Source organism: Dama dama, chromosome 1 (genome assembly GCF_033118175.1).
Source record: "Dama dama isolate Ldn47 chromosome 1, ASM3311817v1, whole genome shotgun sequence".
NCBI lineage: Eukaryota > Metazoa > Chordata > Mammalia > Artiodactyla > Cervidae > Dama > Dama dama.
Genome location: NC_083681.1, coordinates 80,238,955 through 80,355,230, shown reverse-complemented (window position 1 = coordinate 80,355,230; position 116,276 = coordinate 80,238,955). Strand labels below are relative to the sequence as shown.

Genomic DNA, 116,276 nt, shown 5'->3' with positions numbered 1-116,276 from the left:
CTCCTTGCTGTGCAGTGTGGACCCCAGGCTCACAGGCTTCAGCAGGTGTCTTGTTGGCCCTAGAGTGTGGGTTCAGTAGTTGTGGTGTAGTTGTGGCTTAGTTATTTCATGGCACGAGGGATCCTCCTGGACAAGGGATTGAATTTGTGTCCCCTGCATCGGCAGGCGAACCCTTAACTGCTAGACCACCAGGGAAGTCTCCTGTGTGTTTACTTTTGCTTTTATTTCTTTTATTTTATGCTGTTCAGTCACTCAGTCATGTCCAACTCTTTGTGACCCCGTGGACTGCAGCACACCAGGCTTCCCTGTCCTTCGACATCTCCCAGAGCTTGCTCAAACTCCTGTCCATTGTACATGTGTGAACATGTATGTTCACCCAAGTTCATGCCCAAGTTCAAAAAGAATGAAAGTGGAGAAGCCAGTTAAGAAGCTCTTGCAGTACTCTAAGTGAGAGGTGATGATGGATTACACACGAGGAGTGGCAGTAAAAGTGGAGAGATTGTGCAAATGAATTTATTCTTTAAGATTCTTCTCTGATATATTGCTTTTCTAGCAAGGAAAAAAAAAAGTTGAATGTAAAAAGCCAGGTCTTTAGTCCATGTAGGTATTTTCCCATGCTCCAACAATACCCAATGATTCATCACATCAGAACCTTCATTAGTTGGAATCACATATAATTGCTGCTTTTTAAATGTCAAGCCAAATATAATTCGTGTCTTATGGCTCAGTGTAGGAAACAAAATACACCTGAACATGCTCGTGTTGAGCATCTATTTTGCGCTGGCTTTGTGCTGGTTCCTACAACCTTGTATGTGTTCATTTTAATCATCTGACTTTCACCCAGGGACACTTACTAAGGACCATGACCTTTATATCTGTATTTCTAACCACCTATACAGTGACTGGCAAATTTTAACAGAAAGAGCCTTATTTGTACAGAAGAAGCAAGGTTTGGGTCCTTGGCAAAGCTAGAAATAAAAGAATCAACAAAGACAGTGGTTTGGGGATGGATTTTTCTGGTTCCAAATGATATTGTCCTCATGCTTGGTAATTTACTGAAGAGATAAAGGATTGGCAGAAATAGAAACAATTCTCTAACTCCTACTAAAACCTAAGGGAACTTTGGTCTCATCCCTTGAGCCAAAGTCCTGAGAATATGCAGGAACTAATTCTGAAGTTGGAATTTAGCTGTCTCTGTGGTGTGGTGTTGTGTTTTTGAGATTGGTTCATGCTTTGGAACATTATTCTGAAATAATGAAGTTAGATCCTGGTTTATAGACTCCATGGTGGGGACTGCGCTGAATGAGAGGTATAGTCAGTAAAAATCTTTTATGAAACCAAGTAGAATTGGTAATTCTTGGTGGGAGTATATGATTATGTAAAAACAGCATGAGGTTTTTTGAAGAATGGAATTTCCTCTGCTAAGTCTATGGCATCTACCATGACCTTGTCAGCAACCTAATGTACGTGATCTTACTCCTTTGCACCTGGGCCACATCCAAATCACAATATTTGTGGTATGATGGTTAATAAAATGGGCTCTCCTCTCACAAGTAAGAGAAACACTCCTAGGAACAGTGCATTTCTTTGAAATGATGACAAACAACGGTAACAATAATAAAGCATTTATTAAGCCCCAAAGATGTGCTAGCTGTATTCTAAACCCTTCACATGCATTAGAAAAGTTAATCCTCACAACAATCCTCTGAGACAAGCACTAAAACTTGAGTAACTTGCTGTTAATTTACATAACGCACAGTGGCAGGACTGGCAAATCACTTACACAATGACTAATCTTCTAGCCATTGTTACGCTTCTCAACCATGAAACTGCCTTCTGCTGCACAAAAGCTTTGTTTCAACAGTATGATTTGTTTGGAAACCTTCTCTCTTTACCTGGCCAGGAAAAGGTCTATATATCCATTAAGACTCATTTAAGGAAACATGAAGATTTCTTTAAGTTTCTTGTGTTTTCTTGGTACTTAGAATATTTCGCTACAGACTAATGTTCATATGGGCCTGTTTGCCTTCACTGCTAATCTCTAACCAATTCTTGCTTCTCTTTATCCTTGGGACCAGGTCAATGCATAATAAATGTTTTATCAGTGAATAATGAAAGAATGACGATAAGAGCTTAATTATTTGAGCAGAGCCAAAATTCAGACAGTAAGCAGCCCAAATGAATTGTCCTCAGAGAAGTGCAGTTGAAATGTATTTAATTGTCTAGCCATCATCTCTTTCTAATAGAATTGCCCCGGCCTCTGATGATGTAGTTCAACTGGAGCAACTATGTCTCTGTAAGGTGACCCTTCACCTCTAAGCTACAGAGGCTGATTCAGGAGAGCTACTCAGCTCCAGCTGAGCCAGAGAACTTCTTTTGGAATTAGCTATTATCTTGAATGGAGGATATGTAGACTTAAGTTATTGACCACAGTTGCTCTCCACCACTTGGGCCAGGAAGCCCAAAGGCTTGTCTGTAACAAGTGCAAAAAGTGAGATAAAAAAACTCAAGATATAAATTCAGGAAAATTTCCTGGCTAGATCTCTTGTAGTATTCCAGTGACTGAGAGCAATAGGCTCCATGAGAAAATAATAATTTTTGTTGTGTCCACTATCATATTCTCAAGTCTAGCAGACTAGGCCATTAATAATTATTTGTTTAATCAATAAATAGGCAGGGTCCTAAAAAGAAGAAATACCTGGAGGAAGGAAAGGGACAGCAGGTCTAGTTCTTATATCTCATAACTGATTACCACAGTTGATGCCATCATTTGAACTTAGAATCTTCTGTTCTGAAAAATGTTGCAAGAATTTACTTGGGTGGATTAGATAATTATGAGTTACCTGGAAAGCTTTTGTAAATGTTGAATTCTGGGTATCAGCCTGTGGAAATTCTGATTCAGTTAGTTCAAGGTGGTATTTCCAGATTCTGCACTTTCTGAAAGTTCCCCAGATGATTCTATTCAGCAAATAGGTTTTTAGAGTTTCTTGAATTCCCACACCCTATGGTTCATTCACCTCCCAGTTCTAGTACTAGATTTTTTATTCCATTAAGTGTGTTTTAGATAACATCAAATTGCCATTCATCAGGGACTACTGATGAAATGATCAAATGTATGTAAAGAATAGCACAAACTGAATGCTCTGCTTTTAAAATTCCCTGGTGAAAATTCAGTTACCACCATCCTTCAGTGAAGAAAACAGCAATTCTTACTTTTGGCTCTGAAGTCTCAAGGTACCATCTAATCAGAATGTAAGACAAACCATTCTTTTACATGTGAAGGCACAAGTCAGTAATATGACAAGGCCAGAGAATGTGGGTTTTTTAAAAGTCCTCTGTTTATCACTGTAAGCTGGCCTCATTTATCCTGACCCTTTCTGTTTGCTTTCCACAGACTTAGTTTTAGTTCAAGATAAACTGGAAGCTGAAACTCTGACCATAAACATAAATTGCTCCATTGTGAATTGGGAATGGGTCTGTACTTAGAGATCCTGAGAGTTATGGTGCTGGTGGCTGCCTTTTCAAACAGGTGGTGCCTAAACTGTGATAAAGCAACTATGACTCAAGGCATCTGGGTTCTAACCCTCATTGTTGATTGTTGTTGTTGTTCACTTGGTCGTGTCCAACTATTTGTGACCCCACTGACTGCAACACCCCAGACTTCCTGTCCTTCATCATCTCCTGGAGTTTGCTCCAACTCATGTCCATTGGGTCAGTGATGCTATCCAACCATCTCATCCTCTGTCATCCCCTTCTCCTTCTGCCTTCCATCTCTCCCAGCATCAGGATCTTTTCTAATGAGTCAGCTCTTCACATCAGGTGGCCCAACTATTGGAGCTTCAACTTCAGCATCAGTCTTTCCAATGCATATTCAGGGTTGATTTCCTTTAGGATTGACTGGTTTGATCTCCTTGCTGTACAAGGGACTCTCAAGAGGCTTCTCTAAAACCACAGTTCAAAAGCATCAATTCTTTGGTGTTCAGCCTTCTTTACAGTCCAACTCTCACATCCATACATGACTACTGGGAAAACCATACTTTGACTATATGGACCTTTGTTGGCAAAGTGATGTCTCTGCTTTTTAAGACACTGTCTAGGTTTGTCATAGCTATTCTTCCAAGGAACAAGTATCTTAATTTTGTGGCTGCAGTCATCATTTGCAGTGATTTTGGAGCCCAAGGAAATAAAATCTGTCACTGTTTCTAATTTTCCTCCTCTATTTATCATGAAGTGATGAAACTGTGTGCCATGGTCTTTATTTTTTGAATGTGGAGTTTTAAGCCAGCTTTTTCACTTTCTTCTTTCACTTTCATCAAGAGGGTCTTTAGTTTCTCTTCACTTTCTGCCATTAGAGTGATATCATCCGCATACATGAGGTTGTTATTTCTCCTGGCAATCTTGCTTCTAGCTTGTCATTCATCCAGCCTGGCATTTTACATGATGTACTCCGCATAGAAGTTAAATAAGCAGGGTGAAAATATACAGCCTAGATGTACTCATTTCCCTATTTTGAACCAGTTCATTTTCCCATCCCGTTCTATTATTTCTTGTCCTACATACAGGAGGCAGGTAAAACGGTCTAGTATTCTGATCTCTTTAAGAATTACCCACAGTTATGATCCACACATCAAAGACTTTAGTGTAGTCAATGAAGCAGAAGTAGATGTTTTTCTGGAATTCCCTTGCTTTATCTATGATCCAACAAATTTTGATAATTTGATCTCTAGTTCCTCTGCCTTTTCTAATTCCAGCTTGTACATTTGGAATTTCTTGGTTCACATACTACTGAAGACTTGCTTGAAGGATTTTGTGCATTATCTTGCTAGCATGTGAAATGAGTGCAATTGCATGGTCGTTTGAACATTACTGATTAGCTGGATGCATTGCACAACCATTTTTCTTTTTGGGGTCTCCGTGTCCTCATCTTGCATTGAGTGATGCATTAATGTTGTTCTCAAGGACTCAGTGATCCCAAAGGATACTGAATTAGAAATCAAAAGCAATTTTTTGGCTGATCATTGAACACTGCATTGGATAATATCTGAGATTCCTTCCAGCTCTTAGATAAAAAGAAGCCCTGTTTTCCTTTCTCTGGTAAAGTTAGGTCTTCATTGTTCTTGCTTAACCATAGACAAAGTATACTTCTGATTCTGCTCTATTGTTTATGGGATTAAATCTTCAGATAATATGACATTTCATAATAAATATTTAAATCCTGTGAACATATGTGCCAAACAGCCTACTAGGCGTTCTCAGGTGACACACAGGATAGGCCGCGTGTGTGACCTCTGCTCACAGTGGTTTCCCGTCCCCACCCGCTCACTCCTTCTGCACTCCTGTTAAGGTCTATGTGTGACGTCACAAAGTCACCATGCCTATGTTAGTCCACAGCACCCTGCTCATTCTTCAGAATTCAGTTTAAACAAGGACCTTTATTGTTTCATGCTCAATCTCAATAGAAAGGAACTCCTTTGTGTTCTCACGATTCCTTTGGCACGGTGAGATTATTGCTTTGGTCACGTCTTGTTTGGGTTTCTGTTGCCACTGTTGTCTCTTTCCTCCTCTAGATCATCAGTTGTTTGAAGGCAGAGAGCATGCGTTTTCCACTTCTGCATTTTTCAAACCAGGCACTAACTCGTGTTCAGTATTTGCTTACAGAGTGAATGACTGGTTCAGTGGATGGCTAAGGCCCAGAGTTGTGCACACTCTACTCTGTCATATATGCTTTCTGTGATGGAGGTGAGGGGGTGAGTGCAAGCCCCACTTAACCCCCAGCTCCTGTCTCACCTTAGCAGTGCCAAGCCCTGTGACTGATTTAGAGAGATCCCTGCCTGCTCTTTCTCACCTGGTCAGAGTGTCCTTAGGTCTTTAATTCTCGGTGCACTCATTTATCTTTGGATGTGCTGTTTACATTCTTGTATTATTTACATAATCTTTAAGTCTGATGATGATTACAAAGTCTGCTATGCAAATTCTTATGAAGGGCAAAAGGTGATTTCTGAAGACCTAACAGATTCTTCAGGTGACAAAATAAAGACCCAAACTGTGGTTTTCTAAGAAGCATTTGCTGTTGCAAGTGGCAGATTCATGCCTTTGCATTCAGTACTGCAGTTGATCTTCTGATTCTCATAGTTGTTTTTACCTTTTATTGCACAACTGCTGTGTTCCAAAATGTTAATTACAATTTCTCAGTCAGTCTTAATAGTTGACCCTTAGCCCCATTTTGCAGATGAGTTTCAGATTAGATTATGAACTGCTCAAAGTCACATAGCTGGAAAGTGACTCAATTAGGATTTGAACTTGGTTGTGGTTGGCTTCATAGCTGAAGCTCTTTCTGTCTTGACACAGTGTTATTCCACTATGACTAATTTCATTACATACCAGTTTATTGTCAATCTGCATCCTAGTGAACCTCCAACTTTCCCCCTGAGTTTGAGTAGAGCCATTGGGTATTTCAGAAAGGAATCTTTCTTTAATTTCTGACATCAATGGGGGAAAAAAAAAAAAAAGTAAAAGTAGAACTACCACATTAACCATCAGTTTTACTCCTGGGTATATGTCCAAGGAAAACAAAAACACTTTCAAAAAGGATATATGCTCCGGAATGCTCACTGCAACCTTGTTTATAATTGCCAAGCTATGGAAGCAACCTATGTGCCCATCCATACATAGATTAATAAATAAAGATGTAGCATATAGGGGGAGTTTTATAATCACAGTTTCAATTTCAATACTGGTGATTAGTCTGTTTATATTTTCTGTTTCTTCATGCTTCAGTCTTGGGAGATTGTTCATTTCTAAGAATTTGTCCAGTTATTCTAGGTTGTCGATTTTATTGGCAAGTTGTTTGTAGTTGCTTGTTATAGTCTCTTATGATTCTTTTTATTTCTAGGGTGTCTGTTGTAACTTCTTTTTCATTTATCTCTTTATCAATTTGAGCCCCTTCATTTTCTTCTTGATGACTCTGGCTAAAGGTTTATCAACATTGTTTATCTTCTAAAAGAACCACTTTTAGTTTCATTGATTTTTTTCTATTGTTTTCTTCATTTCTATTTCATTTATTTTTGTCCTGATCTTTGTGATTTCTTCCCTTCTGCTAACTTTGAGTTTTGCTTGTTCTTTCTCTAGTCCTTTAAGAATAATGTCAGGTTTTCTTAGGTTTGTGACTTTTCTTTCTTCCTGAGGTAGATTGTGTCAGTATAGACTTTCCTCTTAGGACTGCATTTGCTGCATCCTACAGGTTTTACATGATTGTGCTTTCATTTTCATTTGTCTCCAAGTGATTTTTGATTTTCTGTTTTATTTCTTCTGTGATACACTGGTTGTTTAGTAGCGTGTTATTTAGCCTCCATCTATTTTATAGTTTGTTTTTTTTTTTCTTTCTCTTGTGGTTGATTTCTTATCTCATAGTGCTGTGGTTGGGGAAGATGCTTGATGTGATTTTGATTTTTCTTAAATTTACTGAGGTTTTCTTTGTGGCCCAGCATGTGGTGAATCTTGGAGAATGTTCCCTTGTACACATGAGAAGAATGTGTATTCTGCTACTCTTGAATGGAATGCTCTATAAATATCAACTAAGTTTATCTGGCTTAACATGTTATTTAAAGTCTGTGTTTCCTTATTTGTTTTCTGGATGATCTGTCCATTAATGTTTTACTGTCATTTACCCTTCTTTTTTGGCTGTATTTGACTTATGTATTGGGATGCTCTTATGGTGGGTGCATATATGTTTACAATGATTGTATCTTCTTCTTGGGTTGATCACTTGATCATTATGTAGTGTCCTTCTTTGTCTTTTTTAATGGTCTTTATTCTAAAGTCTATTTTGTCTCATATCAGTATTACTACTGCAACTTTCCTTTGATTCACATTTGCATGGACTACCCTTTTCCAGCTCTTCACTTTCAGCCTGTATTTGTCCCTAGGTCTGAAGTGGATCTCTTAAAGACAACATATATACAGGTCTTGTGTTTTTATCCATTCAGTCAGTCTGTGTTTTGGTTGGAGCAGTTAATCCATTTATGTTTAAAGTAATTATTGATATGTATGTTCTTATTGCCATTATTGGTAACTGCTTTGGATTTGTTTCTGTAGGCCTTTTTTCTTCCTTTCCTCTTTTCTTGTGATTTGATGGCTAACTTTAGTGTTGTGTTTGAGTTCCTTTTTCTTTATTTGTGTGTGTATCTGTTGTATTGGGTTGGCCAAAGTGTTCATCTGGGTTTCTCTGAAGACTTGAATGAACTCTTTGGCCAACCCAATAGATTTTTGATTTCAGGTTACCATGAGGTTTTGATATAGCAGTCTGTATATAAACAAGCTTGCTTTAAGCTGTTGGTCTTTTAATTCTAAACGCATTTCCAATATACTGCATTTCTGCTCTCCTCTATCACAGTTGCTGCTTTTGATATTATATTTCTGTGCAAATGATTTCACACCTTTCCAGTAGTCATGTAGAAATACAGAGTTGGACCATGATGCAGGTTGAGCACCGAAGAATTGATGTTTTCAAACTGTGGTGTTGGAGAAAACTCTTGAGAGTCCCTTGAACATCAAGGAGATCAAACCAGTCAATCCTAAAGGAAATCAACTCATAGGAGGGGAATGGAGAGGAAATTCTTAAGGAAATCCCTCATTGGAGGGACAGATGCTGAAGCCTGAGCTTCAATACTTTGGTCACCTGATGCAAAAAGCCAAGTCGTTGGAAAAGACCCTGGTGTTGGGAAAGATTGAGGGAAGGAGAAGAAGGGGAAACAGAGGATAAGATGGTTGGATGCCATCATTGACAATGGACAGGAGTCTGAGCAAACTCCAACAGATAGTGATGGACAGGGAAGGCTGACATTCTGCAGTCCATGAGGTCAGAAAGAATCAGGCACAACTTGGCAACTAAACAATGGCAACGACTCTATGTTTGCCTTTACTGGTGAGCTTTTCCATTTGCAATTTTCTTGTTTCTGGTTGTGGTCCTTTTTGTGTGTGTGTGCTTAGAGAAATTCCTTTAACATTTGTTTGCAAAGCTGTTCTGGTGGTGCTGAATTGCCTTAGCTCTTGCTTGTCTGTAAATCTTTTGGTTTCTCCATCAAACTTGAGTGTGAGCTTTGCTGGTTAGAGGATTCTTTCTTCTAGGGCCTTTCATTTCATTATTTTAATATGTCATGCCACTCCCTTTTGGCTTATAGAGTTTCTGCTGATAAATCAGCTGATAATCCTATGGCATTTCCCTTGTATATTATTTGTTGCTTTTCCCTTGTTGCTTTTAATAATTTTTCTTTGCCTTTAATTTTGTTCAGTTTGCTTGCTATGTGTCTCAGTGTGTTCCTATTTGGGTTTATTCTGCCTGGGACTCTGCCGCCTGGACTTAGGCGAATGTTTCCTTTCTCATGTTAGGGAAGTTTTCAGCTATTATCTCTTCAAATACTTTTTTTTCAGGTCCTTTCTCAGGTTATTTGTTTTACCTTAGCAGCGTGACTTACCTCATATAGGAAGCATTTGGAGTTGTTGTTCAGTCGCTTTTGGAGAAAGAATTAAATAAACTTTGAAGAATTTTTCAAAGAAAGGCCACTTTCCTGCTCCCTAGATTGACCTTCTACATTTAATAAGACTTTCAGTGTTTCCCCAGTTGCATTACAATCTCACTCTGGTTTTGTTCCACAACAGACAGAAACCAAAGAACCTTGTCCTCTCTAAGGTGCAAGCTCAGGGGGAAAGCAGCTCTGCAGCTGCTTGCTCCTTGGTGTCAGATAATCACTCACAATCCATCTGCATATCTTATCAGAAAGGAGTCTAATTATCTTCTCCCTCTACAAATTCTCTGGAGGGGAAACTCCCCTCCCCCCCCCCACCCGCCACGCCCCCAAGAAGAGTAATGTCTTTGAGCTTAATTTCACCTTGGGGAAGCAGAAGAGAGAGAAAAAAGACCAAACATATTTTTTCTTTTTTCATATAAATAGTTTTTTTTTTTTTTTTTAACACTGGTTTTCTGATTTTATAGAGAAATATTTAAAGTACTTAGACCTTAAACACAATATGCTATCAGGGAAGCCCAATAGGTGTGCAGTGGTGTAAATTAAGTTCTAATTCACATATATCTTCCCTTGAACTCGATTTCTCCCCATCCAAGCTCACTGGGACCAGAGGGAGGCTTAACTTAAACTGTATACTATGATGTCATATTAGATAATATTTTGTGTGTGTGTGTGTGTGTGTGTGTGTGTGTATAACTTTAGCAAAATGAGGTGGAGAGAAGAGTTTTTCCAAATCATTTTGCCTATTGTCACCAGCTTAGATGACTAATTCAGGCCTCTCAATGGCAAATTTTCGGGTGTTCATTATCTGGTTGCTTACTTCAGTTTCCCACTACACAGATGTAGACTGAATTAATGAGGTGAACAAGATTACAGACATTATACAAGGGAGTCTTTAAAGATACTGCTTTGCACTTAAGAGATTAGCAGAGATGTCCAAGATGTGAGTTTGGAGAGACATTTGCTTTCTGTGAGATACATTTCCATCCCCCTGCATGTATTATATTTCTCACCTACCTGGTATGTGAGGAAATAGAGTTTTGTACAGGTGATGCTTTCATGGGTCAGGGAATTGGAGATGATCAAATGATTCATTTCAAGGTAAAGGACTGAAATCAAACCCTCTGATTGTCCTCAATTGGAATCTTTTCTTTCCCCCAGCATGAAGAAAACTGAATTCTGATAAGCCAGAGCATTAAGCAGAGAGTAAATCTGGTGAACCTGGAGCATTACTGCATTAGTTTGTTAAAAGTACAAGGCAGGGAATGTGCCTTGTTCAAATTTTTACCCTTCAGTATGATATAGTGGGTAATCAATTGATGGTATTTTTTCAGTATCCATAATAGCAATGCCTTAAGCTTAAAAAACTTTGAAATGCACCAATGTCTTTAATGTTTATTACTTAATACAATGCCAGTAAAACAAAGCTGAATATATGATACTTATTTTGCAAGTAGGAAACAGACATTGATAATTTAAGAAACTGCTCCAAGTCACAGCTCAGTTCAGTTCAGTTGCTCACTTGTGTCTGACTCTTTGCAACCCAACGGACTGTGTAATGCCAGGCTTCCCTGTCCATCACCAACTCCTAGAACTTGCTCAAATTCACATCCATTGAGTCAGTGATGCAATCCAACCATCTTATTTTCTATCGTCCCCTTCTCTTCCTGCCTCCAACCTTTCCCAGCATCAGGGTCTTTTCCAATGACTCAGTTCTTTGCATTAGGTGGCCAAAGTATTGGAGATTCAGCTTCAATATCAGTCCTTCCAATGAATATTCAGAACTGATCTTTAGGATGGACTGGTTGGACCTCCTTGCAGTCCAAGGGACTCTCAAGAGTCTTCTCCAACACCATAGTTCAAAAGCATCAATCTTCAGTGCTCAGCTTTCTTTATACTCCAACTCTAACATCCCTATATGACTACTGGAAAAACCATAGTTTGACTATATGGATCTTTGTTGGCAAAGTAATGTCTCTGCTTTTTAATAAGCTGTCTAGGTTGGTCATTGCTCTTCTTCCAAGGAGCAAGCATCTTTTAATTTCATGGCCGCACTCACCATCTGCAGTGATTTTGGAGCCCCCAAAAGTAAAGTCTCTCACTGTTTTCATTATTTCCCCATCTCTTTACCATGAAGTGCTAGGACCGGATGCCATGATTTAAGTTTTATGAATGTTGAGTTTTAAGCCAACTTTTTCTCTCTCCTCTTTCACCTTCATCAAGAGGTTCCTTAGCTCTTCTTCACTTTCTACCATAATAGTGGTGTTAACTGCATATCTGAAGCTATTGATATTTCTTCCAGCAATCTTGATTCCAGCTTGTGCTTCATCCAGCCCAGCATTTCACATGATGTACTCTGCATATAAATTAAATAAACATGGTGACAATATGTAAATAACAGCTTTGCTGTACTCCTATCCCAATTTGGAACCAGTCTGTTGTTCCATGTCCAGTTCTAACTTGCTTCTTGACCTGCAAACATTTCCCAGGAAGCAGGTGAGATGATCTGGTGTTCCCATCTCTTCAAGAATTTTCCACAGTTTAATGTGATTCACACAGTCAAAGACTTTGGCACAGTCAATAAAGCAGAAGTAGATGTTGCTCTGGAACTCTCTTCCTTTTTCAATGATCCAACAGATATTGGCAGTTGGATCTCTGGTTCTTCTCCCATTTCTACATCCAGTTTGCATATCTGGAAGTTCACAGTTCACATACTGTGGAAGCCTCACTTGGAGAATTTTGAGCATTACTTTGCTAGCGTGTGAGATGAGTGCAATTGTGCAGTAGATTGAGCATTCTTTGGCCTTTGCCTTTCTTTGGGATTGGAATGAAAACTGCCCTTTTCCAGTCACTGGCCACTGTTGAGTTTTCCAAGGCACAGAGCAGGTTTTTATTAGTGCCTTTGAGGGCTGGCAAAGCTCTTCCATGTTTCAATTGATTCTTCTTATTCTGCCTCTGCTGCCCTCATTTTTTGTAATGTTTGAAAGAAACTTGAGTGAATGAATGAATGATGGCTGGGGTAATATGCCCTGTCTCCAGATTGGAGAGATTACCCTGGCTATCTTATTTAACTTCTGTATAATTAATAGCACCCTGCTTAACTAACTTCTACGCAGAGTTCAGCTCAGTTCAGTTGCTTAGTCATGTCCGACTCTACGACCCCATGGACTGCAGCACGCCCGGCCTCCCTGTCCATCACCAACTCCCGGAGTCCACTCAAACCCATGTCCATTGAGTCAGTGATGCCATCCAACCATCTGATCCTCTGTTGTCCCCTTCTCCTCCTGCCCTCAATCTTTCCTAGCATCAGGATCTTATCAAATGAGTCAGCTCTTCACATCAGATGGCCAAAGTATTGGAGATTCAGCTTCAACATCAGTCCTTCCAATGAACACCCAGGACTGATCTCCTTTAGGATGGACTGGTTGGATCTCCTTGCAGTCCAAGGGACTCTCAAGAGTCTTCTCCAACACCACAGTTCAAAATCATCAATTCTTAGGTGCTCAGCTTTCTTTACAGTCCAATTCTCACATCCATACATGACCACTGGTAAAACCATTGTCTTGATTAAACAGACCTTTGTTGACAATGTAGTGTCTCTTCTTTTTAATATCCTGTCTAGGTTGATCATAACTTTCCTTCCAAGGAGTAACCGTCTTTGAATTTCATGGCTGCAATCATCACCTGCAGTGATTTTGGAGCCCCCAAAAATAAAGTCTGACACTGTTTCCACTGTTTCCCCATCTATTTGCCATGAAGTGATGGGACTGGATGCCATGATAATCTTTCTTTTCTGAATGTTGAGCTTTAAGTCAACTTTTTCACTATCCTCTTTCACTTTCACCAAAAGGCTCTTTAGTTCTTCTTCAATTCCTGCCATAAGGGTGGTTTCATCTGCATATCTGAGGTTATTGATATTTCTCCCAGCAATCTTGATTCCAGCTTGTGCTACCTCCAGCCCAGCGTTTCTCATGATGTACTCTGCATATAAGTTAAATAAGCAGGGTGATAATATATAGCCTTGACGTAGCTTGCCATTAGTTCTTCAGTTTGCATTTATTGGTATATCCTGGGCATACTTCCAACTTACTATAGAAAGTGTCTTCATTAATTTTTTTTTATTGCAATATGGTGCATTAGTCCCACACTGATGGACACTTGGGTGATTTCTAATATTTTCTCCTACAAACAGTACTTCAGCAAATAACCAGTAATATGAGTTGATACAGTTGCAGGGATATCTATCAGATAAAGTCCCAGAAGTAGAGTACCAGAGTCAAATAGTAAGTGTATTTACAATTTTCATAGATATTATAAAACTGCACCCCTTAGATATTGAAACATTTTGCATCTTCACCAACAGTGTAATCTAAGTGAGTGGTTATTTCTCCACAGCTTCTGCAGAAGCTGGTATAGTGTTAAACTTTTGAATTTTTGCCAGTCAAGTAGGTGAGAAATGTCATTTAAACATAGTCTTAATTTGCATTTTTTCATTTTACGTGAGGGATGAGAACCTTTCATATATTTTGGGATGCATTTATATTTCATTTTCTGAAAAATTTCTGTTCTCTGCTTTTGAATTGGGATTTGGTTCCTTTGTATATTAATAAATTGTACAAATATATGACTGAAGTGATCTATAAAGTTACTAAGATAAATATTATTAAAATTTATTTGACATGGCTCTATCCAAGCTTCTTTTTCTTTTCCTTTCTTTCCCTTTTCTTTTCTGTTCTTTCCTTTTTTACAGCCAACATACCTGCAGTAAGTTATTATTATTCCTCAGTGTTGGAGAGTTTTCTTAATGGTGGGACAAATCCAGCTTAATAGTAGACTGTAGCATCACCCTCCAAAACTGAATTAGTCGGCTCTAACTTGCTAACCTCAGGAGCTCATTTTCCCTTGGATATCTTTGTGTGCCAAAATATTTTCATCTAATACAAGTATATTTTGTCTTGTATTAGATGATATTAGATTAGGTGATGTATTAGGTATATGTTGACCATATATCCTTGTCCACACTTTTTCCACAATGAACCTTTTCAGCTTTTCAATTTAGAAAAAATAGTAATAATAATGTTCCTTCTTAGATTGGATTTTCATTAAGTAAGCAGAAACAAATCTTAAAAATTTTCTACCAACCTTTGTTCAGTGGTGAACTTCGTTTCTGCAGATGCGTTAGTACCCTTACCATTTGTAGTTTAAGAATGAAAATTTACACGTTCCTGACTTTGTCCCGAAGTACACTCCTGATGAAAGGCATTTGTTTCCTGTATTTACCTTCTCATGACAAGTCAACCACCTTTTCAGCTTCCACTACAATCATTTCTCTCACTTGATGAGTAGTTTTTTCCCTGGTGACAACATTTAACTGAAACAGCTCCGTTAAATTCCTGTATTTCTGTCTAGAGAGTACTTGGACTCGAATATTCACCTTGGAGATGTGAATTATTACTAAATTTGATATTCTGCTTTCACAGTCAAGCAAACCTTTTGCTTTCAGTCTGAGAACTCTTATTTTCTCAGATTCTTCACTTCTATCTCAAATACTAGAAGCTGGCTTTCTCTGTCTCTCTTATTATTATTATTATAATTTTTTTTTTTTTTTTTGTTAGTGTCTCGGTCATGTCCTATTCTTTGTGACCCCATGGACTGTAGCCCGCCAGGCTCCTCTGTCCATGGGATTCTCTAGGCAAAAATAGTGGAGTGGGTTGCCATTCCCTCCTCCAGGGGATCTTCCCAACCCAGGGATCAAACCCAGGTCTCCTGCATTACAGTGGATTCTTTACCATTTGGGCTATCACATCTACTTCTTCCTTAAAGGAGGTTTATCATGGCTAGACTGTCTTGTGAGAACCCTCTTACAGTGTGATAAAAATGTAACATAAGACAATAAAGGTGGCTGCACAGAGTAGGGCTGGCCATAAACCTGTAAATATGATGTGTTCATCCTCACAAACCTCCAAATGGCAACAGGTCTTTATTTCTATAATTAAACTTCCATCATTCTTGTACTGATACAAAGATGAGCTTTATGTTAATCATTTAGGGGCTACACTTGTACCAGGAGCATCCCTGCCAGAACATTTCTAACGGGGAATGTAGAAGCTGCAAATGAATCACAAATTCACACAGCAGAAAATTTTAGTTGGAGTAATGAACCTCTTAAAGCTGAGATCCACAGGGGTAGCTGCTTCATTAGATTCCTGCTGCAGTTTGCCATTTCCATAGGTCAATGAAGTCTTTTTATTTTAATGCAGTTTTGTTTTAACACATTTTTCATGTATTAATAGGCATTCATATCTCTTCTGTGAACAGCTTGCTTTTTCTTTTTTTAAAAGAAATCTTTTGCTCTTCAAAGGAAGGAACTATGGCTTTCACCTTTACAGAAGGCCTACCTAATTTAAATTTAAGATCACTTTTCTCCTCCGTCATCTCTCTCATTTTCTAGCACTTACAACTTCCAGGAGTCATTGAGTTATCCACTTGAAAAGAATTATCATTTTCTTTTTTAAACATTTTTTTGATGTGGATTATTTTTAACATCTTTATTGAATTTGTTATAATATTATTTTTCTCTTACATTTTGGCTTTTTTGGCTGTGAGGCATGTAGGATAACTACCGGGTCAGGGATGGAACCTGCACTCCCTGCATTATTTCATAATATGTGGAAATTGAATCATCACGCTGTATATCTTGACTTATACAATGATTTATGCCAATTGTTTCTCATTTAACCTGGAAAAAACAATTTGTTCTTGGTATAGGAATAATTCTCGACATTGCTTACCATATGTGAAACGAATTGCCAGTCCAGGTTTGATGCATGATATACGGTGCTCAGGGTTGATGCACTGGGATGACCCAGAGGGATGGGAAGGGGAGGGAGGTGGGAGGGGGTTTCAGGAGGGGGAGCACATGTACACCCATGGAGGATTCAAGTCAATGTATGGCAAAACCAATACAATGTTGTAAAGTACAATCAATAAATAAATTAATTGAAGAATAAATAATAAAAAAATGAAAGTGAAAGAGGAGAGTGAAAAAGTTGGCTGAAAGCTCAGCATTCAGAAACTGAGATCATGGCATTCAGTCCTATCATTTCATGGCAAATAGATGGGGAAACAGTGGAAACAGTGACTGACTTTATTTTTGGGGGCTCCAAAATCACTGCAGATGGTGATTGCAGCCATAAAATTAAAAGACGCTTACTCCTTGGAAGGAAAGTTATGACCAACCTAGACAGCATATTAAAAAGCAGAGACATTACTTTGTCAACACAGGTCCATCTAATCAAGACTATGGTTTTTCCAGCAGTCATGTATGCATGTGAGAGTTGGACTATAAAGAAAGCTGAGCACCGAAGAATATATGCTTTTGAACTGTGGTGTTGGAGAAGACTCTTGAGAGTCTTGTGGACTGCAAGGAGATCCCACCAATCCATCCTAAAGGAGATCAGTCCTGGGTGTTCATTGGAAGGACTGATGTTGGAGCTGAATCTCCAATACTTTGGCCACCTGATGTGTAGAGCTGACTCATTGGAAAAGACCCTGATGCTGTGAAAGTTTGAAGGCAAGAGGAGAAGGGGACAACAGAGGATGAGATGGCTGGATGGCATCCCAGACTCAATGGACATGAGTTTGTTTAAACTTCGGGAGTTGGTGATGGACAGGAGGCCTGGCGTGCTGTGGTTCATGGGATCACAAAGAGTTGGACACGACTGAGGGACTGAACTGAACTGAACTGTTAGGAATAATTCTCAGCATTGCTTAGTTAAACCTGACAGTATATTGCTCAATCAAAAAGCCAGGTTGCTTACTTTTGAGCTTCTAAATATTATATTGTGATTGGAGAAGGGCATGCTATAATGGTTTTTCACGTCAGGAGCTGAATTGTTAACTTGTCCTTTGAATCCTAGTTATTGTCCACCTTGATAAACACTGTCTCAAAGAGATAAGTCAATCTGTCAGAGAAGCAGCAGTTTTAGTGGATTTGAGTTCATCAGCAGCAACATAGGAGAAGACCTTGCAAACAAACCTTCACAGAGATATTATAGGCACTGCTTGCTTTATGTTACAACTTGACTCAAAATCCTTTTCATTTCAGCTGCTGGCGAGTTCACCAAGTGAAGTCCTTTAATCTGAGTAGAGAACAACTTTCAACAGTGGTGCTGAGCTTATATGTGGCCAATCCCACATTAGCAGCCAAGGTTCAGAGTATCCAGTCTTAACTGGTGGGAAGAAAGCAGTGATTCTCCCTTTTGTGTCTGAGAACATCATCATTGAGGCTGGAAAGAGAATCTTCTATCTCTAGCAACAGAGATGAGAGTAGTCAACCATCAGTTGGATGTATTAATAGTTTTGGATGTACTTAGTGGCAACCCAGTCTGGCCCCAGGAAGAAAAGCAGGTCCCAGGCTCAGTTGCAGCCAGTGGCCAAGAAGATTTCAGGGATCTTCTGAATGCTAGCCAGGGCTGAAAGGGAAATATTTGAATAGGGATAGTTAGGGATGAGTTATAAAGATGGATTCAAAAGATATTTCCTATCATTGTTTTAGCACTTCATTTTTAATTGTCATCTCGTGGCCTGAGGAAGTTCAGGTTACATATGTGAATACCGAATTAATCTCAGCTGATTTGTTAGAATTCTGTGCATATTTCTGGGACACCTGGAGCCAAGGTGCTGATCCTGGCTAACCCAGGATGAAGTCAACTAGCTAGTGATAAATATTCCTGTGCCAGGGTCTGAGAGAGACATGGTGGGCAGTCTGTGCTAGTTTATCAATGTCGGTCATAAGAACAAAGAAGCAAGAAAACACTGGATTCCCTGGTGACTCAGAGGTTAAGAACCCACCTGCCAATGCAGGACACATGGGTTCAATCCCTGATTTGGGAAGATACCACATCCCATGGAGCAACTAAGCCCATGAACCTCAACTTTTAGGCCTCTGGTCTAGAGCCTGGGAGCCACAAAAAGGAGAAGCCACCACAAGGAGAAGCCCACTTACCACAACTAGAGAGGAGCTCCCACTTGATGCAGCTAGAGAAAACCCCACATAGCAATGAAGACCCACAGCCAAAAATAAAATTATTAAAAAAAAAAAGAAAAAACATACTGTTGGATGATTTGCACCCAGTTTCTATAATTGTACCCAAACAGGACCCAATGTGCCCTTCCAGGGATCAACCTTCCCCTGTACTATGTGCTTCAGCAATCTCTCCAGAAGTGGCTATTGTATAGATAACAGTATTGGATGGGCTTTTCCTGACTTGTTTTACAGATGGGAAAACCGTTACCAAATAGATGTTAACTACTTGATGACCATAAGCACATAGCCCCAGGCCTCTTGGAGCCTAAGAACTGAAAGAGTTAACCTCTGGGACATCACCCTGCTCCCTCCCATCAGCCAGTTGGAAAATAGGGCATGAGCTGATCAGCCCAACCTTCCCTGGGGCCCGCCCCTCCCATACCTGACTTTTAAAGATGCTTGGCCAAACCCTTCGGGGAGCTTGGGGCTTTTTAGGTCATGAGCCACTTGTCTCCTTGAGTGACTCAGCAATAACATTTCTGTGCTCCCAAAGCCGATGTTTTGGTTTGTGTGGCTTCTCTGTGCATCGGACACATGAACTTGATCTCACATTAGGCTTTCTTGGTTTCTTCGGTTTCTCTTGGTCAGGCAGACTAATATTGGCCACCCAGCCTTCCCTGGACACTAATGTGGCTCTGCTAAGTACAGGCCTTGTATGCATCTTGGTGATTCATGATTCAAAATACAAAGAACATCATATGCCCCTGAGGAAGGATCTTGGGAGTGGTGTCCAAAGTCGTGGACCTCACTGATGTTTATCTGTGCTGTCTCTTTCCTCATTTATTGGAGTCTCATTTCAATGATTCAGTTCAGTTCAATTTAGCTCAGTTGCTCGGTTGTGTCCGACTCTTTGCAACACCATGGACTGCAGCACGCCAGGCCTCCCTGTCCATCACCAACTCCTGGAGTTTACTCAAACTCATGTCCATTGAGTCAGTGATCCCATTCAACCATCTCATCCTCTGTCATCCCCTTCTCCTCCTGCCCTCAATCTTTTCCAGCATCAGGGTCTTTTCAAATGAGTCAGCTCTTCACATCATGTGGCCACAGTATTAGAGTTTCAGCTTCAACATCAGTCCTTCCAATGAACACCCAGGACTGATCTCCTTTAGGATGGACTGGTTGGATCTCCTTGCAGTCCAAGGGACTCTCAAGAGTCTTCTCCAATACCACAGTTCAAAGCATCAATTCTTCGGCGCTCAGCTTTCCTCACAGTCCAACTCTCACATCCATACCTGACCACCAGAAAAACCACAGCCTTGACTAAATGGACCTTTGTTGGCAAAGTAATGTCTCTGCTTCTTAATATGCTGTCCAGGTTGATCATAACTTTCCTTCCAAGGAGTAAGTGTCTTTTAATTTCATGGCTGCTGTCATCATCTGCAGTGATTTTGGAGCCTCAAAAAATAAAGTCAGCCACTGTTTCCACTGTTTCCCCATCTATTTTCCATGAAGTGATGGGGTCCAATGCAATGATCTTAGTTTTCTGAATGTTGAGCTTTAAGCCAACATTTTTCCTCTCCTCTTTCACTTTCATCAAGAGGCTCTTTAGTTCTTCTTCACTTTCTGCCATAAGGATGGTCAGTCAGTCGGTTCAATCGCTCAGTCGTGTCCGACTCTTTGCAACCCCATGAATTACAGCACTCCAGGCCTCCATGTCCATCACCAACTCCCGGAGTTTATTCAAACTCATGCCCATTGAGCTGGTGATGCCATCCAGCCATCTTATCCTCTGTTGTCCCCTTCTCCTCCTGCCCCCAATCCCTCCCAGCATCAGGGTCTTTTCCAATGAGCCAAGTCTTTGCTTGAGGTGGCCAAAGTATTGGAGTTTCACCTTCAGCATCAGTCCTTCCAATGAACACCCAGGACTGATCTCCTTTAGGATGAACTGCTTGGATGAGGATGGTATCATCTGTATATATCTGGGGTTATTGATATTTCCCCCGGTAACCTTGATTCCAGCTTATGCTTCATCCAACCCAGCATTTCTCATGATGTATTCTGCATATAAGTTAAATAACTCAGCACTGTGTAACTGATGCTTTATGCTAGTTTTGTATTCACTCTGGAATATGATACAGTGAAAAGTCTATACACATTGTCAGCTCCTGTCTCAGGCAAATCTCAGGTCTCACTGGATGAGGTCAGATGAACAGCTGACAGCCTTGAATACCTGATTTTTGACCCTCCTCCTCATCCCCCTCAGACTAGAATTCCCTCATATTTTCCCCTAACATTCTCTCTTCAAAACTGTCTGTGGATTGTTCTGAGTTGTTTTGTTCAGTCACTCAGTCATGTCTGACTCTTTATGACCCTATGGACTGCTGCATCCCAGGCTTCCCTGTCCTTCAACAACTCCCAGAGTTTGCTCAAACTCATGTCCATCAAGTTGGTGATGCCAGTCAACCATCTTGTCCTCTGTCATCAGCTTCTCCTCCTGCCTTCAATCTTTCCCAGCATCAGGGTCTTTTCCAATGAATTGGTTCATCACATCAGGTTGCCAAAGTTGGAGCTTCATCTGCAGCATCAGTTCTTCCAATGAATATTCAGGACTAATTTCCTTTAGGACTGAATGATTTGATTTCCTTGCAGTCCAAGGGACACTCAAGAGTCTTCTTCAACACCACAGTTAAAAGGCATCAGTTCTTTGGCACTCAGCCTTCCTTATGGCCTAACTCTCACATCCATACATGACTATTGAAAAAACCAAGGCTTTGGCTAGATGAAACTTTGTCTGCAAAGTAATGTCTCTGCTTTCTAATATGCTGTCTAGATTTGTCATGGCTTCTCTACCAAGGAGCAAGTGCCTTTTAATTTCATGGTAGTCACCATCTTCAGTGATTTTGGAGCCCAAGTAAGAAAGTTTGTCACTGTTTCCATTGTTTCCCCATCTATTTGCCATGAGGTGATAGGACCATATGCCATGATCTTAGTTTTTTGAATGCTGAGTTTTAAGCCAGCTTTTTCACTCTCCTCTTTCACTTTCATCAACAGGCTCTTTAGTTCTTCACATTCTGCCATAAGGGTGGTGTCATCTGCGTATCTGAGGTTATTGATATTTCTCCTGGCAGTCTTGATTCCAGCTTGTGCTTCATCCAGCCCAGCATTTTGCATGATGTACTCTGCAAAGAAGTTAAATAAGCAAGATATATAGTCTTGAAGAACTCTTTTCCCAATCTTGAACCAGTCAGTTCTTCCATGTCCAATTCTAACTGTTCCTGAAAACCTCCCTACTTCTTCCCTACCCTGTCCCTACTAAGTAAAACTAGTTTCCTATCATCTGCCTAGTAACAGTGTGTCTTCACAAAACTACTGTGACACATCACATCCTATTATATCCTTTTTTTCTCCTGGTAGACTAAAATTTGTGAAGACAGCAATTTTTTTTATTCATTTGCATGATTCCACCAACTTTTAGCAAGTCTCTTATAGAAATATGTACTCATTAAAGGCATGATCAAAGAAACTAATGAATTAACAAATAACTCTTTAGAGAGAAAAGAGTTCCTTCACTTTGAAGAGTTACTGTTTACCCACTGATAAGAATCTCCCAGTTGCATTTGTATTCCAAATATAGTAGGCAAATACAACCTTAAGCTAAATTTGTGCTATGTAAATCTTGCCATGTCAGTTATTACCAGTGTGTACGTGAGTCAAGTGAGCAAGTGTTTGCATATATTCTTAATCTGGGGCACCAGGAACATTCACAGAGACATCAAATAATGCCCTGTAAGTGATTGTAAATGTGAATATACTTTGGACCCTGGAGAGATCAGTGACTATTAATCTGGCTTAAGTTGGGGTCAGTTCTGCCCCTGATAGAATCACAGTCTCATTTTTCTTGAGTCACTAAACAGGGAGCTAATCTCCTCTTTGGTCAGCCTGCAGCTTTGCCACCAAATGATTGTAAGACCACATTTCATAGGACTTTTGTGAGACTTTCCTTTCCTTATTTGTAAAATAAAGTTTTCTATAATCTCTGGAGTGCCTTTAGCTAAATATTTTATCCGACCATGGCTAAATGAATTACCCATAATCACTTGACTAGAAAAGCAAGTATTTTGTGTGAAATCACTGAGATAATAATCTTTCACTGTCTTGACAAATGAAAGAAAGTAGCTGTAGCATGGAGGATTGACAGGTCACCTTTGAACAGAAAAAAAAAAAAAAAAAAAAAGAACATGTGATTATAACAGATTTTTAGTTTTCAACTTATTTAGCTATATTTAGCTATATTATACTCAATTTGCTTCTCTTTGGAATCAACTTTACTGATACCATCAAATTGTCTGATTGCCCATATGACTGGGAAAGAGATTACCTGGCAAATTAATAGCTATCACTAAGTCTATGATGTACTCAGGTGACCATTTATTTCCACCTCTGCAGAGGATGGAGATAAGAGTATATGTATAAGTCAGCTGAATATTCACCAAAGCAGACTCATTAATGTTTGTATGTTTAGTCCATGGACATAAAGTGTCATGAGAGAAAGCTGAGCGATTGCCCAAAATTCTTACAAAAATATTTAGTTCAGAAACTTCTAGCCTGGATCTAGCTATGTTGTCAAGTACAGAATCTTGATGTTAGGGACAATTAGATTGATGGTTTTGACTTGAGCCAAAGAATATCACAGGACAATGATATCTAAAAGGCTCCAAAAACTCACCAAAGGATAATACATGAGAGTAGAATTTATGATTTTATTACTCATTTATGATTTTATCACTAGATATGTACTTTGGCCACCTGATGCAAGGAACCAACTAATTGGACATATAGAGGCAGGAGGAGAAGGGGATGACAGAGGGTGAGATGACTGGATGGCATCACTGGCTCAATGGATGTGAGTCTGAGCAAACTCTAGGAGATAGTGAAGAACAGGAAAGCCTGGAATGCTGCAGTCCTTGGAATTGCAAGAGTCAGACATGACTGAGTGACTGACAACAAATGTAGTTTCTATAGATAATGAAACACACATGACCTCATTCATTCAGGCCCCCTGAAGAATATCTACATTTGTGTGTGGGGGCATATGCTAGCTTTGAGCTTGCTTGGTGGATATGGAAATGGGTAAGGGAGGGGCGGCTAAAATTTGAATATTTAGTGGCATCTGGTTAAGCTGCCTTAAGAATGATAATCCATAGTTCCTTACTCTATATAACACACTTGAATAGGAACTTTCATCTATAGCCTGATTTTACAGGGGGGTGTGTGTGTGTGTGTGTGTGTGTGTGTGTGTGTGTGTGTGTGTCTGTGGTTGTATTACTGGTCAACTCCTCTTCTGGTGAATGTACTCTATCTTTAGATAAAGCAATAATTTAATATTATTTCTGTCCAATGTAGCAGGTTAGAGTTTTCAAAAGTAACTGGATATTTTCTTGTCCTCAATTATTTTTAATTTCCACTCATTTATGTTTTACTCTCAGAACAGGCAACTCTAATTTCCTTCTATTGAAAATATGTTAATTTTTGGAGGAGAGGATTCCTGGAAGTGCAAATGAGGAGCCTTAATGTTACCCCTAGGAGCTTTCCAGGTGGTGAAGTGTTAAAAAAAAAAAATCCATCTGCCATTGCCAGAGATACGAGAGATGGGAGTTCTATCCATGGATAGGGAAGTACTCTGGAGTAGGAAACGATAATCTATTCAGTAGTCTTGCCTGGAAAATTCTGTTATCTAAAAAACATGGTCACAACCTGGAAGTAGAGTTATTTTATTTAGTGTGAATGTTTAGGACTCTGAGCACGGGAGACAACACCTCAGCAACTCTGAGAAAACTGCTCCAAGGAGGCAGGAGGAGAAGTCAGGCTATATAGAATTTTGCAACAAAGGGAGCAGGCAGTCTGAAAATCAAAGATCAGGTATCAAGTTAAAAAATGTAGCATTCTGTGTGTGGGAAGACGCAAGCTTTTTGGACTCACTGAATTCATTCCTTTCATATGCACCTCGAAATTCTCCAAGTCAGGCTTCAACAGTACATGAACTGTGAACTTCCAGATGTCCAAGCTGGATTTAGAAAATTCAGAGGAACCAGAAATCAATTTGCCAACATCCATTGGATGATAGAAAAAAGCAAGGAAGTTACAGAAAAACATCTACTTTTTCTTTATTGACTATGCCAAAGCCTTTGACTGTGTGGATCACAACAAACTGTGTAAAATTCTTCAAGAAGTGGAAATACTAGACCACCTTACCTGCTTCCTGAGAAATCTGTATGCAGGTCAAGAAGCAAAAGTTAGAACTAGACATGGAACAACAGACTGGTTCCAAATGGGAAAAGGAATATGTCAAGGCTGTAGGGTCACTGCTCTTTTCTCCTGGGTCCTGGTGCACACAAGGTTTTGTTCGTGCCCTCCAAGAGTCTGTTTCCCCAGTCCTGTGTAAGTTCTGTAATCAAATCCCACTGACTTCCAAAGACAAATTTTGAACAAATTATGAAAAGGCAAAAAGATATGACACTGAAAGATAAACTCCCCAGGTCAGTAGGTGGCCAATATGCTACTGGAGATGAGTGGAGAAATAATCCCAGAAAGAATGAAGAGACAAAGAGAAAACAAAAATAACACCCAGTTGTGGATGTGACTGGTGATGGAAGTAAAGATGTTGTAATCTTTACAATGCTGTAAAGTTCTTACAATGCTGTAAGAACAATATTGCATAGGAGCCTGGAATATTAGGTCCATGAATTAAGGTAAATTGGAAGTGGTCAAACAAGAGAATGCAAGAGGGAACATTGACATTTTAGGAATGAGGAAACTAAAATGGACTGAAATGGGTGAATTTAACTCAGATGACCACTATACCATTATACAGGAGTGGCAGCTGCCTGGCCCAGGAGCGGTGGCTGCATGGCACAGGAGTGGCCGAAAAGAGATACCCCACATACGAGGTCAGAAGAGGTGGCCAAGAGGTGATACCCCACAGACAAGGTCAGGAGAGGGGGCCAAGAGGAGATACCCCACATACAAGGTCAGGAGAGGTGGCCAAGAGGAGATACCCCACGTATAAGGTCAGGACAGGCGGCCAAGAGGAGACACCCCACAGACAAGGTCAGGAGAGGGGGCCAAGAGGAGATACCCCATGTATAAGGTCAGGACAGGCGGCCAAGAGGAGACACCCCACAGACAAGGTCAGGAGAGGGGGCCAAGAGGAGATACCCCACGTATAAGGTCAGGACAGGCGGCCAAGAGGAGACACCCCACAGACAAGGTCAGGAGAGGGGGCCAAGAGGAGATACCCCATGTATAAGGTCAGGACAGGTGGCCAAGAGGAGACACCCCACAGACAAGGTCAGGAGAGGGGGCCAAGAGGAGATACCCCACATACAAGGTTAGGAGAGGGGGCCAAGAGGAGATACCCCACATACAAGGTCAGGAGAGGGGCCCAAGAGGAGATACCCCACAGACAAGGTCAGGAGAGGTGGCCAAGAGGAGATACCCCACATACAAGGTCAGGAGAGGTGGCCAAGAGGAGATACCCCACGTACAAGGTCAGGAGAGGTGGCCAAGAGGAGATACCCCACATAAAAGGTCAGGAGTAGCGGCTGTGAAGAGCTATCCTACTTCTAAGATGAGGAGCCACCCTACTTCCAAGCTAAGGAGCAGTGGCTGTACTTTGCTGGAGCAGCCATGAAGAGATACCCCACGTTCAAGGTAAGAAAAACCCAACTAAGACGGTAGGTGTTGCAAGACGGCATCAGAGGGCATACAGACTGATACCACAATCACAGAAAACTAGCCAATCTGATCACAGGACCACAGCCTTGTCTAACTCAATGAAACTAAGCCATGCCGTGTGGGGCCACCCAAGACGGAGGGGTCATGGTGGAGACGTCTGACAGAATGTGGTCACTGGAGAAGGGAATGGCAACCACTTCAGTATTCTTGCCTTGAGAACCCCATGAACAGTGTGAGAAGGCAAAAAGATAGGACATGGAAAGATGGACTCCCCAGCTCATTAGGTGACAAATATGCTACTGGAGATCAGTGGAGAAATAACTCCAGAAAGAATGAAGGGATGGAGCCAAAGCAAAAACAACACCCAGTTTTGGATGTGACTGGTGAAGGAAGTAAGGTCCGATGCTGTAAAGAGCAATATTGCATAGGAACCTGGAATGTTCGGTCCAGGAATCAAGGCAAATTAGAAGTGGTCAAACAGGAGACGGCAAGAGTGAATGTCGACATTCTAGGAATCAGTGAACTAAAATGGACGGGAATGGGTGAATTTAACTCAGATGACCATTATATCTACTACTGTGGGCAGGAATCCCTTAGAAGAAATGGAGTAGCCATCATGGTCAACAAAAGAGTCCAAAATGCAGTACTTGGATGCAATCTTAAAAATGACAGAATGATCTCAGTTCATTTCCAAGGCAATTCAATATCACGGTAATCTAAGTCCATGCCTTGACCAGTACATTAAAGAAGTTGAAGTTGAAAGGTTCTGTGAAGACTTACAAGACCTTTTATAACTAACACCCCCAAAACATGTCTTTTCATTATAGGGGACTGGAATGCAAAAGTAGGAAGTCAAGAAACACCTGGAATAACAGGCAAATTTGGCCTTGGAGTATAGAATGAAGCAGGGCAAAAGCTAACAGAGTTTTGCCAAGAGATTGCACTGGTCATAGCAAACACCCTCTTGCAACAACACAAGAGACGACTCTACACATGGACATCACCAGATGGCCAACACCAAAATCAGACTGATTAGATTCTTTGCAGCCAAAGGTGGAGAAGCTCTATACAGTCAGCAAAAACAAGACCAGGAGCTGACTGTGGCTCAGATCATGAACTCCTTATTGCCAAATTCAGACTTAAATTGAAGAAAGTGGGGAAAACCACTAGACCATTTAGGGATGACCTAAACCAAATCCCTTATGATTATACAGTGGAAGTGAGAAATAGATTTAAGGCACTAGATCTGATAGAGAGAGTGCCTGATGAACTATGGGCAGAGGTTCATGACATTGTACAGGAGACAGGGATCAAGACCACCCCCAAGAAAAAGAAATGCAAAAAAGCAAAATGGCTGTCTGAGGAGGCCTTACAAATAGCTGTGAAAAAAGAGAAGCAAAAAACAAAGGAGAAAAGGAAAGGTATTCCCATTTGAATGCAGAGTTCCAAAGAATAGCAAGGAGAGATAAGAAAGCCTTCCTCGGTGATCAATGCAAAGAAATAGAGGGAAGCAATAGAATGGGAAAGACTAGAGATCTCTTCAAGAACATTAGAGACACCAAGGGAACATTTCATGCAAAGATGGGCTCAATCAAGGACAGAAATGGGATGGACCTTAACTGAAGCAGAAGCTATTAAGAAGAGGTAGTAAGAATACACAGAAGAATTATACAGAAAAGATCTTCATGACCCAGATAATCATGATGGTGTGATCACTCACCTAGAACCAGACATCCTGGAATGTGAAGTCAGTGGGCCTTAGGAAGTTTTACTACAAAGTTGGTGGAGGTGATGGAATTCCAGTTGAGCTATTTCAAATCCTCATAGATGATGCTGTGAAAGTGCTACACTCAATATACCAGCAAATTTGCAAAACTCAGCAGTTCCCAGAGGACTGGAAAAGATCAGTTTTCATTCCAATACCTAAGAAAGACAATGTCAAAGAATGCTCAAACTACCACATAATTGCACTCATCTCACATGCTAGTAAAGTAGTGCTCAAAATTCTCCATGCCAGGCTTCAAGAGTATGCAAACCATGAACTTCCAGATGTTCAAGCTGGTTTTAGAAAAGGCAGAGGAACCAGAGATCAAATTGCCAACATCTGCTGGATCTTTGACAAAGCAAGCGAGTTCCAGAGTCACATCTATATCTGCTTTATTGACTATGCCAAAACCTTTGGCTGTGTGGATCGCAGCAAACTGTGGAAAACTCTGAAAGAGATGGGAATGAATACCAGATCACTTGACCTTCCTCTTGAGAAATCTGTATGCAGGTCAGGAAGCAACAGTTAGAACTGGGCACGGAACAACAGACTGGTTCCAAATTGGTAAAGGAGTACATCACGGCCGTATATTGTCACCCTGCTTATTTAACTTATATGCAGAATGCATCATGAGAAACACTGGGCTGGATGAAGTACAACTAGAATTAAGATTGCCGGGAGAAATATCAATAACCTCAGATATGCAGATGAGACCACACTTATGGCATTAGGTGAAGAAGAACTAAATCTCTTGATGAAAGTGAAAGAGGAGAGTGAAAAAGTTGGCTTAAAGCTCAACATTCAGAAAACTAAGATCATGGCATTCGGTCCCAACACTTCATGGCAAATAGATGGGAAATCAGTGGAAACAGTGGCTGACTTTATTTTTTGGGAGCTCCAAAATCACTGCAGATTGTGACTGAAGCGACGAAATTAAAAGATGCTTACACCTTGGAAGGAAAGTTATGACCAACCTAGACAGCATATTAAAAAGAAGAGACATTACTTTGCCAGCAAAGGTCCGTCTAGTCAAGGCTATGGTTTTTCCAGTAGTCATGTATGGATGTGAGAGTTGGACTATAAAGAAAGCTGAGCACTGAAGAATTGATGCTTTTGAACTGTGGTGTTGGAGAAGACTCTTGAGAGTCCCTTGACTGCAGGGAGATCCAACCAGTCCATCCTAAAGGAGATCAGTCCTTGGTGTTCATTGGAAGGACTGATGTTGAAGCTGAAATTCCAATACTTTGGCCACCTGCTGCGAAGAGCTGACTCATTGGAAAAGACTCTGATGCTGGGAAAGATTGAGGGCAGGAGGAGAAGGGGACCACAGAGGATGAGATGGCTGGATGGCATCATCAACTCAATGGACATGGGTTTGGGTGGGCTCCGGGAGTTGGTGATGGACAGGGAGGCCTGGCGTGCTGTGATCCGCGGGGTCGCAAAGAGTCAGACATGACTGAGTGACTGAAGTGAAGTGAACTGAAAATGATATATGTCACACTTAAGCAATATTTAATAATTTCCTACACCAAGAGGTGGAGAAGTAAATGGCAACCCACTCCAGTATTCATGTTTGGAAAATCCCATGGACAGAGGAACCTGGCCGGCTACAGTTCATGGGATCACAGAGTCAGGCACACCAAGAGGAGGAGACTGATGGGCTGTTCAGAATGCCTGTAAAATTCCTTCTTTTTTATTTCAAGATTTTTGTTTGATTATATTACTTAGTATTAGTCCTTATTGGTTATGTTATTATTGTCATACCACCATTTCCTATAAACAGAGTTTTGCAGTCTTGGTTCCATCAGTAAGAGTATTCATTGTGATGAGTGTAGTGTGGAATGATGTTGTGGAGAATTCTGAGAACAATTTGAGTTTTACTCTACATTTAAGAAAAAAAATGAAACCCACACACTTTACTAGAATAAACCATGAGCTATTTAATTTATGTTTTTTTCCTTCAAGACACTTTGTACACTCTTTCTCCATAGAGATCTTATGTGTCTTCCATGATTGCTTTCAGAAGCATCTATGCTCCTTTTTTGGTTTTGTTTCATGTAACTAAAAATTGGCATATAATTTTCTTTCTTGGGCTCAGCCGGCTCACCTTGCATTGCCTGATATCATTTTGCTATTTCTTTTTTTGAACTTGTTATTCCACAGAAGAGGTATTACTTTTATTTTAATGTGACAAGCAAGGATTTTCCAATAATTTTTTAATTAATTGAATACTTTCTGTTATTGTTCATATTCCTTTTCTGGTTGATTTAATGTACTGTCATTCTCTATTTTTAAAAATCTGTTTTCAGTGCTTCCTCATTGATTTTAAATCATTTTAAGAAAAATAACAAGTATTTTTCCATCGGTATCTTTAATTATAGCATAAGTATGTGTACTTACAGCTGATTCACGTTGTTGCAAAGCATAAACCAACACCGCATTATAAAGCAATTATCTTCCAATTTAAAAAGTATATAGCATAATTTTAATTGCAAAACATGAACCATTATGAATATACAGATTTTACAGGTTTATTCCCACAAATTCAACAAATATGTACAGAACACAATTATTGACAGCCTTCTGAGTTAGATACTTAAGAGGACTCATAAATGAGCTAACAGTGAAGTGTTATGGGAGTGATATCTGGCCTTGTTGAGCGGGATAAGCAATTAGGATTCTCAGAGAAGTGGTGATTTAGAGAATTCACCCAATGCCATCAGACTCTGCATGTTCTTCTCTCTCTTCTGCAACAATCCTGTGCAAAACAAACTTCTTGCCTTTGTTCTTGCCTCCCTGCTTCTGATCAGCTCATCAGCATTGACTGGAATGTCTTTGCTCTTAACTTCAGTATATCTAAACTGTGCTTTCAGACCAACTTCTTTTTTGAAAATTTCCTTCTTTACTGCTACAGTGACCTGTCCTCCTTTCAAATTCAGAGACTGTTTTTTCATCTTTTGTCTAGAGAGAAGAACATGCTACTTTGAACTGGTGTCTTACTTTTATATCTAGATATTGTCTCCTAAATAGTCTTATAGTTCCCTTATGATAGTAAATGACGAGTGAACACTGATTCTATGCTGGACCTTGTTTTTAATTCTTTTAACGTTTTGCTTCATTAAGTGCTTCCAACACCTTTGTGAGCTAGAAACCATCTTTGTTTACTTTATACATTAAGAGAATGAGGCACAGAGAGATTTAAAGCTTGCTCAGAGTGACAGTAAATGATGAAATGAAGATTCACACACAGGCAGTGTGGCTCTAGAGCCAGATAGCAAACCTGGCAGCACTGGTGCTGGGTGCTCAATGGATCCCTCCTCCCTGCTAGAAAAGAGAGCTCTTGTTTGGGAGGATCCAAAAGGGGGAAAAACATACACTGTTTTCTTAGGCATCTTCTTTCCAGGGAAGACAGGAAAAAACACTTGGTCCAGATGCCTCTGTGATCATGTTAATTTTGTGACTGCAGGTGTAAACTCTTGTGGCTTTAGTTCTTTGGGGACCTGGCTCTAAATTACTGTAAACTCCCAAGGGAGAGTATCTTATTCTATGCAGTATGTGAATCAATGTGCAGGTCAAAGAGAATCTCTTTTCTCCTAGAATGTTCAAGATGATGGATTTATCTTCTTCACCAAGTACTGGAAAGTCATGCCTCTTAGAAACAGTTGTCACCATGAAGGAAATTGAATATTCTATCCTTATATATAGAAAATGGTTATTTCCTTGCAGCAATCAAAGGACCTACATAAAGAATATCCTGAAGGAAGTGAGTACTTTGCTTTCTGGATAATATGATGTTTTTGAAGTATGATGGAAAAGCTTCAGGCTGCCTTTGAACTTTGGGAATATAACCCTTCCAGACCAAGTTCTCTTTTAAAGAGAGCAGACTGGCATTTTATTCACTTCCTTAAACAGGCAAAGTAACTGTTTTCTGTGACTTTTTCAGATCTTATTTTCTTGTTTATTTCTGTGTAATATAGAGATTACTACAAAGTCCATAAAGAATTCTAAAGTCACAGAATGTTAGCTGTGAAAGTGGCATGAAGACCATCTTCCTTGCTTTATAAAAGACTTAAATTTACTCACATTCAAATAACTAAAATGTTCTTGGACTAAAATTTTAACAAAACAAAAGCATTTAATGCAATGGATAATGCTTTTAATCTGTGCTGAGAAATATCTCTGTGACTGCTGAAAATATACTCCACCTTAGGTTTAGCAGAAAATCATAATCATAGATAATCACAAATCAAGTCACTTATTTTTCATTTATCAAGCTCTACATATAACTATTATATAAATCAAGAATAGTTTATTGCATTTATTTATCACTGTAGTGATAATAAATGTTATTTAAAACAAGGTATTTTTCATACAAATTACCCTACATAGTGATCTTTTTGTAGGAATTTTAAACAGTTTGATTCCTAATTCCTTAATGAATCAGAAAGTAACATATTCTTGAACGGATTTCATGCATAAAGTCTCATGCATTTGGTACTTTACATATATCAGTAATTGATATATAATTGATATTGCCTGGTAGATTTCAGGGTAAATGCCCTAAAAGAAGTTTATATGAAATATGAGATATCATATAAAATAATTCTCCATTATTTTGGTGCAGAGAGGCTAAATTATTTATATAGTTTCCATGACAACTTGCTGTCCAATGATGCCAGATCATTTGATATTACAGGCAAGGCATCCTCATTCCTTCCATGGGTCATATTCTTTTAGATGAGTAACCTCTGTTATTTGTGTATATTACCCTTTCCACATCTTTGTATAAGGGAATAGACTGATAAACACATATGTGAATTGTGTGTTAAAAATATTAGGATGGTTGTGATCATTAAGATAAAAAAAATTCCCTGTCTTGCATTTCTCAGATGTCATATGTTAGGATCTGAATATCTCATTGATCTTATGGTATTCCTAGCAAGGTTTTTCTAGCTGGGGTTCTATATCCAATTATGCAATAAGATGAAACATGAAAGGTAGTTCATATACAAATTTGTAGCTTGAAAGATTTTTAGATTACAGGCTTGGACTCTTTGTGGCAAACAGTAGAGATTTATGGTGACTCGCCCGAGTTTACACAGGATCTTTGCACAAACTGCCATGATCTAGTATCTGTGTGTGTGCTCAGTCATTCAGTCATGTCTGACTTTTGCGACCCCATACTCTAGCCCATCAGGCTCCTCTGCCCTTGGGATTTCCCAGGCAAGTATCCTGGGACAGGTTGCCATTTCCTACTCCAGGGGGTCTTCATGACCCAGGGATTGAACCCACATCTCTATGTCTCCTGCATTGGCAGGCAGACGGACTCTTTACCACTGCACCAAGTGGGAAGCCCAAACTAGAATCTGGGAATATTATTTTCTAGTTCCACGGTGTTTCGGTAATTGTCTACTGTAGACCTATCTAACAGAACCTTTCATTGGCTTAATATCTTATTTGTAACTCAATGATTATTTTCATCAAAAAATCTTTCTTTTTTGTTTTTTATTTTTTTCATTTACTTATATTAGTTGGAGGCTAATTACTTTACAATATTGTAGTGGTTTTTGCCATACATTGATATGAAAATCTTTCTTATAACAGATTGCAGATGACCAATGGAAGATCAGAATCAGACAGCAGTGACTGAATTTCTTTTCTTGGGCCTCACAGATCATCTCTATCTGCAGATTGTCCTCTTTTTCATTCTGCTTTTTGTCTATTTTGCCACTCTGGGCTGTAACTTGGGGATGATCACTCTCATATGGATTTATCCCAGACACCACACCCCTATGTATTTTTGCTTAGTCACTTGTCCTTTGCAGACTTATGTTCCTCTTCTTCCATTGCCCCCAAGATGCTGTGTGATATCTTTGCAAATCAAAGAAGCATCTCCTTCATGGGTTGTGCTGCACAGATGTTTTTTTTTGGTCTTTTTGTGGCCACTGAATGTTTCCTGCTGGCTTCCATGGCCTATGATCGGTATATGGCCATCTGCAAGCCCTTGTTGTACACACTCATTATGTCCCAGAGGGGCTGTGTGCAGCTGGTTATAGGCCCTTATGCTGTGGCTCTTGTAAGCACCATGACCCATACGATTCTCACTTTTTGCTTACCCTTCTGTGGTCCAAATGTGGTCAATCACTTTTTCTGTGATATTTCACCACTGCTTTCCCTTGCGTGTGCAGACACCCGGATCAATAAATTGGTGCTTTCCACCTTGGCTGGAGCAATAGGAGTGCTCAGTGGCCTGATCATCATGATCTCCTATGTTTGCATCCTGGTGGCCGTCCTGAGGATCCAGACTGCTGATGGGAGGAGGAAAGCTTTCTCTACTTGTTCTTCTCACCTGGCAGCTGTCTCCATCCTATATGGGACTCTTTTCTTCAATTATGTTCGACCCAGCTCAAGTTCCTCCCTAGGTATCAATAAAGTGATTTCTCTCTTTTACACTCTGATTACCCCCATGTTGAACCCCCTCATCTACAGCTTGAGGAACAAAGAGGTGAAAACTGCATTCAGTATGAAACTTGAAAGGAAAAGTTGCTTAGTAGCTAGGTAAAGTAGAACTCTACTTGTATTGTACCATGATATTGGTAAGGAATGCTTATTAAAAAGAACACTAACCTGGAAATCTGAAGCTTCATGTGAGTCCTGGCTCTGTCTCTTCAAGATAATCTGAAAAATGGAGCAGTTCTTTAATAATTTTCTGCTTCAATCTTCTTCTCTGTGACATGAGAGTGGCTTTAAAATAATGTAGAGATGGAGTGAGAATATAAAAGTGTAAATATACCAGAAGAGAACTCAGGGGAATACTGCACAGTCATGCATCTGTGAATCATGTTTAATCTGGACATGAAAAATAGAAGTTATAATGGAAAGCTTAAAGTATGACAGACAATATTAAAAATCAAATAAAAAAGAGAAAATTTTTGTGCTCCTGTAACAAAGAGTGGGATAATATCCCTAATATTCAAAGAACAGTCTAAAATACACAATGAGAAAAACAATAGGTAACTGTCAACTAAATGAATAGGCATCTTACAAAGATGGAAATGCAAATTGCCAAAGGTGCATGGAGACAATGTTCAGCATCATGATTGGTCAAGTAAATGAAATAAAATTAAAATGCCAACGCAGTGCCTTTCAATGCAGGTGAAATGTTAGTAGTTTCATTCTATTCCACTGACGGAAGAGGAATTTTTATTTGGTACATACTGATACATTCATTATTTTCTACTGGCAGTAAGAATCGACTCCACTATTTCCACAAGGCCCTTTGGTAGTTTTCATTTGAAAGGATACATTTATATGGCTTTTGACTGAGAGATCCCTTTATTAGAAATCTAAACTACAGAAATATAAATGCCAAAACATAAGATTGCACGTATTTAAGCGCTACATGTTATGGCGAATAAAATAAATCACTTGAATACTAATTGTTGAAGAAAAGTACATATTTTTCAGGGTAATTTTGTGCAGCAAATAAAGACTGAATTAGGTATCGATGGATTGAATTGGAGAGACCTATTGCATGCACGCTACTGCTAGTTTAGAAAAAAATCGGGTTGAATATCAATGCTAGCGCTGGTCACTAAGGAAAAGGGCAAAACCTATATAATGAATAAAATGTATATGTATGTGTTAGGTGTAAGTGAGCATAAGGAAAATTATAAACAATACATAATGAGCTACTGACAATGGTTATTTCAATGGGAATGGTGTTGGAGGTAAGAAAGGAGAGTTCTTCCTCATACACAGTTGTCGGTGGTGTTCAGTCACTAAATTGCATCCAACTGTTTGAGATCCCAAGAACTTCAGCATGCTAGGCTCCACTGTCCTTCACTACCTCCCTGAGTTTGCTCAAACTCAAGTGCATCGATGCCATCCAACCATCTCATCCTCTGTCACCCTCTTCTCCTTCCGCCTTCAATCCTTCCCAGCATCACGTTCTTTTCCAATGAGTCAGTTCTTTGCATCAGGTGGCCAAAGTATTGGAGTTTCAGCTTCAGCATCAGTCCTTCCAATGAATATCCAGGATTGATTTCCTTTAGGATTGACTGGTTTGATCTCCTTGCTGTCCAAGGGATTCTCAAGAGTGTTCTCCAACACCACAGTTCAAAAGCATCAGTTCTTCAGTGCTCAGCCTTCTTTATGGTCCAACTCTCACAACATCCATACATGACTACCGGGAAAACCATAGCTTTGACTATACAGACCTTTGTTCACAAATTGATGTCTCTGCTTTTTAATACATTGCCAAGGTTTGTCATAGCTATTCTTACAAGGAGCAAGCTTCTTTTAGTTTCATGGCTGCAGTCACCATCCGCATTGATTTTGGAGCCCAAGAAAAGGAAATCTGACACTGCTTCCATGTTTTCCCCATCTATTCGCCATGAAGTGATAGGACCAGATGCCATGATCTTCGTTTTTGGAATGTTGATTTTTAAGCCAGCTTTTCCACTCTTCTTTCACCTTTATCCAAAAGGCTCTTTAGTTCCTCTTCATTTCCTGCCATTAATGTAATATCACCTGCATATGTGAGGTTGCTGATATTTCTCCCAGCAATCTTGATTCATCTTGTGATTCATCCAGTCTGACATTTCCCATGATGTGCTTTTCATATAAGTTAAATAAATAGGGTGGCAACATACAGCCTTGACTCTTTTCCCAATTTTGAACCAGTTCATTGTTTCACGTCCAGTTCTAGCTGTTGCTTCTTGACTACATACGGATTTCTCAGGAGGCAGGTAATGAGGTCTGGTATTACCATTGCATTAAGAATATTCCACACTTTGTTGTGATCCACACAGTCAAAGGCTTTAGCATAGTCAATGAAGCACATGTTTTTCTGGAATTCCCTTACTTTTTCTATGATCCAATGGATGTTGGCAATTTGATCTCTGGTTCCTCTGCCTTTTCTAAATCCATCTTGAACATATGCAAGTTCTTGGTTCACATACTACTGAAGCTTAACTTGAAGGATTTAGAACATAATCTTGCTGGCATGTGAAATGAGTGCAATTGTATGGTAATTTGAACATTCTTTGGCATTGCCTTTCTTTGGGACTGGAATGAAAACTGAACTTATCCAATCAAGTGGCCACTGCTGAATTTTCTAAATGTGCTGGTATAATGAGTGCAACACTTTAAAAGCATCATCTTTTAAGATTTTTAAATAGCTCAGCTGGAATTCCATCACCTCCAACAGCTTTATTCATAGCAATGCTTCCTAAGGCCAACTTGACTTCACACTCCAGGATGTCTGGCTCTCAATAAGCGCCCATGTCATTGTGGTTAACTGGGTTTTTTGGTATAGTTCCTCTTTGTATTCTTGCCAGCTTTCTTAATCTCTTCTGTTCCTGTTAGGTTCTTGCTATTTTGTCTTTTATTGTGCCTATCTTTGTATGAAATGTTCCCTTGGTATCTCCAGTTTTCTTAAAGAGGTCTCCTGTCTTTCCCATTCTGTTGTTTTCCTCTGTTTCTTTACATTGGTCACTTAGGAAGGCTTTTTTATCTCTCCTTGGAATTCTCTGGAACTGTGCATCCAGTTGGGTATATCTTTTCCTTTCTCCTTTGCCTTTCACTTCTCTTCTTTTCTCAGCTATTTGTAAGGCCTCCTACTAGATTCAAAGGACTAGATCTGGTAGACAGAGTGCCTCAAGTTATGGACCAAGGTTCATAACATTGTACAGGAGGTAATAACCAAAACCATCTCCAAGGAAAAGAAATGCAACAAGGCAAAGTAGTTGTCTGAGGAGGACTGACAAATGTACCGTTGAATTGTGTCTTATTCATGCTCTCTGGTCTTGCTTGGATGTGATCTTGATGTACCACTTTCATCTCATGACAAATTGCTGCTGTGCCTGTCTGATAATGGGAGGACCTGACAGGTCCCAGGTTATTACGGCAGACTGTTTGCTTATTCCCATGATGTCATTTATTCAAGTGTTCTCTCTTTAGAGGGCCTAGACACAGAGCAGAAGTTCTTTTTCAAAAGCTATAACATTCTGTGCTGTAAATGGCATAGAATTGCTCCTGAAGCCTCAGGACCTGAGTTATTGCCTTACTGAAGCTTGCAGTAAGCTCCTTACTGCCTCTTTCTTCCCAGTGTACCTTTGATCACAGAGTCTGTTATAACATGCAGCCCAAGTGGCCACACTGCCTGCACTGTGACTGGGACCTGCATCCGAGCCCTTCCCTGAGCTGATTCACTTAATCCCGGCAGCCTTCTCTGCCATCCACCATGCGGGCTGGAGACCCGGTCCTGACTGCGGAGTACACTGCCTCTGAAATGCAGAGAAGGCTCCCGGGACCCTCTGGTTCTTTCTTCATGGATTTTAGAATCTTAGATCTTCCTTTCTATATATTAATCCTTTTCTCTCTAAACGTGTAGTTTATACTCAACTTTTGTGTTTTAATTTCTCAAATATTCCATCATTATTTTAAGCGATATATATATTCCTTTTCTTGTTTGTTTTGTTTTGTTTTGTTACATGTGACTGACAATTCTGATAGTCTTTCCTTTTCTGGGCTTAGCCAGCTAACTTCCTATCACATTATGTAAGTTTACTATTTCTTTTTTCAATATTGCAGTTTCACAGAATGCATTTTTTTGATTTTTAAAAATGAAGTAAAGGATTATACTTTCCTATCTTTTTTTTGCTAATGGGGCACTTATTCCTGTTCTTTTTCTATGTTCCATTTTTTTTGTGGGTGCAATTAAGTGTCATTTTCTTTTTTTTTTTTAATCTGTTTTTGCTATTTTCTTATTGCTTTTAAATGGTTTTAAGAAAAATAAGAGGTAGGAATACTTTTTCCCTGACATTTTTAATCAAGATGTTATGTATCAGAACTGCTAAACATGAACCATCAAGAATTATATAGATTTTATGGGTTTGTTTTCCACTAATTCAACAAATATGTATGCAACACCAATTACTGACAATCTTCTGAAATAGATAATGAATAAGAGTTATAAGTGAACCATCAGTGAAATGTTTGGGGGGTTGATAAATTGAATTATCTACTCTTTTCTTGAAGGTATAAAGAACTAGGTTCTCAGAGAAGATGGTGATTGAGACAGTTCACTCCATGTCATCAGACTACACATTCTTCTCTCTCCTGTGACCCTTCTATCCCATATAACCTTCTTGCCTTTGTTCCTGCTTCCCAGCCTCAGATCATCTCATATAGCATTGCCTGGAATGCCTTGCCTCTTAACTTCAATTTATCTAAATTATGGTTATCTTTTCAGACCAATTCCTTCTTTGAAAATTTTCTGGTCTATTCCAGCTTGCAGTGATCTGTCCTTCCTTTGGAGTCCAGAGACTGGTGTTTATTGTTGTTGTTGCTTATTTATTTATTTATTTTTTAAAATTTGGTTTTAGTTGGAGGATAATTGTTTTACAATATTGTGTTGATTTCTACCTTACAACAACATGAATCAGCTATAAGTATATATATATATATATATTGGGACTACACCCCACCCCCATATCCCACCTCCCTAAGTCAGAGACTGCTTTTTACTTTTGCCTAGATATAGACAAATGTTACTTTGAACATATGTTTTGTTTTTGTATCTAGCTATTATCTCCTAACTGTGCTGTAGACCCCTTTTGATACTAAACTTCGATTCTGTGCTGGATACTCCTTTTAATACTTTAAAATTATTGCCTCATTAAATCATTCTGACATCTTTGTGAACTAGAAAACATTTTTATATATTTAAGAGATTAAGAGAGTGAGCTATAGAGAGATTTAAAAGCTTGTTCCAACTGACACAGCCAGTAAGTGATGAAATTAAGACTATGCCAAGGCAGCAAATCCCAACTGGTTCTGGGGGCTCAATGCATCACTCCTCACTGATAGAAAAGACAGCTTTTTGGCAAAGGAGGCTCCCAAAGGAGATCCTCCACATTGTTTTCCTAGGACTCTTCCATATGAGAAAAGATACAGTTAGGAAATAATGTTGGTCCAAATGCCACTGAGATCATGTTAATTTTTTGTGTCTCCAGGTATATGCTCTTGAGGCTTTAGTTCTTTAGGGACATGGCTCTAAATTACTGTAAACTCCCAAGAAACTGTCCCTTATTCTACACAGTATGTGAATCAATGTGCAGGTCAACGAGTATCTGTTTACTCCCAGGATGTTCAAGATGAGGGATTTGTCTTCTTCACCAAGTACCTAGAAAGTCATGCCTCTTTAGAAAAAGTTGCCACCATGAGCAAAATTGAAAGTTCCATCCTTATTTCTAGAAAATGATTAATTCCTTGAAGCAATTAAAGGACCTACATAAAGGATATTCTTAAAGAAGTGAGTACATTGTGCTTTGGATAACATGAAGTTTTTGAAACGTGATGGAGAAGCTTCAGGCTGTGTTTGAACTTTGGGAATGTAACCATTCTGGATCAGGTTCTCTAAAGAGAGCAGACTGGCATTTTGTTTACATCTTTATGAGACTAAGCAACTTTTTTTGTATGACTTTTTCTGAACCTGATTTTTTTGTTTATTTTTCTATAATACAGAGATACAGCAAAAGGAATTCTAAGGTCACAGAATGTTAGCTGTAAAGTGGCGTAAAGACCATCCTCCTTGTTTTATAGAAGCCTGAACATGACATGCATTAAAATACATAAATAGTATTTTGATCAAATATAGAATTAGTATGGTCAACCCCTTACCTCCATACACCTATATCGGCATATTTGAATGGATATAAACAAAACATTCATGCGATGGCTAATGCTCCTAATCCAAGCCTAGAATTGTATTTGTGACCACTGAAATTGTACCCCACATAGCATTAAGCAAGTAATCATGATATTGATGAATAATCAAACAGATATAGCCATGATTTTTTATATCAAACTTCACATATGATTACTATATAAATAATAATAGTACTCTGCTTTGTTTTACTTAAAGAGGAAATAATTGCAGTGATAATAAATGGTATTGAAAACAAGCTTTTTTAAAATATGAATTACCTATGTAGTAATCTCTTAGGAATTTTAAACAACTTGATATTTTCTTCCTTGCCTAGTGAGTCAGAACATATGTATTATTAAATGTGTTCTCTACATTAAAAATTACATATTTGATATTTTGCATATATTATTTCTGTAATTGATATTGCCTAACAGGTTTCAAGATAAGTGCCCTTAAAAGTAGTTTATATGAAAAAGTAAGTCACATAATACAATTCTATGTTATTTTGGTGCAAAGGGTGCTTAATTTTCTATACAATTTCCATGACAAGTTGCTCTCTAACATTGCCAGATCAATTTGATTTTACAGACAAGACATCCCCATTCCTTCCACGGATCATATCATTTTGTGTATGACATAAAATATATGAATAAACTCTTTGTCATTTATGTATATTACCCTTTCCACACCTTTGTATAAGAGGGAGTAGGGAATAGACTGATAAACACATATGTGAATTGAGTGTTAAAAATATTAGGATGGGTGAGATCAGTCAGTAAGATCAAGAAATTCCCTGTTTTGCATTTCTCAGATGTCATCTGAATATCTCATTGATCTTATGGTATTCTTAGCAAGGTTTTTCTAGTTGGGGTTTTATATCCAGTCATGCAATAAGATGAAACATGAAAGGTAGTTCATATACAAATTTGTAACTTGAAAGATTTTTAGATTACAGGGTTCGGCACTTTGTGGTGGCAAACAGCAGAGATTAATGGTGAATCGCCTGAGTTTACACAGGATCTTTGCACAAACTGCCATGATCTAGTATCTGTGTGTGTGCTCAGTCGTTCAGTCATGTCTGACTTTTGCGACCCCATACTCTAGCCCATCAGGCTCCTCTGCCCTTGGGATTTCCCAGGCAAGTATCCTGGGGCAGGTTGCCATTTCCTACTCCAGGGCGTCTTCATGACCCTGGGATCAAACCCACATCTCTAGTGTCTCCTGCATTGGCAGGTGATTCCTTACCACTGCACCAAGTGGGAAGCCCAAACTAGAATCTGGGAATATTATTTTCTAGTTCCACGGTGTTTTGGTAATTGTCTACTGTAGACCTATTTAACAGAATCTTTTATTGGCTTAATATGTTCTTTGTAACTCAATGATTATTTTTCATCAAAAAATCTTTCTTAAAACAGATTGCAGATGACCAATGGAAGATCAGAATCAGACAGCAGTGACTGAATTTCTTTTCTTGGGCCTCACAGATCATCTCTATCTGCAGATTGTCCTCTTCTTCTTTCTTCTTTTTGTCTATCTTGCCACTCTGGGTGGTAACTTGGGGATGATCACTCTCATATGGATTGATCCCAGACTCCACACGCCTATGTACTTTTTGCTTAGTCACTTGTCCTTTGTAGACTTGTGTTCGTCTTCTTCCATTGCCCCCAAGATGCTGTGTGATATCTTTGCAAATCAAAGAAGCATCTCCTTCATGGGTTGTGCTGCACAGATGTTTTACTTTGGTCTTTTTGTGGCCACTGAATGTTTCCTGCTTGCTTCCATGGCCTATGATCGGTTTATGGCCATCTGCAAGCCCTTGTTGTACACACTCATTATGTCCCAGAGGGTCTTTGTGCAGCTGGTTATAGGCCCTTATGCTGTGGCTCTTGTAAGCACCATGACCCATACGATTCTCACTTTTTGCTTACCCTTCTGTGGTCCAAATGTGGTCAATCACTTTTTCTGTGATATTTCACCACTGCTTTCCCTTGCGTGTGCAGACACCCGGATCAATAAATTGGTGCTTTCCACCTTGGCTGGAGCAATAGGAGTGCTCAGTGGCCTGATCATCATGATCTCCTATGTTTGCATCCTGGTGGCCATCCTGAGGATCCAGACTGCTGATGGGAGGAGGAAAGCTTTCTCTACTTGTTCTTCTCACCTGGCAGCTGTCTCCATCCTATATGGGACTCTTTTCTTCAATTATGTTCGACCCAGCTCAAGTTCCTCCCTAGGTATCAATAAAGTGATTTCTCTCTTTTACACTCTGATTACCCCCATGTTGAACCCCCTCATCTACAGCTTGAGGAACAAAGAGGTGAAGAATTCATTAAGTAGAAAGTTTGAAAGGAAAAACTGTCCAATTGGTAGGTGAAATAGAAGTCTATTAATATTTTAGTGTATACGCTGGTGCAGAATGTTTAGTGGTAAGAACACTAGCCTGGAAATCTGAAGCTGCATGTGAGTCCTGGCTTTGCCTGTTCAAGATGATTGAGAAATGGTGTAGTTCTCAAGGTTTGTTTGTTTGTTTTTTTTTTTTTTTCTGTTCCAATCTTGTTCTTTGTCACGTGAGAATGGTTTAAAAACAATATAGAAATGAATTGAGAATATAAATACAAAAATATACTAGAAGAAACTGAGTATTTTTACAATTGTGGATATGTGAATTCTATTTAAAATGGGCAAACTCAATGTTACAAGGAAATGTTAATGTACCACAGTCAGTGTTAAAGAGAAAATAATGAAACAAAGAAAATATTTACGCATGTGAGCCAAGTGATGGATCATATCTCTCTTACATATGGGTTATAAAAATAGTCCCAGCTGTGGAATATGCTGTCTCCAAACTGAAAGAAGCCTCCCTGGACACTCAAGTTCTTTCTTCATGAATTTTTCTTTGTAGGGGGTGTTCTAGCATGAACACTAGACTTAACCACTAGATCTGTAGATATTTACCTAATGTGTCAAATTTCTGAATCTTAATGAATTTTCTCTCATTCTTTGGAGAATATATGTTGCAGGGAAGAGCCAATTGTGACTCCACATTAGATCTGTTTCTTTTATCTTAACCTTGTTTCCCGTTTCTTTTGTTCATTTTAAGGATTCTCTTTATACATAATGTCCTGGGAAGCCTACCTCTCTGCTGGAATATTAAACCAAAATGCCTTTTTTTGGGACCCTGTCCACCTGTGAATGGCTATAGGGAGGAAGAAATTAACACATCCCCTCCCTGAGTCTTGCCATTCTAGGAGCTATTTACAAGATTAATGGTCTTTTTACCTTGTTTCCTCACCTCCCACTACCTCATCTCTTTTCTGTAAAGGAAACTGGCATCCAGGCCACGATAAGATGGTTATTTTGAGACGTTAGTCTGCCATGTTCTTGGTCAGCTGAGTTTCTGAATAAAGTAGTAATCTTTGCTTCAACACCTGGTCTCTCGGATTTATTGGCCTGTCATGTGGTGAGCAGAGTGAGCTTGAACTCAGTACCACATGCATTTTACCAAGACCTCAAATATTGGAGCACCTGTTTGTGTAACTTGCTGTATTCATGTAATGTTATCAGTGAAAAGGCCATTAAATATTGTATCCACTAAGTGTAGTGGAGGGGGAGGGGGTGAGATACCTGCAGACTATAGTAAGGAATGAAATAGGGTTGACATAGCCTTAAAGCAATATGATAAATGAATATTTTTGTTCATCTTACATGAAAGTAAACTGTTTCTGATCTTTTTTTTTTTTTTTTTCCTAATCAGAATGGAAAAGACTACATTCCTGAAATCATGACTGTGTGCCGTGTGCTGGAGCTCCATTAAAGTATCCTGTATTGGTGGAGCGTGGTCAGAGGGACTGCTGCTTACTGGGACTGGAAGCAGTCTACAGGCATTTTTTTTTTTTTTTTTTTTTTGGTATTCATTTTTTTTTAATTTTAAATTGAAGTATAGTTGATTTACAATGTTATGTTAGTTTCATAACTAACATAACTAACCCCTTACTTTCTTCTGTGGTAACCACAATGTCTCTAGTCTGTGAATCTATTTCTGGTTTTTTTAAATACATTCATTTTTATCATTTTTATACTTTTTTTTTAGATTCCACATATCAGTGAATATCATATGATATCTGTCTTTCTTTGTCTTATTTACTTCACTTCATATGATAATCTGTAGGCCCATCCATGTTGCTGCAAGTGGCAATATTTCATTCTTTTTATGGCCAAGTATTATTCCACTGTATATATAAATATCACATCTTCTTTATCCATCCAATGATGGACAATTAGCATGCTTCCATGTCTTGCCTAGTCTAAATAGTGCTGCAGTGAATATTGAGGTATGTGTATTTTTTGAATAATTTTTTTCTGGATATATGCCCAAGAGTGTTATTGCAAAATGTTATGTTAACTTTAATTTTAGTTTTTAAGGAACCATCATACTGTTTTATATAGTGACTGAATCAATTTATATTACCACCAACAGCAGAGTCCCTTTTTCTCCACATCCCTTCTAGCATTTATTATTTGTAGGCTTTTTAATGACTGCTACTCTGACATGAGGTGATACCTCATTGTAGTTTGATTTGCATTTCTTTTATAGTTGCAATGCTGAGTGTTTTTTCACATGCCTGTTGGCTCTATTATGTCCTCTTTGGAGAAATGTCTAATCAGGTTTTCTGCCTCCCCCTTTTTTTTTTGAGGGGAGGGCTTCCCTAGTGGCCCAGGAGGTAAAGTATCTGATTGCAATAAAGGAGACCTGGGTTCAATCCCTGGGTCAGGGAGATCCCCTAGAGAAGGGAATGGCAACCCACTATAGTTTTCTTGCCTGGTGAATGCCATAGACAGAGGGGCCTGGGGGGATATAATTTATGGGGTCTCAAAGAGTCAGACATGACTGAAGCAACTTAGCATGCATGCACACCAATTTTTTGATTGAGTTATTTGATTTTTTTTTACATTAAACTGTATGAGATGTATGTATAATTTGGGAATTAGTCAATGCCCTGTCAGCCACATCATTTGCAAATATTTTCCTCCGTTCCATAAACTTTTTATTTCGTTTATCATTTCCTTTGCAAAGAATTTTTAAGCTTAATTAGGTCCCATTTGTTTATTTTTGCTTTTATTTCTGTTACTCTAGGAGACAGATTGAAAAAATATTGCTGCAATTTATGTATTTATGTCATAGAGTGTTCTGCTTATGTTTTTATCTTCAGAGTTTCAGAATATCTGGGCTTACACTTAAGTCTTTAATTCATTTTGGGTTTATTTTTGTATTTGGTGCTTAGAATCTTCTAATTTCATTCTTTTACATGTAGTTGTTCAGTTACAGGCATTCTTTTAGAGTCATCCAGTTTCCAGATGGTCTAGACTGCTAAATTAAATAGAAAAATAATGTGACTACCTCTTATGCACCCTTTGTATCTTTGGTAAAGACATTAATTTCTCGATTCAAGTATCCTGGAATCATATCATTTCCACTGACTTTAAGAAGTCTAGATCCATGTAAATCCATGGCTGATTCATGTCAATGTATGGCAAAAACCACTACAATATTGTAAAGTAATTAACCTCCAACTGATAAAAATAATTGGGGAAAAAAAAGTCTAGATCCATAACAGAGCCTTCTACCACTGAATTTCTCATGAAACTGGATTCCCTTCCATTGGTGTCTTTTTAAAATTCCTTTAGTGGAAGGCATGCCGTCTAAGGAAACACAGTCACCCAATATCTTCTTTGCTCTTATATCCTTGAGTTGGAAATTACCTGGCCTAAACGTTATTTTCTCATCGTTTATCATATTAGTGGATTTTCACAGTTGCCAGACTCATTGTGCAATAGTTAGCACTGCTCTCGATAGTTCTCACATGTTAGAAAAAATTGCAAAAGCCAATGCACAGTTTTCAACTGTGCTCTACCCCAACTCGCTACTGGTGAGTTTTAGTAGTTGCTGGGCTAGGGCATGCTAATGGTTACGACCACCTCATTCCACCAGCAGTGGACTCTCATTTCCATTTGTCTGGTGAGTGGTCTGATTCCAGGAACCCATTCCAAGAATCTGCTGAATGCACTAGTCAAACAAGTTACTAAGATAAGTTGTTACAATTACAAAACCTAAACAAAACTTTGTACATATATTATAAAACAAACAAAAACACTGATGTTTAATGTGGTGAAAGCTTGGATTTTTATAACAGTTAATCTGCTACTGCTTTTTCTGAATAATTTCAATAATCTGAATTAACTCAATCTATTTACATATATGGTTCAGTGAATTTCTAATACAATGAGATGGGAAACACTTTCCAATAAAATTTGAATTTCAGAAAACTATCCTTTTGGAATGGCTTGCCCTAAGAAATTTTAGTCTTCATTTACCCCTTGAATTCAAGAAAGAACTCCAAGAAGAACAGATCACTTAAGACTTGAGGTCATATATGGTCCTGTAAAGACTGGCTACAAATCTAAAGATCAATTCAGTTAAGAAATCTGGACTTCACTATTCATCAGAGAAATGAAAATCAAAACCACAATGAGAGATCACCTCACATTTATCCAAATGGCTAATGAGAAAAAGATGACAAGTAACAAGTGCTAGCAAGGATGTGGATAAAAGGGAACCCTTGTGCACTGTTGGTGGCATTGTAGATAGGAAAACTACTGCAGATGGTACTTTGGGAAACACTATGGAATTCTTTCAAATAATTAAAAATAGAACTGTCATACGATCCAGGATTTTCACTTCTGGGTATTTACCTGAAGAAAACAAAAACTCTAATTTGAAAAGGTATTTATTGTAGCATTATTTACAGTAGTCAGCATATGAAAGTAACTTACATACCTTTCAACAGATGAATGAAGAAGATGTGACATGTAAATATGTATGTATATATACACACATGATGAAATACTACCAGTCATAAAAGATGAAGTGCCCATTTGTGACAATATGAATGGATTTAGAGGGTATCATATTAGGTGAAATACTGCATGATCCCACTTATACATGGAATCTAAAAAATAAAATGAACAAACAAACCAAAGCAATATCAAAACAGGCTCAGAGATACAGAGAACAAATGGGTAAGTGCCAGAAGGAAAGAAGCTGAAAGGAGTGGGCAAAATAGGTGAAGAGGACTGAGGTACTCACCTCCAGTTATATAAAAGTCATGGTGATATAATATAAAGCATAAGGAATATAGTCAATAATAGTGTAACAACTTTGTACAGGACCAGATGGTTACTAGACGTATCTTAATGGTGATCATTTTTCATAATATAGGCAGATATCAATGTTCTATGCCATACATCTGAAAGTGGAAGTGAAAGGCTCTCAGTCCTGTCTGACTCTTTGCGACCCCATCAATTATACAGTCTATGGCATTCTCCAGGCCAAAATACTGGAGTGGGTAGCCTATCCCTTCTGTGGGGGATCTTCCCAACTCAGGGATAGAGCCCAGGTCTCTCGCATTGCAGGCGAATTCTTTACCAGCTGAGCCACCAGGGAAGCGCGATACATCTGAAACTAGTGTAATATTGTAGGTCAGTCTACATTTCAATTAAAAAATCCTTAATTCCTTAATAAAAAAAAAGAATAAATTTCAGGGGCGAGTTATTTTATTGCAAAGGCAAGCAGTTAATGACCACCAATTTCTTATGTGCCAAGCCTGGTCTTCTCCTGGGAAGGTGACAGAACCCTGAAGAAGCATGGGTTGGTTTATGCCCTCAAAACAAAGTTATGGTTATGCCTTCAGTAGTTTGAAGTTTCACACCATAAGTTTCTCTAAGCATTTTATTATCACTATTTTCAATTTTTATTTTATATTGGAGTACAGTTGATTAACAGGCTCCCTAGCTGGCTCAGTGGTGAAGAATCTACCTGCCAAAGCAGGAAACACAGGAGACATGGATTTGATCCCTGGGTCAGTAAGATCTCCTGGAGGAGGAAATGGCAGCCCACTCCGGTATTCTTGCCTGTAAAACCCATGGACAGAGGAGCCTGGCGGGCTCCAGGCCATGGTGTCACAGAGTCTGACACAACTGAGTGACTGCACATGCCCAATAGTTGATTAACAGTGTTGTCTTAATTTCACACGTACAGCAAAGTGATTCATTTATACATGCACTTTCAAACTCTTAATTAGATTACTACAGAATACTGAGCAGAGTTTTCTGTGCTATACAGTAAGCCCTTATTGATTATCTATTTTAAATATAGCAGTGTGTACATGTCAATCCAAAACTCCCAGTCTATCTGTCTCTCCAACCTTTCACCCTGGTATCCATAAATTCATTTTCTAAGCCTGTGGGTCTGTTTCTGTTTTGTATATCAGTTCGTTTACATCATGTTCTTTAGATTCCACGTATAAGCAATATCATGTAAGTCTTTGTTTGACTTACTTCACTTATTATGAGATTCTCCAAATCCATGTTGTTGCAATTGGCATTATTTCATCCTTTTTAATAGCTGAGTAATATTCCATCATATATATGTACCACATTTTCTTTATTCATTCATTTGCTGATGGACATGTAGATTGCTTCTATGTCTTGGCTATCTTGGCTATTGTAAACAGCATTGCAATGAAAAAAAAAAAGAATCCCCTCTCTGATTTTAAGCTTTCTATCAAAAATGTGAAAGGTCTTTACTTAACACTGCAAAACTTGGTGTCAAGGGACAAGATTACAAAATTTTAGACTTTCACTATTACAGTGAGAAAAATTGTTCTGTTATTATTTCTATCTTAATGCCATAAGCTTATATGGTAGGAAAAGACCTGGTTTATTTCTAATGATTTGACATGGAAGTTTCTAACAAAAAAAATGTATGAAATTCACTTTGAAAGTGTTAGTTGCTCAGTTGTGTTCGACTCTTTGTGAACCCGTTTACTGTAGCTCACTGGGCTCCATGAAATGCTCCAGGCAAGAATACTGGAGTGGGTAGCCATTCCCTTCCCTTCTCTTTCCAGCCCAGGGCTGAAACCCAGGTTTCCTGCATGGCAGGCAGGTGCATTACTGTCTGCACCAACAGGGAAGCTTACTTCCATGTAGTAAAACTAGAAGGCTGCGTTTCTCTCATAGTATTTTTTTTTTTGTAAGTCTAGGCAAGATGGAATTCTTAAGTAATCAAAGACCTAATCAAAACAACATGACGTGCAGGAAATTATTTTTATAAAACATAGAATCTTTGCTTCTAGGCATTAATGAGTGCTTATGTGCCATGTAACCTTGTAAGTGCTTTGCCTGTAATAACACATCTAATTCTTCCAGCGTGAGCAAGCAATCCATCATCCCCATTTTATAGATAAGGATACTGAGGCACAGATAGTTAAAAACAAATAGAAAATAGACAAGAAAGAAAAAAAAAAGCAAAAACCCCACCAGCTCAAAGGGATAAGCCATGGAGCTGGGATTTGAACCCAGGCTTGAGGATCCAGGTGGAGCACTACTCATCCCCGTTGTTGCTCAGTTTTTTTAGCTCATCACTCTCTATCGATGCAAATGAGGGCCTGTTTTTACAAAGAGTATCTAAAGGGGGAAAAACATGCCCCCCCACCCCCAGGAATCTTCTATTTGAGAAAAGACATTGTTTTGGAAATAACCTTGGCACAAAATCCTATGATAGTGCTTTAATTTTGTCCCTCGGGTGTACACTCTTGAGGGTTAATTCTTCAGAGACCTGGCTTTAGAGCAGTTAAAACTACCAGGAACGTGCATGCCTTACTTGCACTGCACATGAGCCAGTGTTCAGGATAAGGTGTCTCTCTTGATCCGCAGACTCATCAGCATCGAGACTTATCTTCCTTACCAGGTGTTGAGGGTGTCATGCTTGTTGCAGACGCTGACTACCAAAATGGGAATTAATCTTCCACACTGACTTTATGATGGAAACCAGAAATCCCTGGGTTTTGCTATTCATTTTGAAGCAGCGAACAGGAAAACAAATAATTCTTTCAGTGAAGTGAGTATTCCATAGTTTGGGTATAAAAAGAATATTTGAAACATGGTGGAAAGACTTCAGCTGAACTTGGCTTTAGGGAATATAAAACTCACCATCTCAAGTACTCCAAAGAGAGTGGTCGTTGGTGTTTAGTCCAGCTTTTCAGAGCACTAAGCAACTAATCTTTTGACTTTTTAAACTGAACTTGTCCCTTTTTTTTTTTTTTTTTTTAACATTATAGAGATAACATAATGTCCAAGAAGAATTCTAAGGTCAGAGATGCCAGAAATGGAAAGTGCATAGAGATCATTCTCCTTGTTTGCAGAAGCAGATATGTGTCCTGTTCAGGTTCACATGCTGAATAGTGGCAGGTATGGCATCCTACCCTCACGACAATGTCCATAAATATCCACAACCATTGCCTGAAAGCTCTGCTTTCAGAATTGTTTCATATGAGAAATTTCACCAACCACTTCAGCTCACTTCAGTGACCCTTCCTTCTTCTGAAATCCTAGGGCATGTTTTGTCTTGGACCTCTCTGAAATGTAAATTTTCCTTTTCTTTCTAAGTCCTGTCTTCCCAACCAATCTTAAATTCCTAAAAATAATAACTGACATTATTAGTTGACATTTAATAAGCAATTGCCTTGTGAAAGTGAATTACATAGATATTTTCTTAAATTATAAAAATAAAATAGAGATGTAGACTTTTTTTAGCTATTGTTCTATACCATAGCATTTCATGTTCCACATCCTAATTATTATATCTACAAAATGTGGTATGTTTTGTTTTACTTATAGAGGGAAGTGAGTTGATTATACACATGATTTGACCCTAGAATCTTTGCTATCGATACTGACACACCTTGGACTTCTTATTATAATTATAACAGCTTGATATCCTCTTCCTCAATTGATGAGTCAGAAAAATAATATTTACCTTAAAATGGTGTCTGGGTTTCCCAGGTGGTGCTAGTGGTAAAGAATCCCCTGCCAAAGCAGAATAATAGGAGATGCGGGTTCGATCTGTGGTTCGGGAAGATCCCTTGGAGGAGGAAGTGGCAACCCACTCCAGTATTCTTGCCTGGAGAATCTGATAGACAGAGGAGTTTGGTGAGCTACAGTCAATGGAGTTGTAAAGAGTTGGATGTGACTGAAATGACTTAGCATGCACGCATGCAAAAATTGTGGCTAAATAAAAATTTTAAACATTTGACACTATACACATTTTCTTAATAACAGAGACATTACCTGTTAAAATCTACATCTTAAATAAGTTTTTAAATATTATAAAATTTGGGAAATAATCTTATTATTCTGGTTAACAGAATATACTTATACATTTATAAAAACTATAAGTAGTAATCATCTAGAGACTAAGTCAGATGAGCTTAATGCAGGTGTCTTTTTATATAGTTTTCATAAAAAGTTGCTATGTGCTGTTTGACAGATTAATTAATCTCGAAAGAAGGGCATCTAAGTCTCTCCCAAGGCATTATGTTCCATTATTCAAATTATATGGTTGGTGAAATTTTCTTCATGCTAACCTCAATTTTAAATCCTTTTTCTTTTTGTGCCACTCCTATCTTCAGACTTGTCAAAGAGTAAACGAATCCAGTCTCTATTTTCAAGAAAACCCTACATAAGCATAAATATAATTGTCATGTGTTACAACATAATATTCTTCATGCTAAATAACCCTCTGGCATTTGTATACATTTACCTTTCTAATACTTTCTTTTCATAAGGGGATAGATTAATATACACAGATGTGAACGTTGTCTTCATAATATCCGAATGATACTATTCATTCCATCAGTAGAAGAACTGAAAGTGTTTTTTATTTCTGTTCTACTTAGCTCATCCCAATGTCTGTTATCAAGATCTAAATTTTCTTTTGTGTCTTACAATATCACTGGTAACTGTATTCTTAGGGGGTGTTCTTATCCTATCAAGCAATAAAGATGAAATACAAAGACTGAATCTCATATCAAATACAATTTTAGAACCCACAGGAGTTTTTGATATTGCAGTTAGACTGTTAAAGGCAGAGAGTGCTGACTCCAAGAAGATCAAGTATAAACTTGCCCAAGTTTATGGGATGTGTGCCCAAGTGACAAGGTCTAGTCCCTAGACACATTGTCAACCAGTCTAACACTATTTCTGTAACTGCCACGTATATAGATTAAAAGAAAAAAAAAAAAAAAACCCAACTATAATTAGTTTAAAAGACTTTTATATGTGCTTATTGATTTTAAAAAATGCCATGTATTTTTTATTTCTTATATAGGTTACAAATGACCAAAGGAAAATAAGAATCAGACAGCAGTGACTGAATTTCTTCTCTTGGGCCTCACAGATCATCTCTATCAGCAGATTGCCCTATTTGTCATCCTTCTTTTTGTCTATCTTATCACACTAGGGAGTAACTTGGGGATGATCACTCTCATAGGGATTGATCCCAGACTCCACACTCCTATGTACTTTTTTCTTAGCCACTTGTCCTTTGTAGACTTGTGTTCCTCTTCTTCTGTTGCCCCCAAGATGCTGTGTGATATCTTTGTGGAGAGAAAGGGCATCTCTTTCATGGGTTGTGCTGCACAGATGTGGGTCCTTGGTTTTTTTGTGGCAAGTGAATGTTTCCTGCTGGCTTCCATGGCCTATGATCGGTATGCGGCCATCTGCAAGCCCTTGTTGTACACACTCATTATGTCCCAGAGGGTCTGTGTGCAGCTGGGTATAGGCCCTTATGCTGTGGCTCTTGTAAGCTCTATGACCCACACCACACTGACATTTCGCTTACCCTTCTGTGGTCCAAATGTTATCAATCACTTTTTCTGTGACATTTCACCACTGCTTTCCCTAGTGTGCACAGACACCTCAGTGATTAAATGTATACTTTTCACCTTGGCTGGAGCAATAGGAGTGCTCATTGGCCTGATCATCATGATCTCCTATGTTTGCATCCTGGTGGCCATCCTGAGGATCCAGACTGCCAATGGGAGGAGGAAAGCTTTCTCTACTTGTTCTTCTCAACTGGCGGTTGTCTCCATCCTGTATGGGACTCTTTTCTTCATTTATGTTCGACCTAGCTCAAGTTCCTCTCTAGATATCAGTAAAGTGATTTCCCTCTTTTACATGGTATTAACTCCCATGGTGAACCCTCTTATCTACAGCTTGAGGAACAAAGAGGTGAAGAATTCATTCAGCAGGAGGTTTGAAAGGAAAACTATTTTTAAAGGTGGATAAAACAGAATTCTAATTGTGCTGCACCAAAGATGTTGATTTGATTACGTGTGGTTAAAAGAATACTGGACTAAGAAATAGACTCTTTTTAATCCCTAGGTCTGACAGTTGTATATACTGGAACTACTGCTTATATTGTTTTTTCTTCAGCATTCTCCTTTGTAAAATAATAGGGAATACAAAATATTATATATATATATATAATGTATATATATATATATAATATATATATGGTATAAATGTAACATATTCCAGAAGAACATTTATGCATTCTTATATGTGGGAAAACAATCTAATCTTCCCCAGAAAATCAAATGGTATACGGGAAAGTTCACCAGAGTTCATTAATAAAGGTTTCATGGACCTTGGTAAAAGCTGAGCAATGGAAAGTGAGTGAACAGTTGTAGAACACATGACAATGCAAATATGAAATTTGAATGGCGTACAAAATATTATCTTAAATTTATCCAGATATAAAACTATCATCACTAATTGTCAGTCTTGTAAAAATTTTCAACATCATTTTACTAACCCTGGAAATTATCATAGTAAGTGTAGTCAGTCAAAGAGAGAAAGACAAATACCATAGGATATCACTTATATGCACAATGTAAAAAAAATGATACAAATAAACTTAATTACAAAACAAAAACATACTCACAGTCCTAGAAAACAAACTTATGGTTACCAAAGAGGAAAGGTAGGTGGGGCAAGGAATAACTTGGGGGTTTGGAATTGACCAATACACACTACTACATTTAACATATAGTTTAAAAGGGTTACCGTCAAAGACCTCTGTATAGCAGAGGAAACTCTGCTCAATATTCTGTAATAGCCTAAATGGGAAAAGAATTTGAAAAGGAATAGATATACATATGTGTATAACTGAATCACTTTGTAGTACACCTGAAATTAACAGAACATTGTTAATCAAACATACTCCAATATAAAACAAATATTTAAAAAAAAGAATTGTTAAAACTTGGACTTAGGTGTGACAAGGGGAAACATACATTTTTCCTGGTTTTATCTAGAAAGATCAACAGCTTCTTTTCCATCAAATTTTGCCTTAAATCCATCTGTTCTGTGTCTTTGTTATATAGCATATCACAAATCACATTACCTTTTGAGATTTCCATTTCCTAATATGACACCTGAAGTATTTCCTGTCTGTTTAATTTTTTCTTAAATATTTATGATGCAACATCTTTTGAAAGCAGATTGAAAGAAGAACAATAGGAAACAAATGATAATTATAAATTTTCTCAATGCCTCTGTGTTCCTTCCCCAAGTATATGCAAATATATTCAAAACCAACTGTATTCTCTAGCTCTAGCTGTTGCTGTCCTGAAATCCTAATGTATTTTCTGTCTAGAATACTTTTTGTACCATATTTACATGGATAACTACTTTTTAAAAATACTGGCTAATGTGACTTTCATTCCGAGAGTAACCCTAACTCTCCAAACTCATTTGAGCCATTCTGTATTTTTCCCTTACAGCATCATATTCTTTTCCTTCAGACTTTATAAGTGTAACGTGTTGCTTGTTAAGATAATTTTTATTTTGCTTTGCTTTTATTAGTGAGAAATGTTTGTAGCTGATTCTTCACGTTAGGAAGTGGCAGAAATTCAGTTGGAGCTGCATTTTTGTTCACGCTATAAGTCTGTAAGCGGTTCCCATTTTTTTTTTTTTTTTAAAGAGTGAGTCTCAACATCAGTAGCAGGGAAATTATATGTCAATTATGGCATCCACACACTGAAATCACCTGATTGGCAATGCTGATACCTGGGAGGAGGTGATTAATTTTCATAAGGTATAGTTTCTCAGAAGAACTCTGATGTAATCCCTACTTTTGTTTCTCTGTAGGTGATAGTTTTTGCCCCTGGCTTCTTTCCAGATTTTTTCTTTACTATTGATTTTCATAGTTTGAAAATTTTAAGTATAGTTATTATTCATTTTTGGCATTTATCCCACTTTGTGTTCTCTGAGTTCCCTGGATCTGTGGTTTGGTGTCTAATATTAGTGGGGAAATTCCTAGTCATTTTGTTTGAAATACTTCTCTAGATATTACCATTGTGCATATGTTACACCTTTTGTGTTATTCCACAGTCCTTAGACATTCTTCTTTTTTTTTTCAGTCCTCATTCACTCTTGTTTTCAGTTTCTGAAGTTTCTATTGCATTCTCAAGTACACTGATGCTTTCCTCAGCCACATCCAGTCTACTAATCATCTCATCAAAGATTTTTTTTTTTTTTTTTGTCACAGTGTATTTATCTCTAGCATTTTAATCGGAGCCGATTTAAATTCCTGGTCTTATCACTCCTATATCCCTGCCAGTTCTGGTTCTGACCTTTGCTCTGTCTTGTCCAGTTGTATTTTTTGCCTTTCTCTATGCCTTGTAATTTTTTCTTGATAGCCAGACATGGTGTGCTGAGTAAAAGGAGTTGCTGTAAATGGGTCTCTAGTAACTGTGATGTGAGGTGTGAGGGGAAGAGACGTGTTCTATGTCCTATGATTAGGTCTCAGTCTTTTAGTGAACTGAGGTATCTGAATTGTAAACTTCACAATTGTTTCACAGGGTCTCCTCACCCCCCATAAGTTGGCATAAGAAGGTTAGAGTGGGCTGGAGTTGGGTATTTCACTTCCCCCATGTGGAAGTTCAGAGGAAGATAAAGTTGGCCCTCTCTCTTCCCACAGGTCAGTTAAACTCTAATAATACCCTGTCAGGTTAGGCTTTGATTAACTGGTTTCTCCTAGAAGAACCAAGTGCTGTGATATATTTGAAAATAAGTTTTGACCCCTAACAGCTTCCCAGGTGGTGCTAGTAATAAAGAACCTGCATGTCAACACAGGAGACACAAGAGATGCATGTTTGATCCTGGATCAGGAACATCCCCTGGGAGAGGGCATGGCTTCTCACTCCATTATTCCTGCCTGGAGATTCCCATGGACAGAGGAACCTGGTGGACTGCAACTCCATAGTGTTGCAAAGAGTCAGACACGGCTGAAGCAACTTAGCATGACTATATTATATACTAGATGCCCATCAGCAGATGAATGGATAAGGAAGCTGTGGTACATATGCACCATGGATATTACTCAGCCGTTAAAAAGAATTCATTTGAATCAGTCCTAATGAGATGGATGAAACTGGAGCCCATTATACAGAGTGAAGTAAGCCAGAAAGATAAAGAACATTACAGCATACTAACACATATATATGGAATTTAGAAAGATGGTAACGATAACCCTATATGCAAAACAGAAAAAGAGACACAGAAATACAGAACAGACTTTTGAACTCTGTGGGAGAAGGTGAGGGTGGGATGTTTTGAAAGAACAGCATGTATATTATCTATGATGAAACAGATCACCAGCCCAGGTGGGATGCATGAGACAAGTGCTCGGGCCTGGTGCACTGGGAAGACCCAGAGGAATCGGGTGGAGAGGGAGGTGGGAGGGGGGATCGGGATGGGGAATACGTGTAAATCTATGGCTGATTCATATCAATGTATGACAAAACCCACTGAAATGTGAAGTAATTAGCCTCCAACTAATAATAATAATAATAAAAAGTATATTGGCAAGTGGTCTCTGGGAGCCCATTCCTCAACTGGGGATTTTCCCTGTTGTTGTTCTGTCGCTCAGTCGTGTCCAACTCTTTGTGACCCCATGGACTGAAGCACGCCAGGCCTCCCTGTCCATCACCAAGTCCTGGGGTTACACAAACTCATGTCCATTGAGTCGGTGATGCCATCCAACCATCTCATCCTCTGTCATCCCCTTCTCCTCCTGCCCTCAATCTTCCAAGCATCACAGTCTTTTCAAATGAGTCCATTTTTTTCACATCAGGTGGCCAAATGATTAGAGTTTCAGCTTCAGCAACAGTCCTTCCAATGAACACTCAGGACTGATCTCCTTTAGGATGGACTGGTTGGATCTCCTTGTAGTCCAAGGGACTCTCAAGAGTCTTCTCCAACACCACAGTTCAAAAGCATCAATTCTTCAGTGCTCAACTTTCTTTATAGTCCAGCTCTCACATCCATACATGACTACTGGAAAAACCATAGCTTTGACTAGATGGACCTTTGTTGGCAAAGTAATGTCTCTGCTTTTTAATATGCTGTCTAGGTTGGTCAATACTTTTCACCCAAGGAGCAACCGTCTTTTAATTTCATGGCTGCAGTCACCATCTGCAGTGATTTTGGAGACCTCAAAAAGAAAGTCTATCATTGTTTATATTGTTTCTCCATCTATTTGCCATGAAGTGATGGGACCAGATGCTGTGATCTTAGTTTTCTGAATGTTGTGTTTCAAGCCAACTTTTTCACTTTGCTCTTTCACTTTCATCAAGAGGCTCTTTAGTTCTTCACTTTCTTCCATAAGGGTGGAGTCATTTGCAATTTTGAGGTTATTGCCATTTCTCCCGGCAATCTTGATTCCAGCTTGTGCTTCATCCAGTCCAGCATTTCTCATGATTTACTCTGCATATAAATTAAATAAGCAGGATGACAATTTATAGCCTTGACAGACTCTTTCCTGATTTGGAACCAGGCTGTTGTTCCATGTCCAGTTCTAACTGTTGCTTCCTGACATGCATACTGGTTTCTCAGGAGGCAGGTCAGGTGGTCTGGTATTCCCATCTCTTTAAGAATTTTCCACAGTTTGTTGTGATCCACAAAGTGAAAGCCTTTGGCATAGTCAATAAATCAGAAATAGATGTTTTTCTGGAACTCTGTTGCTTTTCTGGTGATCCAAGAGATGTTAGCAATTTGAGCTCTGGTTCCGCTGCCTTTCTAAAATCAACTTGAACATCTGGAAGTTCACAGTTCTCATATTGTTGAAGGCTGGCTTGGAGAATTTTGAGCATTACTTTACTAGCATGTGAGATGAGTGCAATTGTGCAGTAACTTGAGCATTCCTTGGCGTTGCCTTTCTTTGGGGTTGGAATGAAACTGGCCTTTTCCAGTCCTGTAGCCCCTGCTGAGTTTTCCAAATTTGCTGGCATATTGAGTGCAACACTTTTACAGCATCATCTTTTAGGATTTGAAATAGCTCAACTGGAATTCCATCACATCCACTATCTTTGTTTGTAGTGATGCTTCCTAAGGTCCACTTAACTTCACATTTCAGGATGTCTGGCTCTAGGTGAGTGATCACACCATTGTGATTATCTGGGTCATGAAGATCTTTTTTGTACAGTTCTTCTGTGTATTCTTGCCACCTCTTCTTAATATCTTATGCTTCTGTTAGGCCCATACAATTTCTGTCCTTTATTGAGCCCATCTTTGCATGAAATATTCCCTTGGTACCTCTAATATTCTTGAAGAGATTTCCAGTCTTCCCCATTGTAGTTTTTTCCTCTATTTCTTTGCGTTGATCACTGAAGAAAGCTTTCTTATCTCTGCTTGCTATTCTTTGGAGCTCTGCATTCAAATGGGAATATCTTTCCTTTTCTCCTTTGCCTTTTGCTTCTCTTCGTTTCACAGCTATTTGTAAGGCCTCCTCAGACAGCCATTTTGCTTTTTTGCATTTCTTTTTCTTGGGGATGGTCTTGCTCCCTGTCTCCTGTGTAGCGTCACGAACTTCTATCTATAGTTCTTCAGGCACTCTGTCTATCAGATGTGGTCTTTTAAATCTATTTCTCACTTCCCCTGTATAATCATAAGGGATTTGATTTAAGTCATACCTGAATGGTCTAGTGGTTTTCTCTACTTTCTTCAATTTAAGTTTGTATTTGGCAGTAATGAGTTCTTGATCTGAGCTACAGTCCCAGTCTTGTTTTTGCTGACTGTATAGAGCTTCTCCATCTTTGGCTGCAAAGAATAAATCAGTCTAATTTTGGTATGGACCATCTGGTGATGTCCATATGTAGAGTCTCTTCTTGTATTGTTGGAAGAAGGTGTTTGCTACGACCAGTGTGTTCTCTTGAAGGATGCCTAGTATGCATCTCTTGTGACAAGATGAATGTCTTGGGGTAATGTTTATGTGAATAGACATTATCTGTTTTCTGTAACACCTTGAAAGATTCTTCATTGAGTAGAGTTAGAATTTTTAACCTAATGTTAAAATGTTTTGAAGTTTGAGTCCAATCCTATTTTTCTTATTTTTGAAATTTTCATATATATATAGTGTGTACTAATTTTGTCTTTCAAAGATGTTGTCCAAATTTTAGTACTCCACTGCTATATAGATACCATCAGTCCACCTTATTTTCACTTACCTATACCTTAACCACCTTCTGAGATTGTTTATGTCCAAGAGACTATTTCCAAAACTTCAGTTACAATGATCCCACTCTTCTAGTTTACCTCACGAAACAGTTTTGGGTCCCTAGTGCTGCTGTGGACCCAGACTCCCCTTCTGATTGTAATCTCTCTGAAGCAGGACTTTATCTTACATTCTCAAACTGCACAATGTCAAAGGCCGGTGATAATTATGTGATAGTTGAAGGTTCAGAATTGGAATTTCAAAGGGGACAGGTGGTTCCAAATGGAGATGTAGTTTTAATTTGTGCAAGTACATTTGATTCAAAGTCCCAAAATTATTTTCTTATAAAATAACTTTAATTTCTTCTCTATAGGCCTCATCTCCTGAGCTTCCAATTCCTTGTGGGAGCTATTGCTAACTTATACAACATCTCTTTAGAAAATGCTCTGGTGAAGGTTGTACAGAATTGAGTCAATGAATTCATTAAAGTACTGTTAAGAAGGTCCAAGTTTCAAGATGGTATCAGTATATTATCTATCCTCCTAGTTAACATGAAGAAGCTGGGAGAAAAATGGCATGTCTACATTTGTAGAGTAATTCATTTTCATATGAGGGAATGTTAATTTCATAATTCATTTTGACATAACTAAATAGTTTTCATCATGTCTGTTTTAATTTATTTCTTTTTAGTTGGAGGATAGTTGCTTTACAACTTTCTGTTGTTTTCTGTCATATATCAACCTGAATCAGCCATAGGTATACATATGTCCCCTCCCTTTTGAACCTTCCTCCCACCCCATTCCACCCCTCTAGGTTGTCACAGTAGGGCTTTTTATCTTTTCTTTTCTTTTTTTTTTAATGAAATTTGCCAAATTGCTATCAGGAAGCCAGGTATGGAAGATGAGTTTAGAAGCGTAGGAAAGCATTATCTTTAAGCTCATTATGAGGGATAATTTGGTAGAATTAGAGTGTTTCATCTTTGTCTTTTGGTTTAAATGACCTCACTTGAATGTACACTTTGTTTGAATTTTGTATTTGGCATAGAGATGCTGAATGTGCTTTAAGACATATGGTCTCAAGAATGTTAGAATGATGAGACCTTGGTTGGTTTCTCTGGGTCTTAATGTCTTCACATTACATATACTGGAAAATTATATGTAGAAAACAAATCTCTGAATCAGCTAACTTGAACTTATGCTACTCATGTCCAAAGATCATGAATTTTCTGAACTGGAATATTTTATTTGGGCAAGACTGGGAAAAATAAAGTGCTATGCATTTTGACAGTCAGAAACTTGTTTTCACATAATAATTTGAGTTGGTTGAGATCATAGATGAGCATATTCTAGTTGCATCTTCACAGAATTTTTTTGTGACCTTAATTTATTTTGATACTTAAAATGCTTTGTTTCCCTCTTTGAGTGAAAGCAAACATGAGTATAAATGACCTGAAATGAGCTCTGTATTTACAAAATACTGAATTCTTGAAACATTTCACTAGTTAGGTATGATTTTTTTTGACTAATCTGAAATCCCTCCCCTCCAGGTCTTTTTTTACTGAGCTCCGTTGCCTCTGAGACCACAGGAGGTCTGTTTCTTTTATTTCATTAACTTCCTGTTAAGCACAATATTTTTAAAGATGTCTTATCAGGGAGCAATGGCATTCGTTTTCTGCCAACACATCTCCTGCACACACTCCACTTAATATTTCTGTGTGATTGTTTTGCTGGAATCACCATGATTATTTCCATGTCCAAGATGTGTATCTCCCTTCTTCAGTTTTTCTTTTTCTTTTTGGGTCTATACTCACTTCCCCTTCCTTTAACTTTCTATTCATTTTTTTCTAAAGCCTTTTTATTTTGAAATAAATATTCACAAGAAGCTTCAAAGATAGCACAGAGAATTCTCCTGTACGTTTCCCTCAGTTTGACCCCAGTTCACTGCTCTAGACAACATAAAACAGCAGGAAATGGACATTGGTTTGTTATGTGTGTAGTTCTGTATTGTTTTAGCACTCATGTAGATTTGTTTAACCACCAGCACAATCAGGATACAAAACTATTCCATCTCCACAAAGATCTGTGTGTTATCCTTTTATAATAATGCCACCACCCTCCTCCCCAACATTCTTAATCCCAGGCAACCTCTTCTCCATCTCTAAAATTCTGCCATCTGAGTATGTTTTATAAATGGAATCATAGAGTATGTGACCTTTTGAGATTTTTTTTTTTTTTAACAACTCCGCTCTTGACACTCAGCCAGATTGTTGCATATATCATATTTTGCTCCTCTTTATTACTGAATTGTATTCTGTGGTATGGCTATACCACAGTTTGCTCAATTGTTTTTGTTATTTCAAGTGTTTGGCCATTATGAATAATGTTTCTATGAATACAGTTGTCCAGGTTTTTCTGTCAACATCAGTTTTTATGGGGATAAATGCCTAGGTGTGTTCTTTTCCTGCTTAAAATTTTATTTTTCTCTCCCAGATTCTGATAAGTCACAATTGATTACAGCACCTATTGAATGTTTAAGAACTAGTCCCTCTTATAGGCTGAAAAGAGAATGGAGTTTGATAAAGTAATCAGCATGTGCATTAATAATATGAGGAATATAGGTGTTTTGGAGAAAGCATCACAGAGTAGACACTGCCGAGGACTTTGAACACTGTTCGAAAGCCAACTTCATTTGTCTGAGCTTGCATTCCTTCTTACACTTCAGAAGTTATCTTTTAGACGACACACTGGCTTTATTTTTTCCAGAATCTGAAGCAATTAGCAAGGAAGTTATATTTCTTACAACCTTTATCTAGGGTGAGAGTGAGAACTATCAGCCTGAATTCATCAAATGCACATGATACCTTATCTGCGAAATGTGTCTTAAAATAATATCCTTGGTTCAAAGGCAAGGATTTTTAGAAATGTAATCTGGCACAGTTAAAGGAATTGCTTTAGATAATCTCCCAAACTACTTCTATATCTAAAAACCTATGATTCTCTTAAAAAATTTCTGTTTTAATCAAGAAGAAACTGAGGTTTAGTGACTTAATATCATGCAAACAATAAGTGTATGGGTGACCACTCAGAGATAGAAGTCAGGAGTGTTGTCTGTCAATCTACCTTGTAAATGTAAAAAAGGTAAAAGATTCATTCATTTTTAAAATGAGGAAACCCAATTATGAATTGACTCCAAAGAAAGATCTCTCTCTTTCTCATTACAGATTAGATCAGAGAAATGGATTATGGAAAATGAAACTCTGGTGATTGAGTTTGTTTCCGTGGGCTTGGCAAATCACTTCCAGCTCCAGGTTGTTCTTTGTGTGATATTTCTCTTGGTTTCTGTTGCCACTTTTCTGGGAAACTTGGGGTGATCACTCTCATTTGGATGGATTCTCGACTCCACAGCCACATGAACGTTTTTCTCAGCCACTTGTCCCTTGTGGACGTCTGTTCCTCTTCTGTCATTGGTCCTAAGATGTTAACTGACATCTTTGTGGAGACAAAACTCATCTCTTTTTTTGGTTGTGCGGCCCAGATCTGGTCTTTTGGTCAGTGTGTAGTGACTGAGTGTTTCCTCCTGGCTTCCATGGCATACGACTGGCATATGGCCATCTGTAAGCCCCTGTTGTACACACTCATTATGTCTCATTGAGTCTGTGGGCAGCTGGTGGTAACTCCTTATACCGTGGGCCTTATAAGCACCGTGATCCATAAACTTTCACCTTTCACCTGCCTTACTGTGGTCCAAAAATCACTCACTTCTTCTGTGACCTCCTTCCTGTTCTCTCCCTGGCATGTGCAGACATACGGGTCAATGAAGTTTTACTTTCATCTTGGCTGGAGCTCCAGGAGTACCCAATAGCCAGATTGTCTTGGTCTCCTACATTTAATTGTCATCACTATCCTGAGCATCTGCTCTGCTGACGGGAGGGGGAAAGCCTTCTCCACCTGCTCTTCACACCTAACTGCTGTCTCCAGCATTTATGGGACATTCTTCTTCATCTATGTACGTCCAAGTTCCAGTTTCTCCCTGGATATTAATAAAGTGGTTTTTGTGTTCTACACAGCCCTGATTCCCATGTTGAACCCACTTCTCTATAGCCTGAGAAACAAGGAAGTAAAATAATCATTCAAAGGATGTTTGAAAGAAGAAGTTTCTTACGGGTAAATAAACGGGAACACCATTTATACTACAGATTGAGAGTAATCTGTATGCAAGATGTAACCACATGGGCTGGGTATAGAGAATCTTTATTTTATGTTGAGATTTTGGGTCATTGACAAGTCATACAATGTTTTAGGTTATAATTTTCTCACTTTGTTTTTCTCATTTCTGATTCAGTAGGGATGGATTTTAGAACTTTAAACTCAAAAGAGTAGACTATTGAATCCCAAGACTTAAAAATATTCTTATTCATATGAAAAATTTTATGACTAGGATATCAGAAGTTCTTTGTTAAGTCCTGAGTAAACGTTTTAATCACAGCAGTGACTTAGTACTTTCATTTTTCTTACAGTGTGTTGAGATCTCTCATTGTCTGTAATCTTGACCTTGACCCTTTAAACATAGAATATTAAAAAATGTATTAAGGTCAAAAGTTTAAAACTTTCAGTTATAAGAGAAATATGTCCTGGGGCTGTAAAATAAAGCATAGTTGCTATAGCTAACAATACTGTATTTTATATTTGCAAGATGCTGAGAGAAGAGATTTTAATCATTCGCATCTTGAGAAATAAAATTCAGAACTCTGTTAGGTGACTGATAAGCTAATTGGGGTAATCATTTTGCAATGTAGACAAATATTGAGTCATTATGCTGTATACCTTGGACTAATACAATATTATGTTAATTATATATCAATAAACCTGAAAAAAGTGAGATATTCAGGAACTACATAACCATAGCACTCTCTAATATTACCTTCATATTTGGCGTAGGTTTATTCCCAAGGCCTTTTATATCCTCTATACTCTTTAGTCATAGTAATAATTTATCGGGATTTTGCTGTTGTAATCATATGCTTTGTGCATATGAAGTACAGAATGCCTCCATGTTCTTTAATAAAGTATGTAAGTGTCCTGTAAATATTGCAAAGTTGCTCAATCTCACTAGAAATCAGCAAGATGGCTGGTAAAGCTCCAATGCAGCATCAGGCTTACCTTTGTCAGTGAAACATCTCTCAATTTTTCATGAAAAAAACCTGTGTAAATATAATAGAAATTCTTCACACATTTTGATTCTCAGTGATTTTTTTTTTTGGTTTGTATTGGAAAAAGACACTAATTAAAATGATCACAATGTCAAATAAGGTACCCTGTGGAAAATTTTCCATGATAATGAACTTTAGATAAACAGTTCCAGAAATTGTGTCATCATTACACTGAAGTTTTACTCTGTAAGTAGCTAAAGAAGGAGGTAAGAAAAGGAGTCAAACAGAAAACAAATATCTTGATCCCAGAGGATTTTTAAAAGCATTTAGAGGCAGCAAGAACATTTTAATTTCCTCTTAATAAAATTCCCAAGATATGGCATACTTTAGGGAAACAAATTCTCCCAGAACAAGAAAAATGATGTAACTACTTCTGAAAACCTTAATTCATGTGGGTATTTTTAAATTTTTTTTCAGAGTGGAATCTTCCTACTTCCTTGGGGAAAAAAACTAAGAATAAAACCAAGTGACTACTTGAAAGTTGGACTTCTTCTCTGTGCAAAGGCACAGGTTGGGGTGGGAAGATGCGATGCATGCTGAAAAAAGAGCACGGTTTGCACTCCAGTGTTAATTCTCTAAAGAAGAAAGGAACTCACTGACATGTAAGTTCAACTCATTTTTTAAACCTATTTCTGCTTCTCTATCTATCTTCAAAAGTTCAAGATGAGTTAAATGGATTTATGGGAAAATAAGACTAACCAACATTTAAAATAATTTATAGGTTTTCTAATGTCAAACAAACTCTTAGTTAAACCCTAATTTTCTCTCTAAAACATTTAAGCCATGTTGCTCTTTAGAACTGTATTTGATTTGCTGGCGTTTTATTCTAGCTTTTTTTATGCCAGTGTTCCTAAACTGAAAACCTGCAATTTCTTTTCTTATGGATAATGCTATGCTTTTAAGTAATTTAAAGCTTTGTGCACTATCAATTTCTTGTTTTTTCTCACTCTAGAGGCCGAACTAACCAATGGCTGGTGAAAACTATACAAGGATCACAGAGTTTATTTTCACAGGCTTAGAGTACCATCCGCATGCGCAAGGCTTCCTCTTCTTGCTCTTCCTTCTTTTTTACCTTGTTACCATGACCGGAAACCTGGGCATGATTATCCTCGTCCGGATGGATTCCCGCCTGCACACACCGATGTACTTTTTTCTCAGTCACCTGTCCTTTGTGGATGTCTGCTTTTCGTCCGTGGTTGGCCCCAAGATGCTCAGAGACTTCTTCGCTGAAAGGAAAGCCATTTCTTTCCTAGGCTGCGCCTTGCAGCGGTGGTCCTCTGGGCTCTTGTGGCCACGGAGTGCCTTCTCCGGGCACCCACGGCTTATGACCGCTACGTGGCCATCTGAACCCCACTGCGGTGTTCAGTTGTCCCATCCCACAGACCCTGCATACAGCTGGTGGTTGGACCCTGCGCTGCTGGATTTCTGAACACCATGACCCACACAACAGCTGCTTTCCGACTTCCCTTCTGTGGTTCCGACATTATCAATCACTTCTTCTGTGACATGTCCCCGCTTCTATCTCTGGTATGTGCTGACACACGGATCAATAAATTGCTAGTTTTCATCGTGGCTGGAGCTGTACTTGTGGTCAGCAGCCAGACTATATTAGTCTCCTATTTTCACATCCCCATCTCTATCCTGAGCATCCGCTCTGCTCATGGGAGGCACAGAGCCTCCTCCACCTGCTCTTCCCATCTCACAGCTGTCTCCATCTCGTATGGGACTCTCTTCTTTATCTACGTGAGGCCAGGAGCAGTTTTCGCTCTGGATCTCAATCAGGTGGTGGCAGTGTTCTACACAGCAGTGATTCCCATGTTGAATCCTCTCATCTACAGCTTGAGAAATAAAGAAGTGAAAGCTGCTATGCGCAGGACCATCGCCAGGAGAAAGTTTTGCCTCAAAAGTTAAATTTCCATCTAAAACAGAAAATACATTAAAAAGTAAAGCTTCCAGACATGGCTAGACTATCTGACCATCATCCAAAGATGCTAAAAAATTTGCAGAATTTGGGGGGTGCTATCCTTCCATTCTTCTACATGATTTTTATTTTAGTACCTTTTTAAAAAAGCTCCATTTCATCATGTCCCTATTAGTGATAAAAATTCCCAATCACCCAAACTTAGAGCAATTCTTTCTCCTCAAACATCTTCATTACTGAGAATATGATCAAATCTAATAAATGTTGAAGTAACCTAGTTACTAATACTCTCACACTAGTTGGACCAACAGAAATGTCCAGATGAGGTGAGATTCTTTGGAACAGCAAACATTACTCCTATCCTTACATGTAGAGTTGAAAATATCAAACAGAACATTTACTTCTCTTACATATGACTTTAAAAAGTAAATAACCCTCCATACATTATTTTTAATATCTATTACGCTTATTTTCTTATCTTCCAAAAATACAATATCATGATCACTGAAGATAAAAAGAAAATGCAGCTAAGTAAGTGAAGAAAAATGTTAGCCAAAAGGAAAAAAAAAAAAAAATCCAGTATTCTTATTCTTCCACCAAGTGACAAGTCCTAGCAATAGTTCCCATTTGCCTCTCTACATATACTTTTACTCTTTAGTTTTCCAACTATTACTTTAGTATTAATTTTCAGTTTTCCCTAGTTCTTTCAAATAAGGATAGCGATAGCTTATGACAGAAAGTAGAAATAAATCACAAAGAAATGAATGAAAAAAATGAGAAAACTTCTAAAAAATCAGAAACAATGTGCTGAGAAGTTATTGGTAATTAAAATGCAGAAAATTTATTTCTTATTGTCTTGTTAGTATTTTTCTGTTATACTTTCCAAATTAAAAAAATACAATAGAATGAAGATAAAACATATTTCAACACCTTTCTGCTCCCCTCAACCTCAGAAGAATCTAAAGAGGAATTAAACAAATTGCAATCATTTTCATAAAAGTTAAGTGATTTTTGAAAAGTATCTATTTGGTATAAACTAAATTCTAACATCTAATTTTAGCCCTGATAGCTATTGGTGATCTAAAAATGTACAATTTATCTTTAGGCTATACAGAGATCCACATATGAGTGGGGAAACAAAACAAAAAACAGACACGCTTGAGTAGTGATGTAGGAAAGAACTAGGGTGTAGAATCTAGCTCAAACCTCTGCCCAGATAAATATCTTGATAGGGTTGTTGGATAAGCAAATGATTTCTCAGGCAGTATTGATGAAAGGATAGTGTCACAATCCTTCTTCCTCACTCCAGAAGTTGTTGTGCCTGCTTTGAACATTGCAACTATACTAAGAATAGCACATTACAGGGACTGGACTGGTAATGATGTGACTTGGGTTCAAGGGAAGTGAGCACACTATGGAATCAACTGGATACCAAGACGTGGAGCCAGTGTACAGGCTAGGAATAATAGTGCATTCAATGAAGCTGTTGTCTCTGCAGGAATGAGGCATGTGCTAAATAGTCAGAGACAGAAATAGCGCTAGTAGGATGCTATTAAAAGGATCAGGAAGTTAGCTCAGAAATTTCCTCCATTTAATTTCTATTAATTATTTATTGCAGAAACAGTTAATTAGATGGAGGCTGGGATGAACCATTTCAGATGTGTATGTGTTTGCTGCTAATAGTGAAATGAGGTGACTTTTCTTTCTCTTGCTGGAAAGAAAATTATCACTGTTCTGATCTGTGCCTTAGAGCAGAGGTTCTTGGGGTTCTGGCAGATGGTAAGTGGGTCCTCTAATCATCTATGGTATCTAACTATCTTCTGGAAACCAAGCTCTATTTATTTGCTGAGTCACACAGATGATGTGTTACAGTGGTGGAGGGGGTTTCTGCTCTTGGGTTTGTGAACACCATCATAGCTCATGACAGCTGTTGATTTCCAAGTATTCTCCAGGTCATTTCTAAGACATCACCCTACTATTTGCCATCAAATGCTCTGACACTTCATCCAATGTATTTTTACTCAAAAATATTTTTATTATGGAATGTTTATATTTACAGAATAATGCAACATGATGAGACCCTCTGTTCCCAACATCCATTGTTACTGTTTGTGTCTGGAGTTATAGATTTGATCTAGCCATCTGCATGTGAAAGAAAGTCAAAAAGGGGTTTCCCTGGTGGCTCAGATGGTAAAGATTTGCCTGCAATGCAGGAGTCCCTGGTTCCAACCCTGGGTCCTAAAGATAGCCCGGGGAAGGGAATAGCAACCCACTCCAGTATTCTTGCCTGGAGAATCCCATGGACAGAGGAGCCTGGTGGGCTACAGCCCATGTGCTCTCTGTTTGCCTCCTTATGGCCAATGTGAGAATTCACTCAGCTGCTGGAGGGCACAGGCTTTCATTCTTGCTTTTACCCTGTGTGATCTCTACACTGGATGAGAATCATGTCTCTATCTATGAGTTAGTCTTCCGAGTTTTCCTGACTTTCTCTAAAGGAGTGAAGCCTTTAACCCTAAGGTCTCAACAACAAAAGGAATATTTATAAAAAAGAAGACTTTTTTTTCTAAGACCTAAATTCATATCCAATACAGGATATGGGGGAGAAAAGAACTTCTATGAAAATCAAATGAACTGGGAATGTTCTTATGATTCTATACCGTTTAGCAAGGCTTCTGAATGAATGGAAAAAGGAGAGGCTGCTTGATCAGAACTTATGTTCCTGTCATTTGGATGCCATGATTGCTTATCACTTTCCCAGGAAAAGAATAAAGTTCAAACCCCATGCTCGGTGCATCAAATCCTGCTGCCAAGAGATTGCTCTTCATCTTGACTTTGAACCACAAGCGTGAGTGCTACATTGCCTCAATCTTATCTGACTATTTGTGACCCTATGGACTGTAGCCCCCCAGGCTCCTCTGTCCATGGCATTCTCCAAGCAAGAATACTGGAGTGGGTTGCCATGGCCCCCTCCAGGGGAATCTTCCCCACCCAGGGAAAGAACCCATATCTCTTATGTCTCCTGCATTGGCATGTGGGTTCTTTACCACTAGCACCATCTGGGAAGCCCTTTGAACCACACACACAATTCCTTAAAATATCTTTATTAGATCTCTGCACCAAAGAAAATTTCTAGAGCATTCTCTCATTTCTTCCTGCCCCAATCTCTGATGAGTTTTTTGACAGTTGAATTTCTAATACTAAATTTGATATTTTTTAAAAATGTTTTAAATTTGATATTATAAGATACAGTCACAAATCTGATCCAATTCACCTATGCTTTTGGACTAGAAGAAATATACAGCAACATTAAAAAAAAATCACCTAGAGACCAAAAACCACATCCAAGGTAAGAGAAACCCAAGTAAGACAGTAGGCACTGAGAGAGGGCATCAGCGGGCAGACAGTCTGAAACCACAATCACAGAAAACTAGCCAATCTGATCACAGGGCCACAGCCTTGTCTAACTCAATGAAACTAAGCCATGCCGAGTGGGGCCACCCAAGACGGACGGGTCATGGTGGAGAGATCTGACAAAGTGTGGCCCACTGGAGAAGGCAATGGCAAACCACTTCAGTATTCTTGCCTTGAGAACCCCATGAAAAGTATGAAAAGGCAAAAAGATAGGACATTGAAAGATGAACTCCTCAGGTTGGTAGGTGCCCAATATGCTACTGGAGATCAATGGAGAAATAACTCCAGAAAGAATGAAGGGATGGAGCCAAAGCAAAAACAACACCCAGTTGTGGATGTGACTGGTGATAGAAGCCAGGTCTGATGGTGTAAAGAGCAGTACTGCATAGGAACCTGGAATGTTAGGTTCATGAATCAAGGCAAATTGGAAGTGGTCAAACGGGAGATGGCAAGAGAGAACATCGACATATTAGGAATCAGTGAACTAAAATGGACAGGAATGGGTGAATTTAACTCAGATGACCATTATATCTACCACTGTGGGCAGGAATCCCTTAGGAGAAGTGGAGTAGCCATCATAGTCAACAAAAGAGTCCAAAATGCAGTACTTGGATGCTGTCTCAAAAAGGACAGAATGACCTCTGTTCGTTTCCAAGGCAAACCATTGAATATCACGGTAATACAAGTCTATCCCCTGACCAGTAATGCTGAAGAAGCCAAAGTTAAATGGTTCTATGAAGACCTACAAGACCTTCTAGAATTAACACCCAAAAAAGATGTCCGTTTCATTATAGGGGACTGGAATGCAAAAGTAGGAAGTCAAGAAACTCCTGGAGTAACAGGCAAATTTGGCCTTGGAGTATAGAATGAAGCAGGGCAAAGGCTAATAGAGTTCTGCCAAGAGAACGCACTGGTCATAGCAAACACCCCCTTCCAACAACACAAGAGAAGACTCTACACACGGACATCACCAGATGGTCAACACTGAAATCAGATTGATTAAAAGATGGAGAAGCTCCATACAATCAGCAAAAATAAGACTGGGAGCTGACTGTGGCTCAAATTATGAACTCCTTATTACTAAATTCAGACTTAAATTGAAGAAAGTGGGGAAAACCACTAGACTATTCAGGTATGACCTAAATCAAATACCTTATGAAAGTGAGAAATAGATTCAAGGGATTAGATCTGATAGGCAGAGTGCCTGATGAACTATGGACAGAGGTTCATGACATTGTACCGGAGACAGGGAGCAAGACCACCCCCAAGAAAAAGAAATGCAAAAAAGCAAAACAGCTGTCTGAGGAGGCCTTACAAATAGCTGTGAAAAGAAGAGAAGTGAAAGGCAAAGGAGAAAAGGAAAGAAATATCCATTTGAATGCAGAGTTCCAAAGAATTGCATGGAGAGATAAGAAAGCCTTCCTTAGTGATCAGTGCCTTAATAGAGGAAAATAATAGAATAGGAGATACTAGAGATCTTGTCAAGAAAATTAGAGATAAGATATCAAGGGAACATTTCATACAAAGGTGGGCTCAATAAAGGACAGAACTGGTATGGACCTAACAGAAGCAGAAGGTATTAAGAAGAGGTGGCAAGAATACAAAAACCTACTACACCTGAGTTATTTGAGTCTAGGTAGTTCTGCCTGAGCCTAAGTCCACAGAGAGCTCATGACTCACGTGTTTCCCCTGGGCCAAGTGAGATGACTCTGGGCCCCTTTGAAGCAATCTGGGAGGATAGCTACATAAGAAAAAAGCCAGGGAATCATTCACGGTCATCCAGTGACCACTCTGAATCTCAGCAGTAATTGATGCAAACCACAGTTCATCCTCCTCCTCTAGAAAGACTGACTCTTGCGTCTCTGGGGAGTTAAAGTGATGCTAGAAACAGTGTTGGTTCTATAGGCTTAGAATTTGTTCATCTCATGTCTGGAGACTCCATCAGGGCAAAGAATACCTCATTTTAGTTTTCAATCAAAGAAGGAAAGATTTACAAAGAATTTAAGAAAGAGTAATTGGTCAGGAACGAGGATACTGTGTTCACTGTAAGTCCCTGAGCATCTGAAATATCTCTTGATGCAGAACCCAACCTTTAGAAAGGATTAGGGGCTCTCGGGTCCTGAAACACACTGGGATTATCTGAGTTGACGTTCCATTTTTGTCAAGGCTGTGGAGGCTTTATATGGAGCTCATTCAAACAGTGGACCTTCCATTTAGCTGGAAGTGGTTCCCATCTGAACTCAGGGTGATGGGTCAGTGACTGCACCCTCCCCAAATCTTACTTGAGCCATTTCAAAGCCAAACATAATGGGGTTGAAGTCAGATATAATGATACCAATGGAGAGTAGATTTGTCTGTATCCTTCACAAGGGATCCCATTGAGTGTGACAAGAGGTTTTGAGCCATTCTATAAATTACTTTCTTGGACCATGGTTTTTACCCCCCTTAGAAATGATGGGGCAGTTTTTTTGTTTTTTTAAATTGAAAGGATATTTCAACTTACTTGGGTTATTATACAATTCAGTGTAAAAAATCCAGCAAAAAAAAAAAAAAAAACTAATAAGAATATAAAATATATGTGACTAAAATTCTAAAATATTTTTATCATTGCCTAAGAAAAATAATAAAAGACACTTCTGGAGCTGGTACTTTACGTCACTCTAGGATATTTGGAAAATAGAACATGAAAGAGATAAAAATCACATGTAGTTGTACTAGTCACATATACAAACTGCAGATATTTTCATATATTTACTCCAGTTATTTCTTGTATATTTGTATTTGTATAGTATATGTAGAACTCAGAAATATATCAGTGTATGCAATCTATTTTATGAGATAATGGGATATTACAAAAACAAAAGTCCTTATATAATATGGTTGATCTGTACAGAACATTTGTGTTAAATCATTTGTTTATATTTTTTTCAGTATTTTTCTGTGTATGTACATGTAATATTCGAAAAGATTTCTTAGGGAATATTACTTTGCCTATTTAAATTATAAATCCTAAATATTTTTAATTGGACTATTCTTATTAAATATTCTTTTCAACAGGAGTTTTAATTGCCAAAATAATTCATACAATTAACAAATACACTTGTGATGACTTAGAATAATAGCACGATGCTTGGTAGGCAGTATCCCAGGTTCTGAGGATTTATCTGTGAGCCACACAAGCAAAGACCCTTCCTCCATGGGGCTTACATTCCACTGAGAGGAGAGAGACTTGCAAATAAAGACAAATCAAACTGTGACCAGCACTACCACAAAAGGAGAGCATAAAGGGGTGGAGTGCATCTTGCAATGGAGTCAGGATCGTGCAGCTGGTCTGTAGTGGGGTTGGGGGTTCCAACTCAGATCCTCAGACAGTAAAGCTTATACTTCTAGCTATTGTTTTGATGGCATCATCATAGTCAGATCACTGAGGAAAAATAATAGATGAGGAGAAGTAAACGGACCCCATCTGCTTCTGCGGCAGAAACTACTCAAGAGAGATCCCATATTTCGTTCTGCCCATCTTTAATAGATGACCTATGTTTGGTTGGTACATTGAAACCTGTATGTATGCGTGCTAAGTCGCTTTCATTGTGTCTGACTCTTCTCTGTCCGTGGGATTCTCCAGGCAAGAATACTAGAGTGGTTACCATTTCCTTCTCCAGGGGATCTTCTCCATCCAGGGATTGAACCCGCATCTCTTATGTCTCCTGCACTGACAGGTGGGTTCTTCACCACTAGTGCTACCGGGGAAGCCAGTATAAAAGACTGCATTTCTCACTGTCCTTTGTAATTGGGTGTTGACATGTTACTAAGTCCTGATGGGTAAGTGGAAGATTTGTGAGGTACCTATAGGAAGTCTTCTTATACTTTCAGAGAGTGCCTTTCTTCTCAGCTAGCTCCCCTTTGAGACCTGGAATGCAGCTTTAATGGCTGGAACTTGAGCAATCACTTTGGACCATGAGGAAGCATTCGTATCCCTGATACTTTGTACAACTCTATTAGTCCTATATTGTGGCAAAAATAAATTCCTTTAAATACTTTTTTAAAGTCACTTACTTTGAGTTTTATATCATAGGAATAGATAATCCTAATTCAAATTAACCCAGATGCCTATTTTGGAGGCAGAAGGTGGAAACAGCATATCTGTACCATACTTTGGTTGACTGTTGACTTGGTTTTTAGGTTTAGTGCATTAAAATATAGTAATATTCAGAGAAGATAGTAAAGAAATAGTTTCTATTTACTGTATCTCTCTCCATTTGACACCCTTCAAGAGAAACAAATGCTGATTTTGACCCAGCTCGTGCTTAGTAATCTGGTGGCTGCATCCAGAGTGTTGGGGTTTCCTCACTGATTTCCTCTGCTGGAGCAAGTACTTACCTCAGTGATTTGGGGAAGGTGGGGTCTCATGATTGACAGCCCTACCAGGTGTGGAATGGACAAGTTATTTACAATACAAGAGTGACTCTGTTGCCAAAGAAGGAAAAAGGGAGATCTGGTCAGACAGACAAACACATTTGAAATGAAACTTTGAGGAAAGAGAGAGGAAGGTTTAAAGAAGATATTTTGATGAGAGAAAGACATCGTTTTCACAATTTCCCATGCCAGAGCAATGTGAGAAACACTCTGAAAAAAAAAAAAAAAAACACTCATTTTTAATGTGCTTAGATTTTGTGTGTGTGAGAGAGGCAGAGAGACAGAGACAGAGGCAGAAAGAGGGAAGTTAAATGGGATTGTCCCAGTTAATTTCACATTATGCAAGTGAGACTACATAATGCAAAATTTAAAATAAAAAGCAGTGTTTAGTATTACAGATAATTTAAACAAAAGATTTATTTTGGTCATCTATGAAATGGGGATAACATTATGTGAGGCACTGTATGAATATAAAAATAAGTAAGAGATCATAAAATAGTGCTCAGAAGATTGTAAGTGATATTTTATTATTTTTATTATTAATATTCTTTTTTATATAAAAGCATATTTATAGCAGTATTGACTGTAGGTTTTGTTGATTTTTAAATTTGATTTGCAAAGTAAATGCTATAACTTTCTTTTTTTATATATTAATTTTTTATTTTTGTAAATTAATTTATTTTAATTGGAGGCTAATTGCTTTACAATATGGTAGTGGCTTTTGCCATACATTCACATGAATAAGCCATGGGTGTACAACATTCTTCAAGTTAATAAAAATTCCATCTTATCATCTTTATAGGCATAAGACAATATCTGTTCCTAATTAAATTTTATAAAGTTTTAATAGCCCAGGAAAAGAGGAATTCTTATTTACCAAATGTCCTGGAGAAATACTACTTCTTTATCACGAGTGTCTAGGAAAATATATGACTCTGAAGTAGTTTATTCACTAGAAATTTGTTAGCTCTATCTTAGGCTTCCCCAGTGGCTCAGCAGTAAAGAATCCGCCTGCCCATGCAGGAGACATGGATTCGATCCAGGAGTCGGGAAGATCCCCTGAAGAAGGAAATGACAACCCACTGCAGAATTCTTACCTGGGAAATCCCACGGACAGAGCAGCCTGGCGGAATACAGTCCATGGAGTCGCAAAGAGTCTGACATGACTTAGCGACTAAACAACAACAACAACAAATCTATCTTAGGGTATTTTGAAAGGAATGTGATAAAACATTAACTCTAAGACTCATTCTAGCCCTGCTCCAATATCATGTTAATAAAGATTCCCTCAAAATGACCTTATTTTCTAAACTGTTATAAACCCGATTTTAAATATTTAGTATTACTTGAAAACAAGAGGGTCAAAGTTTGTTAAAATTTGTTGTACCTTCAGTACCATGAGATGCACTATTTCCATTCTTAATGAAAGATCCCCTCCACCTTTTTATTCATCTCCTATTTAACAGGTCTCAGTGAATACAGTGAAGTGAAAGTGATAATCACTCAGTCGTGTCTGACCCTCTGACCCCATGGACTGTAGCCCACCAGGCTCCTCTGTCCATGGGATTCTCCAGGCAAAAGTACTGGAGTGGTCTGTCGTTCCTTTCTCCAGGGGATCTTTCCAACCCAGGGATGGGACCTGTGTCTCCTGCATTGCCCGCAGACTTGTTATCGTTGAGCGACCAGGGAAGCTTCAGTGAATACAGAAAGCGTTAGTCGCTCAGTTGTGTCTGACTCTTTGTGATCCGTGGACTGTAGCCCCCAGGCTCCTCTGTCCATGGAATTCTCCAGGCAAGAATACTGAAGTGGGTAGTCATGCCCTTCTCCAGAGGAACTTCCTGACCCAGAGATTGAATCCACATCTCCGGCATTGCAGGCAGATTCCTTAAAGTCTGACCACTAGGGAAGCCCACTTTCTGCTATATTGCCCCTATACTGAATGTATTGAGTATAGGCTGTGTTCAAATAAAGCGTAGGCAAGGTTCCTAGTGAAGTAACGTTGTTATCGTTCCTTTTCAAGGTGGCGTTAAATGTTTCCACCAGGTGGCAGCATCAGCTTATCAATCACAGTAAAAGTCTGTTCACATTTTCTTCATTATTTTTTAAGATTTTTTTTTTTTTTTTTGGATGTGGATCATTTTTAAAGTCTTTTTTGAGTTTGTTACTATACTGCTTCTGTTTTATGTTATTTTGGTTGTTTGGCCACAAAGCACAAGGGATCTTAGCTCCCCTACCAGGGACTGAACCTGCACCTCCTGCATCGGAAGGCAAAGTCTGGATATCAGATACCACCGGATACCAAAGAAGTCCCCTCTACTACTTTAATTTACAAAGGATTCCATAGGGTTTCCTTGTGTAGCTTGGAACTAGAGAAAATGGAGAGCCTATATCTAGTTAGAAACAAATATAAAATTATCAGAAAATAGATCTCATTGGACTGATTGAGGCTGTAATGCAGAATTTTAATTGCACTTGCCCTTAACTGTTCTTTCCCAAGGTACAGTACACTTTGGGGACAGGACATCTTCAATAAGAACAAAGAGAAAATGATGCAAGTAATTCAGGGGAGTTTTAGTTAGTTGACTAAGACTCTTTGTGTCACAGTGGAGTCTTCCATATTTTCCTTTTGGAAGAAAGTAAAAAGTAAAATCAAGTGACTATTGAAAATTTGGACCCATTCTATGTGTGAAGATAAGGGAAGAGATGAAAGCTAAGAAACTTGATTCCTTTTTACTTTAGTTCTTCTCGCCATCTTTAAAGAAGAGGGACTCCATTGAAATGTAAGTTGAACTTCTAAATCATTATCTGTTCCTTTTCCTACCTGAATTTTAGCAAGTTCAGGAGAACATAAATGAAGTAAATTGAAAATAAATTTTATATTTGATTCATGGCTATGATGGCATGATCCCCATCTTTGCTGGATGGTTGAGCAAGGTCTAAGAAGAGATAACCTAGGTAGAGAAAAGTTTAGGTTGTGCAATTGGCCCAAAATATTATAACATGAGTATAAAATGGATCAGAGATGTCTTAGCAGCAGGAAAAGGGGAAAATAAAAGCTCCGAATTCAATTCACATTCCAGTCTAAGTCACCTGGGTGATCTCCTTTCTCCTTGCTAAAAGAAGGTTATTGTGGGCTGTGCTGTTATTATCCTAAGTGCTCTGAACCCCAGAGTGACTTGTGTTCCTCCGCCTGTGTGGTCTCACCTGTTGGAGCCCCGTAGTCTATTCTAGGCATCAAGCCACATCGGAAAACTGAGAAATTAAAATGTCATGCAGAAGGCTTGGGCAGGGGCTTCCTTGGCTGCTCAATGGTAGAGAGTCCGCCTGCCAATGCAGGAGACACGGGTTTGATCTCTGACCTGGGAAGATCGAATATGCCGTGGATCAGCCTGGCGGGTGCTCACAACTACTGAGCTCATGCTGGAGTCCGCACACTGCAACCGCCGAGCCCAAGGGCTGCAACTACGGAGGCCCGAGCACCCTCCGGCCTGAGCTCAACGACAGGAGAAGGACCACGATGAAAACCGGAGCACTGCAGCCAGAGAGGAGCCTCCGCTCCCGCGCCCACGGCAAGACCCGCTCAGCCGTGAAGTCCCAGCACGGCCAAAAATAAACGCGTAAGTAAAGAAGGCTTCAGCAGGTTTAGAAACCAAGACTCAGGAGAGGAGCTGATGAGCTTTCGGCAAAGGGCAAGTGGAAGACTGAGATGAAGTACCTGAGTGACCCTGGTGAAGGTGTAAACAAGCGGTGCGTGTGACGGGTGGATGGTTTGACGGCCCATCCTTTCTTTCTCTTTAATTTCCCTGAAGTGAAGAATATCATGCAAGCTGTATTATTGGGCCTCAGAGGTATAGCCTTGCTATAGTTGAATAATAAATTTCAAAATAAAAAAGTGAAGGAGAAGTGCTAGCATACGTGTGATGATAAACCCCAATATTCCTGGGCTAATAAAAATTTTAAGTATGAGCAGTTTTCTGAGCACTTACACATCAACCCTCTCATTCTAAGTGAGTAAGAGTTCTGAGAGATCAAGTTACAGGGTTTCAGCCACGTTGAATGAGGCAACTCAGGTTCAAGGAGATCAGCTGACTTAACCAAGGCCACTCTTATAGTGCATGAAAAGAGAATACATAGAGGATATAGAGTTGGGCTTATTTAGGCTCTTTTCATGGTTTCTTCCGTGTACTGTTTCCATAAAGTGATGCTTAAACTCAGCATTCTATTATCCTATGGGCTTCCCACTAATGACCATTGGCTGTAACCTCAAAAAAATAGGAAGCCAAAATGCATTATTCTGTACTGCTATTGCAATATACAATGTTTGATCTCTGTAAGATGAAAGGATTTATGAAGACCCAGGAAACACTGTTACAGTGTGAAAAAAGAAAGAGTACAGTCTGTTTTGACAGGTAATTACTCAAAGCCCACTTCTGCAAGTCACTAGTATAGGGAACATGGATTAAACTTTTATTTTCCTCCTATGTAAAAGGAAATAATGATGTTTAGCTTGCAGGCTTGTTAAAGACAATATGTAAGGCAAAAAAGCCAATAATTAGTGTGCACTTACTAGGAGCTCAATAAGACTCTGTTAAATGTTTGCATGCATTGACTCATTTAATCCTCACAGCACTTTACAAGGTAGATATTACTATTATTACTCCTACTTCACAGGTGAAGAAATGTAACTTCCTAGGGTCCGGGCACTTGCAGAAGATGCACTCAGGCTTAAGTTGTAATCCCAAAGTGCACAGCACGTGGCCTGAAACTGACCCGCTGCTCATTCTTCTCTGCTTGTTTCATTTCACTCTCCTACATCACTTCACTGGGTGTGTACCCACCTGGTGAACTCTGGAAAAGTTCACTGAAGTTGGAATTACTGGATACTTATTCTGGAATTTTCTCTGCTATTGGTTATGGGACTTTGAATTTCTAGGCTGTGGATTTCTCACCCATATACTGATGGATTCCTATGGAGCCTTGCAATATTATAGGTTCAAATCTGATCGTTTTCCCTGGTCTCTAGTTCACTTCTGTTTCTTTAGCCACAGCATGCAACTAAATGTTGTATGCTCTCCTAGGGATTAGTTTATTGTTTCTGTGTCCCCTTTTTGAAGATGTGTTTACCAAATTTCTCTGCTCTTCTCCAGGGGAATCCAGAGTCTGTCCCTGGCTAATGAAAGCGACACGAGGGTCACAGAGTTCATTTTCACAGGTTTGAATTTCAGTCCTCAATTGCAGGCCTGCTTTTTCCTGCTCTCTCTGAGTTTCTACCTCAGCAACCTAACAGGGAACTTGGGTATGATTATTCTGACACAGATGGATTCCCGCCTTCGTAGGCCCATGTACTTTTTCCCCAGTCACTTGTCTTTCGTGGACATATCGTGAGCCCCAGGATGCTCTCAGACTTCTTTGTGAGGAGGAGAGCCATGTCTTTCCGGGGCTATGCTTGGCAATGGGTGCTTTGGGTTCTTTGCGGCCGTGGAGGGTGTCCTCTGGCGTCCGTGGCCTATGACCGCTGTGTCGGCATCTGTAACCTCCTGCTGTGTTCCGTCGCCATGGCCAGAGACTCTGAGTCCAGCTGGTGGTGGGTCCCTATGTCATCGGCTTCGTGAACCCCATGACGCTTTTCACCTTCCTTTCTGCAGCCCCAATGTCATCCATCGCTTCCTCTGTGACTTGCCCCCTCTGCTTTCCCTTGTGCGTGCGGACACCAGTCTCAGCAAGTGGGTGGTTTTTGTCGTGGCTGGAGCTGCGGGCGTCTTCATTGGCCTGACTGTCCTGGACTCCTGCCTGACAGCCTCATCACCTTCCTGAAGATCCGCTCTGCTGATGAGAGACATGAAGCCTCGTCTACGCTGTTCTGCACATCCGAGAGCCGTGTCTATTCTGTATGGCCCTCTTCTCTTTATTTATGTGCGGCCTAGTGCCCGCGTCCCCCTAGGTCTCGACAAAGTGGTGTCCGTGGTTTACACTGCAGGCATCCCCATGTTGAACCCACTTACCTATAGCTTGAGGAATAAGGAGGTCAAAGATGTTATCTGCAGGGCCGTGTTGAAGAGGACGTTTTCTAGGACATAAATTCTTATCTAGAAAGGAAGTTGCAGGAGAAAGCTAAAAGGATAGACTGTGTGGATTCCTAAGGTTCCAGGCCTCTAGCAAGTATTTGGGAACACCGTGGTACCCCTTTATCCATTCATCCATCCAATTATTCATTCATCTTGTCAATCAATGTGGATTCGTTAAGCCTTGTATGTGATCTTTTCTGTATACTAAGCCAAAGTTATAGTTCAAACCCACAGCCCATTTAATTTGGTTCCTTTCAGCCACCTTATAGTCCAATCATTTTCAGAAAAAGTTTATTATTTAATATCAGCTACTATTTTTAAAAAACACTCTGCCTATATATTTTCTTTTTCTGTGGACTGCTTGGAATTGGACTTTTATTTTTATTTTTTTTTTACATTTATTTTTATTAGTTGGAGGCTAATTACTTTACAATATTGTAGTGGTTTTTGTCAAACATTGACATGAATCAGCCATTAATTTACATGTATTCCCCATCCCAATCCCCCCTCCCACCTCCCTCTCTACCCGATCCCTCTGGGTCTTCCCAGTGGACCAGGCCTGAGCACTTGTCTCATGCACCCAACCTGGGCTGGTGATCTGTTTCACCCTAGGTAATATACATGTTTCGATGCTGTTCTTTCGAAACATCCCACCCTCGCCTTCTCCCACAGAGTCCGAAAGACTGTTCTGTACATCTGTGTCTCTTTTTCTGTTTTACATATAGGGTTATCATTACCATCTTTCTAAATTCCATATATATGTGTTGTATACTGTAATGGTCTTTATCTTTCTGGCTTACTTCACTCTGTATAATGGGCTCCAGTTTCATCCATCTCATTAGAAATGATTCAAAAGAATTCTTTTTAATGACTGAGTAATATTCCATGGTGTATATGTACCACAGCTTCCTTATCCATTCGTCTGCTGATGGGCATCTAGGTTGCTTCCATGTTCTGGCTATTATAAACAGTGCTGTGATGAACATTGGGGTGCACTTGTCTCTTTCAGATCTGGTTTCCTCGGTGTGTATGCCCAGAAGTGGGATTGCTGGGTCATATGGCAGTTCTATTTCCAGTTTTTTAAGAAATCTCCACACTGTTCTCCATAGTGGCTGTACTAGTTTGCATTCCCACCAACAGTGTAAGAGGGTTCCCTTTTCTCCACACCCTCTTGAGCATTTATTGCTTGTAGACTTTTGGATAGCAGCCATCCTGACTGGCATGTAATGGTATTTCACTGAGGTTTTGATTTGCATTTCTCTGATAATGAGTGATGTTGAGCATCTTTTCATGTGTTTGTTAGCCATCTGTATGTCTTCTTTGGAGAAATGTCTGTTTAGTTCTTTGGCCCATTTTTTGATTGGATCATTTATTTTTCTGGAATTGAGCTGCAGGAGTTGCTTGTATATTTTTGAGATTAATCCTTTGTCTGTTGCTTCGTTTGCTATTATTTTCTCCCAATCTGAGGGCTGTCTTTTCACCTTGCTTATCATTTCATTTGTTGTGCAACAGCTTTTAAGTTTCATTAGGTCCCATTTGTTTATTTTTGCTTTTATTTCCAATATTCTGGGAGGTGGGTCATAGAGGATCCTGCTGTGATTTATGTTGGAGAGTGTTTTGCCTATGTTCTCCTCTAGGAGTTTTATAGTTTCTGGTCTTACATTTAGATCTTTAATCCATTTTGAGTTTATTTTTGTGTATGGTGTTAGAAAGTGTTCTAGTTTCATTCTTTTACAGGTGGTTGACAGTTTTCCCAGCATGACTTGTTAAAGAGGTTGTCTTTTTTCCATTGTATATCCTTGCTTCCTTTGTCAAAGATAAGGTGTCCATAGGTTCGTGGATTTATCTCTGGGCTTTCTATTCTATTCCATTGATCTATATTTCTGTCTTTGTGCCAGTACCATACTGTGTTGATGACTGTGGCTTTGTAGTAGAGTCTGAAGTCAGGCAGGTTGATTCCTCCTGTTCCATTTTTCTTTCTCAAGATTACTTTGGCTATTCGAGGTTTTTTGTATTTCCATACAAATTGTGAAATTATTTGTTCTAGTTCTGTGAAAAAATACCATTGGTAGCTTGATAGGGATTGCATTGAATCTATTGATTGCTTGGGTAGTATAGCCATTTTCACAGTATTGACTCTTCCAATCCATGAACATGGTATGTTTCTCCATCTGTTTGTGTCCTCTTTGATTTCTTTCATCAGTGTTTTATAGTTTCCTATATATAGGTCTTTTGTTTCTTTAGGTAGATATACTCCTAAGTATTTTATTCTTTTTGTTGCAATGGTGAATGATATTGTTTCCTTAATTTCTCTTTCTGTTTTCTCATCATTAGTGTATAGGAATGCAAGGGGTTTCTGTGTGTTAATTTTATATCCTGCAACTTTACTATATTTGCTGATTAGCTCTAGTAGTTTTCCGGTAGAGTCTTCAGGGTTTTCTATGTAGAGGATCATGTCATCTGCAAACAGCGAGACTTTCACTTCTTTTCCTATCTGGATTCCTTTTACTTCTTTTTCTGCTCTGATTGCTGTGGCCAAAACTTCCAAATCTATGTTGAATAGTAGTGGTAAAAGTGGGCACCCTTGTCTTGTTCCTGATTTTAGGGGAAATGCTTTCAATTTTTCACCATTGAGGATAATGTTTGCTGTGGGTTTGTCATATATAGTTTTTATTATGTTGAGGTATGTTTCTTCAACACCATTAATCATAAATGGGTGTTGAATGTTGTCAAAGGCTTTCTCTGCATCTATTGAGATAATCATATGGTTTTTATCTTTCAATTTGTTAATGTGGTGTATTACATTGATTGATTTGCGGATATTAAAGAATGCTTGCATTCCTGGGATAAAGTCCCCTTGGTCATGGTGTATGATTTTTTTTTTAATATGTTGTTGGATTCTGTTTGCTAGAATTTTGTTAAGGATTTTTGCATCTATGTTCATCAGTGATATTGGCCTGTAGTTTTCTTTTTTGTGTCATCTTTGTCTGGTTTTGGAATTAGGGAGATGGTGAACTCATAGAATGAGTTTGGAAGTTTACCTTTTTCCGCAATTTTCTGGAAGAGTTTGAGTAAGATAGGTGTTAGCTCTTCTCTAAATTTTTGGTAGAATCCAGCTATGAAGCCATCTGGTCCTGGGCTTTTGTTTGCTGGAAGATTTCTGATTACAGTTTCGATTTCTTGCTTATGATGGGTCTGTTAAGATCTTCTATTTCTTTCTGGTTCAGTTTTGGAAAGTTATACTTTTCTATGAATTTGTCCATTTCTTCCAAGTTGTCCATTTTATTGGCATAGAGCTGCTGGTAGTAGTCTCTTATGATCCTTTGTATTTAAGTGTTGTCTCTTGTATTCTCTCCATTTCCATTTCTAATTTTGTTGATTTGGTTCTTCTCCCTTTGTTTCTTGATGAGTCTGGCTAACGGCTTGTAAATTTTGTTTATTTTTTCAAAAAACCAGCTTTCAGCTTTGTTGACTTTTGCTATGGTCTCTTTAGTTTCTTTTGCATTTATTTCTGCCCTAATTCTTAAGATTTCTTTCCTTCTACTAACCCTGGGGTTCTTCATTTCTTCCTTCTCTAGTTGCTTTAGGTGTAGAGTTAGGTTATTTATTTGACTTTTTTCTTGTTTCTTGAGGTAAGCCTGTAGTGATATGAACCTTCCCCTTAGCACTGCTTTTACAGTGTCCCATAGGTTTTGGGTTGTTGTGTTTTCATTTTCATTTATTTATATGTATATTTTGATTTCTTCTATGATTTGTTGGTTATTCAGAAGTGTGTTATTTAGCCTCCATATGTTTGAATTTTTAATAATTTTTTTCCTGTAATTGAGATCTAATCTTACTGCATTGTGTTCAGAAAAGATGACTGGAATGATTTCAATTTTTTTGAATTTACCGAGACTAGATTTATGGCCCAGGATGTGATCTATTCTGGAGAAGGTTCCATGTGCACTTGAGAAAAAGATGAAGTTGATTGTTTTGGGGTGAAATGTCCTATAGATATCAATTAGGACTAGCTGGTCCATTGTGTCATTTAAAGTTTGTGTTTCCTTGTTAATTTTCTGTTTAGTTGACCTATCCATAGTTGTGAGTGGGGTATTAAAGTCTCCCCCTTTTATTGTGTTACTATTAATTTCCTCTTTCATACTTATTAGAGTTTGCCTTACATATTGTGGTGCTCCTATGTTGGGTGCATATATGTTTATAATTGTTATATCTTCTTCTTGGATTGATCCTTTGATCATTATGTAGTGTCCTTCTTTGTCTCTTTTCACAGCCTTTGTTTGAAAGTCTATTTTATCTGATATGAGTATTGCGACTCCTGCTTTCTTTTGGTCTCCGTTTGCGTGAAATATTTCTTTCCAGCCCTTCACTTTTAGTCTGTTTGTGTCCCTTGTTTTGAGGTGGGTCTCTTGTAGACAGCATACATAGGGGTCTTGTTTTTGTATCCACTCAGCCAGTCTTTGTCTTATGGTTGAGGCATTCAGCCCATTTATATTTAAGGTAATTATTGATAGGTATGGTCCCATTGCCATTTACTTTGTTGTTTTGGGTTCACGTTTATACAACCTTTCTATGTTTCCTGTCTAGAGAAGATCCTTTAGCATTTGTTGAAGAGCTGGTTTGGTGGTGCTGAATTCTCTCAGCTTTTGCTTGTCTGTAAAGCTTTTGAATTCTCCTTCATATCTGAATGAGATCCTTGCTAGGTACAGTAGTCTAGGTTGTAGGTTATTCTCTTTCATTACTCTAAGTATGTCCTGCCATTCCCTTCTGGCCTGAAGGGTTTCTATTGATAGATCAGCTGTTAGCCTTATGGGAATCCCTTTGTGTGTTATTTGTTGTTTTTCCCTTGGTGCTTTTAATATTTGTTCTTTGTGTTTGATCTTTGTTCATTTGATTGATATGTGTCTTGGGGTGTTTTGCCTTGGGTTTATCCTGTTTGGGACTCTCTGGGTTTCTTGGGCTTGGGTGGCTATTTCCTTCCCCATTTTAGGGAAGTTTTCAGCTATTATCTCCTGGAGTATCTTCTCATGGCCTTTCTTTTTGTCTTCTTCTTCTGGGACTCCTATGATTCAAATGTTGGGGCGTTTCACATTGTCCCAGAGGTCCCTGAGGTTGTCCTCATTTCTTTTGATTCTTTTTTCTTTTTTCCTCTCTGCTTCATTTATTTCCACCATTTTATCTTCTACCTCACTTATCTTATCTTCTGTCTCCATTATTCTACTCTTGGTTCCCTCCAGAGTGTTTTTGATCTCATTTATTGCATTATTCATTTTTAATTGACTCTTTTTTTTTTATTACATCTAGGTCCTTATTAAACATTTCTTGCATCTTCTCAATCTTTGTCTCCAGGTCATTTTTCTGTAACTCCATTTTGTTTTCAAGATTTTGGGTCATTTTTATTATCACTATTCTAAATTCTTTTTCAGGTAGATTCCCTATCTTCTCCTCTTTTGTTTGACTTGGTGGGCATTTTTCGTGTTCCTTTACCTGTTGGGTAGTTCTCTGCCTTTTCATCTTGTTTATATTGCTGTCTCTGGAGTGGGCTTTCTGTATTCTGGAGGTCTGTGGTTCCTTTTTATTGTGGAGTTTTTACCCAGTGGGTGGGGTTGGACGATTGGCTTGTCAAGGTTTCCTGGTTAGGGAAGCTTGCGTTGGTGTTCTGGTGTGTGGAACTGGATGTCTTCTCTCTGGAGTGCAATGAAATGTCCAGTAATGAGTTTTGAGATGGGTCCTTGTGTTAGGTGTGACTTTGGGAAGACTGTATGTTGACACTCAGGGCTATGTTCCTGCGTAGCTAGAGAATTTGCGTGATATGTCTTGCTCTGAAACTTGTTGGCTCTTGGGTGGTGGTTGGTTTCAGTGTAGGTATGGAGGCTTTTAGATGGTCTCTTATTACTTAATGTTCTGTGTAGTCAGGAGTTTTCTGGTGTTCTCAGGTTTTGGGCTTAAATCTCGTGCCTCTGGATTTCAGTTTTATTCTTCCAGTAGTCTCAAGACTTCTCCAACTATACAGCACTGATAATAAAACTTCTAGGTTAATGGTGAAAAGATTCTCCACCGTGAAGGACACCTAGAGAGGTTCACAGAGTTACATAAAAAAGAGGAGAGGGAGGAGGGAGATAGAGATGAGCAGGAGGACAAAAGGGGGGACTCAGGAGGAGCGTGACAGATCTACGCAGTTCCCAAAGTGTCTGTTCCCAAAGTGTTCTCCATAGCCCAGAGCCACAGAGATTCACAGAATTGGATTGGGAAGAGAAGGGGAAAGGAGCAAATAGAGGTGTTCTGAGGTAGAAAACGGAGAGTCAAAAGTGGTAGAGAGTAATCAAAACACTCCTGAATAAAAATGGGAACTGAATATTGGATTCTTAAATGTCCAACATTTATATCACATACTGAAATACAAAGATTAAAATCTAGAGTAGAGGTTAGACTCTTAAAAATACAATATTAAAAACAAAAACAAAAACACAAAAAATTTTAGAAATATATATAAAGTTCTGTTTAAAAATAGGGCTTCTCTCTCTCTCTCTCTTTTTTTTTTTTTGCAAGGTTATAGTGAGAAGAAAATGAAAAGTAAGGAGTAGTAGAGGAGTAATAGAGGACTTGAAAAGGAAATAAGAGAAAAAAAAAAGAAAAGAAAAAAAAAAAAAAACAAGAAAAAAATTTTTTTTCCTAATTAAAAAAATCGTAAAAATATATGAAAATGAAAGTTAAGGAGTAATGGGGGAGTAATAGGGATTTTTTGAAAGAAAATGAAAGAGAAAAAATAAAAAGGAAAAGAAAAAAAATTAATTAAAAAAAAAGGTAAAAATATATCTAGGAATTTCTCTGGAGCTGTTTCGGTCAGTGTGGGTTCGGTTCAGGTTCAGATAGCTCCTCATTCCAGCTTACACTTCTCGATATCTATAGGCCCTTTCTGGTGTAGTCGGTGTTACCTACAGGAATTTTAATCTGTTGAACCGCTCCCTTCTGAAGCGGTTCCCTTTGTTTATTTGGCTTCTGTTTCCTGGTCTTTTCAGGGTCTAATTTCCACCCTGACATAGGCAGGTGGAGGTGGTCTCTTGTTCAGGTTTGCTAGTTCTGTCCTGCTGCGGGGAAGGCAGGGCGCTGCAGACAGATATCGCTGTGTGTGGGGAGCACTCACTGTGTTCCAGCCACACTGGGTTTGCCCCCTCTCACGGGTGTGCGCTCTCCCCGTCTACACTGCTCAGGCTCCTGGCTGCTCTGTATGGAGCGTGCCCTGCATTGCGTGAGGTTCAACTTTTCGTGTATTCCACAAAAGCGCGGACTCGGTTGGGCCTGCGTTTTGTGCCTTCCCCGCCCGAGCAGCTCAAGCAGCCAGGAGCTTGACGGGCACACTCTCCCCAGGTGTGGTGCGCCTTCTGCCCTCCGCAGCCCCAGCCTCAGTTTCTGCCCGCGCCAGTCGGGTGTGTGTGCCTGTGTTTAGCCGCAACCCTCCCGGCGGAAGTCGACCATCCAGAATCTCAGGAAATCATTGGTTAGAAACTGGAGGCCTGTTTGCAGTGTGGTAGGGGATGCCGTCTCTGGGGCCGAGTTTGCCCCTTTCCCCTCCCCCCTGCCTCGTGCCTCTGGCGGGGATGGGCAGGTCCGCAGCCGGCTAGCTCTTCTGGACTTGCTCAGTCCCTTTGTTCTGTGAACGGCCGGCAGTGTGTTTGGGCCGGTTAATTTCTCTCTCTCTTTTCTTATCCCACAGTTTAAGTTGCTATCTCACAAAAGCTCCCTCCGATTTCCCTCAGGGCACTCAGGCCCGGTCCTTACCCTAAGCAATGCCGCCTGCTTCTCTCCGTTCTGCCCCCAATTGCTGGTGGCGGATGCAGGTGTCTGGGGTACGTTTCTGCTGGGAGTTGCTATCAGGCATGTAATCTGTGGGTTTTATTTATTTTTTCTTCCAGTTCGGTTGCCCTCCAAGATTTGAAAACTTCCCCCAGAACCGCCAGTGCCAGGGTTTCCTGGTGTTTGGAAACTTCCTCTATTAAGACTCCCTTCCCGGGATGGGTCTCTATCCCTAGCTGTTTTGTATCTCTTTTTATCTTTTATATTTTGTCCTACCTCCTTTCAAAGACAATGGGCTGCTTTTCTGGGTGCCTGATGTCCTCAGCTAGCAATCAGAAGTTGTTTTGTGAAGTTTGCTCAGCATTCAGTTCTTTTGATGAATTTGTAGGGGAGAAAGTGGTCTCTCCATCCTATTCCTCTGCCATCTTGGCTCCTCCCTGGAATTGGACTTTTAAAATGTCATTGTTTGCACATTTAGCTCCCATCAATAGGAGTCGGTACAATAAATGATGTGGGATTTTATGTTCAACCGCATAAATGGAATGAAATCCCTGGCTGTACACACCAGTTTCGTGAATGGCTTTGATACAAAGAGCTATGTGTATCTCAGGAACTAAAGATCTATTTGTGTTCAACTCTGACAAATGGAATGGTCCACAGAGCCTGTTTATAGTAACACAGGCCCTTGGGCTTATTTCTAATGCATTTCAAACTTGAAAGACCTTCTGATGGAATGGAGTAAAATTATATATATATATACAAACACATACACACACACACACGTATATATATATACGTGTGTGTGTGTGTGTGTATGTATATATCCACTTGTGTATGTATATATGCATGTGTGTGTGAAAAAATGTACAGTATTTCTCTTTTTTCTATCTACTTTATCTCACTAAGCATCATACCCTCCAGGTCCACCATTCACGTTGTTACAAATGGCAAATTTTCATTTTTTTATGGTTGAGTAAAACCTCAGTGAGGTATCACCTCACACCTGTTCAAATGGCAAATAAAAAAGACAAGAAATAATAAGTGCTGGTGAAATGTGAAGGAAAGGGAACCCTTTGTGTACGTGAGTGGGGATGTAAATTAAAGCAACCACTGTCAAAAATAATATGGAGGTTCCTCAAAAGATTAAAAATGTGACTACATACAATCTGGCAATTCCACTCATGGGTATCTATCCTAAGAAAACAAAAACACTTATTTGAAAAGACATTTGTGCCCTAATGTTCATATAAGTGTTACTTACATAGCCTAGATATGGAAGCAAACTAATTGTCCATAAATAGACGAATGAATAAAGAAGATGTGGTACATATATTTACCAGATATTTTATGGGGGTTTGGTTTAAAAATCGTGATGGGTAAATATAAGCATAACGTAATACCAGTAAAGATACAAGGGGGTAGTGGTGCATTTTTAAGCTTAAAATAACTAGAGAAAACCTGATAGATTTGACCATATATGTGAAACTTTATTCCTGCTTTATTTTATTCTATTCCTTTAAACAATTCTATTCTATTCTGTCCTACCAAACCGATTTTATTAATATTCACATTGTTGTTTTTCAGTCACCAGGTTGTGTCTGACTCTTTGTGACCCCATGGACTGCAGCATGCTAGGCTTCCCTGTCCTTCACTATCTCCTGGAGTTTGCTCAAACTCATGTCCGTTGAGTCAGTGATGCCATCCAACCATCTCATCCTCTGTCACCTCCTTGTCCCCCTGCCCTCGATCTTTCCCAGCATCAGGGTCTTTTCTAATAAGTCAGTTCTTCATATCAGGTGGCCAAAGTATTGGAGTTTCAGCTTCAGAATCAATCCTTCCAATGAATATTTAGGGTTGATTTCCTTTAGGATTGACTGGTTTAATCTCCTTGCAGTCCAAGGGACTCTCAAGACTCTTCTCCAGCATCACAGTTCAAAAGCATCAATTCTTCAGTGCTCAGCATTCTCTGTGGCCCAACTCTAACACCTGTACATGACTACTGGAGAAACCATAGCTTTGACTATATGGACATTTGCAGGCAAAGTGATGTTTCTGCTTTTTAATATGGTATCTAGGTTTGTCATAACTTTTCTTCCAAGGAGCAAGTCTGTTTTAATTTGATGGCTGCAGTCTCCATCCACAGTAATTTTACTCCAATTAATAGAACTAAACTGAAGCTTGAAAAATGCTATTCTTATTCAGATCTTGAGAAGAAGTATATTATTAGTACATATTAATTAAGATCATACACAGTAAAACAGAACTTGGGTTTATATTCTTACCTTTATAGTCAATAGCTGTGTGGCAAGTTCCTTAATATCTCTGAGCTTCTGTAACCACATATATAGAGTGAAAATGATAATAATAGTAGTTACATAGTTAATTTTTGTGAAGAGACTGGAATAGTGTCTTGTTACGTAAGGAGCACTAGTTGTTTGCTATTATCATTTGTGTTTGTATTAGTCAGGGTCCTCTGGAGAAACAGAACCAATAAGATGTGTGTGTATAAGTAGAATGACATTTATTTTAAGTAATCAACTCATGATATTATGGAGGCTGACAAGTACAATTTCTGCAGGGTGGAGTTTCAGGAAAGAGTTGATGTTATAGTTCAAGTCCAACCATCAGGCTGAAGACACAGGAAAAAACCAATGATGGAATGTCAAGTCTGAAAGGAGTCTGCCACAGGATTCTCTCTTGTTCAGAAAAGATCAGTGTTCTATTCTAATCAGGCCTCAGCTGATTAGATGAGGCCCACCCACGTGCTGGAGGGCAGTCTGATTCAAAATTCACTGATGTGAGTGTGACTATTATCCCAGAACACCTGCACAGAATCATTTAGAATAATGTTTGACCACAGACTGGCATTGTGACCCAGCCAAATTGACACATAAAATTAGTCATCATCGAGCTGAATAGATTTCATGTCATGGTAAAATAAAGAAACATGTTAATTGTTCAGTATACTGAAGACACTGGGAAGGATATTATATTATTTTCAAATTATTTTCAAATATCACATTTTACTGAAGCAAATACAATTCAAAAGGATAAGAAACATGATTTGAATTTGTAAAAAAATTACAAATAATTTTTTTTCCCAAATTTTTGAATGGAAAACTTGAGTTGGCTTCCAACAGTTTACCTCAGCCTTTTCAGTTGAAATGACTATGAAAAATTTCTGAAGAATAGAGTTTTAAATTTAAGAAGGTTTTTTAACTTAATTTTTTAATTGGAGTATAGTTGCTTTTCACTGTTGTGTTAGTTTCTGAATCAGCTCTCTATATGCATATCATCTCCTCTTCTTGATTTTCTTCCCATTTATTTCCCACAGGGCACGGAATAGAGTTTCCTGGGCTATGTAGTCAGTTCTCATTAGTTATTTATTTTATTTGTTGGTGTTGTTTAGTTGCTGTCATGTCAGACTCTTTGTGATCCCATGGACTGTAGCCTGCCAGACTCCTCTGTTCATGGGATTTCCCAGGTGAGAATACTGGAGTGGTTTGCCATTTCCTTCTCCAGGGTATCTTCCTGACCCAAGCATCGAACCCAGGTCTCTTGCATTGCAGGAAAATTCTTTACCACCTGAACCACCAGAGAAGCCCTATCAATTTTATCCATAATAATAATTTGAAATTTAATTTTTGCCTCTTTCAAATACTTAAAGGGTCTGACATTAAAGTTAAAGAAATGGTGTTAAAGCTGTCCTTCCTTTTCTCCCTTTGCAAAACACAGTATTGAGATTTCCTGTTACAATGCAAATGAATTTCAAATCCAATCTCATGTTCACATATAGCATATTCCAAAAGCTGATGCATCTCTAAACTGTGGAATGTTCACGCAGTGTTAGATAGTCATGTTGCAGCCTAGATGTCATTAAAATGACAAGTCAGCTAAAGGTGCACATATTTCTGATGAATGTGAAGACAGGTTTGGGAACCCAGGTGGAGCTGCATTTGCCAGGAAGCTTCACCAGACACAATATTCACCCCTTCCTGCCCGACTGCCTCTCCATAGCCCTATCCTGCTATCCCATGGCCCTTATTCACAGTGGGGCCATGGAGATAGTTGTTCAGGTGCCTGGATTAACCAGATTAGTATATGATGGCAAGGCAGAGAACAGAGCAGAGGATGTCGGGGTTAGTCTCCCTGGGGTCCCAGGGCCAGACCATCAGAGCACCTCTGCAAACTGCCTTCCGTATTGTACCTGAGGAGGCTGCCAGGTTTGCGTGGCCAGCTCCCCATCTTTGTCCCCTTATTTCTAGGCACCCTTGTACTTTGTACATTAATCAAAAAGCTCTTTTCATTCAGCACTGTCCGCCTAGCAGAATGTCTGCTACAGAGTAGGTGCTTAGTAATATTTGTTAAATGAGTGTTCATAAACTAGCTAATATTTTATATTGTCATATTCATCCTAATTTCAGTAGAAAATCTTTGTTTTGTTCTTACATGGCTAGAAAGTTCCCTGACAATAGCTGGACTATTCATCATAGTCAAAAATGTGGAAAAAAACCCCAAATATCCATTGACAAATAAATGGATAATCAAAGTGATATATCCATATAGTGAAAGTGAAAGTGAAATTCGCTCAGTCATATCCGACTCTTTGAGACCCCATGGACTATACAGTCCATGGAATTCTCTAGGCCAGAATACTAGAGTGGGTAGCCTTTCCCTTCTCCAGGGGATCTTCCCAACTCAGTGATTGAACCCAGATCTCCCACATTGCAGGCGAATTCTTTACCAGCTGAGAAACAAGGGAAGCCCAAGAATACTGGAGTGGGTAGCCTATCCCTTTTCCAGTAGATATTTCCCACCCAGGAATCGAACCCAGGTCTCCTGGGTTGCAGGTGGATATCCATATTGTGGAATATAAAGGAATGGATTCTGATACATGCTACAACATGAATGAAATTTAAAATATTCAGTTAAGTGAAATAAGCCAGACACAAAAGGACAAATATTGCATGATTCCACTTATGTGAGGTACTTGTGCTAAGTCACTTCAGTTGTGTCTAACTCTGTGCGACCCTATGGACTGTCACCCATGAGGTTCCCTGTCCGTGGGAACTTCCAGGCAAGAATACTGGAGTGGTTTGCCATTTCCTTCTTCAGGAGATCTTCCCAACCCAGGGATCAAATCCCAGTCTCTTACGTCTCCTGCATTAGCAGGCGAGTTCTTTACCACTAGGCCCACCTGGGAAGCGAAGAGTAGTTAAATTCACAGGATGGAAAATAGAATAGTGGTCACCAGCAGGTAGGGGAGGGGACAGTACGGAGCTATTGTTTGATAGGTTCAGGTTTTAGTTTCAAATGATAAAAAAATAATTCTGGAGTTGGATGGCGGTAATGGTTGTATGACGGTGTTATTTACTTAATGTAACTTATACAATGTCAATTACATCTAATGTCAATTATACATTGAATGGTTAAAATGACAATTTTATATATGTTTATGTTATTTTACTATGATTTTTTAAAAAGCTGATAGACAGGATTTGTACAGAATAAGGTTTCATGTTCTGCCTTAAAGAAGTATCCAGGTCTCTACCTTTTCTCTACAAAAACCAAAAACTAAAAAATTAGAACCTCAAAATGATTTTAAAATGGCTTTTATGAATTTCATCCTTAAAAATACAAGCTTTGGGCTCAGATGCACCTGGCTACAGATGGAATGATCAACTACTAAAATAATAATTTTTCTGTGTTGAATATTTAAGCCCAATGAACTGTAGTCTTATGTCCTATATATCAAAATATTTTTCAGCTATTGCTACTCAAACAAGTGTTTATAAACCATGAAGATATCATTCTCTGGCTAAATGTGTAATAAAAATAAAATGTTATAGAGATGTTTTCAAAACACAAAATAGGGGAGAAAGGTTTAAAAACAAGGAAGATAAAAAATGAACCACTTAACTTAATAGCAGTTGTTATTGTGTGATGAGATCATTGAAAAAATTTTTCTATGTTTCTGTGTTGTTTAAGCTTTTCACAATGAACATGTTTCTATCAAATCTACTTAAAAATGACCCTAGGATACCCTTAAGAATGTCCACTTAATTCTTTATTGTCCTTTTCAAGGGTAGTAACTCTCCTTTTATTTATTTTTAATTGAGATTGGGATTTGAAAATAAGCCTTTTTAACATATTTATTATTCAGTATCAGTCAATAACAATGCTTTAAGCATTCCCTTTCCAATTTATAGACTTCCAATTTTTAATTTACTTTTTCTTGGTATAAAAGACACATTCACCATTCTCATTTCATACTTTGATTTATCTGGTTTTAAACTTGAGGCCCCTGTGTCATGGATTTTGCCCTTGATGAGGTACTTCTAAGGGCTTTTAGGAGATTCTGGGCTTGTGGACACTTTGGTGGGAAAAAAACTATGGGAATAGAAGATGGGTCTGGGGAAGTTAAATGACTATAATCTTTGCATAATTTTGCTTGTAAAATAGAGATGAAACTAATACTCTGGCAAATGTATAAGTGTTTATGTGGAAAGCCTGAGAGCATACGGACGATTGACAATGTTGACAGTACAGGACTGGTGATCTTGTCCAGGTAAGATTAAGAAGATATTGGTCTGGGAAGCTCACTGGAGAGAAGTCAAAGGGAACAGTATCAGGCTGAACTCTGTCATTAACTTTTTCTTTAACCTCCAGAAGCTACCTTGCTCCCAGGAGGGTTTCACATTTATAAAACAGAATTACAGCCATTTCTGAGCAACAAAATAGGGGTTATTTACTAAAGTTAAAATACTATCATTGGTTGGGCTTCATTGTTGCTATTAATAAAAATAACCAGAAAAATATAGTCTCTATCCTTAGGAATGCCCCAATCAAATAAAGCATGGCTAATGTATAATGAGTAAAATTTACGACAGAATTGTTAATAGTCATAAGAAGGAAACACAGGGTTTGATGAAGATTCAAAGGAAGGAAGGAAGGAAAGAAGGAAAGAATATTCATTGTGTGTTAGATTAGGCAGTAAATAATCATTGTGGAGGAGGTGCCCTTTGAGACGGGCACTGAAGGTAGGATTTGGGTGTCCAGCTGTGATGACAGGAATAGCAGGTGACGGGAATGACTGAAGGAGGGGCCTGGTGATGTGACAAACAGGGGCCACATTTAGCTGACATTAGGGGAACGGTACAGTTGAGTGGTATGGGATAGGAATAGAAAAATAGGTGGAGTCATATTATGGTCTGATTGGTTTAGTGAGCTGGAACATTATTCTCTAGAAATAATGTTTCTAGAGGCTAATTTTTATCACATTAAGGGTACCCTGTTGGAAAGGTGGCTTTGTGTAGGATGGTCAGAGTGTCTAGAGGTGATGTGACCTGGTAGGAGCTAGTGCAAGAGTCTGGGTGACAATAATAGTGATAATTAAGCAAGAATGAGAAGTAATATTTATTGAGCATTTACTATCTTCTAGGCACATTATACACAGTGTCTTATTTAATTCCTGACTGTGGGTACCACTAACTTGCAGCTACGCTTGAAGAAACAGAAACTCAGCGGTTTTAAATAACTTGCTAAACATCAAGAGCTGCTGTTCCAACCTAAAAGTGTCCTCCTGAGGTACACACACTCTTTTGTTTTTGCTTTTAATTAAGTTTTTATTTTGAGGTAATTGTAGACACACATGCAACAGTAAGAAATGATACAGAGAAATCAGTGACCCCATAGATGGCAGCCCACCAGGCTCCCCCGTCCCTGGGATTCTCCAGGCAAGAACACTGGAGTGGGTTGCCATTTCCCATATACACACCCATAAACACACTCTGAGCAAATATATGACAGAGTAAGCATTATACTAGCTTAGGGGGAAGTCCTGAATTGATGAAATAAGTTTAAATAGGTATTACAAGGCATAACAATGCTAAGTTTTAAGATAAAACTGAGAGGGTTGCAATAAAAAGCCATGACTAATTATGCAAAAGAGAAATATTGGTGGAACTCTTGCTGTTACAGCACATGCAATAAAGACCTAAATGTAATACTTTATACTGTAAAAACTAGAAGAAAACATAGAGGGAAATATCCTTGACATTGACAATTTTTTGAATATGACACCAAAAGCCCAGAAATCAAAAGCAAAAATATATAAGTGGACTATATCAAATTGCTTCTGTACAGCAAAGAAAACTATCATCATAATGAAAAGACAACTTGTGTTTGGAAAAATATTTGCAAATCATAGATCTGATAAGGAGTTCATGTCCAAAACTTGTAAGGATCTCAAACATCCTAGTAGTAAAAAATGTCAAAGAAGTTGATTTAAAAAATGGGCAAAAGACTTGAATAGACATTTTTTTTCCCCAAGGAAGACATACAAATGACCAATAGGTATATAAAAATATACTCCACATCACTAGTCATCAAGAAAGTGCAAATTAAAACCATAATGAGGTATGGACTCATACTTGTTGGAATGACTATTGTCCTAATAGTGTTTTGCACATGTGTCTTTTTGAATCGTGATTTTCTCAGCTATATGCTCAGTGGTTGTTTCTATTTTTAGTTCTTCTTTTTTTTTTTTTAAGGAATCTCCATACTGTTCTCCAAGTGGCTGTATCAATTTACATTCCCAAAAACAATGCAAGAGAACTCCCTTTTCTCCAACCCCTCTCCAGCATTTATTGTTTGTAGGTTTTTTGATGATGGCCATTGTGATTGGTGTAGACTGGCACCTTACTGTAGCTTTGATTTTTATTTCTCATGTATGGATGTGAAAGTTGGACTATAAAGAAAGCTGAGCACTGAAGAATTGATGCTTTTGAACTGTGGTGTTGGATAAGACTCTTGAGAGTCGCTTGGACTGCAAGGAAATCCAATCAGTCCATCCCAAAGGAGATTAGTCCTGAATATCCATTGGAAGGACTGATGCTGAAACTGAAACTCCAATACTTTGGCCACCTGATTCGACGAGCTGACTCATTTGAAAAGAATCTGATGCTGGGAAAAATTGAAGGTGGCAGAAAAATGGAACGATAGACGATGACATGGTTGGATGGCATCACTGACTCAATGGACATGGGGTTGGGTAGACTCCGCAGTCTATGGGGGTTGGTGATGGACAGGGAGGCCTGGCTTGCTGCGGTTCATGGGGTCTCAAAGAGTCGGCCACGACTGAGTGACTGAAGTGAAGTGTTTTTGGTAATGTAAGATAGTCTTATTTTAATTTTTAAATTTCTTTAAATAAAAACATCTATTACTTTATATTCTGTAATTGGTAATTCCAATATTTCAGACCCCATGTTATTCAATTCTGTTATCTGCTGTTTCTGCTTAGTTTTGTTCAGGATAATGTCTTTCTTTATATATGTATGTATGGATTATACTATTTTTTTTTTTTTTTTTTTTTTTTAGTGATTTTACCTGCAGGAATCTTAAGGTAATCTGGAATATTGCTATATTCTTCCTCATAGTTTTACTTTGTTTCTGTCAGATAGCTAAGGTATTCACAACCAGCACAAGGTTCTGTTAATTTATTACCTAATAAGGCAAATTTCAACTCCACATCCATGTGAATTCAGGGTGATTGCTAGAAATGCTCATAGGGACTCTTTTTTTAAACCAAACAGAAGGTCTTTTCCCATCAAGGTGATTTTTTTCTAAACCATTATTTACTAAAATTCCATTTTTGAGTCCATCTACACTGTGTATCCAAGACATAGTTTCCCATCCCCCACTGAAGTCTATAAACCAAAGGTCTATGTTTAATGTAATGGCAGAAGTCCTTATGGCAACCTCAGCACCATCTCATGACCCCACTCTTGTTGCAGGTTCGTTTTCAATCTTCAGTGCTAGGTATTTTCTTACTTGCATCTTACTACATCTCTAAAGTCTCCTGGCAGGCAGGTTCAATCCCTGGGTCAGGAAGATAGAAAAGTATTACAGATTTCTCAAAAAGTAATCATTGAAATGATAGTCTCAGTAGGTGAGTTAAACAACAGATTAGAAATATTTGCAGAGAGAGTTAGTAGCTGGAAGACATGTATGAAGAATTCCTTAGATATGGGGCAGTGTGACAAGGAAATGGAAACTATAAGGAAGTTAAGAATGTGGAAGTTGGAATAGAGTGCATAAAATTAGCATGTCAGAAAGAAAGAGAATGTTTTAGAAAACGATGACTGAGAAGTTTTGAGAACGGCCAAAAGATAAAAGAACCTTTGGAAAGTACGAAGACTCTCAAGCAGAATAAATAAAAATTGTCCACAGTTAGAAATACCATTGTGAAAAAAAAAAAACAAAAAAAAAAAAACAAACCTGAACAAAAGAAAACAGAAGATAATAAAAGCAGTCAGAGATAAGGGAATGACAGATTCTGAAAAAGCAGACTTCCTGACAGTAAAAATAAAACACTAGGTGAGCAGAACAAAATCCTCGAAGTGTTGAGAGAAAATAATCACAGTCTAGAATCGTACATCCATGAATCAATTATACAAAGTGGGGCAAAAGCATCACCTACATTGTTTAAATGCCAGAAATATTTATCCTGAATTTAATCATGATTAAGCAACCTGGAAAAAAATCCAGATGATGGGAACTTCTCCACAGTTTTTTTTTTTGGAAACCTAAAAAAGTCAATTTGATAAAATACAGACAAGAAACAAAACTAAGAGCTGTTTCAGATTTTAAAAAGACTAGAAAGATAGTATAACTATCGTAAACAATCCTTGATTGGATCCTTACTCTAAGAATAAAATATCTACAAACGACATTTGGGGCAAATAGGGAAATGTAAATACATGTAAGTAATGGGTGCACAGCAGATCATGTCATTTTGTGTGCTCAGTCTCTCAGTCAGGTCCACTCTTTGTGACCCCATGGAGTGCAGCCCACTGTCCATGGGATTCTCCAGGCTAGAATACTAGAGTGGGTTGCCATTTCCTTCTCTAGGTGATATTCCTGACCCAGGAATTGAACCCACATTTTCTGTGTCTCTTGCATTAGCAGGCAGATTCTTTACCACTGAGCCACTTGGGAAGCAACATTAAATTCCTTTGGAAAGAAAGCTTGGTTATGATAGAGATTTTCCTTGTAGGAGATAAATGCTGAATAGCCCTTATCTATTTGTCAGTGTACTCTGCTGCTGCTGCTAAGTCACTTCAGTCATGTCTGACTCCATGTGACCCCATAGACGTCAGCCCACCAGGCCCACCCCCATCCCTGGGATTCTCCAGGCAAGAATACTGGAGTGGGTTGCCATTTCCCTCTCCATTTTGACTCCCTGCTGCTGCTGCTGCAAAGTTGCTTCAGTCGTGTCTGACTCTGTGTGACCCCATAGATGGCAGCCCATCAGGCTCCTCTGTCCCTGGGATTCTCCAGGCAAGAATACTGGAGTGGGTTGCCATTTCCTTCTCCAATGCATGCATGCATGCTAAGTCATGTCCGACTCTGTGCGACCCTATGGACAGCAGCCCACCAGGCTCCTCTGTCCATAGGATTCTCCAGGCGAGAAGGCTGGAGTGGGTTGCTATTTCCTTCTCCAGTGTCAGTGTACAGATAATGCTAAATGGAAAGAAAAAGAATGGGTTGATCTAGGTGAATTTCATACCAGTGTTTCTTGTACTATCATTTTAACTGTTGTGAAGGTTTTATTTTTAAAAATAAGAAATTAATAAAAATGGAGAAAATAAAACACTTTCATGCAAGAACAAATGCAGAGAGTTTAACCATCAACAGTTGTACAATAAAGATGCTTCTAAAGACTTGTTCAGAAGAGAGGAAAATGATTTCTGAGCAAAATCTTAGAAGAAAGAAGAAACAGTGAGCTTAGAAACTGGCAAACGTGGGAAATAACATATTGGCATAAATAGAGGCAGTTTTAAATAATAATATTGTCTATGTTGTGTGTGTTAGTTGCTCAGTGGTGTCTGACTCTTTGTGACCCCATGAACTGTAGCCCACCAAGCTCCTCTGTCCGTGGGATTCTCCAGGCAAGATTACTGGAGTGGCTTGTCATGTCCTCCTCCAGGGGATCTTCCCGACCTAGGAATCGAACCCACGTCTGTTATGTCTCCTGCATGGCAGGCAGGTTCTTTATCACTAGAACTACCTGGGAAGCCCTATGTCTATGGGGAAGTGAGAAAAATAAAAATATCAGCTAACACTAACACATTATATTTGAGTATTCACTACATTTAGAGTACTCTAAAATTCTTATACTTTATTACTTAGATGTATGTATTTTCAAAAATTAGAAAGATAACAATGAAAAGTTTTTAAAGTTTAGGAGAATAAATGAACTTTTAAAATCAATCAATCTAAAAAAAAAAAAAAAAAAGAAGGTAAAAAGAATTATAGGAAAAATCAAGACAAATAGAAATCCCCCGAGAAGGCATAAATAAGTCTAAAAGAATTAGTAAGGAAAATAAAAGTGGACTGAACTCATCATTAAATTTCAAAGATTGTGAATGTGGATCTTATAAATATAAATCAAGCCATTTGATATAATAGACAAAGATGAAAAAGAAATGAAACAAGTAATAATTAAATAAATAATGGCATAGAGAAGAATATCATGCATTAATGAAAATGAATTCGCAAGAGCTACACTTCTCAACCCAAATTAAAAAAAAATAATATTGAGGGAAAGAGCTTATAGATTAATTATAGCACAGTAAAATACTGAGGCTTTACTGTTACTGGTGACACCTTATATTTGGTGGTTATGTGTGTTGGTTGTAGATTCTACATGTCTTTTGTAATATTAAATGTTGTTTACACCCCCAAGTTGCCTTTAAAGCACAAGTTACAGACACACCACCTCTCTCAGCAAGTCAAAATGCTGCCAGTTTTACTAAATCAAAGCCAGATCTCCTTTGCTAGACATTAGAAGGCATTACCATTTTCAAGATTAAAAGACAAATTGGTATAAAGCATATTTGGGATTATATAAACTAGAGATGTGAAGAACCAGTGATGGTAACTCCAAACAGGACGCACAGGACTGCTGTCCCACAAGCTAATGGCAAGAGGCACAGGCACTCACATATACAATGATGGAGTGTTGCTCTAATTGGAAGCGATTTCCATATTAATATACAACAGATTTTTCTTCTATCTCTTTCAATGATATCCCCCCCCCCCCCGCCCCAGGTTTACTGATATATAACTGACATATAACATGTAAGTCTAAGGTGCATAATGTGATGATTTGATACCCAAATACATTGTCAACTATTTATAGTAAGATTAGTTGGCACAGCCTTCACCTAACTGCCATGTTATCTTTGTTATGGTGAGAACGTGCAAAATCAACTTTTACAGCAACTTTCAAGTACAGGACATAGAAGTGGTAACTGTAGTCACTATGCTGTGCATTAGATCCTCAGAACTCATTCTTCTTACAACTGGAAGCTTGTGCCCTGTGACCAACATTTCCTCCACCCTCTGGTCCCTGGCAACCACTGTTCTACTAAAAAAATATTCTTCAGTTCAGTTCAGTTCAGTCCCTCAGTCATGTCCGACTCTTGTGACCCCATGAATCACAGCACGCCAGGCCTCCCTGTCCATCACCAACCCCCAGAGGTTACCCATTCTTATGTCCATCAAGTCGGTGATGCCATCCAACCATCAAATCCTCTGTTGTCCCCTTCTCCTCCTGCCTCCAATCCCTCCCGAATCAGGGTCCTTTCCAATGAGTCAACTCTTCGCATCAGGTGGCCAAAGTATTGGAGTTTCAGCTTCAACATCAGTCCTACCAATGAACACCCAGGACTGATCTTCTTTAGGATGGACTGGTTGCATCTCCTTGCAGTCCAAGGGACTCTCAAGAGTCTTTTCCAACACCACAGTGCAAAAGCTTCAATTCTTTGGCACTTAGCTTTCTTCACAACCCAACTCTCACATCCATACATGGCTACTGGAAAAACCATAGCCTTGACTAGATGGACCTTTGTTGGCAAAGTAATGTTTCTGCTTTTTAATATGCTATCTAGGTTGGTCATAACTTTCCTTCCAAGAAGTAAGCGTCTTTTAATTTCAGGGCTGCAATCACCATCTGCAGTGATTTTGGAGCCCAGAAAAATAAAGTCTGACACTGTTTCCACTGTTTCCTCATCTAGTTCCCATGAACTGATGGGACCAGATGCCATAATCTTAGTTTTCTGAATGTTGAGCTTTAAGCCAACCTTTTCACTCTCCTCTTTCACTTTCATCAAGAGGCTCTTTAGCTCCTCTTCACTTTCTGCCATAAGGGTGGTGTCATCTGCATATCTGAGGTGATTGATATTTCTCCAGGCAATCTTGATTCCAGCTTGTGCTTCCTCCAGCCCAGAGCTTTTCATGATGTACTCTGTATATAAGTTAAATAAGCAGGGTGACAGTATATAGCCTTGATGTATTCCTTAAGGTAAATTATGGTTCTAGACCTGACTTTATCTTTTCCCAAAGTGTTAACTGGTAACTAAGATGAAATATTTCAGTTGTAAATCTTTCACAGTTCATTGACAATATCCAAGGGATTGTTTTAAATACTGATGTTCAAATTGTTCCTAACTCTCCTGGTCAGCAGATCCTGCTACTCATTTCCACTCCTGATTTTCTGGAAGAGGATTCTTCTGGAGTCTGCAAAGAATCAAGAGATAAAATTCCTAGTGTATTTTTCTGACACACAGGCTTGGATTTCCCTTCCAAGACACTATAGAAAAATTCAACAAGAGTTAGTTTTTTAGAAAGTCCCATTTATATTAGAATATCCTTTTCTATGTGTCTGGCAAAGTGGTATTTTGCTTTTGCTACAAATGGGGGATTTATTTTTAAGGGCTGTTGGATTAAGGACCATTCTCATGGTAATCTTAAACACTGGGGACTAAGCTGAATGTGCAGGTATTGAGCTTCCCAGTTGAGATCATTTAATTTTTTTTTTTTTCAGGTCTGTCCTTTAGGCACTTTGCACTTGTTTACTCCAAGAGTTGGGGGGCCACCTGTTCTGACATGTAGCTGATCTTAGATTTTGAAAACTTGGCTTTGCATCCTTGATTTTTCATTTATTCTAAATCTTAGTTTCTCCCCTTACACAATAGACCTAATGACACCAGACATCGCTGCCTTGGTGTTGCTGAAAGAGCGAGTGTGGAATGCACATACATGTATACGCCTTTTGAACTGTGGAGGGTATTGCCATGAAAGGATTATCAGAATTATTCCTGTTAAAAGATATCTCCAAATCTGGGTGCCCCTCTTTCCTTCTTGCCCTGATGCACCTGTCCTCATTGTCACCTACCTGAAGGACTCTTGGGGCCTTATATAGCCAGGATCCTCAACTTGAACTCTGTTCCCATGATGAGAGATATTCACATGCCTCAGTTTATTAACATGATTAGCTCCCTGCCTCACTTTACTAATGCTGGCAAAATCTTGGCACTGCTGCTGAAGAGAAATACGGAGACAGAGTTTTGGAGAAAAGACATAGAGTAACTTTATTTCTTTGCCAGGCAAAGAAGGAACATGGAAGACTAGCACCTAAAGAACTGTGCCTTCCTCTCAGGGAAATAGGGAGAGGTTTTATAGTCAGGGTTCATGGTCTGGGGTACGTGAAAAGGATCAGAGGAGTGAAAGTCTGGCATTCTTCCTTTCTTCTGCAAAATCTATGGTCAAAGCCAGCATCAGGTGCCTCAGTAACAGTCTAGTGACTCTCAGATTATCTGCCTGTGACCTTTTTGTTTTGAAATACAAGACTGCTACAAGGGAGCACAGGGGGAGAAGAATGCCAGGTGTAGAGTATAATTCATATGGAGTCAGAGAATAATCAGCTTTGTGAAAGACATGTCTGCCTACAAGTGTTTGTTAGTAGCAACAGCCAAAGAATAACCCAGATTGTTTAACTCTTGCAGACCTGTTTGGCTGGTTTGTGCTTAAGGCTGTTTATTCCTATTTTTGCTGCAACATTAATCCTGTGGTGGTCTTTAGAAGAAAGCTCACAAGCATTACCCTATAGTTTTAGACTCACTGAAGAGGGTGAAGCATGGTAAATAATGCTGGTCACCACTCACAGTTTCAGTGTAGGTTATTTGTTAAGTACAGTGAGGATTTGGGCAGTCAAATTCCAACTACTATAATGTTTGCCTACTTGGCAGATATTCAGGAAACAGCTTCACCCTCTCTGAATTTCTTCCATGATTCCTCATTCTTCTGGGATAAAATTCAAACTCATTTTAGAGAGCTCTTTTTATGTTCTTGAGCTCAACTGCTGAGGGAGTCTACAGAATTCAAATCCTTTCTTCTCCAGGCATTAGATGCCCTGGCAGGGACTCTGGTTGAACAACAAAAAGTTGTTATAAATTCATATTTTATTGCCTCCTCTTCTTATATTTGGTAATCTCTAGTATTAAATGGTTGCATTCATCTTTTACCTAGCTGGATGGGCAAGGTGGTAGGCTGTATGTCACATTAATTTTTAAAGCATGAACTCTCAGAGACATTTGGCTTGTGCCCAAAGCCTGGCTCTGTTACCCATTAACCTAGTGAATGTGGGCAAGTTACTGGACCTCTTAGAAACTTTGGACTTTGGGGTTTGTGGGCTTAAGGAGTCTATCATATATTAAATTATATAATTCATGTTTACTGAAGCACTCAAGATACTTGACTCTGTTACCTGAATAACTACCAAGTAGGCAGACACTGTAGTAATCGCAATTTGATTGGCCAAATCCTCAGTGTACTTCATCAATAATCTACACTGAACCTGCGAGTGGTGACCAGCATTACTTACCATGCTTCACCCTCATCAGCTCTCCCACCGCATCTTGATCGCTGGCTGATGTTGCACCAAGAGTCAGAGCTTGCCAAGAGGGAATTAATGCTCTCAATCCGAATAGGAATGAGGTCCACAGTTCCCTTGCATTGGCCACACTTGGGCTTCTCAAAGTGGTCTTTTGTTTGAATGTCTCTTTTAAAGCCAAGTTAATTCTACTTCTCTTTCATAAGCTCCAAACTGTTCATCTTCATATCTATTGCCTTAGTTCATGCCTTTGCTCCTTTAGCTCAGAATCACAAGAATAACTTCCTAATTGACCTCCCATTAGCTACTCTCATCTTCCACAAATCCTATCTTTCTTAAAGACACTTCTGGTGATGCATTTTATCTCACTGAATTCCTTCCACAATTCTTCATTCTTTCAGGATTAAGTTCAAACTCCTTGGCTCAGCACACAAGACTCTTCACAATTTGCCCACTAGACCCTGAGGATCTAGCAGTGAGTAAGAAGATAAGTTCTTGGCCCATAACAAGTGGACATTCTTGTAGGGGAGACAGATCAAATACAGTGTTATTCATAAAAACTTTAAGGGTATGTTAAAGAGTACCCAGACCCATAGGTACAGGATAATCCACCTAGTCATGAAAACTATTAGAATATCAGAGCTAGGTGATAACTTAAATATCATCTTAACTCCCTCATTTAATTTACTACATGAGAGGTTCAAGGCACGGAGGCCAAAGTCTAGTAGACATTTTTGCCAGTGCTTTATTTTTCTGGAAGACTACACAGACTCCTTCTTAGAGTGTTAATTATCGCTATTTCTATTTTTCTTTTTTCTTAACATTTGAATGTTATTTGAGATATAAAATTGGTATTCTTGCTGTATTTTTGAAATAATTCTTATATTTTGATATATATTTTGAAATATTTATGGATGAAATGATATAATATCTAGGGATTGATTGAAAATAATCAAGGCGGGCAATGGAAAGGGCTACAGAAAACAAGACTGGTTATGAGTTGAGCATTATGGAAGTTGAGTGACAGTTACATGGAAGTTCATCATGGAGGCCTTTTGCTATTGCCTGTGGAAAGTTTTCCACAATGACAAGTTAAAAAAAAAAAAAAAGAATATGAGAATCCTTGGTAAATGTTCTCTGGGTTCCATACCAGTTCCTGGGATTCTTCCCAGGAGACATCACCCTGTATGTCTTTCAATGAGTCTACAGAAAGCTCTACAGACTCCCTTGAGAAGAAGGCCATGTCTACTCTGCTGGATTCATGTCCAAGAGGCATGGAAAAAATCAAACAAACCAACCCCTGGAGGTAAAACTGGAAAAGGACCAGAGGATGAAGGAGGAATCCCAAAGATGAGGAGGGTCCTCGCTTTGCTGCTGGACAATCATTTTAGTGCCAGCGCCTGAGTAGCCCTTGGCTAATCAGTACTCACGGGCAGTGGGGAGGCCCTTCTCCAGCAGACATTCTGGTTGTAGTACTACCTCTGATGCCTACTATCTGTGTGACCTTGAGCGAGTTACTTAACTTCTCTGTGCCTCTCTTTTCTCACCTATAAAATGGGGATGCGAGTATCAATTTGGTGAGGATTTTGTGTTTATGCCTGGCATAAAGTAAGTGCTAAATAAATGTCAGCTGTCATTAATATTATTGCCTGAGCTTACCAATAACCGGAGTCAAAGTGCACGTGGGAGTAAAGAGCAGCCGTGAAAATGCAGCTCACTGCCCTGTCCTGACCACCTGCAGCACAGTAACCTACACAAAGGCTCTGACTGCTGCTGCCATGGCCGTGACATACGCTGGAGTCCCCAGGTTGGAGGAAAGGGCTGTGTTGCAGGGGCCCACCAGGGGGCCCACCAGGACCTCACCCCCCACCACCCCCACAAAGTCCCAGTAGCCGGGCCTCACTGGGTGTGTGCTCACCAGCAGCCCACCATAGGCAGTGGGCTTCCTCGTATGGGAGGTGGTCCTGCCCAAAGAACCAGCACCAACCTCGGCTGGACAGGTGTCTGAGGGCTGAAGAACGTGATGGGGGAGCAGCGGGGATGCCCTGGAAGAGACTCCTTCCCTTCCAGCTCGCCACAGGCAGGGGTAGGTTCTCAGCCAGGTGGCTGGGGCCTGGGGGAGGCCCTTCTCCAGCAGGAACCCGTCCGGGGCCACGGACAGCGGGTGGAACGCCTCGCAGTCACCGGCAAGGTCTGCTTCCAGACTCGCCCTTGGCTGTCTCGGCCTGTTCTTCCGCCAGCTTTTCCTTCTCTTTATCGTGGTGTGCCTCAGGCCGGGGCTTCTCCGGCAGCTTCTCCAGGACCAGTGAGAGGGAGCCAGGTTGGCCTCCGGTCCTGGCTGCACCGCGGCCTCTGGCGGCTTCTCCTCGCCCCGCCTCAAGGAACCCCGGACCCGCCGATGTTGGCAAGTTCTGCGCAGGCGCTGCCTCCCGCCCCTCCCCTCGGTGTGTCCGACGTCGCCCTGGCGTGTTAGTTTTATCTTTCTATTAAATCTATTTTAGTCTTGGTAGTAAAGCTGTCCGCTCTTCGAGGGCGGAACACTAGCGTGTCCACGGTCCACGTGCCTGCAGCCCACCTTGGCCGACACAAGGTTCTCCATGGTTGGATGTTGGCTTCTCTGAAGCGGGACTGGGAAGTCCTCCAGGTTCTACTCCCTTGGACAGGGCTGGGGCTAAGGAGCCCAAGCTCGTTCTGCTTGCTGCTCCAGGCCAACGAATCCGGAGACGAGTTGTTGGAACAAGGGATAAAGACCCTCCTCAGAAAGCTAGCTGACAGGGAAACGGCAGCCTCAACTGTGAGAGACCCATCTTCCATTCGTCAGAATGTGGGCGCCTTTATTTATGGAAGGGGGCGGGGCTTACTGTGGCAGTAACCAATGGCTGAGGGGGCCACTAACGGTCGCTGGGCGTCAGTTACTCACTAACGGCCTCCTGCCTGGGGGAGGGGTTTACTGGCGCTGCCAACTGTGGAGCAGGGCTGCCCCAGCTTGTGCCCGCCTCCTGGCGTCCACGCCCAGAGCAGAAAAGTGCCACAGCAGAAACCAGCCAGTCAGAAGTACCAGACGCAACGGCAGATGTCCTCCAGCTCTCAGTGGAGCAAGTGCAGGCGGAAGACGTGACACTGGCCGCGTAGAGACAGCGGAGGTGCAGTCAACTGGGATCAGCGTCTGAGGCGGCGGGCGCCAGGGGCTCATCCCACAGCCAGCCTGTGACCGCCAGGGTGGCCCCGGATGGGCAGCGGGAGCAGCTGGCCTGCCTGGTGGCAACGGGGGCTGCAGACGGAGAGGTGCAGGGGAGCGGCCTCGGCCTCTGGAGAGGAGTAGGAAGGTGCAATGGAGGCAAAAGCCTATCACGTCTCAGGTTCGGAATATGGCGGCTACCACTACACTGGTGGCTTTTTCCCTCAGAAATTCCAGCCAGGCCTGGACCTTGTACCCTCTGCAGGACCGCTCTGAGATGTGTTTGGTGGCTTGAAGAGAGGGGAAAAAAAAAAAAAGCAGCCCTTGAAAAACATGTATTTACTGAACAGGCCCTCAGGGCAACTCTGGTGCTAGAGCTATAACAAAACCGCTGCTCTCAAGGAGCTGATGTTATTTTCCTGTTCTCCTTAAATTTTATGAAGAGCAAGGATATACTTATTCATTTGCCAGGTTTCTGTGTTAAAACTTATAAACCAATGAGATGAGATAACATGATTTCGGATGGAGTTGAACACAGTGAAGGAAATAAAAGAGGTTAGTGCTTAGGGAATGACAGACTCTCGTAGGGAGGGAACAGGGATTTCATGCATCGGTTCGATTAGATAGAAGAGGGCCGAGATAATAAATAGGTACCCACTGTGCAAATATTGGGAGATCCAGATAGCTAGGACATCGAGTTCACAGCTCTTGGTGAGGGGAAGAAGAAGGTAAACAATGAGAACTGTTAGAAAACTGATGCAGTAGCTCATGAAAGCTGACCAGTGCCAAAGTACTGAACTCTATAACATATATTACCATTTTATAAGCCCAAATAATGCCTTGTATTTCGTCGATTACCTATGAATAAGAGGTAATCTCTAGAAAGTAATGAGCAAGCACGTGATCAGAGAGTAAGTAAGGAATAGATATGTAACTATTAAGAGAATCCAAATCTAGGGCTGAAAACTCCACATTGTGGTTTGGGGCAGCCTTACTCTCTCATCTCTTCATCTCTGCCTATTCCTTCCCCCCCAAAAACATGTGTCAGAATACAAATTCAGCTTGTGTGAGGCAGCATTTGAGTCTTCTCTACTGTGACATAGACCAGAGTCACTCTTGTGCAGGCTTTTTTAATTGACTGAGCAAAGAGTTCCCAGTTGCAGGCTTTAACAATTCCTTTCACTGAGGAGTGTTATTATTTTTTAATCTGGAATGTGAAGTATAGTGAGCTTTAAGAAACATCACTACGAACAATGCTAGTGGAGGTGATGGAATTCCAGTTGAGCTATTTCAAATCCTGAAAGATGACCCTGTGAAAATGCTGCACTCAATATGCCAGCAAATTTGGAAAACTGAGCAGTGGCTACAGGACTGGAAAAGGTCAGTTATCATTCTAATCCCAAAGAAAGGCAATACCAAAGAATGCTCAAACTACCGCACAATTGCACTCATCTCACACGCTAGTAAAGTAATGCATAAAATTCTCCAAGCCAGGCTTCCACAATACATGAGCCCTGAACTTCCATATGTTCAAGCTGGTTTTGGAAAAGGCAGAGGAACCAGAGATCAAATTGCCAACACCCATTGGATCATCAAAAAAGAAAGAGTTCCAGAAAAACATCTGCTTTATTGACTATCCCAAAGCCTTTGACTGTGTGGATCACAATAAACTGTGGAAAACTCTGAAAGAGATGGGAATACCAGACCACCTGACCTGCCTCTAGAGAAACCTGTATGCAGGTCAGGAAGCAACAGTTAGAACTGGACATGGAACAATGGACTTGTTCCAAATAGGAAAAGGAGTACCTCAAGGCTGTATATTGTCACCCTGTTTATTTAACTTATATGCAGAGTACATCATGAGAAATGCTGGGCTGGATGAAGCACTAGCTGGAATCAAGATTGTCGGGGGAAATATCAATAACCTCAGATATGCAGATGACACCACCCTTATGGCAGAAAGTAAAGAAGAACTAAAGAGCCTCTTGATGAAAGTGAAAGAGGTGAGTGAAAAAGTTGGCTTAAAGCTCAACATTCAGAAAACTAAGATTATGGCATCCGGTCCCATCACTTCATGGCAAATAGATGGGGAAACAGTGGAAACAATGGATGGCTTTATTTTTCTGGGCTCCAAAATCACTGCAGATGGTGATTGCAGCCATGAGATTAAGATGCTTACTTCTTGGAAGGAAAGTTATGATCAACCTAGACGTCATACTAAAAAGCAGAGACATTACTTTGCCAACAAAGGTCCGTCTAGTCAAGGCTATGGTTTTTCCAGTGGTCATGTATGGATGTGAGAGTTGGACTATAAAGAAAGGTGAGCACCAAAGAATTGATTCTTTTGAACTGTGATGTTGGAGAAGACTCTTGAGAGTCCCTTGGGCTGCAAGGAAATCCAGCCAGTCCATCTTATGGGAGATCAGTCCTGGGTCTTCATTGGAGAGACTGATGCTGAAGCTGAAACTCCAATACTTTGGCCACCTGATGCGAAGAGCTGATTCATTTGAAAAGACCCTGATGCTGGGAAAGTTTGAGGGCAGGAGGAGAAGGGGACGACAGTGATGAGATGGTTGGGTAACATCACTGACTCAATGGACATCAGTTTGGGTAGACTCCAGGAGTTGGTGATGGACAGGGAGGCTTGGTGTGCTGCGGTTCATGGGGTCACAAGAGTCGGAGACGACTGAGTGACTGAACTGAACTGAATCTCCATATGGAACAGAGAGCATCAGGATTACAGCTGCATTCTAGGCAGCGATTATAAGCAATTTTGGAATGCTTGTTGTGAGAAGAATGATGAATTATTCTTTAAAACATTATTGAATACCTGGTAAATGCCAAGGATTGGAGTGGGCCTGGTGATAAAATGGTAACAACATACAGGGTGGTCACTACCCTCATGGAGTTTTCAGTTTTCAGTGGTTGCACAGGCAGAAATAAATTGTATAAGTGAGGCACACAGGACACAGAACTCATGAAGGGAGATGTAACCTAGTCTGTTAAATCTGGGAGGATTTCCCAGAGATAACTGTGCTTGTACAAATAATAGAAAATACTTTTATTATTTTTATTGAAGTATTGTTGATTCACAATATTATTTTTAGTTTCAGGTGTACATCATGATGCTCCAGCATTTTTACAGTTTATACCCCACTAAAATTGTTATCAGATAATGGCATAATTCCCTGTGCTCTACAATTTATCCTTGTTGCTTATCTAGAAAATTATTTTTGAATGCCCCTGAAAAGTCAAGGCAAAATACACTGAAGAAATGAAGTTGAAGTAATATTAAGGAAAAAACTGGGACACTATTCCACTGTCATTCAGGCCTCCTGCTGTGTTCTTTGAACAGAAGCTTGTTCCTGCCTTAGGGCCTTTGCACTTGGCTGGTGCTGATGCTCCTTTGCTGCTCCTTTGAATCGGATTGCAGACTCTTTCATATTCTTCTTATGGTCACTTTTCCATGACCCTCCTTATTTTGATTAGTCCCTGTTTATCACTGTCAAAAACACCCTTTTGTTTTCTTCAGATGTGATGATCTTGGTTTTTCTTCCATTTATTTATTTATTTATTTTCTACTAGATTGTAAGCTTCAAGAACCTGGTCTCCTGGATCTCTGGGTCACATCAACTGGTCCAAGTCTGACACATGATAAGCACTCAAAAATATTGAAGTACTTAATAAATAATGAAGGATAAATGTTTGCACAAGAAGGTTTATACTGAGTTAATTTATTTTGCACAGTATTAACCATGTTATATTCCCTTCACATAGAAAATTCCAATAAAACTCCCTTAAAGATGAAGCTGCTACACAATTCTTTGTTGAAGATGAGAAATGAACTTTGTTATTTGCATAATCTGAGGTTTAGTTTTAAAAATAAGCCCCTGGAAATTTACTTTGAAGCACATAAAACAGATAGATTAATGGGTAGATAGACAGGTAGATGGATATATATAAAATAAAACAAATTTACTAAAGTGTAAGTTCAAAATTTTGATTATGGCTAAACAGATAGATGTTCACTGGTAAATTCTTTCAACATGACGTCTTTATGCAAATTTTCATAAATAAATATGGGAAAGAAAAAGTACCGAGTATATTCCTCCTGTGAGTAGAGTTTTTGTTTAATTTATACTTTCTGTGTCCTTCAGGTGGGTGATTAGCAGGGAAATAGTCAAGAAAGTCCTTTATAGTATATTGTTTAAGCAACAAATGATAGATTTGGTATGATTTCCACTAGAGAGCTGTGCACTCACATGGTTAATTGGAAGTTGGGAAACTGGAGCCCATGGCTCACTATTCCTTTGGCTTGAGATCTGGCTGCTGGTTCCAGGGGACTGAGTAAAGTCAGAAGTGGAAGCTGACTCCCAGGTGTTACCTGTTGTGATAGGAGAAATCATGGTCTCACTTGTGACTCATAATCCTCTCATCAAAGGAAGTGTGCTGTTGACATCTTTAAGATGGTTCAGTGTCTTTCTGTCCTATGAATCTATTTGACCTTCTGGCTGCTCTTGATTTTGATGGTCCAGGATGGGAGGGACCGTCATTACAGTAATAACAACCAGCATCTGAATGAGTGTTCTTGGCTTATGAAAGTATTCTATTTGCCTTACTTTATTTGGCTGTAACAACAATGCTATGTTGCAAACAGGCCAGGTAGTATTATGCACCCACCTATTTTACAGATCCAGGCAATGTATGAGAGACATGGCCAATTTCATGGCAGGGTACTGAGGAGCTGAAATTAGGACTGAGGTTCCTGACTTGTAATCCAATCAGTCACCCTTATCTAATGCCCGACTGAATATGTAGGCAATTTTTTACTACCTGATTTTATCGAAAGGAGGGAGACTTTCAAGGAAACAGAGTATCAGAGAAAAGCCACAGGGAAAGTGAACTTTTCCCAGGTTGAATTCATGCTATGTTACCCCAAAATCTCGAATCCAATTCTCTGTTCTGTTCTTCCATGATTTTTGCAGTGTCTGTCCCTTCTGAAAGGTTAAATCTCTGCTTGATTCTCTCCCAGTGAATTCTTCGGAGTTGGATAATACTCTTTAAGGATTGGGGAGTAGAGACTAGCTATCAGGCATTCTTACTATGCTGCTGCTGAGCCTGTCATATGTTTCTTGTATCTTCCCCTCCCCAGGTGGCTGTTCTTAGTGAGGTGGAATGATAACTACTTTAATGCTTATTCTGTCAGCTCCTGGGAAACTATTAGAGTTCAAATGTGCCCACTGCTCATGACTTGTAATGCAACTTAATTCCCCTTTACATTTGGTTTCTTGAATGTTAATGAATGTTGACTACAGAGTCAGATATTCCTGCATCTGAGACTATACTCAACTTACCTGTGCCATCAGGCAAGTTGCTTGGCCTCCCTTAAGTCTCATGTTTTTATCTATAAAATGAGATTAATTATAAAACTTGCCCTTTGGAGCTGTTATGAGGACTAAATGGAATAATACTTATGAAGGGTACAATTCAGTACTTACAGATTAGTAGATGCTCATAATCATTGCTAAGTATTTTAATAATTCAGTTAGAATTTAGAAATGCTCCTTATAAGTTTGATAAAATTCATCTTGCTCTCCAATTAGAAGGATTTACATCTACAACATTTTGCCAACAAAGGTCCGTATAGTCAAAGCTTTGGTTTTCCAGTAGTTATTTACAGATGTGAGATTTATTCCATTAAGAAGACTGAGCACCAAAGAATTGATGCTTTTCCATTGTAATGGAGAAGACTCTCAAGAGTCCCTTGGATAGCATGGAGATTAAACCAGTCAATCCTAAAAGAAATCAACCCCGAGTATACATTGGAAGGACTGATGCTAATGCTGAAACTTCAGGATTTGGCCACCTATTTTGAAGAGCCGACTCATTGGAAAAGTCCCCGATGCTGTGAAAGACTGAGGGCAGGAGGAGAATCTGGGGACAGAGTATGAGATTGTTAGATGGCATCTCTGACTCAATGGACATTAGTTTGAGCAAACCCCAGGAGACAGCAAAGGACAGGGAAGCCTGACATGCTGCAGTTCACTGGGTCACAACTTAGCTACTGAACAACAGCAACACTTACACACAGCTTTTTCTTCCTGCCTCCTCCCTCCCTCCCTCCCTCCCTTCCTCCTGCAGACTGAAAGAAAGACACAACATGAAAGCTGTGAGTTAAGCTTTGTTGGGGCAAAATGAGGACTTCAGCCTGGGAGACAGCATTTCTGATAGCTCTGAGAAACTGCTCCAAAGAGGAACTGCTGCCTGACTTACAGTTTTGTTCTTTTATCTCTGAAAAAAATTCAGTGTCTTGTTAGGGGATAAGGTAAGTGTCATATATGATTTTAGTGAAGGGGGAACCTGCAGCCATGCACACATTTTGGCAGATGTTTGCTGCTTGTCATGAGGAGCTAATTTGCCATTAATGAGTTTAGTGCTTTTCTGGATATGTACAGATGTAATAACTGGGCTCATAAAATCATTCCTGAAAATATCTAACTATCTGAAGACTTGTCCTGCCAGTTTTTCCAAGAGCACAGAGTGCCTCATTCCTGTTCTCCACTCTAAAATTCTTTCAGAGGGTATTGAATGTCAGCAGCTGCAGCAGAACTTGATTTATTCCTTGTAGAGGTAGCTGTTAAGTGCCAATTTGTAGTTGACACTTCTTTCTTTCCCTCTTTCCTTTCTCCCCTCCAGCTCCCTCCCTGCCTTCCTTCCTTCTGCATGTCTTCATTGAGTGTCTCTATCATGTCAGGCAGTCTCTACTCTTATAGATATTGCAGGTTACAGTGGAAGACTAAGGAATCACACAAATGGATGTAAAAATATACCTCTAGTAATTGCTAAAGGGTATGTCACAAGGAGGCCTTGAATTAATGGGGAGGCTTCCCTAAAATCTTTACCAAGCAAAGGGCTCACTGCTTGAAGCACGTAGAAAGCAATACCATGGCACCAGCTTTTGAGAAGACTGTTATTTTGAGGCCAACTGGCAAGGAGACATGGAAAGGGCTCAAATCTGTGTCTTTGATCTGGGGTTCGGTCAGACATTATCAGTTGTGGAGGATGTATTAGTTGGCAGAAATGTTGGTGGAGCAGGTTTCAATTAGTGGGCTTTGGAACTTGTCCTTTTAGGATAGGATATGGTTGAAGCTTCAACCTGGGATCTTCTAGGATGGAGAACCCTTCACTTCTAAAATGATTCTGGCATTCAAGTTCCAGTCATGTCCTGATGCTTTGGTTCCCTGGAGGTGGTGCGGAGACTTAGTTTTTGGGTGTTATTTGAGGTCAGACATTCTTCCCTTGTGCCTGCTTTGGCTGCCTGGGACTGAAGCTGAGGGGGGGAGTGGCACAAGGGGGCAGAGGGTTCCTGGAGGAAGGCAGGT

At 39.3% G+C, this 116,276-nt stretch overlaps 3 protein-coding genes and 3 pseudogenes across 3 annotated transcripts; all 6 read left to right on the top strand.

Moving 5' to 3' along the window:
* Nucleotides 1-33,818: 33,818 nt before the first annotated feature.
* LOC133072599 (olfactory receptor 5G3-like) lies at nt 33,819-34,616 on the top strand. Its single transcript, XM_061166049.1, has one exon. The coding sequence runs from the start codon at nt 33,819-33,821 to the stop codon at nt 34,614-34,616; it is 798 nt and encodes a 265-aa protein (XP_061022032.1).
* A 7,582-nt stretch (nt 34,617-42,198) lies between these two features.
* LOC133056541 (olfactory receptor 5G3-like) lies at nt 42,199-43,143 on the top strand. Its single transcript, XM_061141942.1, has one exon. It carries the CDS (start codon nt 42,199-42,201, stop codon nt 43,141-43,143), a length of 945 nt encoding a protein of 314 aa, XP_060997925.1.
* A 9,872-nt stretch (nt 43,144-53,015) lies between these two features.
* On the top strand, nt 53,016-53,951 carry LOC133072532 (olfactory receptor 5G3-like). The gene has a single exon (XM_061165928.1). The coding sequence runs from the start codon at nt 53,139-53,141 to the stop codon at nt 53,949-53,951; it is 813 nt and encodes a 270-aa protein (XP_061021911.1). The 5' UTR covers nt 53,016-53,138.
* A 9,452-nt stretch (nt 53,952-63,403) lies between these two features.
* LOC133072474 (olfactory receptor 5G25-like) lies at nt 63,404-64,287 on the top strand (annotated as a pseudogene).
* A 2,051-nt stretch (nt 64,288-66,338) lies between these two features.
* On the top strand, nt 66,339-67,282 carry LOC133056534 (olfactory receptor 5G9-like; annotated as a pseudogene).
* A 13,135-nt stretch (nt 67,283-80,417) lies between these two features.
* Nucleotides 80,418-81,197, top strand: LOC133072411 (olfactory receptor-like protein HbA1; annotated as a pseudogene).
* Nucleotides 81,198-116,276: the final 35,079 nt, after the last annotated feature.

Excerpts from the sequence above, each read along its gene's own strand:
- LOC133072599 (XM_061166049.1), top strand. The coding sequence starts at position 33,819 with ATGGATTTATCCCAGACACCACACCCCTATGTATTTTTGCTTAGTCAC.
- LOC133056541 (XM_061141942.1), top strand. The coding sequence starts at position 42,199 with ATGGAAGATCAGAATCAGACAGCAGTGACTGAATTTCTTTTCTTGGGC.
- LOC133072532 (XM_061165928.1), top strand. The coding sequence starts at position 53,139 with ATGATCACTCTCATAGGGATTGATCCCAGACTCCACACTCCTATGTAC.